This window comes from Bidens hawaiensis, unplaced genomic scaffold (assembly GCF_021521415.1).
Source record: "Bidens hawaiensis isolate Kalapana, Puna unplaced genomic scaffold, B.hawaiensis_p1.1 tig00000512_1, whole genome shotgun sequence".
Taxonomy (NCBI): Eukaryota; Viridiplantae; Streptophyta; class Magnoliopsida; order Asterales; family Asteraceae; genus Bidens; species Bidens hawaiensis.
Window position 1 is genome coordinate 2,094,167 of NW_027491033.1, and position 109,826 is coordinate 2,203,992.

General features: G+C 35.2%; 4 protein-coding genes and 3 pseudogenes across 9 annotated transcripts; all 7 read left to right on the plus strand.

Moving 5' to 3' along the window:
• The first annotated feature begins 1,560 nt into the window (after positions 1-1,560).
• Positions 1,561-6,208, plus strand: LOC143633862 (uncharacterized). Of its 2 annotated transcripts, none has more exons than XM_077102095.1 (7): positions 1,561-1,786; positions 1,991-2,179; positions 3,476-3,549; positions 3,764-3,913; positions 4,007-4,292; positions 4,394-4,627; positions 5,635-6,208. In XM_077102095.1, the coding sequence occupies exons 2-7, from the start codon at positions 2,033-2,035 to the stop codon at positions 6,022-6,024; spliced, it is 1,281 nt and encodes a 426-aa protein (XP_076958210.1). In that variant the 5' UTR covers positions 1,561-1,786; positions 1,991-2,032; the 3' UTR covers positions 6,025-6,208. The 2 variants fall into 2 exon arrangements, with proteins under 2 accessions (XP_076958210.1, XP_076958204.1); XM_077102089.1 differs by having other exon boundaries at positions 1,999-2,179.
• Positions 6,209-7,391: 1,183 nt separating this feature from the next.
• Positions 7,392-11,025, plus strand: LOC143633879 (glycine-rich domain-containing protein 2-like). The gene is made up of 7 exons (XM_077102102.1): positions 7,392-7,900; positions 8,014-8,131; positions 8,599-8,982; positions 9,076-9,327; positions 9,411-9,931; positions 10,016-10,140; positions 10,414-11,025. Exons 1-7 carry the CDS (start codon positions 7,734-7,736, stop codon positions 11,019-11,021), a joined length of 2,175 nt encoding a protein of 724 aa, XP_076958217.1. The 5' UTR covers positions 7,392-7,733; the 3' UTR covers positions 11,022-11,025.
• Positions 11,026-15,272: 4,247 nt separating this feature from the next.
• LOC143633888 (F-box/LRR-repeat protein 3-like) lies at positions 15,273-21,159 on the plus strand. Its single transcript, XM_077102107.1, has 7 exons — positions 15,273-16,142; positions 16,226-16,351; positions 18,028-18,132; positions 18,222-18,618; positions 19,330-19,459; positions 19,543-19,837; positions 20,625-21,159. Exons 1-7 carry the CDS (start codon positions 15,510-15,512, stop codon positions 20,901-20,903), a joined length of 1,965 nt encoding a protein of 654 aa, XP_076958222.1. The 5' UTR covers positions 15,273-15,509; the 3' UTR covers positions 20,904-21,159.
• Positions 21,160-24,490: 3,331 nt separating this feature from the next.
• Positions 24,491-31,661, plus strand: LOC143633897 (phospholipase D zeta 1-like). 2 transcript variants are annotated; one of them, XM_077102115.1, is made up of 20 exons: positions 24,491-24,697; positions 26,149-26,250; positions 26,342-26,457; positions 26,543-26,681; positions 26,819-26,977; positions 27,067-27,240; positions 27,372-27,614; positions 28,031-28,147; positions 28,238-28,377; positions 28,460-28,609; positions 28,673-28,829; positions 28,943-29,395; positions 29,649-29,759; positions 29,847-29,993; positions 30,139-30,336; positions 30,434-30,535; positions 30,615-30,746; positions 30,824-30,889; positions 30,994-31,055; positions 31,261-31,661. In XM_077102115.1, the coding sequence occupies exons 1-20, from the start codon at positions 24,494-24,496 to the stop codon at positions 31,487-31,489; spliced, it is 3,201 nt and encodes a 1,066-aa protein (XP_076958230.1). In that variant the 5' UTR covers positions 24,491-24,493; the 3' UTR covers positions 31,490-31,661. The 2 variants fall into 2 exon arrangements, with proteins under 2 accessions (XP_076958230.1, XP_076958236.1); XM_077102121.1 differs by lacking the exons at positions 24,491-24,697; positions 26,149-26,250; positions 26,342-26,457 and having other exon boundaries at positions 26,862-26,977; positions 31,261-31,657.
• Positions 31,662-32,228: 567 nt separating this feature from the next.
• On the plus strand, positions 32,229-53,334 carry LOC143632684 (disease resistance protein RPV1-like; annotated as a pseudogene). The gene is made up of 8 exons (XR_013153550.1): positions 32,229-32,270; positions 32,380-32,954; positions 33,171-34,256; positions 34,359-34,721; positions 34,824-35,582; positions 52,233-52,812; positions 52,910-52,970; positions 53,050-53,334. The product of XR_013153550.1 is annotated as a disease resistance protein RPV1-like (transcript).
• Positions 53,335-54,607: 1,273 nt separating this feature from the next.
• LOC143633914 (disease resistance protein RPV1-like) lies at positions 54,608-58,813 on the plus strand (annotated as a pseudogene). Its single transcript, XR_013153755.1, has 5 exons — positions 54,608-55,199; positions 55,420-56,520; positions 56,609-56,971; positions 57,090-57,854; positions 57,948-58,813. The product of XR_013153755.1 is annotated as a disease resistance protein RPV1-like (transcript).
• A 6,234-nt stretch (positions 58,814-65,047) lies between these two features.
• Positions 65,048-69,259, plus strand: LOC143632694 (disease resistance protein RUN1-like; annotated as a pseudogene). The gene is made up of 6 exons (XR_013153551.1): positions 65,048-65,550; positions 65,928-67,028; positions 67,115-67,477; positions 67,588-68,343; positions 68,420-68,999; positions 69,102-69,259. The product of XR_013153551.1 is annotated as a disease resistance protein RUN1-like (transcript).
• Positions 69,260-109,826: the final 40,567 nt, after the last annotated feature.

The window sequence follows — 109,826 nt, forward strand, 5'->3', positions numbered from 1 at the left end:
TATTTTTTTAGAAAATGATTTTGTTGAATAGACTAAAAGTTGATGGGGGCTTGTTGGGCTTAGAGGTTGTTGCTAAACAAAAGGCTCATGGGCTTTGGAAGGAAGGAAGATTGTTAACTTGAAACTGCATATTAAATAGGGAAGAGGGGGATTTATACAATTTGTGTCCAGCGGCTCGTGGGCGTAGCCAACTTGCGTCCCTCAAACTTAATGTTTTTTGGCGGAGAAAAATGCATCCCTCCGTCATCTTTCCATATACGTTTTAACATTAAAAAGATTGTTTGCAACGTCTTCTTGTATGGAGATTTATATTATGTCCGCGTACCAGACATATACTTGGAACCAAATGACGTAGCAAACTCATACGTGACTAGGAAACAATCGACTCAAGAAATTTCACACAATTTACGCATACACTCACATGATTAAAAGGACCATGCCCTGACCATCAATTCCTGAATCCGTTGTCCGTTTTAATTTCTCTAGTGGTTTGGTTAGCATAAAAACAAATTAATATTTTTTTGAATAATATGCTAAAGTAAGCTAATAATCTCTATCTTTACTATATATAAAGCATGAGTTAGGGACCTCTTAAATTTTAAGAGGAACCTAACTTGTTGCTTATTGTACAACCTACTATGCATAGATTTAAGAAATTTGAAGGGCAATGTTGTCTTTATAGCATAACATGTACGGTTACTTTAGGTTCTTACATAATAATTTTAATTTTAATCCTCCAAATTTAATTAAATTTTGTTAATTTTTAGAACAATTACACATTAACCCCTTATTTAAAACAAACTACCTCCACGACTTTTAAACGTCCATAACTTTTTCACACGTTAATATCTTTTTAAGAAAATTATTATATAAAAACGAACATTTTACTCTCTTTAATTTGAGTATGATTTTGCTAGAGTTTATTAATTTCAAAAAATTAACATATACGTTATTACCGGTTTGTAACGACAATGGGTCAGGTCGGGTGGTTTGAATCATCATGTCGGAACATGTCAATACAAAAGCTGGTTAATTTGGTTCGGGTCAGGATGAGCTCAGGTCGAAAGAGGTCATGTCAAAAGGGTATCGGGTCGAAACGGGTTTCGGGTTAAAACGGTGTCTGGTCCAAATGGGTTTCGGGTCAAAACGGGTTGGTTTGAAATTCGATTTATTTAAAATTGTTGTACATTTTAGGCATCAGTGACGTGATGACATTGTTTAAACGTACCAGACCCGATAAACACGTGTCCAACACAACGTAACGAGTATTACCCAACCTTGGCAAGCACCCAACACCACGTAACACACAAGTAATCAACGTGAGTTACACACATGATGTCGGTTAAGCATGTTTAATGCATGTAACATGCATTCAGGTGCCGGTTATACGTGTTCAACTATCAGTTACATACGTAATGACTTTGCATGCGGCACGGGTCCAATTTCGAGTTACGAACACACCGTCATCGGGTTTGCGGACGTACTCCGCTGCATAGCGCGAGCACCTGACTAGTAAGATTAAATAAGTTACATTATAGCTGGAAAAGTGGCCGACAATAATTAGAAGCCTCCAAAATCCAAATGAATGAGCTGCAAAATGCAAATCGCTTAGAATTTGCTCGCATAGCATAACTGGAAGCCGATATTTTCGCTCTATCTCTAACATTTTAAAAGCAACAACACCACACCAGATCCCAAATTCCTTCCTAAATCAAAACAATCAACACCAGATCTATCATCTTCCTCTTCATCCTCCCCAATCCCCCTCAAATCAATTCTCACAAAGGTAATATTATTAATAATCATATCCAATTCTCATCGTTAAATCGTTATTTCGGGGGGTTAGGGTTTTGTTTTCGATAAAATCTCATTAACTAATTCCAATACTGACTTGATAAGGAAGTTATCGTTATCATCATTATTATTATTATTATTATTATTGTCTACGGTTGTTGTTGATTTATTGTTATTGTTAATATGTTGTTGTTAGGGTTTCAGGGGGAAACGGGGGTGTGAATCAGGACGAGTAACAATGGGGCCGGTATACTATATATTAGTGGCGCTTCCCTGCACTATCGGTGCGATTACCTTGGCGCTTATTCATATATACCGGCATCTGTTGAATTATACTGAGCCTACGTATCAGAGATACATCGTTCGCATAATTTTTATGGTTCCTGTGAGTTTCTTCTGCTTCTTTCTGTTTTCATCGCTTATTTGTAGGTACTTGTTAAGCTATAGAAATAGGTTATGTTTACTCTATGTTGCCATCCGTTTCTGGATAATGTTGTGAGTGTTACATATCAATCTTAGGTTTATAGAAATTGGAGCTAAATATAAAGAGTTGCATATTTTGTGATAGATTAAACAAATTATCTGTATAACATATACTTTATGGCCTCACTACCAAATAATTGACAACTTAATATTATAGGGAATCCTCATCAACAAAAGAAAGCAAAGATTTATGTTTTTGTTACTTCTCAATTCTAATATACTTTTCTACTCGGCGATGGTCGATAATGAAATTAGTATTGTTAAAGTTTTGTTACTTGTTTTTGGTATTTTGTCCTTGTTAAAGGGCAGGTTAGCTATTTACTAAATTGTCACCATATTTATTGAACTGTGTGCTAAGCTTTTTTGTCGGGTAGGAGTAAGCGCATTCATATTTCTTACTATGCATAAATCTGTTATAAATGTAATTGACTTATCTACTAAAATCATAGATCCCACTTATTTCCTAACAAATTAGGGAGGAGTTTCATTTATAATGTGGCGTATGTTTCATCTCATATGGAATTCTCCTAACGTGAGATTTAATGTGATAACTTGCTATGGTGTGCCTTGTTATGTCATCAGAAGGAGGTGATGATGGTAAATGTTAGCTGGTGACATAGGCTTTTTAATCTAGCAGACTTTAATAGTAGCCTCCCACACTGCTTACTTGTTAGCTGCTATAAATGGTGGCTGATAAAAAAGCTAATAAAATGATCAACTGATCAAGTATAATTAGACAAATGTCTTTCATATACATGATAAGGACAATTCTTACTTGAGTGTTAAGAGGCTCACAAAAACCAAAAGTAGCTGCTGAAATTGTAACAAAAATTGTTTGAAAACTTTGTTTCAGTATTACACAAACTTTGTGTATGAACCACATCAAACAAAAATGACTAGTAACTACCAGACATACTTTTGATTGTAGTGTGTTCTCAAAAGAATATGGCATTTTTCAATGTTGAAGCTTGCAGTAATATAGAACAATGGTTTCAGTGGTAGTTTGATTTTTCTGCCCATTTTAAGCTTTTTAACTAATTTATTCTAAAACGGTGATGTTCTTGATGGCGGTTGATGTTATAATCTGTCAATATCCATTAATGTTCAATATTATATCTTGTTCTTGTCATATAGTTTGTTTTGTGGTTTTTAAGTTCAATGCATGTTGCAATTACAAACAATTCATTCATATTCACAGGTTTACGCCTTGATGTCTTTCCTGTCACTTGTATTCAATAGCAACTCAATCTACTTCAATTCTATCCGAGAAGTGTGAGTACGCTATTCTTAATTATACAATACCATATATTTGTGTCATTTTTTATAAAGTATATGTCAGGCAAAATTGTTGTTACATGGATTTATATTCTGGTAATTGTCATTGAACTTTAGATACCTAAAAACTGAAAAGGAATTTGATCACTTAATTGTGTATGTATGAAACCTTCAAGTAATATGATACTAATCTATGTATATATTGTTTTAGGTATGAAGCCTGGGTTATATATAACTTTCTGTCTCTATGCTTGGCATGGGTTGGTGGTCCTGGTGCTGTTGTAATAAGTCTTAGCGGACGCGCTCTGAAGTCAAATTGGTGTTTGATGACATGTTGCTTCCCTCCAATTCCACTAGACGGGTAACTTCTATGAAACGTCCTTATTTATGTAACAGGTCCAATATGCTCTATTGACTTTTTTGCATATCTTTGTTTGTTATATTTCTGGTGCAGGCGATTTATAAGGAGGTGCAAGCAAGGGTGCTTGCAGTTTGTGATTCTTAAACCTATATTGGTGGCGGTTACTTTTGTACTTTATGCCAACGGGAAGTATCATGATGGCAATTTCAGCGTGGCACAGTCATACCTATATATAACAATTATATACACTGTTTCTTACAGTATGGCTTTGTATGCTTTGGCCTTGTTTTACATGGCGTGCAGGGATATGCTCCAACCGTTTAATCCCGTTCCAAAATTCATCATTATCAAGAGTGTTGTCTTCCTGACATATTGGCAGGTAACACGTAACATGTTTGTTATTTTGTATGCATGAAATAAACAATGGTAGTTAAAAAGTGTTATTTAATGTTTATTTATTGGTGTTTGTTTGAGTTTCAGGGTGTTTTGGTTTTTCTTGCTGCAAAGTATGATTTGATAAAAACTGCAGAGGAAGCAGCTGAGTTTCAAAACTTTATTATCTGTGTTGAGATGCTTATTGCTGCAGTGGGTCATCTTTATGCATTTCCTTACAAAGAGTACGCTGGTGCAAATGTTGGTGCATCCAATGGGTTTACAGCTAGTCTTGCACATGCTTTGAAGCTCAATGACTTCTATCATGACACTGTTCACCAGGTTTTTTCTGCTTTATCTCTGGATTAATCTTGACTTTGTGCTGTTTTAGTTAACTTCTATTTTTCAAAGTATTAGGGGTGGGGTACGCCGGTTAAGAAAACCGAAATCGAATCAACCGACAACCAAATGGTGATAACAGACAGTTGTTTTTTGTTTTTTGTTTTTTGTTTTGAAAACTGATAATTATGGTATGGTTTCTTTTGGTTACTCGTTTCAAAAACCAAACAGGGTAGAACTGTACCAAACTTGTTTTAGGGCAGTTTGTTTTTGGATTTAGGCCAGCCGTTCCATAACAAGTGGTTAACAAAATTTTTGGCCAGCTGGGCCAGTTTTTTTTTTTGCCCCAAACATTTCAAGCTTAAAAGTAAAACCGAAAATGAATCATAAATGAACCATACTTATAGGTAAAAAGTAAAAACCAAAACCGTTCGGTTTACTGGAACCGAAAAACATGATATTTGGTTAAGGTTCAGTTGAGCCCCTAACCGACCAAATCAACCAATGCACACCTCTAGAAAGTATATTTGGCTAGAAAAGAGAAAAAATGAAGAACATGTGAACTATGAGTTTGCTATTATAGTTGACTATTTTGACCTGTTTACCTATGAACAGTCAATTTGGGTTATGTGTTATCTCGATCAGGTCAAATTTAATATATGTAGCTAAAATGGAAGCTGGTCAAATGGGTGGAATGTTGTCCAATATTTATTTTTAATGCATGTACTTATTCAAAGTTTTAGTTTATTATTGTGAAATTATGGTTTTTGTAATCACAGGCTACTTTCCAAAATTATTGTTTTACTTTACTATTCTAATTTCTCCCAATATTCTAAAAAGACAGCTTTTAGTAATTGTTAATAACGTAAAACTGCCATTTTACCAAGTAAAAGCTTCACTAATTATTGCCACTATAAAATGACAGTGTTTATATGTGTGCATCATAATGATGGTGTGGTTATCGTTAACGTGTATTGCTTGTCATTTGACACATTTCATATTCCTTGCAGTTTGCACCAACATATCATGATTACGTGCTTTACAACCATAGCAGTGATTCAGGTGAAGAAGGCGGTACAAAATATCGGGCCCGCACTTTTGTCCCAATTGGGTCAGAGATGGACACGGTTAGAAGAAGCAAGGACTTTGCACCAAACAAGTTAGACGACATACAACTAGCCACCCTATCATCTTCGTCATCATCTTCTGGTGACATCACACCTGAAAATAATAGTAACAAAAACAACAATACTAACCGCGCGGAACAAGCTGAGGCCATGGACTCATCATTGCTAGCCGATGTCACAGATTCTCCACCCTTTGATCTTACACTAGTAGATATTGATATGTCTAGTTACTCCCAAGAGGTACCTGCAGTGAACGAATCAGAGAGTAGATGATCTGGCCAAGATTTAGCTTGTTTAACTAGCGTGTGTTTAGTGCTTTGTGAATGTTATTAATTTGTTAGAGGTACCATGCGATTGAGGCTTTCGGTTATCTCGGTTTTCATAAAGTTTAGTTGCCCGTGTTAGGGTTTGTAAATGTAATGAAAAGAAACACTTTTCGTCATATAGTTCTTTGTAGATGTTGCCTGTTGTGTGATATGCGCGTGCTATTTGTTGGCGGGGCTGTATATGAAGTGACATTACATGACCGTGCTTAGCAAAACGATTACTTATACGTACTAAACGCTTGATCTCATTTTGTTTTTAAGTTTGTAGTGTGCTTTCATGAAACATGATGTGTGAAGAATTTGAAATTTGATTTGAAGATAAGTGCATGCTTTCTTCATGGCATGCATAGTATTACAGATTAGTGATGCATAGCCGGTTTACTTTGTTGTTTCCGGTAACTGTTGTGACTTGAAAGTTTAGTTAAAACCGGCAAAATACTAAAATTCAACCAAGAACATTCTTAGCTTGGATGAAAAATTCGTGGCGAGAATATATATTTGGTACTAAATTCTATTGTGAATTTGTGATTAAATGTTCATGCACCTCTAATCCTTGTCTTCAAAAGTTTGAGATTTAAGACCGGATGTTGTTGCATGGATAGGAATAAGATGAATTCAAACTTTATTATCACATATATGTTCTAAGTTCTCTTTTGGTGTTTTCTTTTATCCTTATCTTTATTTTCTAGAACATGTTTAAAAGGACGTTAAGTTTTCTATTGTTGAGAGTGAAGTTTTTGTTTAATATTAAATTGAAGAACTTGGTTCTTGGAACCCGTGGTTTAAACCATCAATCTTTAAGCCGTTTGAATGCCTAGCCCCCCTATGAAGTATCAAGTATGTTATAATGTATGACTTGTAGAATGAAAGTTTTTTCAAAATCTAGGAGTTGATTACAAGGAAACAGATTGTCAGATTCCCATGTAGTGAATGCAACAAGCCTTGATGTGCAATCGACCTAATAATCTTAAAAAAGACTTTTGATTAGCATGTTGTTTCCTTATCTCATACTTATATGAGACATATGAAAACTACTTGTAACTGATGCGTCCATAAAAAATGTAAAATTACCACATTAGCTTCACTCACGAAAAGCCCATTTGGGATGGTCACGTTAGATTTAAACTTGATATACAGCTACCTACTCGTCAAAAACAAAAAATAGTTTGCTCATCATCGATATCTTATAATTGTTATATTACAAGAAAGTAATGCTTTCTTTTATTAATTTCCAATTTAATACAATATCCTTTTAAACATCTATCCTATGATAATGGAAGTATGAATAACATGAAATATCGCTATCATATTAGTTAAATCATCATCATATTCCGCCAACTAAAAGAGTTAAAAAGGAGAATTATTATTATTGTAACTTCTTGAGTCCACTTCCAAAAAAAAGTGCCACGAGTCTCCACCACCCCACAAACCTCCTCCTACACTCCACTCCAAAATACCTTCATTAAACAAATATATATAATAATTATATATACATACAACTTCACATGCCAAATACAGTACTAGTGCTACACACCCACTTTCCCAACTTCTTAATCAATCATTTAATTAACAAACATCATTCAACCTTAATTTCTTTCTTGATCTCATGAATACGACCATTGTTGTTTTCCACACTTGTTAAAAAAAAAAACATTAATGTCTTGTTCCGACCACAGAACACTCAGTGAGTTGTCGGACGATGAACCTATCCGGCTTAGCTTAGATCTGGTGGCGGCTGCTAGACAAAATATTGTGTTCTTGAGAGATGTTGCGGAATCACATTGGCTCCACCATACACATGTTCTTATTGAAGCTGTTCGTAGGTTGGTAGATCATAATAAAGACCAACACGACACACGTACACTCACACAAGTCACAACCTTAATATTCCTTAGTTGAGTTTATATATATTTTTTAAATTGGTTGATATTTGTAGGTATGATCAGTTATGGATGCCGATGATATCTGATCTTACGCCCGAATCCGGCAAGCCACCGATGATTCTTCCTCCTCTTGATGTTGAATGGGTTTGGTTTTGTCACACTTTAAATCCGGTATGTATATATAAGTTGACTTAATTTAATGAATACTCAGATATCAAAATCAATCCGGGTATCATATCATCCCATAATAGTATAGCCTGGGCTGACGGTCGGGATGGAGGTTAGACTACAAGTACTAAGTACAAGTACAATGACATCCATCAACTAATTTGTAAGTACTTGATACTTGTAGTCTAGCCTTTTATCCAAACCATTGGACAAGGTCAGACTACAACCAGCATTAAGTACACTGATATCTATCAAATAACTTTAAGTAATTGTAGTTCAACCTATTGTCAAACGTCATGTGACAGATGGTTGGACTACAAGTACCATATACACCTTGGTACTTGTAGTCCGGCCTTTTCTCCCGACCTTCTCTAGCCCGACTAGAAGGTCGGGAATGTACCTGTATGGAAGTGATTTGACATAAATCCATCGTAACACAAATTTCATTAATTTTGATGACTATGTTTTAGGCAGTTTACAGACAATATTGCGATTCAAGATTCTCAAAACTTATAGGAAAACCGGCCATTTTTAACCAAGAAAATAAAGATTATGCTTTAGAAAGATGTAAAGAAAGATGGGTTTCAAAATACCCATCTGAATCTTTTGAAAATGAAGCCGACTCTGATGATCTTCACACAAGCATTTGTAAAACCGATTATCTTTTGGGAGAAGTATCAAAGCAAAGATGTCTCCTCACCAAATTCTCCAAACCTTATATGCTAGAACTTGTGTACTTAATCGCTGCCAAAAATCGATACAAGGGATTTCTGTTTATGTTACAACGGTACGCCGATAGTAGCACAACATTTGTACCCACATTGGATATTCTACTAATGTGGATCACTCACAAGGTAGTTACAAACATTAAAAACACCAAATTTACTAACTCAACATCTAGTTGTATGACTGTATCAACGAAATCCATGGTTGTTGTTTGATAACAGAGTTACCCGATAGCATATACCATCGATTTAAATGAAATGGAGGACAACATGTTAAAGATAACCGAATCAGAATGTGTAAAGGAGGAAGATTTGGAGGTGATGAAGAAGCTTTGGGAAAGAGTGTATGATCAGCCGTATGAGAAAGCTGGTTGCCCGGCAATTGATGATGTGAAGCCATCGATTCATTGGGAAGTTACGGATACTGATGTTAATGTCAAGTATCGGCCATTGCTGCCTCGGTTTCTGCTAGAGGTCAGTTGAATAATGATAAAGTTAACCAACTAGTGATAATGATAAAACGTCATGTATCGTAATATTCAAACTATACATAACAGGTTAACATGCTAGTGAAGCAAACAGCGTTGTTGAAGACGCTTCAAACGGATATTTCAAGGGAGTTTTTACGATTCCAGTTTCTTAGATGTCACCGGGAATTCAAACTAAACAACCCCATATCCACTATTTCATCCGACTCATGGCAAAAAGTGGTGGATCTTTATTGTGAATTCGGGACAAAAGGGATGGAGGTGGAACTAAGACGAAAAGGGGGAGTTTGCATCAAAGGAAGTAAACTACTCGAGTCCAAAACGTTTACATGGAACGAGCTGCTTCGAGCACCATTTATCACATTAGACGGGGTCATTAGTCAAAGATTCAGAGTATTTGTCTCGATCACACCACCCGCACAAGCACCATACTTGTTGAAATCCGTACCAGACCGAGTGACTGATGACTCTGGAGCCATGGTGTCCGAGGTGATCCTGAAAATGAATCAATATCGACCTCAAGAAGGCCGGTGGTTGTCTCATACGGTTCTTGATCACGCTGGAAGAGAATGTTTCGTTATCCGGATGAGGTAACATTTTCGATAGCTTCACTTTTAACGGGCTTGATCTCAAAAATCAAAATAATAACATCATTTAATCGATTTTTATCGCAGAATCGCGGGAGGGGTTTGGAGAAGAGGTAGTAACAAACCTACTGTCGTAAAATGGGAAGATCGGTGTGTAGAAATACGCGCAGGCTCGTGGTCTTACGTTGCTGGCTCTATAGGCAAAGCTCCAGGTATGTTCTGTTAAACGTAACCGTTGAAATGTATGGATTATATGTTAGTTAGGCTAGCTTGAGCTAATTAATGAAGCTCGGGGATCTTTTATCAAACAAACTTATTTTTAGGCTCGAGCCTGATTAAGTTGGGCTCAGTTCGAACTTTTAGCTAGCCGAGAGTAGCTCATGAGCAGACTTGGCTCGCTTACACCCTAACTATCCCCATTGTACTCTCGTATACAATTATTTATTGATAAATAATACCACAGGATTTTTCATTGTTCTGTACAGACAAAGTAATAGCAACGGCAACACCAAACAAATGTTCAGGAGAATGGCGCGCTTCATGGACCTTTTCAACCGGACACGAACTGTTCATATCACCCGACATGACATTCGATATCGAAACAAGTAACAGCTCTATTGACTCAGAGATCAAGTTACTAAACGGACGACATTTTCACTACCAAAACGAACAAAACAAAGACGAGGAACAGGACGGGTTTGTTACGATAGTTCGGGTCTCAGATGATCACCCAAACGGGAGAGCTACGGGGCTCATTAACTGGAAACTGTCTGCTATGGAATTCTTGCCAGAGGAAGATGCAGCATTTGTGTTGCTGCTTGGGACGACAATATTAAGGAGTGTTACGGAAATGAGGAAGGAGGATGTGGGGAGTTTGTTGGTTAGGAGGAGGTTGAAGGAAGCGAACCATGGCGAACGCGACTGGGGGTCGGTTATGGTGGTTGAGGAGCCGTTGAGATCGGTTTATGTGAAGCCGTGGTATTGGAATGCTGAGGCTGTCATGGCACGACAAGGTGTGGAGTATGTTAACAAGAGTTATTCGGTTGAGGAGTGTGGTGATGACTTGTATAAGCAAGCTTTGTTTGGTAATTAAATGTTTTTTTCATATAAAATTTTGTTAAATTTTTGGTATATTTATTTAGAAATAATATTAGTTTTCTCGTAAGCTGTTACTTCATAGCAGCAAGTCAGCAATTACTAAAAAGACTAGCTTTTAATGTGTATTTGTGATATATGACACGCATGTTATTGATGAGCATGGGCCATTGATTAACTGGATTGTTTTACATTCATATTGTCACAAAAGAATTTAGGAGGCCATTGGCCCATTGGAAGTAATACTATGCAGAAGATGGATTACTTAAGATGAAGTGGGTGAGTGGATGGTGGGCCTTATTAAAAATACCCGTTATGTTAATTAAGTTTCAAACTACACTATTTTGATAAATAATGATGCAAAGTACACTAGTTTGGTAAAAAAAACTCGATCTTGAAAGACTAGTAGGTTGTCACTAAATAACCCGTCGGTAATCCATCACTAATTTTTGTTGATAACCAGTCAAAAATCAAATTACGCACACGCACCTCTTTTCAACAGGTATCACGAATTGATATTTCGTTGACTACCACCTTGTTCCAAGTATAAGAGCATCCACGATGGTGGATGAATAAAAAGAAATAAAACGTGCCACATCAGATTTTTACTTATTCACTTTCAAACACCAAGAACACTCATTTCTCTTCCAACAGTACATCCACTTTTAAACATCACTATATTTCACATAAATACATAATCACCTACCTTTATATTTTCTTTCTATAAACTAAAATGTTTTTATAAACTAAAATACTTTTATAAGTATCTTACTTTTTTATCTCATATTATTTTATATTTATAGATGGTTACTACATTTCCAAAAATAATTAAGATGGTTATCGTTTGTATTAAACTTAGAAACAACTAATATTTATACCGTTGAAAGTAAAAACAAACAAAAATATTTTTTTAATTAATTAAAAAAGATAATTAAAGTGAAGGATTAAAATTGGTTTCAAAATTTAAATGAAAATTGAAAATTAATTACATTGGGTCAACTATCATGTTTGTTTTCATTTAGTTTTATGGATATGTTTTAAACTAAACATCACCTCTAATGAACATTTATTCAGTTTAGAATTCTGAATCAAAACTAAATATGACATTGGAGTTACTCAAACTGTAAGTATAACTTTGACATTTAAAGTCAACTCAATTCCTAAAATTTTTATTTTCCTTTTGCTATATAATGTGTCTAATGGTACTTTTTATTCTAGCCGAACGAGTAAATAATAAATATGTGGAGTTATTGTTTGTTTGTGTATACTTTTATTCCAAACATGTAATTTCTCAAACTTAAAGATCAAAATCAAAGTTTTGATATATCATATGGACCATTGTATACTTTACTATTAAATGTTTTGTGATGGTTTAAAATTAAATATTCGGTTGCTACTTTCTTTAATGCTAATGGTTAGATAATTAATTATAGTGCTAGCTGTATAATATTTTTTAATGATGCCGTTCAAATTATCAATAATTTAACGCTACTTGCATATTATTATAATGCTGAATTTATTACCGTATCCCTTTCAACTGAAATACTTACTAATTTAGGTATTCTTTTTCAACATTAGAAGAGGATGACGAATATATGCATGCGAAGAATTAGAAACAAGTTCTTATTTTCGTAGGAATTGCCAAAGTACTTTATATGATTTTCTGGTTCAATAGCATGAGGTGATGATAAAAGCTTGAAATCTTTTTGGTCTCTGGATAGGAACCTGACTCAAATGGGGTTTCCCCAGTAATGAGTTTCTTTTTTGATAGTGTTCTTGGTGAATCAGGTCTGAAACGTCAAAATCAATATGGACGGATGACATCCTCTTTCAGAATGACTCGTTGGATATTGGGAGTAGTTCCACACGTTGCTAAAATAACTTGATGCTTAAGATGAATTAAATGGCGTAAGCATCTTAATTATTTGTTATTTAAAGAAGGTTTGAAAGCAAAGATGAGTAGCCATCATTGTTGATCTGTTTTTGATTAGATTTAGTTTCATCAAACCATTTTTCAATCATGTCTGATTAGTTTCTAATCATTTAATGGCATTTTCTAATCATAATGGTAGCATTGGAAATTATTTTAAAATATTATGCACATGTAACACAACTAAGCTTACACAAATTTTGGAATTACATATATGTAAACCAGATAATAATTACAATTGAATTTAATTGCATAAAACTAAATGTCTGACATGAAACATTACATAACTGGAGACGATTGAAAGCTTGTGACATATAGACCGGAAATAATGTTATTAAAAAAATAAAAGACACACATTAAACTTTGTAAAAAATAAATGAGAGTTCATAAATGAGTGGTTTTCATCTTACAAATAAGTGGAAGTTTCTACTTCCACATAAACTAGTGATCCATGAGCCAGCCAATCCATGATGGCATTATTCATGCAGCTGCAACATATCATTAAAAATCCGAATCATGTCTTCTTTATTTGATTTGAATTGTAACCGGTCAAGACTGTTCTCTAATATATAATCATACTATGGATATTAAATTGAGGATTATTGGTTATTAAGTACTTTTATATTAAGCAAGCTTTCTTCGTCTTTTTTTTTCTTTTAGAAAAAAGGTAGCAACAACTACACTCGATACCCGAGAAAAATCCATACTAATTTTTGATGTTCCATATTTGAGTCACCCAAGAACACCATCAATGAGTAAACTCATCATTGAAAGAAAACTTTAAACTCTATTAAGTCAAATTTCAAATCCGATACTATAAGATCTCAAGTCTTAACTATTACTCTCATGTCATTGGACAAAATATCATATTAAGCATGCTTTAAGACTTGATCCATGGTAGACTAACACTAAGGATTAAGACATTGAGTCGTAGGAGAGAAAGGATTTCTTTCGACCAATCTTTTTCACATTTTTAAATGCAAGTTTATTAAATGAAGAAAAACTTAACATGCAAAAGACTTTTAATGAGAAAGGAGTTTTGATTGAAATAAAAAGAAGTTATATTTTTCTCATCATTTTTTATTAAAATCTTGAAATTATACGACTTTTCTCATTTTCTTTGGAAAACATGTAATTTTCATATTTCTTTTTGTACAATAAAATAATACTCTATATTAAAAATGCATTATTATAAAAATTAAATTGATCAACTAACTAACTAGTGTAGAATACTTTATAAAATAATAGCTAGCGTAAAAGAGGTGATACTTACAAAATATTAACATATGTCTTCTCCAAATTCTGAAGATAAATTATGAAACCTAGAATTTTATATAAACGTAAAAAGGTTTTCCATGATTTTATCTATTTTAAATAAGTATCGGAGTTGAATCGGATTCTAACAAACTTTTCTAAATATAAATAGAATCTAATTTACTTTTGATAAAGGTTTTCGTTTAACAAACGAAAAAAAGAAAATATTTTTCCATATCCTTCAAATCTCCAGTAATACATAAAACATTTTAATTATCCGAGTCCAAGCTGGAAAAATAAGTTGGACTCGAACTTTATAAATACTGCTTAAAACGAGCCAAGCTAAAAATAGCTCGATGTTAGATTAAAGTGGACTCAGCTCAGCTCGTTTACAACCTAGTAATTTGTGATAGAAAATGGTTGCCTAGTTGAAAATTAAGTATTAGGGACCATCTATGCAACTATAGAACCTTTATCACCAAAGTTTAAACTTAAAATGTCAGAAATGGAGATAGGTACGGTCGATGCACGTTCACGGGCCCCACTGTACTCCTTACCCGCACACCATCTCACTTTCCATCCAACGGCCCACAATCCACTTCATGCCTTTCCTTTGCCACGTGAAAGCTTATATTAAATCCAGCTACACACCTCTAACTCTTAATGATCTCATGATCGTACTCTAACCGTACAAAACTAACCACCGTTACCGTCACAGTCATCTCGCCGGAATCTCATCATCACCGGAGAAGATGACCGTTATTCGTAAACGGCGATTCACGGCGTCACGATTACTCTCTGGTACTCAGTTATCTAATATTATTATCCTTATATTTGTCTTCCTCTTCGTTCCGACTTAGGGTTTTCAATTCCGATCGTACTTAATTTTTGTTATTTAATGTCATATTTAATGTCGTAAATTAATTAATGGAGTCGTGTTTAATACTCTCTTTACTCTCCGATGACATCCTGTCACGGATACTCAATCGGTTACTAGACGATTCCGATAAGAAATCGTTCCGTACAACCTGCAAGTCGTTTCACCGAGTCGAATCGATGAACCGTACAAAACTAACCACCGTTACCGTCACAGTCATCTCGCCGGAATCTCATCATCACCGGAGAAGATGACCGTTATTCGTAAACGGCGATTCACGGCGTCACGATTACTCTCTGGTACTCAGTTATCTAATATTATTATCCTTATATTTGTCTTCCTCTTCGTTCCGACTTAGGGTTTTCAATTCCGATCGTACTTAATTTTTGTTATTTAATGTCATATTTAATGTCGTAAATTAATTAATGGAGTCGTGTTTAATACTCTCTTTACTCTCCGATGACATCCTGTCACGGATACTCAATCGGTTACTTGACGATTCCGATAAGAAATCGTTCCGTACAACCTGCAAGTCGTTTCACCGAGTCGAATCGATGAACCGGACTCGGATTAAATTCTATCGACCGGAGTTTATTCCGCATCTGCTTAAAAACTACACGTGTACGGACACGATTGATTTCTCCGCCTGTCCACGGATCCACGACGGATCGGTGTCGGTGTTGCTGAGTGACGTCACCTGCTTAGGGTGGGCCCGGAGGTTGAGGAAGGTAGTGTTGTCTAGAACGACGTCGTTGAGGTTTACCGGATTGGAGATGCTGGTTAGTTCGTGCCCTAGGTTGGAGACGGTGGACGTGTCGCATTGTTATCAGTTTGGGGATAGAGAGGCGGCTGCGTTGTCGCGTGCGGCTGAGTTGAGGGAGGTGAAGTTGGATAAGTGTTTGAGATTGACGGATGTCGGGTTGGCTAAGATTGCTATTAGGTGTGGGAATTTGGAGAAGGTGAGTTTGAAATGGTGTTTGGAGATTACTGATTTGGGGATTGATTTGTTAACTAAAAAGTGCGCTCGATTGAGGCATTTGTCGGTTTCGTACCTCAAGGTAAACGATTCGATTTCGTGTCATGTTTGTTATCTGTTAATCTTATTAGTACAGAATTTGGACTCAGGTCATTCTATTTGCAGATAAGTAATGAGTCGCTAAGGTCGATAAGTAGTTTAACAAAGCTGGAGGTGTTACTAATGGTGGGATGCGGATTTGTGGCCGATGAAGGCCTGCATTTTATTGGAAATGGTTGCCCTTCACTTCAGGTTAGTCGCCTTTTTGATTGTTTATTTAGTTTTTTGCATTTATTGTGAGATTTTGGATGATGCTTGATGTACTGAATGGCTTTATGATGCACTCGTTCGTGTAGATTTACGTTTAGGGCTACGTGTTAACCTGAATTTTGTCTGCTAAACTTACACTAATTTTTACATTAAGGTAGTATTAACTGCAATGCACACAGAACCACTTCCTCTGCCCACAAAAGAATATTGTTAAATTACCTAAGTTATGTTCATAATCATCTTCCGAACGGAAACTTTTGGAAGCGCGCGGATTGTTGACAGATGTCCATTTGGAGAATTTTATGAATCTAAAATGTGCAATTTAACTAGCACAAGGTTTGATCATGGTTAAATGTTGATGAAATGCCCATAAACCATAAGGCACATAGTTTGGTTTCAGTTAGTGATTAGTGAAGATCATAAAAGTAATGTAAATCTAATCCTTGCCTAAAAGGAAAACTTCACATTATTTGGGACAACCAAAAATGGAACGTATTGCCTTCGTGTACAGAAATATTTGTTACTCTAGAGAGTTGGATTGTTAGTGTTACCACTTGATAGTATAACTAATAACTAACCTAAACTCGTTAGATTGTGCAGCTATTCTAAACACAAGAGTCAACCCTAAAAACAGCCTATGATATTCTTAAAATTAGCATATGATCAGCTCTAGCCTACTTACAAGTGCAACCACTTTAATTCTTTTGCATATATATTTTTAGTAATTTCCTTTACTAAATATATCTCATTACGACTTTCTCTTCGTACAAGTCTTACCTTTTAATGATCTTTACAAGTTCCAGTCCAAAGATAGCGATCGTCTCAGATAGCTGTAGCCTTCTGTCATTAACTTAAGATTCTTCCATGTATTTGCTTCATAATCACATCTCTTAACACAAAACAATTATCTTGCAAGGTTGTTGTTGTGAGGCTTTATATCATTAATTTACATGTCACTCAGACCCGCGCTGCATTTATCCCGTGACTAACATTTTCATCAACCAGCTATCCTTAACTAATGTTCAGATATGCTTCTTGGATCTTACCTTTTCTAATATTTCATATCTAGGCTCTTCTGTATTTTTGTTTGACCTATAATTTGTTTATATTCGAAGGAATTCTTCTTAAAACCTCGTCTTTGTGATGGAATGGATCTAGTTTCCCTAATATGATGTCATTGGCAAACAGCTTTTACCATTATAAATCCTTGTCTATGCTTCTCTCAAGCTCATTGACAGCTAAAACATAAAAGTACTACCAATGGCGTATACCAGGGTAGTAGGGTATTTTCTTGTCGCTTACTTTTAATAATTGTTATGCACAATCACATATATTTTTAAACATTTCAACATTTCAATTAACTTTTCCCAAGATCCTACCACGTCACTTCTTTTAGCATGTCTCTGTATGCTGTATCTCGATTGATAAATACAAGATTCACATGCCAATGTACTTGTATCTCTTTATACCATTAATAGAGAACATTACATCAATAGTTTTATCTCTCATGTACAATCTATTAACGAAATAAGGGCATACGTAATTAAAGATCTATGTGATGTGCGCAAATCATGAAAATATTGCATTAAATTAAATTAGCCATATAAAAGCTACTTGACTTTTAGCTTATAAATTATAATTGCAATTTCTGATTGCAGGTATTAGACGTATCGAGGTGTGAACACGTAAGTTCGGCTGGCCTTATTAGTGTCGCTAGAGGCTGCAAAGGCCTTCAAAAGCTCAATGCCGGTTACTACTTTCTCGTGAGTCTATTTTTTCTATATACGAAGCTTGTATGCAATAGGCATATAATAATGTGTTTCCACACTAAACTGATGTTTTGTTGCATCAGGAGCTTTCCACCACTGTGTTTCAAAGTTTTAAGGACTTGAAGAATCTGAAAACAATTAGAGTTGATGGAGTGCGGGTTAACAACTCTTTTTTCCAGATCATAAGCACTAACTGCTTGTTTTTGGTTGAAGTTGGTCTGAGCAAATGTGAAGGTGTGGATGATGCAGGTGTTATGCAACTTGCATATGGGCATCCCGGCTTGAAAATACTTGATTTAACATGCTGTAATGATCTCACTGATATGGTAATGTCAGCAATAGCACAATCATGTTCCAAACTTGTGTGCCTTAAGTTGGAGTCTTGCTCTTTGCTCACTGAAAAAAGTTTCAGTTTTATCGGGTCATCATGTGTGTTACTTGAAGAACTTGATCTAACAGAATGTTGTGTAAATGACAAAGGTTAGTAATCCATAATTCGAGTAAATTCCGGTTTTCGTCGCTGTGGTTTGTTAAAACTTGCTATTTCGGTCCAATAGTTTAAAAGTTTTGATTTCAGTCACTGATCTTTCATTTTTGTTGCAATCAATTCCACCTCAATAACACTGTTAAGAGTTCTTCAGTTGAATGGAAGGCATTTTGGTCTTTTCACTTTTGGTATAAGATGGTAAAGCAGCATTTACAAGCGTATGATTAAAACACATATAATAAAAATAAATACGTGTTTTATCATGGGCTTTTACGTATTGCTTTAATGTTTTGTGGCTAATGTAACAAGATAAAATGCCCTTTCATTTAACATAAGAACTTTAACAGTGTTAATGAGGTGTAGTTAATTGCACCGAAAATGAAAGACCAGGGACCGGAAGCTTACACTTTAAACTATTGGACTGAAATAGCAATTCCTAACATACCACTTGAATGAGAACCGCAACTTACTCCCAAATCCACTCTTTTTTTTTCCTTTTAATTATCATGGGTTATAGTTTATCTTTAACTGATCAGACGAGTCGAAAGTCATTCAAAATTATTTTTAATACCTACCCCATTTTGAGTTTTGTCATTTTTTAATCATAACTGTGCACTTAAAAATGGCCTGTATACCTATACAAACTCATAACTTTATAAATCCACCATCTTTAACATATTTCATTATTCACATATTTTCTTCAGGCCTTGAATATTTGTCTAAATGTGTGGAGCTCCAATGCTTAAGATTAGGGATCTGTACTGATATTTCAGGCACGGGATTATCCTATATTGCTTCAAACTGCAAAAACCTAAGAGAACTTGATCTATACCGGTAACGCATGTTCATTTATTACGATAGCTTTTGATCTGAATGTTGTTTTTTCATTATATAATCAAGTTCGTGTTTGTATGTAGGTGTTTAAATGTTGGTGATGACGGGTTAGGATTTATAGCAAGTGGTTGCAAAAAGATCAGGAACCTAAACTTGTGTTACTGCACTAAGATTACAGATATAGGGATGACATATTTAAGCCAGTTGGAGGAGTTATCTGATTTAGAGATGCATAGTCTTTTTAAAGTGACGAGTGTGGGTCTGACAGCTCTTGCATCGGGATGCAGGAAACTTACAGAATTGGATATTAAACATTGTGGGAATATTAGTGATGCTGGTTTTTGGTCTCTTGGTTACTACTCTTGGAATTTGCAACAGGTATAATCACATAATATACTGTTACTTTTAAAAGCTAGTCATACATTGGTTTAAAAGTTAACTATTTTTTAATTTGGGGATGTTTGGATACACATTTTGGAGCTGATTATCTTCTTGCTGCAGTTTGAAGTCTCAATAATCAGTTTTTGTCTTTTTGATCTTTGGATAATAACAAACTATCCAATTTTATTAATTATGGGTCAAATAAACTATCTGTTTGTTCACAATAAATGCCCCTTTTGGTCATTTTATCTGTTGCTTATCAAATAAACATATATTAACACTTGAAACATCTGATCATTACAAAATAGAGAAGCGGATCCAAACACCCCTTTTCTACAGCATGCATTTATTCCAGCTTAATATTTGAGGATTATTTGACAATCAAAATTATAATCACTTACAGTTAATGATCAATATTTATAATAAAAGGATCCAATTACAATAGAGAGAGACAGGTAAGCGGGCAACAAAATATATTTTTGTATAAAAACGCTCCTATAACCATATTTTCAATATCAATAATATATATTTGTATAAAATTTACTTATATGTTCGTCAAGTCACAACAAAATAGATTCAGAAACACAATATGAAATTAAATTAGTCCCAACCAAAACCATCTTTGGTTGTAGAAATGTTGTTTGAGTATTGTTAATTTTTTATGTAAAGCTGGTTTTGAAGATTATTGTTAATATCTTGGCTGCTATAGTTTTGTATTTATGTTTTCATCATGATTATGAAACTTTTCAACAATTGTTGCTTTAAGTTTTGTTACTTTATGCAGATTAATTTAAGCTTCTGTGGAGTATCTGATGTGGGTTTGTGCATGATGATGTCCAATTTGACACGCCTGCAAGACGTGAAGCTGGTGAACCTGACAAACGTGTCGGTGAGAGGGTATGAACTTGCACTTAGGACTTCTTGTGCTCGGCTTAAAAAGGTTAAGGTGCTTGCTTCACTTAGACCGCATCTTTCGGTTGAGCTACTCGAGGCTCTTGGTGCAAGTGGTTCAGAATTAGATGGGATTGATTACATGTTTGATAGAAGTATGACTTTCTGCTGAATGAATATATGCGTGTATTGCTTAAACTTTAGAGGTTTTTTTTTAATGAAAATGAAGGTGATCTATTTGTTGACACCGTCATCCTGTTGAATGCAGGAATGATATTTTGGGTACTTTCATTGTCTGATTTCACATTTAAATCTTGAATATTGATGCCTCTACTTTTAAACTGCTTTCCGAATAACCTTTTTCGAGCTTGCTCACATTGGGTATAGAGTGTTTGCATTTCTAATACCCAATGACTTGTATTGCTCCTAGTGATGTGGTAATGTTCACATCACTGATATTGGCACGGGCCTCGTATCCAGCCAAGCTTGGGTATGAGTTTCATATACCAAGCTTGGGTATGAGTTTCATTTGAATAGGCTCACAAGTCTATATGAGTCTTATGATTTTTTACAAGACATATATTCCTAAATTAGGTTCATCTAACACATTAAAGAGTAGAGAAAACGCGAAAAACAGAGAGACAAGAATAGTGTCCAGTGCAGCAATACATTACTAAACATGAATATGTTACGTTATTATTGAGATGAGTTTTCTTATTATATCATATTTGACATATTAACTAATATCTAATAAATTAAACTTTAGACCTAACTGAACTGCGGTTCATTGAACCATTCACGTTTCCACTAACCATGGTAAACCGAAGTGTTCAAATAGTGCTTTTGCTTGAATGCTTAAAAAAAATATATAACTAATTCTAAAGCCCGAAAGTTGAAAGTGTGCATTAACAAATGGTTATAAAAACTAAAGCTAAAGCCAAAAAATTCTGGTCCATGTTCACTACTTTGGGCAAATTTTAGCCAACTCAAAATTGTAGGCCCAAATTCTTATGCAGTTAACCAGATTACCGGACGCCAGTTACCAAAACTGATTATTTTTTATTTCGAACGGTAAAAAAAATAAAAAAATAGACATTCCTTTGAACTTTTGTCGTCTGTAAGACTTGGACCTAAGACCTCCCAACCCAATGTGTTTAAAGCCTTTGCATTTACCAATGGATATCATATAATTTCTAATAGTATGTTACCCTTTCTGAAGAATACATGAACAAAAGAACTAAGTACGCGACTTGCGTGGTGGGGTTGTGGGGGGCAACTAACAGTGACAATAAGAAGTCTGTTATTGGGTCAAGTAAGCCATACAAGATCTAAAAAACAATCTTGCTACATATGGTGTTCCATTGTAGTTTTGTAGATTTTTCGTCATCCTTATGTCTTATAGCCGCTAAAATGTCACGCCTCGTGTTATTCCATTACATCTATTTCACCATAATCTTTTGATCATCTAGACAATCTCATTGTATGAATGACCCTCCATAATTTGAGTGAGTGGATGGTTGTGTTCATTAGACATCACCCGTAATATCCAACCATTATACTCTTTGAAATATTTGCCCACTAACTGAAATGGACAATTAGTTTTTAACATACAAGAACGCCTAACTGTCAATGTAGGCTTGTATTTCCCACCACAGTCACACTTAAAAGAAACTTTGATCACGTCGCTAGCAGAGTTTTTCTTCGACCGTGGTCCTGCGGATGTAATGTACTAGTATATAATATATTTTTTTGTTATATTGAGTAAAAACTATTGCATATAAATAATAAGCTTATTTGTCAACTAAAAACTATTGTATTTTACACAAACCATTGTACTCACGAGTCTTGGCTAAACTCATTACAAAATGCTCACACTCTAGTCTAAATTCAGACGACCTTTAATTCACGAACAAGCTTGGATCAGGCTTGTTTAAACTCAGCACAATTCAATCTTCGAACAAGGTTATTTCAAGAATTCATGAATCTCATACCGAATCGACCCATCACACATTCCTAATAAGATTGAGAAAATGCCTATAGCTTTTAACATCCAAGAATCTACACACGTGGGGTAGGTTGAGATGGACTCACAATATCTAGTACCCAACTGTTAGTTTGGGGATGAGTTTGCAATTGTTGAGAAGTAAAGGGTAGCGTTGTGTAATGTCAGATGATAGTTGTACATGTAAAATAAGAACACGCCATGTGGGAATCCCATGTAGAATATCCGGTTGTTCCATGGTTTTGTGCTCATCAATTAGAATATGCTTCAAACTTCAAATGATTGCTACAATCGCAGCCTTTTTGTAGTAAATTATGAGTTATTTTTCCTAATTAACATATTTATTATTATTATTCTAGTATATTATAATAGATAACTTGCTTACGTTATTTATTCGAAGTAACAACTTAGTTTAGATTATTAGCATTAAAAAACATTAAGGTATATTGTGAATTAAAAAGTTAGTCGCATATGGTAGAAAGTGACATACAATAAATTCGTATCCGATACATTTAACCCAAACATACATATATGTTAATGCTCTAAGAGGCCCCACGTGGGCATATGTAAATATTTATTTATTATCTTATCCGAAATATATATTTTTTTACCTTCAATTATTAAAATTCGATCTGTTGTCTAATTCTAATTATCAATTTAACATATTAAATCTCAAGTACATCTATATTGGGGTGGGATAAAGGATTGTTTATTTCCTGTTGGTATGCGGGCTATCTTATGGAATCAGTTCGTTTCAAAGAAGGTTAATATCTTAGCTTGGAGAGTTCTTTTAGATAAGTTTTTTTTTCCGGATTAATATGGAAAAAAAGGGATAGATGTCAATTCCGTGTTGTGCCCTTTGTGTGATATGGATTCTGAAGCATCTTATGTTTTGGGAATTGTTCTATTATAGTTAAGGTTTGAAACACTACTTCAAGATGGATTGATGTTTTAGTTACATGACTATACATATCACGATTGTCCTTTTGAGTTGTATTCCAATGGCCAGGTTTAAAAAAAAGATCAAAAAGGAAATGTTGGAAGCAATATTTTTGACCTATTGGTGGATCTTGTGGCTGCTCGGAAATAATGTTGCGCACTTTTAAAACTATACCAAATTGAAAAACCAAATTTGATTCAGTTGTTAATTATTTATTTTTGTGGTTTTTTAATAGGAACCATAACAACAATTTGACATGGTTTGAGTGGTTGAAAAATCCGTTCATGTTATCGATCTCTACTAAAACTAAAATCTAAATATGAAAATGTTTCGCTTTTTTGTAGTACCCACATATGTGACATCATGTCAAGTTATATTATCTCTACATAACCTATACGGGTGTAAGTAAAATTTTTAAATTAATAAAAAACACATTTTTAAACTCTTTAAAACTAAAAAGTACCATACACCTTTTCTTAACATAATAAAAGTGTTAGGTGTCAATATCATAAGTTTAATTTAATAATAATAATAATAATAATAATAATGGTACAAACCAATAGATCCATCGAAAATATTCCTTCCAAGTTTCACCAAAACCACATAAAGTTACAGAAACAACCCCCAGACTTTACTAACACATATATGATATATGTCAGAACCCTCTTCTCCTGTCACTCTAAAACCTCACATTCCAAGCAACTTTCCATTTTCAAACATATACACATATACCTTGTTGGATGCCAAACTGTGCATGCAAACGGATATTATTTCATCAGAGGTGCATGCTGCTGTTATAACTAGTATATTTTATATATAAATGTCGTCCGACCGGTTACTTCCTAAAGGTTCCTTGCAATCTCACCATGGCTCTCAGTTTCGTCGTTGTTCCTCTTTTTGTTCCGAAGCTGTTCGGATATTCGATGAGCTCCCGAAGGCTACCATTTTATCGGTGTCTCGACCGGATGTTAGTGATATTGGACCCTTGCTTCTGTCTTACACGATTCAGATTGAGTATAAACAGGTAATTCATTAATTAATTAATAAAGACATTGTTGATTTGTTGAAATGTTGAATTCAATGAAGACTGTGAATTGATTTAGTTTTGTAATTATATGGGGACATATATAATACCTCTAGATCACATGCTTGTGTGTGTGTGTATGTTGTGTAATGAAGCAATTTGTTTGTGGTGCCTACTTTTAATATTTGGTTTGAGTTTATTTGTTTGTGTTTGGTTGGTGGATCATGTTGGAGAGATAGATACAGTTAGCAATTATTGAAGGTTTTATGCAGTTAAGATTTAAGCATTTGTAATTAGTAATCAATTAAAGGAGATCATTCATGGTTATTGGAGTTACTAAATTTTAGGGCTCGGTTCCTGGAATTTGTTTCATAATTGTTAAGTTCTGTAGTAAAGAGTTGGCTTTGTTAAAGTCGCTTGACGCTAGCGAGCGGTGGGGTAATGGCTACCGATTAATCGGATTGGAATTTTATATGTAATTTTCAAACTTATTAAAGATTTGGACCGATTTTGACCGATTTTGACCATTTTTTGACAGATTTGAATGATTTGGACTAAGCCTGTAAACGAACCGAACGTTCAGTGAGCTGTTCGTGAATTGTTCGGCGGGAAGTTCCTTTATATAATAAACGAACGAATATGAACTAAAAGTTTGTGTTTGTTTAATTAAACGAACGAACATGAAAACGTTCGTTTATGTTCCTTTATTTATCATTGTTTCTGTCTGTTTATTTATGTTTGATTGTTTATTAATAAAAAATAATTAAATATTATTTGGACGAGCCATCTACTTAAAGTTTTATATTTGTTAATTCGTGTTCATTTAAAGTGTTTTCATTTATGTTCGTTTATATTTGTTTGTGTTCATATATGTTAATTTATCTTTGTTCAGTTATATTCTTTTAGATTTTAAACAAACGAACACAAATGTTCATTTTTTAAATAAACGAACATGAACATAAATATATGTTCGATTAAGTGTTCGTGTTCGTTTAAAGTTAAATGAACGAACACGAACATGCCCTTGTTCATGCTCGTTCAATTCGTTCACATGCTTTCATTATTCACATTGATGAATACATCGATCTTAAATTCTTAATCTCTAGGTTCTGCCGATTTTATTTGTATTCGTGAACACAATAATTTCCTTAATGAACGAACACGAACATAAAATCTTGCTCGGTAAGTGTTCGTGAACACAATATTTCCTTAACGAACGAACACGAACAAGGCCTTGTTCGTGTTCGTTCGGTTCGTTTACAGCCCTAATTTGGACCAGTTTGGACCGGCTACCGATTTGTTGGCCCGATTAGGTGAATTTGATTAACCAGTGACCAATTGTGATTTTTACAAGACTCATTATATGCTCAAATAACAATAGAATTATTCGGCTCTTTAAGTGGTGTGTATAATTATTTTTGTACAATATCTAACTGTATTGAGTTCAACAGTTCAAGTGGTGCTTATTAAAGAAGGCGTCGCAAGTTATCTACTTACATTTTGCGTTAAAGAAACGTGCAATAGTTGAGGAAATTCATGAGAAGCAAGGACAGGTTCTTTTCATTAACTTCTTGTATATTGAATGTTTTGTTGGTCAGTTTAAATTTTCTTACTTTTGAGTTCATTCTTTTCTGCATATTAAAGGTTAAAGATTGGCTCCATCACATAGGAATAGGAGATCAAACATCGGTTGTGCATGATCATGATGAGCCTGACGATGGAGCTATACCCGTGCATAATGACGATAGCATTAAAAAGAGGTAACAGTGTACATAATGATGATACCATAAATTCCATTATAAAATATTTATATCAGATATGTTCTTACCATAATCGTCAATACAGATCAGTCCCAACAAGGGCCGCTCTATCAATTATAAGACCATCAATCGGGAGGTCAACGGTATCAGAAAAAGCAAAAGTTGCAATGCAGAATTATCTTAATCACTTTCTTGGGAACATAGTTATTGTGAATTCTCGTGAGGTGAGTATACGTATAAACTGTTTCTGTTAGGATCCTTAATATGGTGTTGCGAGTCCAATCATACTTCAAACTGCAATTTCTTTCTTCTTTTTCTTTATCGTTTTAATATTGAAATTTATATTTCAACATTTGTGGAGGTCTGCAAATTTCTGGAGGTGTCTAAGTTATCATTTTCTCCAGAGTATGGTCCAAAGCTGAAAGAGGACTATGTTATGGTTCAGCATTTGAATCATATCAGAAGAGATGACGCAGATGTAGGATGTTTTATGTGTTGCTGCAGAAATAATTGGCAAAAGGTTAGTTTTTGGATTATAAGTTCATCTCTTTAGTATTTTTCAGTTTATGACTTATGTTTAAATTGTTGTATATTACTTGATTTATGCAGGTTTGGGCAGTATTAAAGCCTGGATTTTTGGCTTTATTGGAAGATCCTTTTGGTACCAAGCTGTTAGATATCATCGTTTTTGATGTGCTACCGCCTTTAGATGGAGATAAAAAGGATCAAGTGCTTTTGGCAGAGGAAGTTAAAGAAAGGAATCCTCTGCGTTATGCATTCAAGGTCTTCATTGTTATTATTATTATTATTATTATTATTATTACTATTATTTAATGGTGCATATAGTGTTTGTGGTTATTGTCTAGTTTATATATATTCTGGTATTGATGTTTGAAAACCTTGATTATTGATAGGTTACGTGTGGGAACCGAAGTGCAAAGATAAGAACTACAAGTAGTGCAAAGATCAAAGACTGGATATCGGCCATTTATAATGCAAGTCAAAAACCAATTGAAGGTTGGTGCAATCCACATCGTTTTGGTTCTTTTGCTCCTCAAAGGGGTTTGACAGATGATGGCAGTCAAGCTCAGTGGTTTGTAGATGGACAAGTGGCATTTGAAGCAATTGCTCTGTCAATTGAAAATGCAAAATCAGAGGTACATTCTCTTTACCCTCTAAACTCATCACTCCATTATAAAAGGGTGTGTTTGGATGTGCATTTAGAGAAAGTGATATTGGGATATTAAGTAATCAGAATCATATACTAAACTGTGATAGAATCGGTTGTAGAAAATATCTTTTGGGTGTGCTATGTTGTTTAAAGTCATGATAATCAGATGTTTAAAGTTTGACAAATTCTGATTATTTAAGAATTTAACAATAAAAGAAACAAAACTTGCTTTTTTTTTGAGGTAATTAGAGTCCATCACTGAAATGGATATAAAAGTCTTTCAAGTTAGTTTACTGCAGCCCGTATGAAGTAAAGTTAATTATCCAAATATTAAGATAATTAAAAGCAAAATCTATATATAAAAATAATAAAATTTGATTATTGATAGAACGCTTCATGTAGATCTATGTTACCGGATGGTGGCTCTGCCCGGAACTATATTTAAAACGTCCTTTTCATTCAAATGCTGCTTCTCGTCTTGATGCACTGTTTGAAGCTAAAGCCAAGGAAGGTGTGAAGGTACAATTGTTATTATTATATGTGTATTTAATGCTTATTACCATGTGAAACCAGGTTATGTGATTGGAACTTTTGTGAACTTCATTGTAGATATACATTCTTATATATAAAGAGGTAGCAATTGCTTTAAAAATAAATAGTTTATACAGTCAGAAAAGGCTTCTTCAGATTCATGAGAATGTGAAAGTGTTGCGTTATCCTGACCACTTTGCTGCAGGCATCTACTTATGGTATGCATTTTACTAATTTTACGTTTCTTATAACTTACATTGATTACTGTATCTTGTTTGGTCATATATTCTCAAAATGCAGGTCACACCATGAAAAGATTGTAGTTGTTGATCACCAAATATGCTTTCTAGGCGGATTAGATCTATGCTTTGGTCGGTATGACACTATTGAACATAAAGTCAGTGATCGCCCTCCTTTCATATGGCCTGGAAAAGACTATTATAACCCCAGGTAAATCCGGTTGATTATTACAAATTTAAACCGGTTTTTTACTTTTAATCTATGTTTGACCAGGGAATCTGAACCGAATTCTTGGGTAGACACAATGACTGATGAACTAGACCGCAGAAAGTATCCCCGAATGCCATGGCATGATGTGCACTGTGCTCTTTGGGGACCTCCTTGTCGAGATGTAGCAAGACACTTTGTACAGCGTTGGAATCATGCTAAGGTTCATCTCGTATATACACACATTTATGTCCTGCTTGATAAAAATAATGACTTACTACAAAAACTATTCAACAAGATGAGTTTCTTTCATTAATACATTACAATTTTGTTCAGAGAAACAAAGCACCGAACGAACAGACAATACCACTACTAATGCCACAACAACACATGGTCCTCCCGCATTACATGGGAAGAAGCCAGGAGTTAGACATTGAAAATAAGCCTACTGATGGGAACCCAATAGGCATAACACAGGATTCATTTTCCTATGGGTCATCATCACAAGATATACAGTTTCTCTTACCTCAAGAAGCTGATGACGTATATTCTGAAAATGTCAATAACAAGTTGAATGGTCTGGATCTGAGAAACCATCTTGATCATGTAAACAATGCTAGGCGAACAGCAGATTCTGCAGATGATTTTGATTTGTTTGATCATCAGCGTGAAAATAGCACGGGGACAACTAGTTTTGGATCTGACATGTCTGATGAGGGGTGCGATAGTCAAGAAGTTTCTAGGAGTGATATTTCGCAAGTTGGTCCTCGTACGCCTTGCTCTTGTCAGGTTAGCTATTATATTAAAGTTCATTTGCATATGATGAAAAGAAATTGTAAAATAGTGCTTCATAATGTTTCACTCGATGTTAACTTTTGGGTCCTCATGTTTTTGTTTCAACTAAGGGTAAAGTTAAAACTTGGTTATAAAGAAAACTGGTCAAACAGGTGGTCGTCCAGGTCAAATGGGTCAAAAGTACCAGTTATAGCAAACGGGTCACATAGCATAGCTTGCATTCATGTTTATGATGTGTGGTTTTCAGGTTATCAGAAGTGTCAGCCCGTGGTCCGGTGGAACGAGTCAAACTGAAGACAGCATTCACAAAGCTTATTGTTCTCTTATTGAAAATGCAGAAAAATTTATATACATCGAAGTAAGCTGCGGGATATTTGTAGTTATAAAGCTTATTGTTCTACATTTCTAAAGCTAAAACATTTTATTTTTGTGGTTTTTCTTCCAGAATCAGTTTTTCATATCTGGCCTCTCAGACGATGATGTCATACAGAATCGTGTATTGGAAGCTTTATACAGACGTATCCTGCGTGCACATAAAGAGGAAACGTGCTTTAGAGTTATCGTTGTCATACCACTCTTACCAGGATTCCAGGTACACCTTTCTCTGACTTCATCTTCTAGATGGTCAAACTGGTTAATGTAAAAGATTTAAACCAAAAACAAACAAGTCAACGGGTCAAACATATCGAAATCTTACCAAACTCACTAAACCTCTTTATTCCTTCTATTAATAACAGGGGCGTCTAGATGATTATGGGGCTGCAACAGTGAGAGTTATAATGCATTGGCAATACCGAACCATTTCCAGAGGACAGAACTCGATACTACACAATCTCGGTGAGCTTCTTGGTCCTAAAACAAATGATTATATATCATTTTATGGCCTCAGGACATATGGCAGACTTGGTGATGATGGTCCCATTGTTACAAGTCAGGTAATGCAATATTTTGTGTTGTTTAGTAATTTGCTTATGCAGTTGCAATGAAATAACAAAATAACAGTATCTTCCATTTTTTATTTTTCATGCGCAGGTGTACGTGCATAGTAAAGTGATGATTGTTGATGACCGTATCACCATAATTGGATCATCCAACATAAATGACAGGAGTTTGCTTGGACATAGGGATTCTGAGGTTCAAATCTACCTTCTTTAAGTAATCTACATTATTTTGGTTAAAATACTTTTTTTGCTAAGACAAGTTGCTGCATCAGATTGGGGTTCTTATTGAAGATAGAGAATTTGTTGAATCGAAAATGAATGGAGAATCTTGGAGTGCCGGAAAATTTGCTAATAGTCTCCGGCTTTCACTATGGTCTGAACATCTTGGTCTTCATGGTGAAGAGGTTAGTATTATTTTACCAACTTAAAAACGGTAATAAGCATCTGTTATTTCATAATCAAATCTCTTCTTTTGTTTCAGATAAGTTTGATTAGAGACCCCATAGCTGACAGCACATACAAAGATTTGTGGTTAGCAACTGCAAAGGTTAAAAAAACCATGAAACTAAAATGCATAATAACTTCTATTATCTTTATTTATTTATTTATATATTTAATTTAACCTGTAAGTGATTTTGTTAATGCTTGCAGGAAAACGCCCAAATTTATCAGGATGCGTTTTCTTGCGTCCCAAATGATTCTATACACACCAGGTGAAATATATATATTTTCTTGTAACTTTTCTTTACTAAAAAGTAAAAACTAGATTTAACCTAGAGGTGCCATATTCTGAATTGGTCAAAATTGTCTGGTCAACCTATGTAAAACCAAGATTATCCATTTTGACCTGTTTTCCATCGTGCTCGTTTTACCATCTCCAGTTCCACCTATTATTCATTAATATTGTTCATAATGCAGATATGCTTTCCGACAAAGTATGAACTCTTGGAAAGAGAAATTTGGACATACAACAATTGATTTAGGTGTAGCTCCTGAGAAACTTGATGGAAACATTCCCCCAATGGAGATGATGAAAAGAGTAAGAGGGTTTCTTGTTTCATTTCCGTTACAGTTCATGTGCCATGAAGATTTACGGCCGATGTTCAGTGAGACCGAGTTCTATGCGTCTCCTCAGGTCTTTTATTAGATGGCAAGGCAGAAATGTACATGGGTTATATAATCTTTACAAAGTTATAGCGATTGTAATTTATGTATTTTTATTCGTCATTTTGCGTTATTAGTGTAGATCATTGGTTTTGGGTTTGAATAAGTGTAAATTGTAAAACTCATTGATTGGAACAAGTTAAAAATAAAAGCAATTAGTGTACAAATATGTTGTTGATCTTGTGTTTTTTTCCTTTGTCTTAGGAAATGAAAGTGTGTGTTTTGAAACATGTGTTGTTCCACATTGGTGGGGGGTAAACCCTTGAGGGTTTTTACAGTAGGGTTTTCAAAACGAACCGTACTGGCCAATCCAACCATTTGAACCGGGAATCGTCAATGTAACCAGTTCAGTTTGCACACTACAAACCACTTTTCAAATAACTGGCCTGTTTTGTTTTGAAGCGGCTAAACCGTTTTCAGGTTGAATCGGTTTATTACTCAAATCTTTTAACGTGCTCGGATACTTTTAAAGAAGCCACAATTCTTTTTCCTATTTATAGCTATTGAGTGAGGATAAATGCGTGAAACGTTTTTTTGGAGCGACGTGGTACTCATAACGACTCAAAGCAGAAATAAGAAATAACATTAATTGTGTGTGTGTGTGTGTGTGTATACACATATATAACTTTTTATTAGATACCTGTATGGATGCATGCATGATCAATTTGAGGACCATGTGTGGGGCACTAATTAAAGTGGTGCATCAATGCTCATAAACAATAATGCAGTCCCTGGTTACTACCGTCCATCTGGAGAATATGAGTGTACAGATAAAGCTTGATGTCTTGTGGTTAAAAGATAAAACACAAGAAATGAGTGGACATGGTTACTTCTTTTCACATAATATCTTCTCTTACAGTACTTCAACTATAGAGCCTTTTAATTTCCATTTTAGCCGATCTAAGATCCCAACAGACACTAGCTTCTTCTCCATGTTCATCAGTGAGTACTTCTAGTCATCCTTGTTTCAGTTATGATGTATTTTTAAGCTTTCGAGGCGAAGATACCCGTAAAACTTTTACTGATCACCTCTATGCAGCCCTACAGCAAGTAGGAATCCGCACTTTCAGGGACGATGATGCCATGGACCGAGGAAGAGAGCTAGGACCAGAGCTTAAAAAGGCTATCCATGAGTCCGCAATTTCGATCATCGTCTTCTCAAGAAACTATGCATCTTCCAAGTGGTGTCTTGACGAGGTCTTAACCATCATTCAAGAACAGGAGAGGATGTCCTCTAAGCATGAAGTCGTTCCTGTTTTCTACAAAGTGGATCCGTCTGATGTCTGGAATCAAACAGGAAGCTTTGAAGAAGCATTTGGTGAGTATGATAAGATAATTGAGGCACAAACAGATGATGAGAAGAAGGTTGAATGGGTGGAGAAAGTGATGGCATGGAGGAAATCGCTTAGAAAAGCCGGAAGCTTGACAGGAATGGTATTAGCTAACGGGTATGTGTTTGTCCTCTTGCCCTCTTTTAAAAATTTAACTAACAATAAAGCATATACATTTTGAAAAGAACTAATCCATCTCTAGATCTGTTTGGAACTTCAGGTGGTCTCTCTTAGGTTGAGGTGACAACACCGTAAATTAAACATATCCCAAACTATATTATTACGTAAAGCAAATATGATAACCAATAACTGTTAGAATTTGATCTTTTGCAGACACGAGGCCAAATTTATAAGTAACATTGTCAGTGTTATAAGAAAGAAACTCAACTACAACCTCTTGTACATTGAGGGTAAACTAGTTGGAATAAAGGACAATGTTGCTAAGATTGAATCATGGTTACAAGATCCATCACCTGATGCAGTTTTCTTCTTTATTCATGGGATGGGAGGCATTGGAAAAACAACCCTATCCAAATTCATCTTTAACTCAAACCACCTTGAGTATGATGCCAGTTGCTTTCTTTCAGACATTCAGGAGAAATCAAATCAGCCCGATGGATTGCTGCGTTTGCAAAGTCAGCTTCTCTCCACAATATTTGGGAGTAATAAGGAAGAAGTTATATGGAATCTTGATGAGGGAACCATTAAGATTACAAACGCCTTATGCAATAAAAAAGTACTTCTCGTCCTAGATGATATCTCGACAAGGCATCAATTAATAGCACTCATAGGGCCACAACAATTTCATCATGGAAGTAAAGTGATCATTACAAGTAGGCACAAATGGTTGCTAACAAATTTCAAAGTACATCCAACAGTCCATACTATTGAAGATTTAGGTCCCAGTGACTCAAATAAGCTCTTTAGTTTGTATGCCTTTAATAGAGATCACCCTATTGAACCCTATATTGTCCGATCACAACTTGTAGTAAGTTACGGTAGAGGTCATCCTTTGGCTCTTAAAGTATTGGGTTCTTTTTTAAATGGAAAGACCATCGATGTGTGGGACGATGCAATGCGCAAATTAGAGGCAGTTCCTAATCCCGAGATTCAAAAACTTCTACAGTTGAGCTATGACACTTTAGAGGATGTGAAAGATAAAGAGTTATTCCTACATATTGCTTGTTTTTTTGTTGGTGAGGATAAAGAATTCATTGTGAAATTGTTAGCCGAATGCGATCTGTACCCTATAGTTGGGATCCAGAATCTAATGGATAGATGTCTACTCTACATTGATAATGGGAGAGTGATGATGCATCAATTAATCAAGGAGATGGGCCAAGAATCACCAAAGGATCCCGGGAAACGAAGTAGATTGTGGCACCACAAGATTCATTTAATGTACTAAAAGAAAATGGAGTAAGCAATCCATATCCAGTTTTGACATCTCTACTTAATTTATTGTATATTTTAAGTGGTAGCTTACCTTTTTTCTCTTTTTTTTAATACTCTTTTGATTAGGGTACAAGGAAGATAGAGGGACTTGCTCTTGATATGCAAAGGATCAAGGGAATTAATTCAACTTTAATCATAAAGATTGACAAAGAAAGAAAACGTAGTTATGAAGATTTTAGTGGTCGTACCATCCAGACAATTAAAGAAAACTTCAAGGTTGGAGCAACTGAAAAAATGAAGAACTTATTGCTACTTCAACTTGACTATGCAACTTTCTCCGGAAGCTACAAGAAATTACCAAAAAAATTAAGATTGCTCCGCTGGCATGGATTTTCTTTAAAATCCATACCAAGTGATGTACCTTTGGAGAACCTGGTAGTTCTTGACTTACGTTATAGCAAATTAAAAGAAGTCTGGGATGGGTTCAAGGTATATTTTATTATCATCTCTAATTTCCAATTTATTATTAATTATGAACATTATTTTGCCATGGGAGTTACGTATATATACACTTTGTTTTTCATGTTACAGATACTTGGGTCCCTGAAAATCCTTAATGTCAGTTATTCTGTGGAACTTATAAAAACCCCTAATTTTAATGGACTCCCTAGCTTGGAGAGTTTGCTACTTAAAGGATGCTTAAGTTTGACTCAGGTATGTGAATCCATAGGCTACCTTGAAAGACTGGTTTTGTTAGATATAAGTGGTTGCAGAAATTTGAAAGATATTCCATGCTTGCCAAGATCTCTAGAAATACTTAAAATGTATGGGTGCTCAAACCTTGGAGGTTTTGGGAAAGTTAAATGCTTGGAATCGTGTTCACTATCTTCTCTATTAGTAGATATTGACGTCTCAGAATGCAATCTCTTCAATAGCTCTTTCCCAGAGGATTGGAGTAACCTCATCTCATTGAAGTTTTTAAATATAAGCAGAAATAATATAACTTCATTACCAGGTTGTGTTAAAAGTTTACCAAGTCTTAAATCATTGGATGCTTATGAGTGTTCACATCTTCAGTCAGTTCTAGATGTCCCAAAATCCGTAACAGACCTAAGTACCTATCAAAATATGTCCTTAGAAATAGTGCAACCAACACCAAATCCCTTAACCCTTATGTCCACCGGTCAATGTGAAAAACTCTGTGCAGTGGAGGGTTGTTTTAAGCTTCAGTCAATCAAAAATGTTGACAGGAAGATTCTGAGATATCTTGGCTTAGAATCGATTTCAGAAAATGGAATGGGGTTCAAATTTGATAAACAAAATGCATATACAGAAGATGTCTCTATCATGGTCCTCTTTCTCTATTGTAAGTGTTTTTCTTTTACCCCAAGGTAACTATTAAATTGTGGTTACTCCAAGAACATGGATGATTTTGACTTGATCAATTTGAATGTAAACAAACATGAATAACTTAAATGAATTGACAAGCACGAGATTGTATTTCAAATAACTTACTCGATCATTATATGAATTTACAACCGGTGTATATGCCTTGAAACATCATGATGGCATACCAATAGATAACCAAGGGTGATATATCCATGACCATAACGAAGCTTGGGTAAAACTAAGTGGAGATCCAATGGCCAAATCATAGTCAAAAGAAGATTTTGGTGATTTTCAAATATCCTCAAGTTGGATTCAAACCTACAATCAATCAGTTAACGGTCGACCTCAAGTCAAGGCTCTCGTTGCCCAAAGCCTTGACTCTCCATGATTACTAATCCTTAACATTTCAAGGAATCCTTCATCAGTGGTTGTGAATGACTAATTAATATCAGCAATAGGTCTGAAAAAGTATCTAAAATAAAAACTTTAGATATTTGTACATAACTATGGCTGATCATCAGGAAGACCAGTAAGAACCTCAAACACAAGCACGGCTTAAATGGGGGAGTGTATGGCTGATCTTTAGGAAGACCAGTAAGAACCTTAAACACAAGCACGGCTCAGCTTGGAAATCTTTTGAACCTCAAGTTGCTAGTCTTTCTAGACTTGAGAGAACCCTCAAACAACCCACCGGAAAATAAGAAAGATAAAATACTCAAATGAGTTTTTCTAGTGAGAGAAACTAGAGAGAAGGTAGAGAGAAATAAATAAGAAGTTTTTATTTCTTTCCAATACACTAGGGGGAACCTCCTTTTATAGGCCAAGGAAGGGTGTCCATGACATCATTGCTTACATCACACTAGCAAATTACATCATGGCTTACATCACACAATACTAGATATTTTAATACATAACCTACTTGCTTAAAACCACTTTAGGAGTGATTACGCTTTATTCTTAAGCACACATTAAGCAAACTTAAAAACACATAATCAAACAAAAGCATACGAATAACAATAGCCGAATTTAATGGAATTCCTTTGGCACTTGTTTCTTCTTCTCAGTCATGTCACAGATTTCAATGGTGAAATCCGGTGGGCTTGGGTCTTCATTTGACGTAGTTGGTCTTCCATAGTACGGTTCTCCGTTTGCTTCTTTCACTCTATCATACATGTCTTCTCCTGGTGGGAAATTTAATTCAAAGACTTCTTTGAACGGGCACTTGCTGTTCCAGAAATCCAGAATGACTTGGTCCCATTCTTTTGTCTGAGGGTCTTCAGTTGTCCAGGAGTTTTCATTTGCTAAGATTTCAGGGGAAATCTCTTCAAACTTTACTTTGTTTACCTTTGCCATGTAACGACGTATTTCTGGCCATGGTTGGAGATAATTAATTTTGAAGTAATAGTTCGCCGGGTTCATTTCAAACCATCCATAGACAAATTTAGATGGGTCACTGATTTTCCTTGTCGGACCATTTCGTATGTAATTTTCTGGGTTTTCTAGTAACACTAGGCAGTGTCTACCTAGTCTGGATGACAACATTTTTACCCATCCGCTGATTGGGCAGAACCAATCAAGGAGTTTAACCACGTTTGATCTCTCTGGAGCCAAAATTCTGGCTTCGTGGGTAATCAAGTAGGAGATGAGTTTTTCAGAGTTGAAAGAAATGACTATTTTATAATTTTGAAACAAATACCAGAAAAAGGCTAAGGCTTCTGTTGGTAGTTGGTACAGGTTGCCAATTTGAAAGGTGTTAAGAAAGGGGTAGTCTGGGTGAAACTTGTAATTTTTCATGAAAGGGCCATTTTGTTTAAGAGTGATGGTTAGGAAGGTTTTGTAATTCAAATCGGAAACATCAACGTTGTTTCTGTTGATTACTTTGAAAACTTCTTCCGGGATTCTTTGGGATGTTTTTGGTTGTTTTGGAATGGATGGTTTCTCCATTTTCTTAGGGGCTTTCAGGTGGCTGTCTTCACTGGTGGGGTGGTGATGGATTATGAAGTTCTTCATGTTTTTATAGGCCGTCGGGCTTTCTTCGGCGCCATGAGGAACAGTATAGATTCTTTGTAACAGGGGCTTCCACATCAGTTTAGGTTTTCGAGGAGATACTCGAATCTTTGCTTTTGACTGTTTCTCATTAAAGTTGTGGTTAATATTGCTCTTCTGGATTTTCCCCTTATCCTTCAAAATCTCTTTGCATGTGACCGTCTGACAGCCCACTTTTGCTTTTCCAAGTGGGGCTTCTTTTTTCTGAGAGATTCGCTTGTCTGTTTCTCCGGGAATCTTTGCCGACAGTGTGCATACAGTAGTTAACTGTTCTTGACTGTTTTTCCAGGTTGGCAAATAATCTTCCACAAGAAGCCTCTCTTCATCTTCTTTGGGAAGAAAAACTTCGTCATGAGATGACTCTAGCATGTACATAGCTCTGACGTCATCATCGGAGTCACTTGAGTCTGAATCGCTTGAATCACTACTCGAAATATCATGTCTGATGGAGCAGATCGTCAGTGTGACATCTGCCCTGATCCGACCCGACCCAGGTACCCGTTTCCCTTATCCGATCTCTTTCTTTTATGATTTAATATTTATTTATACTTATATTTTACTTTTAATAATAATATATATTTTCCTTCCCGCCTTTTTCTCTCTCTTTCTTTCCGCCGTCCCCTCCCTCTTCCTTCTCTCATTCCGCCTTCTTTTCCCTCTTGTCGCCGTCCCGCCCTTAAGCCTTGTTTCCCTCAAACTCTTTGCTTGTCCTTTGGTTCTTCCCGCCTAAGGATGTCTGCAGCTCCACGCGCCAGACTCCTTACATGGAAGCCTGCGTGAAGACATCTTGTTCCTGCGATGCGTGAAGAGAACTCTTCTCGCAGCGCGCTAAGAATGCATGTTCTTCCCGCAATGCGCTAAGAATGTATGTTCTTCCCGCGATGCGCTTAGAATTCTAGTTCACGCAGCACGCTAAGGATGCGATTCTTCCCGCAGTGCGCTAAGGGTTGTTGTGCCAGCCTTCGCGCTCGCGCACTCAGCCTTCCCGCGCTTAACCCTTGTATCTTCTGTTTAAATCTAGCCGTTTGCTTTTGTGTTGTCTTATCTTTTGAGCCGTTGACCTAACCCATCTAATGTCTGAATAGTTACTTTCGGCGCAGCATGCGCACCAACCCCATTGGTTGACAGATAAAGTGACTGACATAATCTTTTGAGATCTGCTTTTGCCATGCTTGACCAGTACCTTTATCTGATCCGCCCATGCTTTTTACTGTTCCCTGTCAGCTTTATCTTGCCCCCTGCAGCTGCCATATCTTTTGATATCTTTACTTTTCAGAACTTTTTACCGTTGATATCTTTTCTTTTACTTTTTGAGATCTTTTCCCCTTTTTCTAGGGTTTGTGTCTCCTAGGGTTTTCCTATAAATAATAATATTTTCATAACACATCACACACAAACACTTAATCTCTCCTGTTCTCTTGCTCCTTGCTCTCTCTGCCGTCTTCCTCTCATGCCTCCGTCTTCCTCCCTGTTCTTCCCTGCTTTTCCGGTAATATATATATATTATATATAATAATTTACTTATTAATTATGCTAACTTATAATCAAGACTTAAAACAGATCATTAAAACAATAATCTTATTTATAGGTTAACTTGTGCTTGTTTAAAGTTGGTTCTTGCTTTATCTTACACCGCATCGTTTATCAAGTGAGTTATCTCGTATCTAATCCCTTTTTATTTTAAATGCTTTGGGATGTTCATGTGTTCATACAAAACTTGAGTCTTAAACTGTTTATGAACTTTAGTCGCGCAGTATCCCATGTGTTGAGGACGTAGACTTGGCTGTTTATTTGTATGTGTGGATCATTAACCGTATGGACGGTCTATTCCGCAGTTTTCATGGTACCATTAGATGAACACGGGAGAACATTCGTTTATGATTTTCTCTTTTGTTTACACATGCACAGTTAGTCTTGTTTGTGAGCTCAATTGTGAGCACTGGCAGTCTTGTCTCTTAGAGTTGGTCCCGACCAGATTACACCCTTGTTGAAAACCAGACATACACATGTTGCGCGCAGATTTATTGTTATCTATGTATTGTATTAAACTTGATTTCTCACCAACACGCAAGTGTTTGACGTTTATTTTAACACATGTTCAGGTTTGCAGTAGCTGTTTTGGAGCTTGTGGACACGTAGGACGTTTTTACTTTTGGACCTAGAATTAAAATGTATCAGGACAAGTTAATGATGTTTGAATGTTATAATTTATAATATATTGATTTATGTTTGATTTATGTTCTTTATTTTCCCCGCTGCGCGTGCGCGATAAAATGTGTATTAATAAATATTGACACCAATAGTGTCACGAGTAATGAAACAATATGTGGCGCCCCGATGTATAATCCGCCTTTGGTCGGGGTGTTACAGATTGGTATCAGAGCTCGTTGACTTTAGGATAGGTGGTTAGACGTAACGGCCTAGAATACCTAAGAGTCCCTTCTCGCGCATGAGAGAAATCTCATGTTTGCGCGCTTATTGTTAATTACTCGTTATTTATGAATATGCTCGCACTTGCGCAGTATATGATTTTATGTTCTATTTCGCGATATTTCGATTTTGGTTGAATTTCGATTTTTATTGATTTTACTTACATATTCGTTTGTGGGATTTGAAAATCCGAAAAGTCATGGTGATACATGAATAGTTGATTTTCAATTTCCATTTACGAATATGTTCTGAGGTTGGAGACTTGAAAAGTCATGGTGATACATGAATTGTCAACCTCCAATACTCATTTTCTTGTATATTTTATATTGAAGATTGGAAAGTCATGGTGATACATGAATAGTTGATTTTCAATTTCCATTTACGAATATGTTCTGAGGTTGGAGACTTGAAAAGTCATGGTGATACATGAATTGTCAACCTCCAATACTCATTTTCTTGTATATTTTATATTGAAGATTGGAAAGTCATGGTGATACATGAATAGTTGATTTTCAATTTCCATTTACGATTATGTTCTGAGGTTGGAGACTTGAAAAGTCATGGTGATACATGAATTGTCAACCTCCAATACTCATTTTCTTGTATATTTTATATTGAAGATTGGAAAGTCATGGTGATACATGAATCGTCAATCTCCAATACTCGTTTACTCGTATATTTTAAATTGGGAATTCGGAAAGTCATGGTGATGCATGAATTGTCGATTTCTGATTCGAATTTGTTACCTTTATTAAGTCTGCATATTGGGTCATTTATTTTACTTTAACTTTTGATAGCATCTAACTCCGTGAAACCAAGCTTTATAAAGTTATACTTTGCGATAAAACCAAGATATTAACTAAAATTAAAACTTTTATAGAATGCCTCCGCTATCTCGCCGATTTCAGAGGAGAGAAGCCTCGCGCATGCGTAGACAGCAACGTTCCCAGGAAATGGCCGCCGCAATAGCCCAAGCTTTGAGCCAAAACAATACCAACACCTCGAGTTATAACATTAAGACATTTAATGCGGGTAACCCTCCAAAGTTCACAGGTCTCGAAGGAGCCACCGTGATGCTCCAGTGGCTCGAGAAGATAGAAAACACTTTCCTTCACACCCAATGCCCCTCAGACAGACGAACCCTATATGCTTCCAGTGTCCTGGAATCCAGAGCGCTTACATGGTGGAATGGAGTAGCCCATGCGCGTGGCGCAGAGGCTGCTTCTAGCATGACATGGGAGGAATTCAAGGAAATTCTTACGCGAGAATTCTGCCCTCCCAACGAAGTTAAGCGCCTGGAGGAAGAATTTTGGAACTTGAAGCAGTACAGCGGTGAAGCGCGCGAGTACGCGACGCGCTTCCACGAGCTAAGCTTACTGGTCCCTCACCTTGTTACCCCTTCACGCCGAGCAATCGAGAAATTCCTTGGGGGTCTCCCCATGGAAATTCAAGATTCTGTATGGGCCAGAAACCCAGTTACCCTCTCTGACGCCATCGAGTTGGCCGCTGTGCTTAGCGACAACCATGTCAGAGCAGGAACCCTGTTCCTGCGGGGAACTGAGAAGACCAAAACCACCAAAACTGTCCCTGAACCCGCAGAAACCAAACCAGAACCCTCAAACCGTAACAACCTCAAGCGCAGGCGCAAGGCCTATGCGCTTACCAACCCGCCCATTGTCCAGCAACCCGTTTACCAACCCCCAGTTTACGCGCCTAACCCACTGTCAACCTACCCAGCACCTCCTGTAGTCCATAACTATGCCTTAACCAATCCAGCACTCCCTGCCCCGCCAACTAAGAAACCTTACACAGGAAACCATCCCTTTTGCCCAACCTGTAGATTTCACCACCCAACCCAAACCCCGTGTCGACTTTGTAACCGATGTGGCCGTACTGGTCACACTGCTGAAAACTGTAGAGTCCTTCCCGCCAATCCAATTGCGCCAACACCACCAGTCTACCCGCAGAACCCACAATCAATCTACCAAAACCCACGACCCAGATCGTGCTTTAACTGCGGTGATCCCAGTCATTTCCGGAACGCGTGCCCAAGACTACAAGTTCAGATTACGCAAGCGAATCCGGTGAACCAGATTTCGAACCAAGTGACGCGTGGACGAGCTTTTAACATAACCGCGCACCAAGCGCAAGCGAATAATGACATAGTTAATGGTACATTTTTACTTAACGGATTTTATGCTTCTGTACTTTTTGATACTGGCGCCGATCGAAGCTTTATCTCTCGCGCCTTCGAGCAGAAGCTTGCGCGACCGCGCAACGATTTAAAAGAAGATTTTTCAGTTGAATTGGCTAATGGTGAAATTATTTTAATTAACTCAGTGATTAAAGATTGTACGCTTAATCTTAACGAAAACGATTTTCTGATCGACCTCATCCCTATGCCTCTTGGAAGCTTTGATGTTATTATTGGTATGGACTGGCTCTCGCATAATCGCGCCGAAGTTATTTGCGCCAAGAAATTGATTCGCCTACCTCGAGAAAATGGTGATCTTTACATTTACGGCGAAAAACCCTCCAGTGGTCTTAAACTTATGTCTTGCGCCGAAGCCCAAAGACTCATGCGGAAGAAGTGTATTGCATTTCTAGCCCATGTGGTTAAACCTGTTGAAGAGAAGAAGCTTCGCGATATCCCTGTTGTGCGTGATTTCCCTGAAGTTTTTCCTGATGATCTTCCTGGTATCCCTCCCGCTCGTGAAGTCGAGTTCCGTATTGATCTTGTCCCTGGTGCTTCCCCCGTAGCTAAATCTCCTTATCGTCTTGCACCCGCTGAGATGCAAGAATTGGCCAGCCAACTTCAAGAGTTGACTGCTAAAGGATTCATTCGCCCTAGCTCTTCGCCCTGGGGTGCTCCGGTGTTGTTCGTTAAAAAGAAAGATGGATCGTTTCGCATGTGTATTGATTACCGCGAGTTGAACAAACTCACCATTAAAAACCGGTATCCCTTACCGCGTATTGACGACCTCTTTGATCAACTCCAAGGTGCCTCTTGTTTCTCGAAGATTGATCTCCGCTCTGGCTATCACCAGTTGCGCATCCGCGATGAAGATGTTCCGAAGACTGCTTTTCGAACTCGTTATGGCCATTTTGAATTCTTGGTCATGTCCTTCGGTCTAACCAACGCACCCGCCGTTTTCATGGATCTAATGAATCGGGTGTGTAGGCCTTTCTTGGATAAATTCGTGATCGTGTTTATCGATGATGTTCTGGTGTATTCTAAGACCAAGGCCGAGCATGAGCAACATCTTCGGTTGGTGTTGCAGAAGCTTCGAACCGAGCAGCTCTATGCTAAGCTTTCCAAGTGTGAATTCTGGTCTGATGAAGTACAGTTTCTTGGTCATGTTGTAAACAAGATGGGTATTCATGTCGACCCATCCAAGATTGAAGCAATCAAGAACTGGATTACGCCATCCTCTCCTTCTGAGATCCGTTCCTTTCTGGGCTTAGCTGGTTACTACCGGCGATTTATTTCGAACTTCTCAAAGATCGCTTTGCCTTTAACAGCTCTGACGCACAAAGGTAAACCGTATATTTGGGGCTCGAAGCAAGAAGAAGCCTTTCTAACGCTCAAGCGTTTGTTGTGTAAAGCTCCTGTTCTTGCGCTACCTGAGGGTAATGATGATTTTGTCGTGTATTGCGATGCATCCAACCAAGGTCTTGGTTGTGTTCTTATGCAACGAGGCAAGGTTATCGCTTACGCATCGAGGCAACTTAAGGTTCATGAAAAGAATTATACAACTCACGACCTCGAGCTTGGTGCAGTTGTTTTTGCCTTGAAGATCTGGAGACACTACCTTTATGGTACTAAGTGTATCCTTTACACTGACCATAAAAGCCTTCAGCATATCTTTGATCAAAAGGAACTTAACATGAGGCAACGCCGATGGAACGAACTCATCAGCGATTACGATTGTGAGATCCGGTATCATCCTGGTAAGGCTAATGTGGTAGCCGATGCGCTCAGCCGAAAACCCTGCCAACTTAACTGTATCTTGCCGCGCACCCAGCTTCACTTCGCGCCGATTCAAAGCAACCTTGAATCGCGTATTCGTGACGCGCAGCGCGCATCCATCAGTAATGGTAGCCTTCGCGCCGAGTTAGCGTGTGGCGCGGAAGCACTCTTTGTCCCTAATCTGAGTGGAATTCTCTGCTATCTCAATCGCATCTGGATTCCCTTTGATGAGAATCTTCGCGCTGATATCCTGAGTGAAGCGCACAAATCTCGGTATTCTATTCATCCTGGCGCTGATAAGATGTACAAGGATTTGCGCATAACTTATTGGTGGCCCGGTATGAAAAAGGATATTGCTGTGTTCGTAGCTAAATGCCTGACTTGTTCTAAAGTGAAAGCTGAACACCAACGCCCATCTGGTTTGCTCGAACAACCAGAAATTCCTACGTGGAAATGGGAATGTGTAGCAATGGACTTTATTACCAAGTTACCTTTGACAGCAAGCAAGCATGATAGCATTTGGGTAATAGTGGATCGATTGACTAAGTCTGCTCACTTCCTGCCCATTCGTGAAAACTACCGTGTTGAGCAACTCGCGCAGCTTTATGTCAAGGAAATTGTCTGCCGCCATGGTACTCCTTTGAGCATCATATCTGATCGCGATGGCCGTTTTATATCTCGCTTTTGGAAATCTCTCCAATCTGCGCTAGGAACTCGCTTGGACATGAGTACGGCATATCATCCTCAGACTGACGGTCAGTCTGAGCGAACTATTCAAACTCTTGAGGACATGCTCCGATCTTGTGTTCTTGATTTTGGAGGTAATTGGGATTCGCACCTGCCTTTGATTGAGTTCTCTTATAATAACAGCTATCATTCCAGTATCGGTATGGCCCCATTTGAAGCACTTTACGGTCGTAAGTGCCGCTCCCCGATTTGTTGGAGCGAAGTGGGTGAAGCTCAAATCACAGGACCCGAACTTGTTCAAGAGACAACCGATAAAATCGCCAAGATCCGTGATCATCTGCTGACTGCCAGAAGCCGACAGAAGAGTTACGCAGATCGTAGGCGAAAGCCTCTCGAATTTCAAGTTGGTGATCTTGTTCTCCTCAAAGTGTCGCCCTGGAAAGGTGTTGTCCGCTTTGGGAAGAAGGGTAAGCTTGCTCCTCGTTATGTTGGTCCATTCAAGATTCTCGCGCGTGTGGGAAAAGTTGCCTACAGACTCGACCTGCCGCCCGCGCTCAGTAATGTGCATCCAACGTTCCATGTATCCAATCTCAAGAAGTGTTTAGCTGACGAGAACCTTCACATTTCACTCGATGAAGTTCAAGTTGATGAATCTATGCATTTCGTTGAGAAGCCTGTTGAGATTATGGATCGCGGGGTTAAGCAAACCAAGCGCAGTCGTATCCCTATCGTGAAAGTTCGTTGGGAGTCCAAGCGCGGAGCCGAGTTTACATGGGAAAGGGAAGATCAAATGAAGATCAAGTACCCGCACCTGTTCTCTGCGCAACCTACTTCGAGATAAATTTCGGGACGAAATTTCTTAAAGTAGGGGAGACTGTGACATCTGCCCTGATCCGACCCGACCCAGGTACCCGTTTCCCTTATCCGATCTCTTTCTTTTATGATTTAATATTTATTTATACTTATATTTTACTTTTAATAATAATATATATTTTCCTTCCCGCCTTTTTCTCTCTCTTTCTTTCCGCCGTCCCCTCCCTCTTCCTTCTCTCATTCCGCCTTCTTTTCCCTCTTGTCGCCGTCCCGCCCTTAAGCCTTGTTTCCCTCAAACTCTTTGCTTGTCCTTTGGTTCTTCCCGCCTAAGGATGTCTGCAGCTCCACGCGCCAGACTCCTTACATGGAAGCCTGCGTGAAGACATCTTGTTCCTGCGATGCGTGAAGAGAACTCTTCTCGCAGCGCGCTAAGAATGCATGTTCTTCCCGCAATGCGCTAAGAATGTATGTTCTTCCCGCGATGCGCTTAGAATTCTAGTTCACGCAGCACGCTAAGGATGCGATTCTTCCCGCAGTGCGCTAAGGGTTGTTGTGCCAGCCTTCGCGCTCGCGCACTCAGCCTTCCCGCGCTTAACCCTTGTATCTTCTGTTTAAATCTAGCCGTTTGCTTTTGTGTTGTCTTATCTTTTGAGCCGTTGACCTAACCCATCTAATGTCTGAATAGTTACTTTCGGCGCAGCATGCGCACCAACCCCATTGGTTGACAGATAAAGTGACTGACATAATCTTTTGAGATCTGCTTTTGCCATGCTTGACCAGTACCTTTATCTGATCCGCCCATGCTTTTTACTGTTCCCTGTCAGCTTTATCTTGCCCCCTGCAGCTGCCATATCTTTTGATATCTTTACTTTTCAGAACTTTTTACCGTTGATATCTTTTCTTTTACTTTTTGAGATCTTTTCCCCTTTTTCTAGGGTTTGTGTCTCCTAGGGTTTTCCTATAAATAATAATATTTTCATAACACATCACACACAAACACTTAATCTCTCCTGTTCTCTTGCTCCTTGCTCTCTCTGCCGTCTTCCTCTCCTGCCTCCGTCTTCCTCCCTGTTCTTCCCTGCTTTTCCGGTAATATATATATATTATATATAATAATTTACTTATTAATTATGCTAACTTATAATCAAGACTTAAAACAGATCATTAAAACAATAATCTTATTTATAGGTTAACTTGTGCTTGTTTAAAGTTGGTTCTTGCTTTATCTTACACCGCATCGTTTATCAAGTGAGTTATCTCGTATCTAATCCCTTTTTATTTTAAATGCTTTGGGATGTTCATGTGTTCATACAAAACTTGAGTCTTAAACTGTTTATGAACTTTAGTCGCGCAGTATCCCATGTGTTGAGGACGTAGACTTGGCTGTTTATTTGTATGTGTGGATCATTAACCGTATGGACGGTCTATTCCGCAGTTTTCATGGTACCATTAGATGAACACGGGAGAACATTCGTTTATGATTTTCTCTTTTGTTTACACATGCACAGTTAGTCTTGTTTGTGAGCTCAATTGTGAGCACTGGCAGTCTTGTCTCTTAGAGTTGGTCCCGACCAGATTACACCCTTGTTGAAAACCAGACATACACATGTTGCGCGCAGATTTATTGTTATCTATGTATTGTATTAAACTTGATTTCTCACCAACACGCAAGTGTTTGACGTTTATTTTAACACATGTTCAGGTTTGCAGTAGCTGTTTTGGAGCTTGTGGACACGTAGGACGTTTTTACTTTTGGACCTAGAATTAAAATGTATCAGGACAAGTTAATGATGTTTGAATGTTATAATTTATAATATATTGATTTATGTTTGATTTATGTTCTTTATTTTCCCCGCTGCGCGTGCGCGATAAAATGTGTATTAATAAATATTGACACCAATAGTGTCACGAGTAATGAAACAATATGTGGCGCCCCGATGTATAATCCGCCTTTGGTCGGGGTGTTACAGTCAGTTCCTTTGGTTCATCATCTAAAGAATATAAGGACTCTAGATCTTCGACGTCTATTGGCTCTACCATGTTAATTTGCTGCATTAACGCCTGGGTCTTTTTCTTATCTTTGCAGTCTCTTGCGAAGTGTCCTTTTTGGTTGCAAACATAGCACCTGTCTGTGTTTCTTCCTCTGCTTGATTTCTTGCTTAGCAATTTCCATTTTCTTTCTGCCTTATCCTTTCTCTTGTGAGACTTATTTTTTCTTGTCGAGTAGTCTTCATTGAAGTCATAATTTTTTAAAGGACGTGAGCATTTGCAAGAGGATTTGTCTTTGCATTTTATCTTGAGGTGTTTATCATCGCACGCTGAACCTAAGCTTTTACCAGTTCTTTCAAATTCTGCCAAGAACTTTCTTTGGTTACAAAGTCTTGAAAGAGCGTTTAGAATCAACTGGTATAATTCTCCAAGCGAGATTTGTTTGAGTTCAATGTTTTCTGTTTCAAGGTATCTGCATACATCATTTGACAATGATTATGGGAATGAGTTTAGAAAGACTTGTTTGAGATTCACGTCATCTACACCGTTCAGGATGTAGAAGCGTTCAGACATTCTGTTATAATGTCTTTCTAGGTCCTTTTGTTTAAAGGAGCAGCACTTCATTTTGAGGAATTCATCTCGTGCTTTCACAGTGAATTCTATTGGATTTCCAAGAAATTCATTGTGAATTATGTTCATGAATTCTTCTGCCGTTGGGCGTTGCTGGATCTGCATTTGCCGATAAGCTCCTAAACTTAAGTACCAATCTCTGAGTCTTCTTTGACATCTTGTCAGGAAGCGTTTGATGACCATGTCAATGTCATAATATTGCAATTTGCAGAGCACCATGTTAGCATCTCAACGTATCTCTCACGCCATTGTGATGGCGGGATGTCATCGAAGGTGAACTGTTGCTTCGAATCTGTGTTGGAGAACACATTTTTACTAGTTTGTGGTTCTGTTCGTGATTCTACTTCTTCTATATCAGAGTCAATGTGATTTGGCTCTGTGGCTTCTGGCTATGTCATAAATAAGTGCTCAAATTCAGAATTTGGAGCTACGTCAGAGTATTCTGACCTTTCTTCAGAACTGGCATGTGACTCGTCATCAGAATGACTGATGATTGGGGTTGCTGTTGGTGGTCGTTGGTGGTCATGCTGGGTCTTTTTGTAGGCCATCATCATACTGTCATCTCTGACCTGCTTGTCCTTTTTAGAACTGCTTGAAGCTTTTGGTCTGTGCTACTTGACGAAGCACTTTGGTTTGAGGATGACTTTCTAGCTCTAGCTCTGATCTGAGCTTGTTCGTTTGCCCATAGGTTCATTTATGGTGACGTTTCTGACCACGTGTGTATTGGTAGCGGCTGCGACTCAAAAGCTGTTCTGACGAACGGAGCACTTGGCAGCCTCCATGGGTCATCTGCCATGGTTGAAGTTCTTAGTTGCTTGTGCTGCCTTTCAAGGTCTACAAGCTGGGCTTTGAGGAACTTCATCTCCGCTTCTTTCTGGGCTAGTATGTTTTGAGTCTGTGGGCCAGGAGCTGAGCTAACTAACTGGAGTAATTCATTATGAAGGCCAATCATCTTGGTCTTTAGCTCATAAATGATAATAAATGGGGGGAGTGTATGGCTGATCTTCAGGAAGACCAGTAAGAACCTCAAACACAAGCACGGCTCGGCTTGGAAATCTTTTGAACCTCAAGTTGCTAGTATTTCTAGACTTGAGAGAACCCTCAAACAACCCACCGGAAAATAAGAAAGATAAAATACACAAATGAGTTTTTCTAGTGAGAGAAACTAGAGAGAAGGTAGAGAGAAATATATAAGAAGAAGTTTTTATTTCTTTCCAAGGATGAGAAATACACTAGGGGGAACCCTCCTTTTATAGGCCAAGGAAGGGTGTCCATGACATCATTGCTTACATCACACTAGCAAATTACATCATGGCTTACATCACACAATACTAGATATTTTAATACATAACCTACTTGCTTAAAACCACTTTAAGAGTGATTAAGCTTTATTCTTAAGCACACATTAAGAAAACTTAAAAACACATAATCAAACAAAAGCATACGAATAACAATAGCCGAATTTAATGGAATTCCTTTGGCACTTGTTTCTTCTTCTCAGTCATGTCACAGATTTCAATGGTGAAATCCGGTGGGCTTGGGTCTTCATTTGACGTAGTTGGTCTTCCATAGTACGGTTCTCCGTTTGCTTCTTTCACTCTATCATACATGTCTTCTCCTGGTGGGAAATCTAATTCAAAGACTTCTTTGAACGGGCACTTGCTGTTCTAGAAATCCAGAATGACTTGGTCCCATTCTTTTGTCTGAGGGTCTTCAGTTGTCCAGGCGTCTTCATTTGCTAAGATTTCAGGGGAAATCTCTTCAAACTTTACTTTGTTTACCTTTGCCATGTAACGACGTATTTCTAGCCATGGCTGGAGATAATTAATTTTGAAGTAATAGCACGCCGGGTTCATTTCAAACCATCCGTAGACAAATTTAGATGGGTCACTGATTTTCCTTGTCGGACCATTTCGTATTTAACTTTCTGGGTTTTCTAGTAACACTAGGTAGTGTCTACCTAGTCTGGATGACAACAACATTTTTACCCATCCGCTGATTGGGCAGAACCAATCAAGGAGTTTAACCACGTTTGATCTTTCTGGAGCCAATATTCTGGCTTCGTGGGTAATCAGGTAGGAAATGAGTTTTTCAGAGTTGAAAGAAATGGCTATTTTATAATTTTGAAACAAATACCAGAAAAAGGCTAAGGCTTCTGTTGGTAGTTGGTACAGGTTGCCAATTTGAAAGGTGCTAAGAAAGGGGTAGTCTGGGTGAAACCTGTAATTTTTCATGAAATGGCCATTTTGTTTAAGAGTGATGGTTAGGAAGGTTTTGTAATTCAAATCGGAAACATCAACGTTGTTTATGTTGATTACTTTGAAAACTTCTTCCGGGATTCTTCGGGATGTTTTTGGCTGTTTTGGAATGAATGGTTTCTCCATTTTCTTAGGGGCTTTCAGGTTGCTGTCTTCACTGGTGGGGTGGTGATGGATTATGAAGTTCTTCATGTTTTTATAGGCCGTCGGGCTTTCTTCGGCGCCATGAGGAACACTAGAGATTCTTTGTAACAAGGGCTTCCACATCAGTTTAGGTTTTCGAGGAGACACTCGAATCTTTGCTTTTGACTGTTTCTCATTAAAGTTGTGGTTAATATTGCTCTTCTGGATTTTCCCCTTATCCTTCAAAATCTCTTTGCATGTGACCGTCTGACAGCCCACTTTTGCTTTTCCAAGTGGGGCTTCTTTTTTCTGAGAGATTCGCTTGTCTGTTTCTCCAGGAATCTTTGCCGACAGTGTGCATACAGTAGTTAACTGTTCTTGACTGTTTTTCCCGGTTGGCAAATAATCTTCCACAAGAAGCCTCTCTTCATCTTCTTTGGGAAGAAAAACTTCGTCATGAGATGACGCTAGCATGTACATAGCTCTGACGTCATCATCGCAGTCACTTGAGTCTGAATCGCTTGAATCACTACTCGAAATATCATGTCTGATGGAGCAGATCGTCAGTTCCTTTGGTTCATCATCTAAAGAATATAAGGACTCTAGATCTTCTACGTCTATTGGCTCTACCATGTTAATTTGCTGCATTAACGCCTGGGTCTTTTTCTTATTTTTGCAGTCTCTTGCGAAGTGTCCTGATCCGCCTTTACCAGATCTGTAACGTATGCTCTGTGATTGCCGACGTTGATCGGATCTCTCACATCAGAAATTACTGGTCTTGTTAAGGACCCGAACAGTCTGATACGACGTGCAAATACTTTCCCTGTGCCGGTAGACAATTTGTTCGTGAGTGGTTAGTCGACGTTAAAGAGGAGAAGAAGTCGCTGTAAGTCTCTAGTTTAGTACGAGTTGGGAAAGCACAAGAAGAGTGTCAGGTTACGTCAAAACTCAGATATGAACCAAGAGTCGAGTCTGTCCCGTTCCAGTTCCATGTCCAGTCGTCGGTCGTCAGCGTCCAAGATCGATCAGTTGTATGATATATCTTATCTAGCTGATGATTCTAAAATCCCTATTACTAGTATGCCTTTAGTTAATCCCTACGGTGTCTTTACAAAACCCCAAAATTCTCTTTCTAAAAGAGTAAAAGAAATAATACATTCAAACCCCAACCCATGTGTCAAGGAGTATGTTCAAACCTCCAAGTTTGATTCACACCAGCTTCCAGCCACAAACTCCGAACACCTTCTAAACCTATCCCTACCCCCAGATCTTCCAAGGATCTGCCAAGCACAAGGCTTCACCCACATCCACTTCGGTGCTGTAAGGTTAGCCCTGACCTTCCATGGTAGAAAAGGTCTACCAGCGTTCTCTCGAATCGCTCTAGTTGATTCCAGGTTTGTAGAATACCAACACGCATGTATTGGTACTATCCAAACCACACTGAAAGCCGGCACAGTGTTTGTACCTAATCCGCAAACTAATAATCGAACTAACGAGGTTTATGGGCTAGGTAAAAACCAACCCATAAACGTAAGTCTTAATTACATAAAGTCTTAAATCAAATAACATAAATAAAAGATGAAACAACTTGTGTTTTGAACAGACCTAAAGATTTAATAGAATAATACTAATAAAAAATAAATCAACCAATGTTTTGTGCTGCAGGTTTCATATGAGTTTGGTATATTCAGTACCTATGTTTCAGGGAAAACACTTCCATGTTTTATGTATAAAGAAATTGGATCAACAATATCATTTAGAGTTCCTTCACATCGTTCAAGAATAAGTGGTATGAATCTGAGTTTCATGTCTACTTCAAACTTTGGAAGATCAATAATTTGGGAGATTGAAGTCAATAATAAGACCAAGGACTTGGTATGGAAATACACTCCTACAATACACGTAACATGTAAAGAAAAGGGCGAATATAATTATGTTTGGTTAAGCCTTTGGCGAATTGACAAACTACTAGATGATGGGGACGATATTGTAGTAAGCATCGTGTTGCTTGGAAGCGATATAGTAGAGGAGTGTTGCGTAAACCTGGTGTACAATGATGATGAAGTTGGGGAGGATAACCAAGAAGAAATTCATGAAGAAACAAAAGACGCCTATTGCATCTACAACCACATTTCATGGACTGACAGACTACGAGTTGAGATATCAGATTACGTTCACCGTGGGAAAACATATTGCTTTAAGATTGGTGGTGCAATGGACGTTTCTAATATGGATGGTATTTCCGGTAAGCTTCTAAATTCTTTAATTAACTATTTTCAACATGATTGCCAAGATAACCTTACTTATACTCTATATATGAAAATGTCTATTGTTGAACTTAGATTTAATTGTGGATTGGTGGGGCCTAAGAGAAGACTGGAGGTGTAGAAGGATTGAAGCAGGGTATGTTTATGTTATTCCCTTTCATAAATCGAAGTTTATACCTTGGTGTTTGTTACCTTGTTTTGTTGTGCAAAAGCAGTGTTCCAAGTGCGATTTGAAGAATCTAAACATTAACTGCTAGCACCTTATCAACCTCGATAACCATCTGATTCATCTTCAATTACGATAGCTTTGTCTTAGCACATACGTTCATAGACGTAATCAAGGCATTATTATGAATCAAAAAAAGTTATTTTTATGAATATTGAATTTTGTTGTTAATTTTATTACCATAATGGCCAGGATAAAACTTATTAAGATAGTATTATCGAGCGAACTGGTCATTTGAATCTGGCCTAGCTTGCGTATTAATACTCATCGATGAAAGCCTCAGATAAGATAACTGGTCTTCATTATTATTATACAAATTTTAGTTATGATGCGCTGCTATGCCAATTTTTAAAACCACATTTTAACCCATACTCATTTTGTCAAAAACCCGTTCAGACCCTAACCCCTCCTGAATTTTATCTTCAACCAACTTGCTCGATTCCAAGACATAAGTTCCCCACAGGTCAAAACTAAGGGCGGCCACAATTTTGAGTAAAAGAGAAGAAGTTATATGAATTAGTTTAACAGTTATACGAACTACTATATAAAGGAATTAATCCGAATTAATAAATTCAATTTCATTATAAGAAAAAAAAAGAGGTCTCATTCTTTGCATATTACTTTTTATCATATCTTTTTAATCGAATGACCAATAAAATTTTATTAAAACATGGTAGAAAAGCTACCCCATGTAGTGTATATACAACACCAGCCAGTTATATACAAAAACAAAAACAAGACACCCAACCAACTAGACTAGGCATACATATAAGACTAAATCAATTCTAATTCTCTCAAGTTAATGCATTCACCTTATAACTTCTTCTAATCCAGAGAAAAACAAACACCTTTATTAATTTATATACCCACCCCACATTTTTAACTTGATAGAAACATCCATGATCAGAAAAGTACTATTCAAGTCAACTGAAATAAGAAACAGACAAGATTACCTATGTGTCAAAATCTTAAGTACAAATATTGTTGTTAATTTGATAGATATGCCTAGCTATTTTAGTCTATGGGTAAAGTATCTAACTGATAGAGTAAGCACCGAAAAGATCAATTAGTGAGGTTTTGGCCGAACAATAAGAACTGCTTACTTTATGTCATGATGTGAGACAAACGTTAGTAATCAACTTATGTAATAGAACTGATCCACTAAGGTATTTAGCAGCGGTGTAGGATCAGATCCCAAAGATAGTAAGTCTTTCCTTTCGAAAGTCTTTTTCAAAAATTTTATATAATCTAAATTTCTATATGATATGAAGCTGAGATAGTTATCTTTTAGAAAATTCTAATGATAGGCGAAATGTCATGTTTTATTTTTCTGAAGGTGGGAGAAGACCAAGTCAACCGAGGCGAAGTGAATTCAAACCAACACTACGTGTCCAAAGAAAAGCCAGACATCGTTATTATAAGAGATACCCAATGATGTGGGACACTAAAGTTGTGTCATATCAATGATTGATCAAACAATAATTAATGCAGTCTCTGGTTACTTCTTCCCACAATAATATATATAATCAGGCTCCATATATAACACATTTTTATTGCCCTTATAGTTTTAGCTCTAATTAGTTTGCTTAATAGTATGGTATCCCAAGAGACAGTAGCTTTATCTCCATCTTCATCCATGACAAGTAATCATCCTTGCTTTAGTTATGATGTCTTTTTAAGTTTTCATGGTGAAGATACTCGTAAAAGTTTCACCGATCACCTCTATGCAGCCCTAAAGCAAGCAGGGATCCATACTTTCAGAGACGATGATGCGATGGACCGAGGAAAACTAATACAACCAGAGCTTAAACAAGCCATCCGTGAGTCGGCAATTTCGATCATTGTCTTCTCAAGAAACTACGCTTCTTCCAAGTGGTGTCTGGATGAGGTCTTAACCATCATCCAAGAACAGGAGAGCATATCCTCTAAGCATGAAGTTGTTCCTGTGTTCTACAACGTCGAGCCAATTGATGTTCGGAATCAAACAGGAAGCTTTGAAGAAGCATTTGGTAAGTATGATAAGATAATTGAAGCAGAAACAGATCCTCAGAAGAAGATTGAATGGTTGGAGAAGGTGAAGGCATGGAGAGTTTCTCTTACAAAGGCTGGAAGCTTGACAGGAATGGTATTAGCTAACGGGTATGCTTGATTCCTCTTGTCATCTATAAATAACTATATATTGGTCTGAATTGGTATCACTAAAGTGATTGTAACGAGTTTGCAAACGATTATTTTTAGCCATGAAAATAATAAAATTACAATAAAACATCTAATTAACTTTAAAATCAACATAACCGTCTATGCTGATATGCAAAGACAAATATAAAAAAAAACTAACTGTTAGAACTTAATCTTTCAGGCACGAGACCAAGTTCGTTAGCCAGATTGTCAATGTTATTACAAAGAAACTCAATTATAAGCTAATGTATGTAGAAGATAATCTAGTCGGAATACAAAACAATGTTGCCGAGATTGAATCATGGTTACAAGATCCAACACCTAATGCGTCTATTCTTTTCATTCACGGGATGGGAGGCATTGGAAAAACAACCATATCTAAATGCATTCATAACTCTAACTACCAGAGTACGATGTCAGTTGCTTCCTTGCGAACATTCACGAAACATCAAACCAACATAATGGATTGCTGCGTTTGCAAAGTCAGCTTCTCTCAACAATATTGAGGAGTGAAAAGGAAGAAGTAATATGGAATCTTGACGAGGGCATTGTCAAGGTTGCAAAAGCATTACGCAATAAAAGGCTACTTCTTATCCTTGATGATATCACAACAAGGCAACAATTAACAGCACTACTAGGGCCACAACAGTTTTATTCAGGAAGTAAAGTGATCATTACAAGTAGGCACAAATGGTTGTTAACCGCTTTCAAAGTATATCCGAAGGTCCATACAATTGAAAAACTATGTCCCCATGACTCAAATAAGCTCTTTAGTTTGTATGCCTTTCACACAGATCACCCTATTGAACCCTACATTGTTCAATCAGAACTTGTAGTTCGTTACTGTAGAGGTCTTCCTTTGGCTCTTAAAGTTATCGGTTCTTTTCTAAATGGAAAGACTACAGATGTGTGGGAGGATGCAATGCTCAAACTAGAAGCGATTCCCAATACCGAGGTACAAAAAATTCTACAACTGAGCTATGACACTCTAGAAGATATCAAAGACAAAGATTTATTCCTACATGTTGCTTGTTTTTTTGTAGGTGAGAATAAAGAATTTATTGTGAACCTGTTATCCCAATGTGATCTATACCCTTTAGTTAGTATACAGAATCTAATGGATAGATGTCTACTATACATTGAAAATGGGAGGGTGATGATGCGTCCACTAATTAAGGAGATGGGTCGAGAAGTTGTTCGCCAAGACTCACCAAAGGATCCCGCGAAACGAAGTAGACTGTGGAACCACCAAGAATCTTTTAATGTGTTAAAAGAAAATGAAGTAAGCAATTAATATCTAATTTCACTATATCTATTTAATCTAGTGTGCATATTAAACCATGGCTTACCTTTTCAAAACATTTTATTAGGGTACAAGGAAAGTAGAGGGACTTATTCTTGATATGCATAGGATTAGCAGAATTAATTCATTTTCAATCAGAAAGACAAGCAATGGAATCAAACGTAGTTATGATGATTTTAGTGGATGTAATATCCGTGCAAATAAAGAAAACTTCAAGATTGGAGCAATCGAAAAGATGAAGAATTTAATGCTACTTCAACTAGACTATGCAACTTTTTCCGGGTGCTACAAGAAGTTGCCCAAAAAATTACGATTTCTTCGTTGGCATGGACTTTCTTTAAAATCCATACCAAGTGATGCACCTTTGCAAAAGTTGGTAGTTCTTGACTTGCGTTATAGCAAACTAAAAGAAGTTTGGGATGGGTTTAAGGTATACGCTAATTTTTATAATATAGTATAATTTCCCAATTATATATGAATGTTACATTTGTCACATATATCGGTACTCATGAAAGTTATTTACATATCTATTGTTTTTCATGTCACAGGTGGTTGGATCCCTAAAGATTCTTAATCTTAGTTATTCTGTAGAGCTCATTAAAACCCCTGATTTTGATGGACTTCCTAGCTTGGAGAGATTGCTCTTTGAAGGATGCTTAAGTTTGACTAAGGTTTGTGAATCCATAGGGTACCTTGAAAGATTGGTCTTGTTAAATGTAAGTGGTTGTAGAAGTTTGAGTGATATTCCATCCTTACCAAGATCTCTTGAGTCACTCCAAATGTATGGTTGCCCAAACCTTGGAGGTTTTGGACGAGTTCAATGCTTGAATTCATGTTCATTGTCTTCCCTTTTGATGAACATTGACGTCTCAGGATGCAATCTCAATAATAGTTCTTTCCCCGAGGATTGGAGCAACCTTTTCTCTTTGAAGTTCTTAAATATAAGCAGCAATCATATTACCTCGCTACCAGGTTGTGTCCAACGTCTACCTAGCCTTGAAGTACTCAACACTCTCAAGTGTCCACATCTTCAATCAGTTCTGGATGTCCCCAGAACCGTAATTTATCTAAATACTACTTTAAATTTGTCCTTGGAGAAAGTGCAACCATCACCAAACACAACCTATTTGGCCGTTTTTGGATGCGAAAAATTGTGTTCAGTGGAGGGTTGTTTTAAGCTTGAATCAATAAAAAAAATTGACGGACAAGTTATAAGATATCTTGGTTTAGAATCGATTTCAGAAAAAGGAATGGGGTTCAAACTTGATAATATCGATAAACAAATTGCATATACTGAAGAAATCTCCATCAAGGTTCTCTTTCTCATTCTTTTACTCTTTGTATTGTATTTTTCTTTTACCCGTTATTGTTAATATAACTAAACTAACTGATAGTCTGTCCTGCAGATCTCATACGAGTTTGGTATATTCAGTACCTATGTTCTAGGTAAAACACTTCCATGTTATAGGTATAAAGAAAGTGGGTCAACAATATCATTTAGAGTTCCTTCACATCCAAATGATTCAAGAGTAAGTGGTCTGAATGTGTGTTTCTCGTCTACATGTGTTGAATATGCATTGTCTTTCTATGTTGAACTCAATAACAAGACCAAGGCCGTGGTATGGGACTACAGTCCTACAATGCATCCTAAACACAAAGAAAACTGTAAATTTGATTATGTCTGGTTAAGCCTTTGGCGGACTGGAAAGCTACTAGATGTTGGGGACGAAATTAGTATAACTCTGTTTGGAAGCCATATGGTAGACGAGTGTTGTGTAAACCTCGTGTACGATGATGATGAAGTTCAGGATGATAACCAAGAAGAAATGTATGCAGAAAAAAAGGATGGCCATAGCATGTACAATCAAATTTCATGGAGAGACAAACTACAAGTAGATATATCAGATTATGTTCATAGTGGGAAAACATATTGCTTTAAGATTAGTGGCGCAACGGACGTTCCTAATATCAATGGTATTTCTGGTAAGCTCTTAGTTTTTTAAATCTTTTTCAACAGGATTGCAGATGTAACCATACTTATCAGCTATGAATTTTTTTTATTTTTTATTTTTTGTAATTAATTAGATTTAATTGTGGATTGGTGGGGTCTAAGGGAGAACTGGAGGTGCAGATACATTATTGCAAGGTTTGTTTTGTTACAATTTCCTTGCATAAATCATGGTTTATGTATTGATGTTTGTTTACCTGTTGTGTTGTGCAAATGCAGCGATCCGTGTGTGATTTGAAGAAACAAAACATCCAAGTCGTCTTCAAGCATCCATCATAGTGATAGCTTTGTCTCAATACATACATTCATTTATGTAACTAGGGTATCATCTTGAACAAGAAAAACATTAACTTTTATGCATTGGTTATTATTTTCATAGGAGCTAGATGAATATGATAGATTTATAAGTAGTAGCCCGATTGGTTATTATATAAATAGGATTAGAACTCCCTTACGCATACGGGCATACATGTCGTGACTCTGTTTAATTTGCCGTTTTGATTGATGTTGCAGCCATAAACTCTGTTTCACATTAAGATAGAGCAACCGTTTGTTACTTTTTATCAGCACATGTGTAAGACCCTTAAATAAATAGATACAAACTTACTCTTTTATTTCCATTAGATATAAATAAAGTTTTAAATACATATATATATATATATATATATATAGGATCCTAAAAGAACCCTTTACAAATTGAGAACTTTGAGAACCATTTTGGACCACTAAAAACACCTTTGAAAAAAATATTTAAAAAAATCATAAAACAAAAAATAACAAAAATTTTAAAAAAGTAAAAAAACCAAAATTCTTATATTTCATTCCGGTTTCATTAAAAAAATTAAAAAAAAACGTCGTATTATACACATATGTATAATTTTATTTAATCTTTAGTTACGTAATATACACATATGTATAATGTCATTTATCTTAAATTATACACATGTGTATAAAAAAATCATGTAAATGTACATATATGTATATATTATACATATGTATATAATTTGGCTAAACCGAGTTTTTTTTATGAAACCGGGATGTTAAAATAAGAATTTTGGTTTTTTTACTTTTTTCATTTTTGTGTTTTTTTTATTTTATGATTTTTTTTATTTTTGGATTTTTTGTGGTCCAAAATGGTTTTCATGGTTCTCAATTTCAAAAAAGTTCTCTCATGATCCTGATCCTATATATATATATATATATATATATATATATATATATATATATCTTGTAACTATGCAATTTGTTATTTAGGATGCTACACTATATACAAAAAAAAATGTGTATGTCAAACTAATAATAAAGAAAATATTCAATATGCACAAAAGAAAAAAAAAAGATTCTGATTTCTTGAACCAATGTAACTAGTTTTATACCCGTTCGGTGAACGGGTAGTCTAATGTCATATTGTCAAACATATTTGTTTAAGATAAAAATACAATGCATTTAACTTGTAAGCACAAAACTGACCAACTACACTAAAAGAACAACATAAGCTATTGCTTATTGTTATAAACTTATAATGAGAAAACTATATTTCTTTGCATTCTAATAAAAACACCATATGCTTAAAAAATGCCCAAAATTTATGAAATGTTTCATTAAAAGGGTTCATATTTACATAGACATGTTTCATTAAAGGGTTCATATTTACATAAACAATTAAACATTATAACATAACAATAAATACTAATATTGATGGCATTGATGTTATAGATGTGACTGATGAAAGAGGTAGTCCTCATGAAGCTTCATCCGCAATAGCCGATTTGCCAGCTGTAATCTCTTCAAGACTAAAAATCTATAAATAAATATGTTTTAAAAATTACACGCAATCTATATAAAATATCCATGCGTTGTTTACAACTAACAAACACATGTTCAGAGAAGTTGAGATGTAATATTGGTCATCAACTTTGGAAGTCAAACCAGTCTCACGATATTGAAGTGCAAGACTATAATGGTCTGGTTCATTGAAGAGCATTGGTAATATGGCCCATTTTAGCTTTAATTTTTCACCCGCTGCATCTAAGCTCTGATTCTTAATATCCCCATTTCACCCACTGCATTTAAGCTTTATTTTTTAATACGGCCCACCTAAGATTATATGTATAGTCATAAGCTAAATCAATCCATTTATAAGTAAATGGATTGAAAGTACCAACTCTATTCTTAACCATATCAGTTAGTAATATAAGAATGACCAAAGTTGACTTATTTTCACATAAATATGTGGGACTTATTTTCACATAAATATGTGGAAATTTCACTTTCTAGCAAACAACATTATTACCTTTTTGTGGTCCAAAATTGGTAAAGACACTTCATTTATCATTTATGATGTTAGATATACTCTCTGCAAATGAACAAAAAGAATTGAAACTTTCACAAGACATTAAGAATAATAACTTGATGAAAGAGGGTTGAGTGTTTGCATTCTATCACATACCCGTGAGGCCAGGTCCATAGTTTCCTAACTGCACATTCTTGAACTATATGTTTATTTGAAAGCTCTTGATCTATATAAATTGGAATGAATGATGGTGTACAGACTAGACGGAAACTATTTTAGCAAGTAGTAAAAGTAAAAAAAAAATGATGCATTTTTAATTGAAAAGAGGAAAATATAAATTTAAAGAGAAGAAATTACTAATAATTGATTTACCTTCCAAGATGAACAGAATTGTTTAAAATTATCATGCAGACAACTATTGTGACGGAGAGCATTGACTGCATCAACTGAGATTTATAACTATCAAACAAATATTTCTTCGACAAGCATTCAACAAACCTTAACTTTTAGTTACCTTTTGGTACAAATCCTCATGCACATGAACACATAAAATCAATAAAAAGAAATATATGGGTTGAAGATAACCACATTATTTGCATTCAAATTACTATAATTGTTACCCCATGTGTATATGTTAGAAGGTAAGCAGTCCATAAACTGAACCAAAATTATATGAAATAATTAAATCAATAAGGAAAACACATATGCTAGGTAATGTGGATGTACCTTAGGAGAAACAACCATTGATGATGGAATTGAAGGAATCAGAAGCAGAAGCAACTGGGCAAAATTAGGAACTATAAAAGTAATTATGAAATCCAGAATCTCAAAGTTTCATACCGCCGTCTATGCACATACAACTGCCATAAAATATACTGAATTCTAATCAGTAGCAAAATCGAAGGTCAATTTCCACCCATTCAAAGTTGGGTTGATTTGAAATCGATGGCTACGTACGAGACGGAAATCTGGATTCATAGAAAAGGTTTGGGGATTATGAAGAAGGTGAATTTGTATTAATTACTTCCCGGTGGATGTAGAGACCATCGAACTTCAGCAGTCGCTCTCTCCAAATTACAACCAATAATATATAAACTGATTTCAGCATGCTGATAAAGAAAGGTCTCCAAGGAATTAGGGAAAGGGAGTTACGTCGTGGGTTGGAAACAGTAACCGCAACAGGCGAGGAGAGAGAGTGTAAAACCTCCCTCAACTCAACTGCTGCTTCTAGAAGGAAAAAACATGAGTTTAAATGGCTAGGATTAAAAGTTGAAGAGTTTGAATGGTCAAGATTAACCTAATTTGCAGTTATCATTAGGGGGAACAATATATTATATAATTAACCTCAGACTTTATTTGTCATATCAATAGGGAATAGTTATTGTACTTATCATATAAAGCAAAAAATATCTTGAAAGTCAAAATTAAAATACTCCCTCCAGAAAAATGCATGAACCTCAATTCATCAATCCTTCTGCGCATGTCTTTGGAATTAACATGTTCATTACTCTTCATTACACCATTCTCTGACATCTCATAAACTCATCCACGTTTTACCACTTCAATCTCCCCAAGACAAACTCTCACTATATCACCCTTTGAATTTCAAGTTTAAAAGCAGGCATTATTCCTCAATCTTAACACACCACAAAAATTCTCTCTTATTATTCTGTACTAACCAAAGTATGGTGCAAGAAGTTTAAGCATTCATCTAAAATCTGCTATTTTTCTTCTCTCAATGTGAGTAATCATTTTAAACCCAAATTTGGTTTAATCTTCAGGTTTTCAAAGAGTCAATAATATACAAATATTAGAAAGATTATTATACCTCTGTTTGTTTTTAAAACTCTTGTTTTACATCTATTATCTTCTTCTTCTTCTTGAAATAATTGTGAGGTTACTTTTGTGAAGAAAAGAACTGTGGCCCACCTTTTAAAATATTCTATTTACCCTTATTAAATTCACAGGTCTATAAAAGACATTTTATGGGTTTAATATAAATCTCTGAATATTTTAAAGAGGTTTTTTCTTCTTTATGTAAATTATTCTTTTCAAAATATCCGTACACATAAGTAAAGTATTAAACTTTTGTTAACTATAAAAATAATCTATTTTAGTTGACATTTTTGTTTAATATATGGTTTCTTATTCGTGCACAAAATATTATTTTGTGAACTTCAAATATGCACCGAGCCATTATTATTATATCTAATATTTTCACATAGTATGAGTGTATATTATTTTTGAATATTATATACTTTTGCTAAATGTAATATACCTACACCATAAATTAGTCCAGTTTCAAGTAAATTGATAATAATATGCATACTAGAATCTAAAATACATGAGCAATATTGATCGTAGGCAAGTCGCGAGTTAGAGATCCAGAGGAAACAATTACCTACCAAGAAGGTGAGTTTTCATGACAAATCCCCGTTTAAATTGTTATTATATTTTTGGGTGGATACATGCTATAAATAATGTTTTATCAAGTTTGAATATTTTTGAAGTGTATCTTGTTTAAAGTAAACACATGCTAATCATTAAGTTTCTTAACTCGAGGCATATATATGTATAGTCATCGGTACCGTTACTATATTTAAATGGCATTCTTGCGTGGAATGCGGTGTAGAAGGAGGTGTATGTTCATGGATGTTGTGAACTAAAAGTATATATGTTAGCAAATATTCTTGCGGGAATAAGAATTGATTTATCAGCATGTTTTGTTTGTATTTTATAAGATGATACACTTAAACTGATTATTATTTTCTACTCTCATGAACTCACCAAGTTTATGTTGACACAAATCTTTTTGAGCATGTATTTCAGGGAATTAGAAATCAAGAGAAAATAAGAAGCTAACTGAAGGAGTATTGTGTATAAATAAATGTTGCATGAAGTCACAATGTTGATTAAAATCTTATGCTTGTATTAAAAAGTTTCCTTTTAAAAACAGTCATGTATCAAAGAATGTTTGTAAGATAAATAAATTATCGTTTCCGCTGTTTGGTTGATATCAATCGGTCATGTTTTTAGCCCCCGTCTAGGTGGGGCGTGACAACATGTAATGTGCCCACCAAAGAAAAGCACTAACCCGATAGTTCCATTTCCAACCGCTTTAATATGTAACCAAGCTTGTGTCACTATAGCCCAACAAAGTCTTCTCAGTTCTCACCACATTTGTAGTATTTTATACTAAACTTGATTGTCCTTTCACATACCCTAGTATATATGTGCTTGACCCTTTGCCAATGGTCTTCCTTTGGTGATGCCATGATACAGCTTACTGAATCCACCGAGTTGTTTAGGTCCAGTCTAGTACGAGTCAAATATCGAAGGCAAGCTATCATCCTTTTAAATCCGTCTCAAACTCTCAGCCGGTCTATATTGAGTTTTTATGGTCCGATATATACTAATACTACAAAGAATGAGTTTGTACTCAAACTAATTATCAAGGCCAGCCCTGGCAGGGCAGACGACCAAGGCCCGATCACCCAAGGCCTGAAAGTTTAAAGAAAAATATTATATATATATTAAACAATTGTATATTTAATGAAAGAAACAGCACATGGCAGTTTATAACTCACTTACCCAATTCATTCAAGCCCGTTGCCCAGACCATAACCTAATTACCCAATTTCATTTTTAAGTTAGGGCCCGTATTTTTACTCGCCCTCAGCTCCAATTTTTTTAACGATTTTCGGGGACACTCTACTGATTACAAAGCCTCATGCATATGTAATATTATCTCTCTTTTTCTAAAAGTAATCATAATGTCACCTCATGAAACGAGACCAATCAGCGAGTTAAGACGGCTGATTAATTAGAACACAGGTCATATGAACCAATAAGACAGACAATTGAATTACGGGTCTGATAATGAAAATATTTTGTCACATTTAAGATATTTCAATCTGGGGAGACAAAAGTACGTGCTAGCTGTCGTCAAAATTAGTTTCAAACAATAATGCAGATTGTTGAAGTATTCAAATATACCGTCTATGTTCAGACTTCAGACTAGAGTGTCAATGCATCTTTCCAAAATATATGACTGAGTGGACTTTTTGGACTTTGGTTACATCTTTCCTCAAAAATATCTTTTCCTATTGAACTTCAACGTCCTAAACAAATGATTGAGTTGGACTCTGTTTTTTCTACAGAACTCCATTTTATTCACCTTTTAGCTCTATTAATTAATGTTCACCATGACTAGTAGCCATCCTTGTTTCAATTATGATGTTTTTTTAAGTTTTAAAGGTGAAGATACCCGTAAAAGTCTCACTGATCACCTCTACGCAGCCCTACAACAAGCAGGAATCCGCACTTTCAGGGACGATGATGCCATGGACCGAGGAAAACTGCAAGATCCAGAGCTGAGAAAGGCCATCCGTGAGTCTGCAGTTTCGATCATTGTCTTCTCAAAAAACTATGCATCTTCCAAGTGGTGTCTTGACGAGGTCTTAACCATCATCGAACAACAGGAGAGGATATCCTCTAAGCATGAAGTTGTTCCTGTGTTCTACAACGTGAAGACATCTGATGTTCGGAATCAAACAGGAAGCTTTGAAGAAGCATTTAGGGGGTATGATGATATGATTGAGGCAGAAACAGATCATCAGAAGAAGATTGAATGGTCGGAGAAGGTGAAGGCATGGAGGGTTTCTCTTACAAAAGCTGGAAGCTTATCAGGAATGGTATTAGCTAACGGGTAAGCTTTCCTCCTTGTTGTCTATTTAAACAGCGTTGCTCCCAATTGACATTACTAAAGTAGTGTTGAACCTCTTATGATAGATACCATAAGGATAACGAGTTCAAACAAAATTAGATTTATAGTATACAATTCTGGCTCATCATGAAAAATTCTGAACTTACAATAAAGTGTGTATCTAACATTTTAAAGAAACTTAATTACCATCTCTAAATTTGTTCAAAACTTCATCTTACTAATTCATCTTCTGGTTTTCCTTTGGACAATGTAATGATAATATAATTATGCCATAAATATTAACCATATTCCGAATAATATATATTAATACACAAGGTCAAATTTAGCAAGACACTAACGTTGGAACTTGATCTTCCTAGACATGAAGCGAAATTTGTAAGTAAGATTGTCAATGTTATAAGAAAGAAACTCAACTACAAGCTCTTGTACAATGAGGACAACCTAGTGGGAATGAAGAACAATATTGCTGAGATTGTATCATGGTTGGAAGATCCATCACCTAATGCAGTTACCCTTTTCATTCACGGGATGGGAGGCATTGATAAAACTACCATATCCAAATGCATCTACAACTCAAGATACCATGAGTATGATGGCAGTTGCTTTCTTGCGGATATTCATGAGACATCAAACCAACACAATGGATTGCTACGTTTGCAAAGTCAGCTTCTCTCCACGATATTAAAGAGTAAAAAGAAAGAAGCTATATGGAATCTTGATGAAGGAAAAGTTAAGGTTACAAATGCCTTATGTAAAAACAAAGTACTTCTCGTCCTAGATGATGTAACAACAAGGCAACAATTAAATGCACTAATAAGGCGACAACAGTTTTATCCTGGGAGTAAAGTGATAATTGCAACTAGGCACAAATGTTTATTAAATGTTTTTAAAGTACATCCAAAGGTCCATACTATAAAAGAATTAGGTCCCCAAGACTCAAATAAGTTGTTTAGTGGTATGCCTTTCATAGAGATCACCCTGTTGAACCATATGTAGTTCGATCAGAACTTGTAGCTCATCACTGTAGAGGTCTTCCTTTGGCTCTTAAAGTATTGGGTTCTTTTCTGTGTGGAAAGACCATGGATGTGTGGGAAGATGCAATCTGAAAACTAGAAGAGATTCCAAATCCCGAGATTCAAAAACTTCTACAACTGAGTTATGACACTCTGGAAGACACCAATGATAAAGATCTATTCCTACATATTGCTTGTTTTTTCATAGGTGAGGATAAAGAATTCATTGTGAAATTGTTAGATCGGTGTGATCTATACCCTATTGTTGGGATCCAAAATCTTATGGATAGATGTCTACTCTACATTGAAAATGGGAGAGTGATGATGCATCAATTAATCAAGGAGATGGGTCAAGAAGTTGTTCGTCAAGAATCACCGAAGGATCCGGGGAAGCGAAGTAGATTGTGGCGCCTCCAAGATTCGTTTAATGTATTAAAAGAAAATAGAGTAAGATGCATAGCAAATTTTAATATCTCTACTTATTTTATTGTGCATGTTAAGCCATTGCTTACCCACTTTAACTTTTTAACTAGGGTACAACAAAAGTAGAGGGACTTACTCTTGATTTACTAAGGATCAAGGGAACGAATTCATCTTCAGTTGTAAAAACTGACAATGAAAGAAAGCGTAGTTACGAAGATTTTAGTGGTCATGCCGTCCATGAAAATAAAGAAATATTCAAGGTTAGAGCAATAGGAAAGATGAAGAACCTAATGCTACTTAAACTCGATTATGTAACTTTTTCTGGGAGCTACAAGAAAATGCCCAAAATTCTGAGATTACTCCGTTGGCATGGATTTGTCTTAAAATCCATACCAATAGATGTATCCTTGAAGAAGTTGGTAGTTCTTGACTTACGTTACAGCAAATTAAAAGAAGTTTGGGATGGATTCAAGGTATTTGTTTCAAGTGTCGTCTTTTAATTTCCTTAATGTTGTTATTGTCACATGGACCTATATAAATGTTATTTATATATATATGTGCATTCTTGTTTTTCATGTCATAGGTAGTTGAATCCCTAAAAATCCTAAATCTCGGTTATTCTATGGAGCTTATTAGAACTCCTAATTTTGATGGACTCCCCAGCTTGGAGAGTTTGCTCCTTGAAGGATGCTTAAGTTTGACTCAAGTTTGTGAATCTATAAGGTACCTTGAAAAACTGGTCTTATTAGATATAAGTGATTGCCTAAGTTTGAAAGATATTCCATGCTTACCAAAATCTCTCATGTCACTTAAAATGTGTGGGTGCTCAAACCTTGAAGGTCTACAACGAGTACAATGCTTGGATTCATGTTCAGTACCTTCTCTTTTAGTAGATATGGACATCTCAGAATGCAATCTCTTTGATGATTCTTTCCCTGACGACTGGAGTGACCTCTTCTCATTAAAGTTTTTAAATATAAGTAGCAATCATATAACATCATTACCAGATTGTGTCAAAAGTTTACCTTGTCTTATAGAACTCAATTCTATCAATTGTTCACTTCTTCGATCACTTCTAGATGTCCCAAAATCCGTAGCACGTCTAAGTGCTACTAAGAATTTATCCTTGGAAAGAATCCAACCAACACCAAATCTAACCTTCTTGTCGGTTTATGGATGCAAAAAACTGTGTGCAGTGGAGGGTTGTTTTACCTTCAAATCAATAAAGAAAACTAACAAACAAATTCTAAGGTATTTTGGTTTAGAATCAGTTTTACAAAATGGAATGGGGTTCAGTCCTGATGATACACAAAATGCATGTACAAAAGAGGAGATCAAGGTTCTCTTTCTCTTTACTGTCTGTATTTTAATGTTAATGCTAAGAAAACTAAACTAATATATGGTTTGTTCTACAGATATCATATGAGTTTGGTATATTCAGTACCTTTGTTTTAGGGAAAGCACTTCCATGTTTTAGGTATAAAGAAAGTGGACCAACAATATCATTTAGAGTACCTTCACACCCTTGTGGTTCAAGAATAAGTGGTCTTAATGTATGTTTCATGTCTACTTCATATTCTGGAACATCATTAATTTGGTACGTGGAAGTCAATAATAAGACCAAGTTCGTGGTATGGAAATACACTCCTACAACACGTGTGAGATGTAGGAAAAATAGCAAGTTTAATTACGTTTGGTTAAGTCATTGGCGGACCGGCAACTTTCTGAATGATGGGGATGAAATTGTTATAAGTATAAGTTTGTCTGGTATTGATACAGTAGAGGAGTGTTGTGTGAACCTGGTGTACGATGATGAAATTTGGGAAAATAACCAAGAAATAGATGAAGAAAAAAAGAATGCCCATTGCATGATCAATCAAATTTCATCAACTGACAAGCGGCAAATAGAGATATCAGATTATGTTCATGTTGGGAAAACATATTGCTTCAAGATTGGTGGTGCAACAGATGTTCCTTATATTGATGGTATTTCTGGTAAGCTCTTAAAAGTTTTCGTTTTTTGTTTTGTTTTGTTTTTTTTTTTTTTTCTTAACAAGGTTGCCAATGTTCCTCTATGAATATATTTGTCATGAATAGATTTAATTGTGGATTGGCGGGGCCTAAGGGCAAACTCGAGGTGCCGACACATTGATGCGGGGTATGTTTTGTTACAATTTCCTCACATAAATCATATATACATTGATCTTGTCTGCCTTATTTTGTTGTGCAAATGCAGCTCTCCAAGTATAATTTGAAGATATAAAACATTAACCCCGATCAACCTTGATAACATTTGATTCACCTTTAATTACGCATCATCATGATGGTGGTCACGTATTGCAGACAAAATCAAATAGTGTAGCTGTTAGAAGAAGCATATAGAGAAGAAACTTTGTCAAGAGAGGTGGGGTCTCAAGTCCCGGTAGGATTTTAGTTCTTAATTTCTTTTCAGTATAAAAAGTATATTCATCGGTTGTAATGCTTCTAGTTTATGATCAATAAAATTGTACTTCCAATATAGAAAGTATATATTAAGGATAAAGATAAACACAAATTATAACATTTATTATGTAGGTAAATAGTCAATAGTTTGTTGTAGACTCAAATTCAAATACTAAGAGTCTATAAATACTACATCACTAGCTATATGATCAACAGAAGTCCCACCACAACCCGTGGGTAAAGATACTACTTAGATTTATATGTGAATTTGTGGGGCCTAAGGAGGGACCCGATGTTCAGAATGTAGTAGTGAATCTTGGACGAAAACGCGGAGAGGAGAGGCCTAGGGGGGCGGGGGGCTAGATCGAGTCAATGCATATACAAATTTTCATAAACGGGTGTTGGGGGGAGCTAAAAAATTCGAATAAAAATACGTAAATTTACACTGCTGAGCAAAAAATTATAGGGGCATGGGCCACCTTAGGCCTGGGGAAGCTTCGTCCCTGACCGGTACATCGATGCAAGATATGTTTTTTGTTCACGGTTCCCTTAATAAATTGTAGTGTATGTATCGTATTGATTTTTGTTCACCTTCTTTTGTTGTGCAAATGCAGCTTTTTGCTAATTTGAGATTTAAAGAGATAAAAAGAATGAATGACATGGAAAGGGAATGGATCATCCTGATCCCATACCTATTAGTAAAACCATGCCTTATACACAGGCCAATTTTCATGGGTATCACGCATATCTGTTAGTTAAAAATATCATAAACAATAATACTAGTATAACTTTTAACAGCCTTTTTATTTTATTTCACCAAAGAAATTTGATCTCTCACCATAATGAAGGATGAAGTTTTGTCCATCATTATGATGATACCACTGACGGTGGTGCCGGCGATGGAGCCGGCTGGAAACTAGTTAAGTCCTGTAACGAATGATTGTGGTCTAAATTATTTAATTTTAATTAAATTAAAAATTATTCTAGGCCACGTCTTGACTTTTCAGTCAATACTAGTCTATTTATTTTCTTGGCCACATCTTCATGTGGTGAGGCTTTACTGATTCATGATTGATTGTTTGGTATTTTTCAATAAGACTTGAGGTTTTCAACACTTTCGCTTTTATCTCGTTTTAGTCGTTGGAATGGTTTTTTTTTAACCAAATGTGTCACTAAAAGATGGCTTTTTGTCCGTTTTGGTTTTCAAAGGCTAATTTAGACTACTTTTATGGGACCGAAGATGTACGAAAGTTATATAGAATTAATAAAAATGATAAAGGTGAAGAAATATCACAACCTGGTTATCATGGCAACCTAGGTTGGAACCCAAGTATGCCAATGTCAAACAAATATAGATCCATGATACGTTTTCTTTTCCTTTTTTTTAGACAATTTGTTTTTATTTAATAACTAGGATATTAACCCGTGTACGACACGGGTGGAAATATTGAAATTTTCAAACAAACACATGTCATTTGAAAGGACAACATAAGTTCTTATATGTTATTCCGTACGACAACATACTTTAAGTTGTAAATAATATTGGTACGAAAACAAATGATTGTGAAATACAAAGATAAACCTAAATAACATTCAAATTACAATATTTGAAAACATAATCAAAAGTTAAAAATGTAAAATTCATAAGCCACTAAAAAGACTTCCTTATAAATCATATTTATTTTTTATATGTAACTTTGTCTTCCTTGTTTAATATAAGAATTTTAATACCACTCTTCATTCTTGATAAAACTACATAGAGTTGTCTATGTATAAACACCGGGTCTCTGAGATATATGAAAACTCTTGCTAAAGATTGACCTTGACTTTTGATAATGGACATTGCAAAACAGACTACAACTGGAAAAAAACTACATTCTCATCAATTTAAACGAAAGTTTCTTATGTGAAGGTGAAGGTGTTAGACCACAACGAATTATATAAGTGCGATAACCTGTATTAGTACCTTAAACGAATTTTACATCAACAAAACGCCTACCCAAATTAATTATTCGCAATTTAGTTCCATTACACAAACCGTTCTTCTGATCCATATTCCTTAGTAACATTATTGGCACACCGACTTTTAGAACGAATCTATAAGTCAAAATAATTTTGGTTTTTTTTTATTTATTTAGCATAATGTGTTTATGAAAATTTTAGTTCATATTAAAATATAAAAAAATAATTGGTATTATCTTACTTAGAACCAAAAAACTGATTTTTTAACAATATAAATTGAGTAAACCAAATATAAATAAAAAATAATGGAGAAATATCTTTGCGCATCTAATTAACATTTGATTTGTATACACATCTTAATTAAAACATATATTTTAATTGTTTTTAAGAAAATAAAATAGTATTGGATTACTGAAAATTATGTTTCGTATCATTTCTAAAAAAGAAAATAGAAAAAAGAAATGTGTAAACATACATTTAATGTTATTAAAAATTTGTTTATTAAAAAGGTATAATGTAGTTCACAATAAATATATTAAAAATTGTTTATAATTTTCTGTTACAAGTGCCTAACTTTTAGTTAATAACATATTAAATTTTATTTACTATATTTTAGTTAATAAAAAAATTATATTTTAATACAATATAGTATATTAATGCGTTTAAAATAAAATGTTACCGTTCAAAATGCTAGTAAGTAGTTCTCTTGTCATTGAAGCTGCATGTTTAGAAAAAAAATGCATTCCTAAGAAACATTTAAAGGGTAACTAAAAAAAATAGTAAAATGACTAACCGTTTGAATTACTCCTCTTATTGGAAAACGTTGATTGACCAAATATAAAAACAGAATTATATAGAGCATGATGTTTCAGTTTTGTTAACTTAATGTAGAATTTTAATACACAAATAGAAAAATTAGAACACCGAAAAACCAAATACTATTAACTTTAGTGACAATTGTAGGTTATTTATATTTGGTGTTCATAAAAATATTAAAGACATGAAAATTAGAAATATTACACAGGAAACAACAATAACACAACTTACTCTACTGGATGGATATGAAGACTATCAGCTAACTTGAATCGACATAGATTGTCGGAAATTCATTTATGTAAAAGTATCTAACCCATCAATAAATTTCTAGAATAGTAACCATGTTACACATGGATTGAAAACATATAAACAACCATATAAATATAGACAATTATAAAATTTCATAACTAACATTTAAACCAACACAAAACATAAGTTTGTAACCAAAATTTTTAACATTTAGATTGTGTACATAAAAAGTTAATACTTACACAAACTTACTATACACCTAAATTAAAAAACCAAACGAAGACATGAACATGTTATAATCATATTAGTCCACCATCAACTTCTTCGATATTTAACAAAAAAAAATTATTTTGCTTCACTATCTAAAAAACAAAATAAATCATAGCAACCTGATTAAATATACAACTAAAGTCTTAAGGCATTATGAGTTTCATTTCAAAATTAATAATTAAATAAATGTATATTGTCTTATAAATTAATTTTTAATTAAACTTTTGTTTTATTTCGATTCAAAGACCTTTTAGTTAAAAGTATTAAGTTAAATCGAAGCAATAAAATTTTAATCTACTAATTTCACTAATTAAGTATAATTAAAATAATATAGAGATAATTAAAATTAAATCGGTTAATTTTAATTTTATTAAATAGAAGTCATTTTCTAATTAAAATTTTATTAAAGTGACTACAATCTGTAGTAAATTATGTTTCAAACTCTTTAACATCATTACTTTATTTAAAATCAATTCCATTATATAATTTTCTTTTAAATTAGATACATTAATCTTGACATTTATGCGTAATTAAAAATTGTTCAAATATAAAAGATGGAAACTTTGTTGAGATTGGAGACTATTAGAAACTACATAAGAGTTGTGAAATTAGGTTCTTAAGAACATAAATAAATAAATGTATAAATGATTTGAATGTATTATTAAAATTAGAGATGATGATTATTTAGCCTAAATAAACAGTTATATTGAATATCTAAGATTTTTTAAATATAAATTTGAAACAAGTAATAAAAAACATACTAAATTGGTCAAATAAAATAATGTGTATTTAATACAAAACATATTAACTTTCTAGTATAATTAAAAGTAAATTATTAAAGTTACAGTATACCATAAATTTGTCATTTATGCTAAATAAAAATTGGTCAAATATAAAAGATAGAAAGTTTGTTGACATTGAAAAAATTTAAAAACTATAAAATATTGTTACAAAAGTCATCAATTTCAGTTTTGTAAAAATAGAAATAAATAAATGTAAATATTGTTATAAAAAAACTTTCCATTTTTCTTGAAAATTCAGTAACTAAACAATAAACTATTAATTTTTTTGATTATCACGAAATTATTATCAACACTTTAGGATCATTACCTTATTTAACAATAAATTTCATTAGATAATTCTTTTTTCAATTTTATATATTAATCTTGATATTTATGCATAACAAAAAATTGGTCAAATATAATAGATGAAAACTTTTTATTTTCTATTTAGTGCATTAGTTTATTTTTTTAATTTGGCCGGAATAATTTAGACGAATCGGCAATTCTTGACATTAATGTCTAACTAAAAATTGTTCAAATATAAAAGATGTAAAGTTTATTGATATTGGAGAATATTAAAACTAAAAAAGAGTGGTCAAATTATGTTTTTAAAAGCATAAATATATTAATATAAATGATTGGAATGTATCATTAAAATTAAAGATTATGAATAATTGAAAATAAATAAGCAATTATAGTAAATATCTAAGATTTTTTAAATATAAATTTGAAATAAGTAATACACCACATATTAAATTGGTCAAATAAATTAATGCATTTTTAATACAAAACTTATTAACTTTTGAGTATAATCATAAGTAAATTATTTAAAATTTCAATATAGATTAATTTATCATTTATGCTAATTAAAATTTGGTCAAATATAAAAGATGATAAGTTTGTTGAGATTAAATACTACTATAAATTACAAAAGATTGTTGTAACAGTGATCTATTTTAAATTTTAAATACATAAATAGATAATTGTAAATACTATTATAAAAACATTTCATTTTTTGGAAGTTCAATAACTAATGGTAAAACTTTCAAGATAAGATTCAAAAATATTAACACATAAAAAATAAAGATTGTTAATCGTATAAAATGAATTAATTTACATGAATTTTCTAAGCTACATAAAATAAAATAAAAATAATAAAAAATTAATAACTAAAGTACATTTGTAATGACCAAAACAAACACAAACAACCTACTCTTCATCAAATACGTTTTTCATGCAATTAGCAACTACCAAGTTGGGCCGCCATAAACTGAAATTATTAAAATAAATTAATGTTAGATATACTGAACTTTTAAAAAACAACTTAGTAAGAATTATCAATGGATGTAATCGGAATAATTATCATAATAATTTCCATAAGGAAATAAATCAACAATATTTTCATAAATCTCAAAGCATTCAACTTGTCTATTGAATCTTAGAAGGAGCATGTGGAACTTTGGTGACCCAGTCCTACCATGGCTAGAGCCAGTATCTAAATTGTCACACCCGGCCTTAGGGCCTAGGCGTGTGACCAATAATTGGTACCTGTTTTGTAAATAAATCAGAGTTGCGGTTTAGTTTTAGCCGAAGTCTTTAATAAAATATTATTATATTGAAAACTTATTAAGAACTCGGGTTTAAATACCCATTTGATATTTCAAATACATTTCTTTATACAACATAACTCTTTATAATATTTTGAAATAAAATATATGAGCCATCAGATAGCATCTAATGACTATAACTCCAATCTTCTATTCCTTCTTGCTTGTCTATTCTAACCTTTCTTGTTTCCCTGTAACATGGGTGGGAAAATACGTCAGCACAAAGCTGGTGAATAACGCTGACTCTAAAATCTCTTTTCAATACCTTTGTGAAACCAACAATAATACCTTTGTGACTACTCATTAGGCACCCAACTACATTGGGATCAAATTACCCTAAGTACCATGTACAATTAATTATATACACAATATCATTTCTCTGAACAGTCCCGTAGACCTTCAAAGGCATGTTGATGATATGCATGGCATCGGGGAAATGCCGAGTCACCATGTATGTTTGGATCCAGACACATGTATACTCTTAATCAGAGTGTTCGTTTCTTATTATTGTACACAAAGTTTTTAAGGATTCGTAAATCCTAAGCAAATATTCTGACTCAGTATAAAAGGTTTGGGGCGTATTCACCTTGTCTATTTATAATCAGTTCCTGATATTGATTCATGTTTTCTGATTTCAGCTTCTTGTTTTGTTACCTCGAACCTATAGTACGAGAATAACATTTTTGTATAAATATCTAGATCAACGATCTAGCTTTAGACCTTTAGTCTATTTCGTATAGCTTTAACCTTGATGAAAACATTTGGACCTTTAGTCCTTTTCTTTATTTACCATTTAACGTTTCTTCTTCAGGAAGAAACGTCTATACTGAGTTTCTTCTTCAAGAAGAAACATTAATTTCATAATTATAACCTCTTGTATTATATTTCTTAGTCATAAAGAAATACTATTTTTGACTATAACTTTTGCTTAAGAAAAGTTATATACTACTTAATTGTAATCAAGGTTCGGCTATAACTTCGACTATGGTGTTAAACCATTTATAATAATAATATAATAATAACTTAAGCAGAACCCCTTACCTCGCACGGGTATTCGGAGTTAGATATTCCTAAGTTTATACGGGCAGCACTTCTACTCTATATGCACGTTTCTCGAGGCGTTCTTGATCCACCTTCCTTGGCACGCAAATCGAGGCAATGTGTAGTCGTTGGGTCGTGCACGTACTTCGAGGCGGAATGTCGGGTTACTCTTGGTGGCACGCACTTCGAGGAAAACGTCGGGTATTTGGCACGGATTACGAGGTAGTGATTGTCGGGTCGGTGGCACACAAAATGGTGTTCGGCACGCAAACCGAGGTAGAGAGAGTGTAAATTCTAGAGAGAGAGTGGATGTGGGTGTATGCAAATGAGCCGTAGCCCCTCCTATTTATAGCTGAAAATGAGTCCCATCGCGGTACGCGATGGGCTCCTTTCCTGACTCCGTCGCGTATCTCGACCGACACATGTGGCCTGACACGTCTGCCACGTGGTCTGACACATTCTGCCACGTGTCCTGGTATGCTGCCACGTGTCGCCGGAGTGCGACACGTGTTGCTGACTCATCACGGCCCATCGCGGTACGCTATGGTCGTTTCCTTGGACTCATCGCGTAGCGCGATGGGTCTCTAGAAATTATTTTTCATTTTCAGTCCCTGTACTTTAGTAACTTGTCATATCTGGTCTAACTCTCGTTGTCCAAAAATACTAAGGCGGCTCGCGGAGATGCGAGCGTGCGAAGTTCAAAGTGCGCCATCAAAGCGCCACATTGCGCCCAACGCCCTTCGCCGTAGCCTTCGCCTTCGCCATCGTCCTCGCCCGAGCCCGAGCCCGTGCGCGTCGGGTGCTACGCACCCTCCGCTAGGACTACTTGGTGCACGATATTCATAAAATAATATTACTATGGAAAATCTCTTCCTTATAAAGAGCTTCCATTTCTTTACCACTTTCCATGTGGGATGGATTCCATCTTCCTTATTTATACCTTGGTGGAAGGCTTCCACTTTCTTACATCTTCCAATGTGGGATGGGTTTTCTCTTTACTTATTTCCTCCATGTAAGAATACTTAGCTTTAGAAAATATTTTTGTTTCCTTATTTTTCTTATATTTCCTTATTTAGTATTTTCTCATTACTTATCTTGAGATTATTTTCGATCCCTCAACTTTCCTAAGTTGTCAAATTTGGATTGAAATTTTTCGGATGTTACATAAATGGTCCTTAAACTGTAAATATGAATAAAAGGGAGCTCTCAACATATAAAAATAAACCTGTTGACGTAGATGTCGTGATCTAATCAAAAACAAGTATTTATGAAACTTAAATACCTATAACTAGTACGGGTAAGTAAGGTCGTCTCCACAGGGAATCAGTGGAAAGTGCAATTAAAGTTCATTACTATTAAATAATTAACTAAGGTGGACAGACGATGTCAAGCGGTTTATAAAGATGATTATAATAACACACGATTACTTTAAACGAACTGTAAACAATTATGAGAGAAAGATTCACTTCATGTTCAGGTAAAGTGATAACCGACTAATTACAGATTCTTTAATATTAATTGCGCAGTAATTACTAAACCTAACAGTTGGGTTGTGAGGACAAACGATACCCTAACCGAATTGTTGACACAACTGAACTCCGGTTTACCCAATTACCAGTTTAAAATATGAAAACCAATTTTAAGAAATGACTAACGATTAATGGTTCAATGACATAAGAGCTAACCCTAAATGTGATGAACACAACCAGATAAGTGATGCAAAGTTTGATAATCAAAATCATAAACTGTTTAAACAATCAATTCATAATGTAACACAATATTAAAAACAATCAATCAAGTTCATACTCATTCAAAACATAGAATCTGATCAAAGTTAGTTTACACAAAACCCTAGCCTAAAGTGATTACAATGGTTTAGCCTGACATCGGCATCACGAAGGATTCGCTTATCTGATGAGAGGATGAAAGCATGCGATGAACGGACGAACCGGAGGCTTCAGGATGGTGGAAAATCGTCCCAGGGCTTGTACTTGGTTGAAGGAATGAAGGATAGGTCGAATGGGGGCTGAAAAACTGATTATATCAAAGTTAGGGTTATTTTTCCCGCCAGGAGGATCTTAGCGCGTCGCTAAGATCCCAGGGGTGTGATTTTCTCGCCGCGCTAAAGACTCAAAATTCTGATGATCTTAGAGACACGCTGACATCACCATCAGGACCTTTTAGCACCGCGCTAAAGGCGTCTGACAATATTTTCTTTATTTTCTTCATTTATTTTGCATAGGAAAGCGTGCCAATCATCATGGGTCTTCTATATCTTCGTTCCAAGCCCGTAATTCATCCCGATAAGCGTTCTTAACGTCAAGTATCCTGAAACACATAAACACGCTTGAAGTACCAAAGTTCACATAATATTTAAACTAAAAGTAAACAAAAACTATAATAATATACACGACTTTTGCCCGACCATCACATCCCCACACTTATCTTTTGCTTGCCCTCAAGCAAACTCTCATGCAACACATACACCTCGATCGAGAATTCATAAATTACCACGATTAATACTAGTGAGGTATAAGGTCATACCCAATTCCCAAGAATTGACACTGTCAAGGTTGATAACCCACCAAATAATTTAATGTTACAATTTAAAACTATGGAGCCGCCCAAACGAGTGTGCTTTGTTTCCGGTTAAGGCACACATGGTCATACCCCTCGTAATATAACATCTCTCCTCTCGGTTTAATATCTGGACTAGCAAAAAATGTGCTAATATCTCTCTGCCCTCTATACCAAGTTTGAACACAATGTAATAAGCTTGGAAGCAATTCATATCTCCACCCATTACCCACCGGTTGCATAAAGAATAGAACTAAGGGTTTTGCTGTGGCTTAGGTTAGGGTGTGGAAGCGGATTTATTTAGTAACTTATGGTGGATGAGACCCAATTTATTCAAACAAACAAACAACTCACTCACTATTATTTACAAACGACACTAACTCAAACATGACTCTTTTTGAGCTTTTCTTTGATTTTCCAACTTTTTCTTTCTTTCTTTCTTTTTTTTCTCTTTTTTTTCATTTTTTTTTACAAATACTAACATCAATATATACAAACCACTGAATCGAGACATACGTACATTGTGTACTATGATCGACAAACAACTTATATAAAACTCTTGACATACCGAATTTCATCCACAAGGTTAAAAATAATAAAGGCCAAGGCAAACATGGCTTGTAATGTGGGTTAAACAAACGAAAGGGAAAAGGCACAAACTTGGCTCCTAAGGGATAATGTAGGGTAGGAAGTATTATTTTATTTTTTTTATTTTTATATGTAACATCCTACTTTCGGTTATATTAATAAAATAAAGTTCATTTATTTTATAGCGAGTCGTTATCGGTTTAGTTGAATAGAATACGAGATGGACTTGTGTTGGGTAAATGGATATGGGTTATGGACTTGGGTTATGGAGGAATGAAGGAAAGACCATGGGCTTAAGCCCATGATAAAAAATATATATACCCTTAATCCTCCATTTAATTCATTTACACATATCCCTTACACCATCCAAAACACACACTTAAGATACTCTCTCTAGTTCTCTCTCTCTCTAAACCGATATCAAGAAGGAAACTAAGAACCGACCCGAGGTAATGATAGTATTTTATTGTTTGAGCTTAAATCCGTTAGATATAATCATGAAACGACGAGCCGACACCGTTAAACCGTTTAAGTCATGAGATCCGGGTGAAATCGGGTATAAACCGAACCTAATATGAGCTTAGGGGTCACCCTAGCTCAGATCTGGATCGAACGGGACGAAAAACAATGAAAAACGGTGAAGATACGTTTTTCCGGTGAGTTTTCCGGCAATGGCGGCGCCGGAAAGGCAGCGCCGGAAAAACGTGTACGAAGTTGTCAGGGAATATTATGACAAATCTGACCTAACCCTAGTTCGCTAAGGAATAACTAGCGAATTAGAGGTAATTCGCCAGCTGATTCGCTAAGGAAATATTAAGGAACTAGCTGTAGTTCGTATCCAATTCGTTAAGGGAAAAGGGTAACGAATTACCCTTGATTCGTTATGACCAGTTCGTTAAAGGAGATAACGAATTAGAAGGTCCAATTCGCTACTTGGACTGATTCGCTACATGGACTGATTCGTTAAGAGTCCAGTTCGTTAAAAGTCCAATTCGTGTAAGTAACCAGTTCGTTAAAGGTTCCAATTCGTTACAAGAACCAGTTCGTCATGGCAAGTCAGTTCGTTAAGGATAAGTAACGAATTAGAAGTTTAACAGAATGACAGAATGGTCCCTGGACTTAGAAAAGAATGATTTAATTACAAATAAGCCCTTGAACTTTTAAGTAGCATATTATTCAATGATTCAAAATGCTAATGGAAAATGTGTTAAGACAGTTCATGAAAATAAAATTTTTCCAAGCTGACCTGGCAGCTTAACCCCAGCCAGGGGCTCTGCCTCTTAGACCCCGCTAGGGGCTGCCGCCCCTAGAACCCCTCTGCCAGGGGCGCTGCCCCCGGACCCCCGTTCGTTGAGGGTAATAATTAAACTAGAAATGAGATATGTGTAGTGATAGTTTACTGAAACGTATAATTATTATATAGTTATTCATGCACAGCTTAAGAAGGGGATAACCGTAAACGGTGAACGCAACCGCATTGAGGTGAGTTTCTAGCCCCACTTCCTTGTTATGTTTTCGGGGCTGTGTGCATACTCGATGTGATAGTTAATACACTTATCTTAAGTGGTAAGTGTATGTCTTGTATGATTTATGTATGATGATCGTTTGACGGTACGTGAATGATCTTCGGATATTGCATGTACCGTCAGGTGGTAGTTAAGATATGATTGATAAGTATGATGAAAGATATGATGTATGTGTGAATATATGATGTATGCATAATGTATGTATGTTATGATGATGGTACGTGAACGCTCTTCGGAGATTGCACGCATTGTCAAGGAAAGTATGTATGAACAGGTACGGTACAGTTACACGAAACAAAGGGACCAAACCCTAATAATATCTGTGATGGTAGGGACCAGACCCTAATAATATCTGTGATGGTAGGGACCAGACCCTAATAATATCTGTGATGGTAGGGACCAGACCCTAATAATATCTGTGATGTTGGGGACCAGACCCTTTATAATATCTGTGAGGTTATAGAGCGGAAGGCTCTTTAAATAGAATGGATAGTTATGTATGAAAAGTAAGTATGAATAATGTACACCCCTTCAGGCACGTGTGCAAGTATGATAACAGATTGTATGTTGTATGATTAACTAGAACTCACTCAGCGTAGCTGACTTTTAGTATGCACGCAGGTGAGTAGATTGAGGCAGCTTGCATAAGAGGAAGCACATGGCATGGACTTGAAGAAGCTGGCATCTCAAGAAATGTTATGTTATTCTAAAGACAATTTTTTATGTTTTAAATGATTTGAATGCCCGTTAAGACAACAAAGTAAGGTTTTGTAATATGATGGTTTGAATGATTTAAGATTCCGTGAATGTTTTTATTAACTCTGATATTATGAACTGTGTTTATGAGTAAATCCAACGTCCAAATGTGAGGCACCGGTAACGGGGCCTTACATTATATGTAAAGGCCATTATAATGTGGGTTTCTACAGTCCTATTTCTCCATACATGTGGTGGTATTAAGATCTCGAAATGCATGAGACAACCAAGTTCTAGATATCATGGACATACTGGTTACTCTCTATAATGGCACTCGTATGACATGTGTATATACTATGTATTATATGTGTATTATATATATGTGGTCAACTCACACACGTACCGGAGGAATAAGGTTGCTGATATAAACATGTGTACCTGTCCCCATGACTAGTTATCCCCATCTAAACGGTCCATTTTATTTTTCTTTTTGAAAAACATTTGCATGGGAAGACTTTCGAGAAGCTTAAAAACTGACCATGACCAAAGACCTCTACTTGGCATTAATAATAGCAATAAACTATTTACAATTCCGGCTTTTGCGCACAATCAAGGCACTCTAAGGCAAAAAATTTAATTTTTCCCCATCCCCACACTTGAGGTTGACATTGTCCTCAATGTTTAAAATCTAGCATTTAAAAGAACATTAACGAGGACGGGGTTAAAATTGACTGATTATAAATTTTAAAACCGGGCTTAATATGATGGTCCAAAAAATTATACAACAATACAATTACACTTTTAACAACAAAACTAATAAAACAAAAAGAATTATGAAAACAAAATCACCTGATAAGAAAAATAAGCCACTCAAGTATACTCTTGGTTGCGCTCAACAAACCCGGCTTCTAGATTCACTCAACGGTATCTGCAAACTCTCACACGTGTAGAAACACGCTTCTCACAACCATTAGGATAGGTCTTTTAAAACCATTTGCAAAACCGTTAATTTAATTACCAAGCCAAGTTATATAAATTTCATAATTAAATTTGTTAAACTAGTAAAATTGTTAAAAAAACCTAACTCACTTTCGTAGGAATTACGATTGCATTTAGCGTATGCAACAAGCCCTTTAAACCCCCCGGTAGCCCGGGTGGACGAGTGAGGTCTCGTGAGGGTTTATAGTGAACTACACCCACAAAGTTCAAATACAACAAATATATACACGTACGTGAATCAATCATAGCAAAGTATGAACGCTCCTTGGGTATCTGCAACTCATGTCAAGATGATTCTTTACCAAAACATTGCAAACTCCGACTTTTCCATGTGTGGCATCCCCACACTTGACTTTTGCTACAATGGCACGCTTGAAAAATAACGGTTAAACAAACTACAAAAAATAAAATAAAATACAAATTGAAAATAAAATCTGGGTTGCCTCCCGGTTAGCGCTAAGTTTTTGTCAAGGTCTTCAGCCGGACCATTACCTGGTATGACGTTTACGGTGGTCTAAGCGGACACTTCCCTACCGAATTCCTTATAAAAGCTCGGTAGTTGACACACCTCGGCTCCGCTTCTTCCTTCATGTTCAAGATGTCTGATAAACAATTATGAGTTGGTGTGAATGAACATTTACCTTCAAGGTTTCCCACATATGCCCGGTAATTCACACATCGAGCCCGCGCCCTCTTTCTTGAGATTAAAACACTAGGATTCGATTGTGGTCGAACCGAACATTTTCCCACCGAATTTCCCGTGTATGCTCGGTAATAAAAATTTTGTGCCCATACCTTCTTCTCTGTGGTGGACATGTGTGTAAACCGAATACAAGGCCACTTCACCATATTTTGTTCAAGGTCTTCCAAACTCACTTTCCTCTTCTTTGAACTTGCACCATCACCCCAATATTCATTTATATGTGTGACTAAAATGGGAGAACGACTAGGATTCACCTGGGTTACTTCAGTCACTGGTTCTTTAAAGGTTACTATCTCTTCAATCAGGTCTAAACATTCAACTTCATGCCCCTAATGATCCGAACTCTCCCCCTATATATCCTCATCATCAACCACAACTGATGCATTCATTGGCTCTTCGGTAACAAGAGGAATTGGTGTGGTATTATTCTTCAAAACCAGATCCTCACATTCATTCTCTGAAAGATCACGAGCCTCTTCTATCACTTCCTCATCAACCATGGCACCACTAGCCAACTGCTCCCGATTTCGTTTCATTTGGGCAACATCTTCAAATAGTTGACTCATCAATTCATCTTGGGCAGCATTATAAGTTTCTTGAAGTTCTAACCTCTGATTTAAAACCTGATTGTGAGCTTCTTGATCTCTCTTCATCTCCTTCAGAAAATCCATAACGTCTTTCCAAGACACTTCTTTATCTTCTTGATCTTGTTGATAATTTCTTTGATATGTACCACAATGATTATAATGTTTAGGGACTTCCTCGTATATTGGTTGAGGATGTTCATGGTAGTAGTAGTAGCAGTAGTAGCAGTAGTAGCAGTAGCAGTAGCAGTAGCAGTAGCAGTAGCAGTAGTAGTAGCAGTAGCAGTAGCAGTAGCAGTAGCAGTAGCAGTAGTAGTAGTAGTAGTAGTAGTAGTAGTCATCCTCCCCTTGATAACTTACAAAACTTGGCGTATCGGACCCTTCACTATCATACTCCGAATCATCCTCAAACTGGTAACAATTAATTCTATTCTGAGATTGAGAATTGCTTTGATACGAGTTTTCATGGTTACTTGTTGTTGACCCATAATAACCCTTATAATCAGAATGAGGCGATGATAATTTTGGTACCGCATGTTGCGACCCTGCTGGTTGAAGCTCCTATGGTTATCTGACTTGTAGAAGCCTTGAGAGTTTGGTGAAGGAGGGCCATGATATGAATGTGTACGGTACGAGTCATCGTCCTCCATGGCCTTATATCCTTCATGTGGATCAGAGACCCAACTCCACGTCATCCTGAGTTACCTGCACACATGAAACACACAAATACCAAATGTAAAACTGACAAAAATAAAATAAAACTAAAAGTAAACAAAACACTAAACTAGCACTTTGCGCGTTGATTCCCCGGCAACGGCGCCATTTTGACGTAGATGTCGTGCTCTAATCAAAAACAAGTATTTATGAAGCTTAAATACCTATAACTAGTACGGGTAAGTAAGGTCGTCTCCACAGGGAATCAGTGGAAAGTGCAAGTAAAGTTCAATACTATTAATTAATTAACTAAGGTGGACAGACGATGTCAAACGGTTTATAAAGATGATTATAATAACACACGATTACTTTAAATGAACTGTAAACAATTATGAGAGAAAGATTCACTTCAGGTTCAGGTAAAGTGATAACCAACTAATCACAGATTCTTTAAGATTAATTGCGCAGTAATTACTAAACCTAACAGTTTGGTTGTGAGGACAAACGATACCCTAACCGAATTGTTGACACAACTGAACTCCGGTTTACCCAATTACCAGTTTAAAATATGAAAACCAATTTTAAGAAATGACTAACGATTAATGGTTCAATGACATAAGAGCTAACCCTACATGTGATGAACACAACCAGATAAGTGATGCAAAGTTTGATAATCAAAATCATAAACTGTTTAAACAATCAATTCATAATGTAAAACAATATTAAAAACAATCAATCAAGTTCATACTCATTCAAAACATAGAATCTGATCAAAGTTAGTTTACACAAAACCCTAGCCTAAAGTGAATACAATGGTTTAGCCCATTGGCGGATCCAGCATACAAACGGGTGGTTCCCCGGAACCACCCGAGTTTCGAAATAATAGTGTACGGATATATAGAAGACGCGTAGGAACCACCTTATAAATTAAGAGGGAACCACCTAAAAAAAATTCCTGGATCCGCCACTGGTTTAGCCTGACATCGGCATCACGAAGGATTCGCTTATCTGATGAGAGGATGAAAGCATGCGATGAACGGATGAACCGGAGGCTTCGGGATGGTGGAAAATCGTCCCAGGGCTTGTACTTGGTTGAAGGAATGAAGGATAGGTCGAATGGAGGCTGAAAAACTGATTATATCAAAGTTAGGGTTATTTTTCCCGTCAGGAGGATCTTAGCGTGTCGCTAACATCCCAGGGGTGTGATTTTCGCGCCGCGCTAAAGACTCAAAATTCTGATGATCTTAGAGATACGTTGACATCACCATTAGAACCTTTTAGCACCGCGCTAAAGGCGTCTGACAGTATTTTCTTTATTTTCTTAATTTTTTTTTGCATAGGAAAGCGTGTCAATCATCATGAGTCTTCTATATCTTCGTTCCAAGCCCGTAATTCATCCCGATAAGCGTCCTTAACGTCAAGTATCCTGAAACACATAAACACACTTGAAGTACCAAAGTTCACATAATATTTAAACAAAAAGTAAACAAAAACTATAATAATATACACGACTTTTGCCCGACCATCACCTGTAAATATGAATTTCAAGAAATCTTACATCAGTCAGAACACGCATTTGGTGATCAGTTCCTACCATGGCTCGAGCTAGTCTCTGAATGGTCCTCAAACTTCATGATTTGACCTACCTAAGTAGCAGCAAAACGTGTGCAACATATAAGAGCAACTGCAAATACCAACAATTCAAATAATTAAGTTTCATTCAAGGTACACCAACAATAAGAACAAAAGAAGTATATTTAAGTAGAACTGATAATACGGAAACTTTAACATGAATCATTCACCTAACCAGTTTGCATAACTCCAATTCTTAAGCTAACTTGCCTGCATAACAACCAAAAGACCAAATAAAGACAACATGATTAAATTAAAATGTGAATTTCACTTACAAACAATAACAAAGGATAGAAATTTGAATACAAAGTCGTAGTTATAAGTTATAACAGCTTCAGGAGAGTAAAAAAGATGATATAAACAAATGAATATGGAATACCAAATTTATAGAAATGATTTTTGAAATGGTTTTCGAAGTCTAAGATGTGGTCAAATAAGTAGTGAAAATTTAAGAATTTCAAAATTGGACGTCTAATACGTGAGGGTTTGACAATAGTTATTACACGATTTTTATTTATAGATGATTTAGATTTAGAGTAAATACATTTAGTAAGGATATGAATTAATTATGTTGTTAGTTTTAGTCTAAATTTGAATGTTAAAATTGAACATTGATTGTGTCAGTTTCGGTTTAAGTTTGAAATTTAAAGTTGAATATTAAAATTGTAGGTTTTAGCTAAAAATTTGTTTATATATGATTTAAATAATTTTAGTATGTGAATTAATTATGAGTTATTGATTAATTTATTTTATTTTTGAATTTTTTAATTGTTAAGAAAATCATAGAATGGTTGTTATATAAGGAAACAATATAGTTGGTCCAATAAAAAGATGCCAAGTGTATACAAACTCAATTGTTTTAATAATATAAGTACATTGACAATATTTAAATTTTTAAAAATTTCTAAAAACACAATCTTATTTAGTTTTTTTAATGAACATTTCGGTATATATTTATTAAAAACAGGGTACTTTGATGAATGTATTTTTAAATGAGTTTGTAAAACTTTAAAAAATTCTAAAAACAAGATCTTTTTTAGTTTTTATAGTTTAAAAAAGTAAACAATAAAACTTGATAGAATATATCATATATGGATTCTAATAATGGTAATTCTAAAGAACTAATAAACTTGAACAGTAACAAGCATTTCAGAAATAAAATGACTTAGAACCACATACGGTTAATTTAAAAGATTAAAATTGGCGTGTGTTGTTATAACATCTCCTTTTGATAATATTCTATGTAGTGGTGACATTAGTGTACAAATTACCACCCTAGCTCAAAGAAATGAGGCATTATGCATAGAATCCTCATAATTTCTTATGCATTGTTCCTTATATCATTCGTTATTTGTATGATGTGCACTGGACCGGGGAAACGGATATGTCTTTGAAATAAAAAGAAACGGGAGGAAATGGATAGACCAACGGCTCATTTCAGATATAGATTCATCACTGAAAACAAACCGTCAGGCTGCGATCTATACATGTACCTTACTCATTTATTTTGATCATTAATGCATAAGTAGAGAAGTTGACAAATAGACCACCTAACTCATTTATCACCAAACATTTACAAACAATAACAAACTTAACTAACTCTTCGTTTGGAAATAATAATATATTAATATCTAGTGTTGTCAAAACCATTGTAATTAATATTTGAAAAAAAGAGAGAGAATATCAAATAAGAAGGGTATGGTTAAAACCGTTGTAAAATCACAATTAAACTAGAATGTTATTTGGCAAATGTATTATCTAATAATCATGACTATTAGAAGTAGTCTTCCCTGGCTTCAATATTAGAATAAGTCTCCCTTTGGCATCTAGTGTTTAATATAACCAGACAGTAGAACAATCATAGTAATGTTTTGATATAAGTAGAAATTGCTGGTAAGTGCCATGATTTTGATTTTAAGCAGATCAGATGCTCATGAAATTTTCAAGAAGGCATAGTGTGAATGAACCTTCACACGCAAATTTCGAGTAGTACTAGTACGTTGTAAAATCACAATTAAACTAGAATGTTATTTGGCAAATGTTTATCAAATAATCATGACTATTAGAATTAGTCTCCCCTGGCTTCAATATTAGAATGAGTCTCCCTTTGGCATCTAGTGTTTAATATAACCAGACAGTAGAACAATCATAGTAATGTTTTGATATAAGTAGAAATTGCTGGTAAGTGCCATGATTATGATTCTAAGCAGATCAGATGCTCATGAAATTTTCAAGAAGGCATAGTGTGAATGAACCTTCACACGCAAATTTCGATTAGTACTGGTACGTTATAAAATCACAATTAAACTAGAATGTTATATGGCAAATGTATTATCTAATAATCATGACTATTAGAATTAGTCTCCCCTGGCTTCAATATTAGAATGAATCTCCCTTTGGCATCTACTGTTTAATATTAACAGACAGTAGAACAATCATAGTAATGTTTTGATATAAGTAGAAATTGCTGGTAAGTGCCATGATTATGATTCTAAGCAGATCAGATGCTCATAAAATTTTCAAGAAGGCATAGTGTGAATGAACCTTCACATGCAAATTTTGAGTAGTACCCATACGTTGTAAAAATCACAATTAAACTAGAATGTTATTTGGCAAATGTTTTATCTAATAATCATGACTATTAGAATTAGTCTCCCCTGGCTTCAATATTAGAATGAGTCTCCCTTTGGCATCTAGTGTTTAATATAACCAGACAGTAGAACAATCATAGTAATGTTTTGATATAAGTATAAATTGCTGGTAAGTGCTATGTTTATGATTCTAAGCAGATCAGATGCTCATGAAATTTTCAAGAAGGCATGGTGTGAATGAACCTTCACACGCAAATTTCGAGTAGTACCGGTACGTTGTAAAATCACAATTAAACTTGAATGTTATTTGGCAAATGTTTTATCTAATAATCATGACTATTAGAATTAGTCTTCCCTGGCTTCAATATTAGAATGTGTCTCCCTTTGGCATCTTGATGTGTGAAAAACGTATATAATATTAAAACCCAAGTTTTACCGAATTCACCTAAAAAAACCACGCACAATCGGCAAGTGTACCGGTCGCAATGTAGCTAGCAATTAAGAACGGATATCGAACCTAGGACACTATGGGTAAATTCTAATTATTAAACCTAATGATTACTAACCTAGACTTTTTGATTTTTATATTTTTTTTTATATTATTTAGTTAAACTAATAATACTTAACTAATTTAATTTAAACTAAAAATAAAACTTTATAAAAATTGGGTTTAAAACAAATATGAGAGACGACTACTTAGGTAATTGAATCCTACTAGTTAAATTAATAGCTAACGAACTTGACTTGGTTGAAAAACAATATCTTAAAAATATAACACTAAAGACCACTTAAGTACGTTAGATCGCCTCCCGGCCTCACCGACGACACCCTAGAACTCTAATGACATGTGAAGCTCAATTGTTAAAGGGTTGGATCACCCCCCGGTCTCACCTTACCTAATAATACTATGGTACCCCAAAACCCAAATCACCTCCCGGTCTTTTTGAATACTATATATATTAATATAAAGAGGGTATTTTTAATTAACTTGAACAAAACTTGTATCACAATAATCTAAGGGACCTAGGATAACTCACTCCCGTGCAATTATTACCCAAACCCAAAAAAGACAAAGATGACACAACACTAAATCACCTCCCGGTCTCTCTAGTGATAGAACAATAAAACCTAATAAACTTTTATAAACTATTCATACGGTTATTTCGACCATAAACCGCAAACAAGTTGAAACACAAAGTAGACAACCTAATCATGCGCCTAACAATCGCCAAAAACTATTAAACAAAAGTGGAATAAATATTAAAGTAAGAAACTAGATTCAATTACTCAACAATATTATGACCAAACCAATTAAAAACCTTTACAATAATATTAAATCACCAACGTCAAATAATTATTCGTCAAACAATTAATATAACATAGTACTCAACCAAAACCTAGGTACTTTAAAGTATTTAGCTACTCATATTAAAGTATGAAACCAAAATAATATATATGTTATTGTTATTCACAAAAAAAATAAGAAAAATAAAAAAAAATAGCCTTACACCACAAGAGTATTCTCTGTTGATTTCTTTTCGTACAGGCCGACCTCTAAAATTATTATTTTGTATTATTCTTTTCTTATTTTGTTTTGTTGTCTCTTGTGATGAGACAAAGAAAAGCTTCATCCAAATTCTTTTCTTTAACTTTCGTGACTTCCAATTCGTATGCACAGTAGCAAGCCCCTTTAAAAGAATATTATATTATGTATATTTTTCTCGTTGACTTCTTCTCACCAATCAAAACAAAACCCCCCAAAGAAAACTATTCTCCCTTCTATTTGTTGCGTCTCTTTTGTGCTACCCCTAAAACGAATATCTTCAACCCCCTTCTACTTCTTATCTATTTATATTATTATAAGAGTGTAGGGTTTTCTTTTAGCTCCAACAAATATTAAAGCCCACATAAGCCCTTTTTTTATTGATCCATGGCCATTTTTAATTTATTTCTTTTAATCTTCATGTGGGCCCAGCTCATATGTCTTCTAAGATTTGATGTCCAAGACTTTGACACCTACAATGCATTCACACAATCACTTATTTAGTTTTAAACTCGTTGCCTCATGAAATCTTTAAAATTCAAAATATGAGCCACCAACGAATATATTTGACTAAAAAGCACCCAAAAGCTACTCAAAGTGTAAGAAATACTAATATAAAAATATGTATAATAAAACCATATCACATCTAGTGTTTAATATAACCAGACAATAGAACAATCACAGTAATGTTTTGATATACGTAGAAATTGCTGGTAAGTGCCATGATTACGATTATAAGCAAATCAGATGCTCATGAAATTTTCAAGAATGCATAGTGTGAATGAACCTTCACACGCAAATTTCGAGTAGTACCGGTGCGTTGTAAAATCACAATTAAACTAAAATGTTATTTGGCAAATGTTTTATCTAATAATCATGACTATTAGAATTAGTCTCCTCTGGCTTCAATGTTAGAATGAGTATCCCTTTGCATCTAGTGTTTAATATAACCAGACAGTAGAAAAATCATAGTAATGTTTTGATATACGTAGAAATTGCTAGTAAGTGCCATGATTATGATTCTAAGCAGATCAGATGCTCATGAAATTTTCAAGAAGGCATAGTGTGAATGAACCTTCACACGCAAATTTCGAGTAGTACCGGCGCGTTGTAAAATCACAATTAAACTAGAATGTTATTTGGCAAATGTTTTATCTAATAATGATGACTATTAGAATTAGTCTCCTCGGGCTCCAATATTAGAATAAGTATCCCTTTGCATCTAGTGTTTAATATAACCAGACAGTAGAACAATCACAGTAATGTTCTAATATACGTAGAAATTGCTGGTAAGTGCCATGATTATGATTCTAAGCAGATCAGATGCTCATGAAATTTTCAAGAAGGCATAGTGTGAATGAACCTACACACGCAAATTTCGAGTAGTACCGGTGCGTTGTAAAATCACAATTAAACTAGAATGTTATTTGGCAAATGTTTTATCTAATAATCATGACTATTAGAATTAGTCTCATCTGGCTTCAATATTAGAATGAGTATCCCTTTGCATCTAGTGTTTAATATAACCAGACAGTAGAAAAATCATAGTAATGTTTTGATATACGTAAAAAATGTTGGTAAGTGCCATGATTATGATTCTAAGCAGATCAGATGCTCATGAAATTTTCAAGAAGGCATAGTGTGAATGAACCTTCACACGCAAATTTCGAGTAGTACCGGTGCGTTGTAAAATCACAATTAAACTAGAATGTTATTTAGCAAATGTTATATCTAATAATCATGACTATTAGAATTAGTCTCCTCTGGCTTCAATATTAGAATGAGTATCCCTTTGTATCTAGAGTTTAATATAACCAGACAGTAGAACAATCATAGTAATCTTTTGATATACGTAGAAATTGCTGGTAAGTGCCATGATTATGATTCTAAGCAGATCATATGCTCATGAAATTTTCAAGAATGCATAGTGTGAATGAACTTTCACAGGCAAATTTCGAGTAGTACCAGTGCGTTGTAAAATCACAATTAAACTAGAATGTTATTTCGCAAATGTTTTATCTAATAATCATGACTATTAGAATTAGTCTCCTCTGGCTTCAATATTAGAATGAGTATCACTTTGCATCTAGTGTTTAATATAACCAGACAGTAGAAAAATCATAGTAATGTTTTGATGTACGTAGAAATTGCTGGTAAGTGCCATGATTATGATTCTAAGCAGATCAGATGCTCATGAAATTTTCAAGAAGGCATAGTGTGAATGAACATTCACACGCAAATTTCGAGTAGTACCGGTGCGTTGTAAAATCACAATTAAACTAGAATGTTATTTGGCAAATGTATTATCTAATAATCATGACTATTAGAATTAGTCTCCTCAGGCTTCAATATTAGAATGAGTATCCCTTTGCATCTAGTGTTTAATATAACCAGACAGTAGAACAATCATAGTAATGTTTTGATATACGTAGAAATTGCTGGTAAGTGCCATGATTATGATTCTAAGCAGATCAGATGCTCATGAAATTTTCAAGAAGGCATAGTGTGAATGAACATTCACACGCAAATTTCGAGTAGTACCGGTGCGTTGTAAAATCACAATTAAACTAGAATGTTATTTGGCAAATGTATTATCTAATAATCATGACTATTAGAATTAGTCTCCTCGGGCTTCAATATTAGAATGAGTATCCCTTTGCATCTAGTGTTTAATATAACCAGACAGTAGAACAATCATAGTAATGTTTTGATATACGTAGAAATTGCTGGTAAGTGCCATGATTATGATTCTAAGCAGATCAGATGCTCATGAAATTTTCAAGAAGGCATAGTGTGAATGAACCTTCACACGCAAATTTCGAGTAGTACCGGTGCGTTGTAAAATCACAATTAAACTAGAATGTTATTTGGCAAATGTTTTATCTAATAATCATGACTATTAGAATTAGTCTCCTCTGGCTTCAATATTAGAATGAGTATCCCTTTGCATCTGGTGTTTAATATAACTAGACAGTAGAACAATCAAAGTAATGTTTTGATATACGTAGAAATTGCTGGTAAGTGCCATGATTATGATTCTAAGCAGATCAGATGCTCATGAAATTTTCAAGAAGGCATAGTGTGAATGAACATTCACACGCAAATTTCGAGTAGTACCGGTGCGTTGTAAAATCACAATTAAACTAGAATGTTATTTGGCAAATGTATTATCTAATAATCATGACTATTAGAATTAGTCTCCTCGGGCTTCAATATTAGAATGAGTATCCCTTTGCATCTAGTGTTTAATATAACCAGACAGTAGAACAATCATAGTAATGTTTTGATATACGTAGAAATTGCTGGTAAGTGCCATGATTATGATTCTAAGCAGATCAGATGCTCATGAAATTTTCAAGAAGGCATAGTGTGAATGAACCTTCACACGCAAATTTCGAGTAGTACCGGTGCGTTGTAAAATCACAATTAAAGTAGAATGTTATTTGGCAAATGTTTTATCTAATAATCATGACTATTAGAATTAGTCTCCTCGGGCTTCAATATTAGAATGAGTATCCCTTTGCATCTAGTGTTTAATATAACCAGACAGTAGAACAATCATAGAAATGTTTTGATTTACGTAGAAATTGCTGGTAAGTGCCATGATTATGATTCTAAGCAGATTAGATGCTCATGAAATTTTCAAGAAGGCATAGTGTGAATGAACATTCACACGCAAATTTCGAGTAGTACCGGTGCGTTGTAAAATCACAATTAAACTAGAATGTTATTTGGCAAATGTATTATCTAATAATCATGACTATTAGAATTAGTCTCCTCGGGCTTCAATATTAGAATGAGTATCCCTTTGCATCTAGTGTTTAATATAACCAGACAGTAGAACAATCATAGTAATGTTTTGATATACGTAGAAATTGCTGGTAAGTGCCATGATTATGATTCTAAGCAGATCAGATGCTCATGAAATTTTCAAGAAGGCATAGTGTGAATGAACCTTCACACGCAAATTTCGAGTAGTACCGGTGCGTTGTAAAATCACAATTAAACTAGAATGTTATTTGGCAAATGTTTTATCTAATAATCATGACTATTAGAATTAGTCTCCTCTGGCTTCAATATTAGAATGTGTATCCCTTTGCATATAGTGTTTAATATAACCAGACAGTAGAACAATCACAGTAATGTTTTGATATACGTAGAAATTGCTGGAAAGTGCTATGATTATGATTCTAAGCAGATCAGATGCTCATGAAATTTTCAGGAAGGCATAGTGTGAATGAACATTCACACGCAAATTTCGAGTAGTACCGGTGCGTTGTAAAATCACAATTAAACTAGAATGTTATTTGGCAAATGTATTATCTAATAATCATGACTATTAGAATTAGTCTCCTCGGGCTTCAATATTAGAATGAGTATCCCTTTGCATCTAGTGTTTAATATAACCAGACAGTAGAACAATCATAGTAATGTTTTGATATACGTAGAAATTGCTGGTAAGTGCCATGATTATAATTCTAAGCAGATCAGATGCTCATGAAATTTTCAAGAAGGCATAGTGTGAATGAACCTTCACACGCAAATTTCGAGTAGTACCGGTGCGTTGTAAAATCACAATTAAACTAGAATGTTATTTGGCAAATGTTTTATCTAATAATCATGACTATTAGAATTAGTCTCCTCTGGCTTCAATATTAGAATGAGTATCCCTTTGCATCTAGTGTTTAATATAACTAGACAGTAGAACAATCAAAGTAATGTTTTGATATACGTAGAAATTGCTGGTAAGTGCCATGATTATGATTCTAAGCAGATCAGATGCTCATGAAATTTTCAAGAAGGCATAGTGTGAATGAACCTTCACACGCAAATTTCGAGTAGTACCGGTGCGTTGTAAAATCACAATTAAACTAGAATGTTATTTGGCAAATGTTTTATCTAATAATCATGACTATTAGAATTAGTCTCCTCTGGCTTCAATATTAGAATGAGTATCCCTTTGCATCTGGTGTTTAATATAACTAGACAGTAGAACAATCAAAGTAATGTTTTGATATACGTAGAAATTGCTAGTAAGTGCCATGATTATGATTCTAAGCAGATCAGATGCTCATGAAATTTTCAAGAAGGCATAGTGTGAATGAACATTCACACGCAAATTTCGAGTAGTACCGGTGCGTTGTAAAATCACAATTAAACTAGAATGTTATTTGGCAAATGTTTTATCTAATAATCATGACTATTAGAATTAGTCTCCTCTGGCTTCAATATTAGAATGAGTATCCCTTTGCATCTAGTGTTTAATATAACCAGACAGTAGTACAATCACAGTAATGTTTTGATATACGTAGAAATTGCTGGTAAGTGCCATGATTATGATTCTAAGCAGATCAGATGCTCATGAAATTTTCAAGAAGGCATAGTGTGAATGAACCTTCACACGCAAATTTCGAGTAGTACCGGTGCGTTGTAAAATCACAATTAAACTAGAATGTTATTTGGCAAATGTTTTATCTAATAATCATGACTATTAGAATTAGTCTCCTCTGGCTTCAATATTAGAATGAGTATCACTTTGCATCTAGTGTTTAATATAACTAGACAGTAGAAAAATCATAGTAATGTTTTGATGTACGTAGAAATTGCTGGTAAGTGCCATGATTATGATTCTAAGCAGATCAGATGCTCATGAAATTTTCAAGAATGCATAGTGTGAATGAACTTTCACAGGCAAATTTCGAGTAGTACCGGTGCGTTGTAAAATCACAATTAAACTAGAATGTTATTTCGCAAATGTTTTATCTAATAATCATGACTATTAGAATTAGTCTCCTCTGGCTTCAATATTAGAATGAGTATCACTTTGCATCTAGTGTTTAATATAACCAGACAGTAGAAAAATCATAGTAATGTTTTGATGTACGTAGAAATTGCTGGTAAGTGCCATGATTATGATTCTAAGCAGATCAGATGCTCATGAAATTTTCAAGAAGGCATAGTGTGAATGAACATTCACACGCAAATTTCGAGTAGTACCGGTGCGTTGTAAAATCACAATTAAACTAGAATGTTATTTGGCAAATGTATTATCTAATAATCATGACTATTAGAATTAGTCTCCTCGGGCTTCAATATTAGAATGAGTATCCCTTTGCATCTAGTGTTTAATATAACCAGACAGTAGAACAATCATAGAAATGTTTTGATATACGTAGAAATTGCTGGTAAGTGCCATGATTATGATTCTAAGCAGATTAGATGCTCATGAAATTTTCAAGAAGGCATAGTGTGAATGAACATTCACACGCAAATTTCGAGTAGTACCGGTGCGTTGTAAAATCACAATTAAACTAGAATGTTATTTGGCAAATGTATTATCTAATAATCATGACTATTAGAATTAGTCTCCTCGGGCTTCAATATTAGAATGAGTATCCCTTTGCATCTAGTGTTTAATATAACCAGACAGTAGAACAATCATAGTAATGTTTTGATATACGTAGAAATTGCTGGTAAGTGCCATGATTATGATTCTAAGCAGATCAGATGCTCATGAAATTTTCAAGAAGGCATAGTGTGAATGAACCTTCACACGCAAATTTCGAGTAGTACCGGTGCGTTGTAAAATCACAATTAAACTAGAATGTTATTTGGCAAATGTTTTATCTAATAATCATGACTATTAGAATTTGTCTCCTCTAGCTTCAATATTAGAATGAGTATCCCTTTGCATATAGTGTTTAATATAACCAGACAGTAGAACAATCACAGTAATGTTTTGATATACGTAGAAATTGCTAGAAAGTGCTATGATTATGATTCTAAGCAGATCAGATGCTCATGAAATTTTCAAGAAGGCATAGTGTGAATGAACATTCACACGCAAATTTCGAGTAGTACCGGTGCGTTGTAAAATCACAATTAAACTAGAATGTTATTTGGCAAATGTATTATCTAATAATCATGACTATTAGAATTAGTCTCCTCGGGCTTCAATATTAGAATGAGTATCCCTTTGCATCTAGTGTTTAATATAACCAGACAGTAGAACAATCATAGTAATGTTTTGATATACGTAGAAATTGCTAGTAAGTGCCATGATTATGATTCTAAGCAGATCAGATGCTCATGAAATTTTCAAGAAGGCATAGTGTGAATGAACCTTCACACGCAAATTTCGAGTAGTACCGGTGCGTTGTAAAATCACAATTAAACTAGAATGTTATTTCGCAAATGTTTTATCTAATAATCATGACTATTAGAATTAGTCTCCTCTGGCTTCAATATTAGAATGAGTATCCATTTGCATCTAGTGTTTAATATAACTAGACAGTAGAACAATCAGAGTAATGTTTTGATATACGTAGAAATTGCTGGTAAGTGCCATGATTATGATTCTAAGCATATCAGATGCTCATGAAATTTTCAAGAAGGCATAGTGTGAATGAACATTCACACGCAAATTTCGAGTAGTACCGGTGCGTTGTAAAATCACAATTAAACTAGAATGTTATTTGGCAAATGTATTATCTAATAATCATGACTATTAGAATTAGTCTCCTCGGGCTTCAATATTAGAATGAGTATCCCTTTGCATCTAGTGTTTAATATAACCAGACAGTAGAACAATCATAGTAATGTTTTGATATACGTAGAAATTGCTGGTAAGTGCCATGAATATGATTCTAAGCATATCAGATGCTCATGAAATTTTCAAGAAGGCATAGTGTGAATGAACCTTCACACGCAAATTTCGAGTAGTACCGGTGCGTTGTAAAATCACAATTAAACTAGAATGTTATTTGGCAAATGTTTTATCTAATAATCATGACTATTAGAATTAGTCTCCTCGGGCTTCAATATTAGAATGAGTATCCCTTTGCATCTAGTGTTTAATATAACCAGACAGTAGAACAATCATAGTAATGTTTTGATATACGTAGAAATTGCTGGTAAGTGCCATGAATATGATTCTAAGCAGATCAGATGCTCATGAAATTTTCAAGAAGGCATAGTGTGAATGAACCTTCACACGCAAATTTCGAGTAGTACCGGTGCGTTGTAAAATCACAATTAAACTAGAATGTTATTTGGCAAATGTTTTATCTAATAATCATGACTATTAGAATTAGTCTCCTCTGGCTTCAATATTAGAATGAGTATCCATTTGCATCTAGTGTTTAATATAACCAGACAGTAGAACAATCATAGTAATGTTTTGATATACGTAGAAATTGCTGGTAAGTGCCATGAATATGATTCTAAGCAGATCAGATGCTCATGAAATTTTCAAGAAGGCATAGTGTGAATGAACATTCACACGCAAATTTCGAGTAGTACCGGTGTGTTGTAAAATCACAATTAAACTAGAATGTTATTTGGCAAATGTATTATCTAATAATCATGACTATTAGAATTAGTCTCCTCGGGCTTCAATATTAGAATGAGTATCCCTTTGCATCTAGTGTTTAATATAACCAGACAGTAGAACAATCATAGAAATGTTTTGATTTACGTAGAAATTGCTGGTAAGTGCCATGATTATGATTCTAAGCAGATTAGATGCTCATGAAATTTTCAAGAAGGCATAGTGTGAATGAACATTCACACGCAAATTTCGAGTAGTACCGGTGCGTTGTAAAATCACAATTAAACTAGAATGTTATTTGGCAAATGTTTTATCTAATAATCATGACTATTAGAATTAGTCTCCTCTGGCTTCAATATTAGAATGAGTATCCCTTTGCATCTAGTGTTTAATATAACTAGACAGTAGAACAATCAAAGTAATGTTTTGATATACGTAGAAATTGCTGGTAAGTGCCATGATTATGATTCTAAGCAGATCAGATGCTCATGAAATTTTCAAGAATGCATAGTGTGAATGAACTTTCACAGGCAAATTTCGAGTAGTACCGGTGCGTTGTAAAATCACAATTAAACTAGAATGTTATTTCGCAAATGTTTTATCTAATAATCATGACTATTAGAATTAGTCTCCTCTGGCTTCAATATTAGAATGAGTATCACTTTGCATCTAGTGTTTAATATAACCAGACAGTAGAAAAATCATAGTAATGTTTTGATGTACGTAGAAATTGCTGGTAAGTGCCATGATTATGATTCTAAGCAGATCAGATGCTCATGAAATTTTCTAGAAGGCATAGTGTGAATGAACATTCACACGCAAATTTCGAGTAGTACCGGTGCGTTGTAAAATCACAATTAAACTAGAATGTTATTTGGCAAATGTATTATCTAATAATCATGACTATTAGAATTAGTCTCCTCGGGCTTCAATATTAGAATGAGTATCCCTTTGCATCCAGTGTTTAATATAACCAGACAGTAGAACAATCATAGAAATGTTTTGATATACGTAGAAATTGCTGGTAAGTGCCATGATTATGATTCTAAGCAGATTAGATGCTCATGAAATTTTCAAGAAGGCATAGTGTGAATGAACATTCACACGCAAATTTCGAGTAGTACCGGTGCGTTGTAAAATCACAATTAAACTAGAATGTTATTTGGCAAATGTATTATCTAATAATCATGACTATTAGAATTAGTCTCCTCGGGCTTCAATATTAGAATGAGTATCCCTTTGCATCTAGTGTTTAATATAACCAGACAGTAGAACAATCATAGTAATGTTTTGATATACGTAGAAATTGCTGGTAAGTGCCATGATTATGATTCTAAGCAGATCAGATGCTCATGAAATTTTCAAGAAGGCATAGTGTGAATGAACCTTCACACGCAAATTTCGAGTAGTACCGGTGCGTTGTAAAATCACAATTAAACTAGAATGTTATTTGGCAAATGTTTTATCTAATAATCATGACTATTAGAATTAGTCTCCTCTGGCTTCAATATTAGAATGAGTATCCCTTTGCATATAGTGTTTAATATAACCAGACAGTAGAACAATCACAGTAATGTTTTGATATACGTAGAAATTGCTGGAAAGTGCTATGATTATGATTCTAAGCAGATCAGATGCTCATGAAATTTTCAAGAAGGCATAGTGTGAATGAACATTCACACGCAAATTTCGAGTAGTACCGGTGCGTTGTAAAATCACAATTAAACTAGAATGTTATTTGGCAAATGTATTATCTAATAATCATGACTATTAGAATTAGTCTCCTCGGGCTTCAATATTATAATGAGTATCCCTTTGCATCTAGTGTTTAATATAACCAGACAGTAGAACAATCATAGTAATGTTTTGATATACGTAGAAATTGCTGGTAAGTGCCATGATTATGATTCTAAGCAGATCAGATGCTCATGAAATTTTCAAGAAGGCATAGTGTGAATGAACCTTCACACGCAAATTTCGAGTAGTACCGGTGCGTTGTAAAATCACAATTAAACTAGAATGTTATTTGGCAAATGTTTTATCTAATAATCATGACTATTAGAATTAGTCTCCTCTGGCTTCAATATTAGAATGAGTATCCCTTTGCATCTAGTGTTTAATATAACTAGACAGTAGAACAATCAGAGTAATGTTTTGATATACGTAGAAATTGCTGGTAAGTGCCATGATTATGATTCTAAGCAGATCAGATGCTCATGAAATTTTCAAGAAGGCATAGTGTGAATGAACCTTCACACGCAAATTTCGAGTAGTACCGGTGCGTTGTAAAATCACAATTAAACTAGAATGTTATTTCGCAAATGTTTTATCTAACAATCATGACTATTAGAATTAGTCTCCTCTGGCTTCAATATTAGAATGAGTATCCATTTGCATCTAGTGTTTAATATAACTAGACAGTAGAAAAATCATAGTAATGTTTTGATGTACGTAGAAATTGCTGGTAAGTGCCATGATTATGATTCTAAGCAGATCAGATGCTCATGAAATTTTCAAGAAGGCATAGTGTGAATGAACATTCACACGCAAATTTCGAGTAGTACCGGTGCGTTGTAAAATCACAATTAAACTAGAATGTTATTTGGCAAATGTATTATCTAATAATCATGACTATTAGAATTAGTCTCCTCGGGCTTCAATATTAGAATGAGTATCCCTTTGCATCTAGTGTTTAATATAACCAGACAGTAGAACAATCATAGTAATGTTTTGATATACGTAGAAATTGCTGGTAAGTGCCATGAATATGATTCTAAGCATATTAGATGCTCATGAAATTTTCAAGAAGGCATAGTGTGAATGAACCTTCACACGCAAATTTCGAGTAGTACCGGTGCGTTGTAAAATCACAATTAAACTAGAATGTTATTTGGCAAATGTTTTATCTAATAATCATGACTATTAGAATTAGTCTCCTCTGGCTTCAATATTAGAATGAGTATCCCTTTGCATCTAGTGTTTAATATAACCAGACAGTAGAACAATCAAAGTAATGTTTTGATATACGTAGAAATTGCTGGTAAGTGCCATGATTATGATTCTAAGCAGATCAGATGCTCATGAAATTTTCAAGAAGGCATAGTGTGAATGAACCTTCACACGCAAATTTCGAGTAGTACCGGTGCGTTGTAAAATCACAATTAAACTAGAATGTTATTTGGCAAATGTTTTATCTAATAATCATGACTATTAGAATTAGTCTCCTCTGGCTTCAATATTAGAATGAGTATCCCTTTGCATCTAGTGTTTAATATAACTAGACAGTAGAACAATCACAGTAATGTTTTGATATACGTAGAAATTGCTGGTAAGTGCTATGATTATGATTCTAAGCAGATCAGATGCTCATGAAATTTTCAAGAAGGCATAGTGTGAATGAACCTTCACACGCAAATTTCGAGTAGTACCGGTGCGTTGTAAAATCACAATTAAACTAGAATGTTATTTGGCAAATGTTTTGTCACACCCTCAAAATCCACTAACGGAGTTTTACCGTCAGAGGGTGTGAACTAACAGGATCGGAATCATTAGTTATAATCAAACCATAAAAACGTTTAAATGAAATTAAGTGCGGAAGCGTAAAAACCAAAAGACAAAAGTTGCGTCATGTAGGACGACTTATAAACCCAAGTAATAATAGTTAAAAATATGTTTGCATATCAGAATGTTTAAAAACCATGCATGATCCTATACCGCGCGCCCGCCTCGGCGAATAACATACTAAAAGTGTCAACACGAGGTTGGTGAGTTCACAAGTTTATATAAAATAAAGCGTTTAGCGTTTGCGTTCAGCGTTTAGCGTTTTGCGTTCAGCGTTTTGCGTTCAGCGTTTTGCGTTACCAGATAGTGTTATGTCAATTATATATCTATAGGTAGCTAGCCTATAAAACAAGTATTTCTAAGTGTTCGACACCGAAGCTGACTGTTTATCATTTGCCTTGCCACCAGGTCTATCCCGACCATGGTATGTGTTTAGCCAAGATTACACCCACTCGACCTCCGGTCGAGTTTAGCGTTGGGTGGGGTTTGTCAAACCCAGTAGTACTACTCAACAATGACTCGCTATTATCCAATACTAAACGGTTCGATGTGAATGAAGGACTTTAGTTATTGCGTTTGTCACTTAGTCTTTACAAGTGATATATAATTTATACTAACAAAATCTTAAATGCGTTTTCGGAGTATGTTATCTCCCCAAGTGAAAAGCGTTTGAAAATAGTTTAAAGGGGTAAGTGAAACTCACTGTTTGCGAAGAATTCCCAAAAATAAATCACCAAAGGATGCGCGTCACAGAAAAACTCTCTCTAGCGTTCTAAAACAACAAAGAGATTTTTCTAAGTGTCGGAACTATTATCGAGTCTCTAGACTCGGCACATAATACCTATGCACACAACAGGTTTCGTGTTTCGTTTGTGAATCGTGTGTGACTTTAACAAGTACAGCTGTGATACATTACATGTGTGAGCAATTATTTACGTGTCATGTATTAATAATGTACATCACTAGCAATTACTCCCCGTGAGGGCAATTTGGTCAACACATAATAATTAACTAGCAATTATTCCCCGCAAGGGCAATTTGGTCAAAACACGACAATTAATTAGAAATCACCACGTTTCATGCAACTTTTACAACCTTTCAGCAACTAGTTTCTTAATGACAGAATTCTACTTATAAAACTAGTCTATTCCACCGATCATAACATCTCTATTAATTTACCAAAAATCATCACAAAAGCATATATGTGTTAGGTTTCCAGAACATATTTTGTTGTGTTTTTATTCCATATATATTTCTCACAATAATAATTTGCCACAGCAAACTCACAACAGTCAAATTTATGCGCAACAAAATGTTATTTGAAATTCCCGTTAAACTAAAAATCCAACAAATGCAAGACCACTTGGGTTAGGTTCCTAACTCAACAAGTCAACTTCCAGAAGTGGAACCAACCCAATTGGTCTCGTAGTTAATGAGATATAATATTTACAAAACAACCTAACAGCAGGTCTAACAACTCAGCTTTGCACAACGTTTTTGTAAAATCATAAAGGTTAACTTTTACACGTCCAAAAATTGCAAATTTATATTCTTTAGAAACTAGACTCAACCTAGTTTGCTGTAGTATCAATAACCTCAACCAATTTTCACATTTACACCCCGATACAGTCAATTGAACATCAACAACCCAATCTGTCCAGAAACTGTTTGCAACAAAACTCAACATATTAACCATCTATAGACCACAATTCATTCATATAACATTCTAGACACCATAATCACTATCCATGCATATCAATTACACCATACATACATGGTTAGGGTTTTATTTGATCCCAAAATCAAAGACACAACAATTAACATGTAACAATATCAATTCTAATTATCAAATCATCATCAATACATCATCAAATCAAACAAAATCATATGAACACAATAACATATAGAAATCGGACCTAGGGTTTATAATTAACCCATTAGAAATCGAAATTAAGCATAGAGGATGCATAGGATAGTTGTTTATACCTTCCTAGCACCTTAATCTTCAATCAAACTTGAACAATCTTGATTGTATGTGTGTGTATGAGGGCCGATCGCAAGGAGACAAGGGGGGGGGGGGGGGCTGGCCGTCGATTATGAGGGAGAGAAAGAGAGGATTAGGGTTTTAGGTTTATGTTATTATTTATAATAACATGTTAAACTTTAGTCCCTCAACTTCCAATTGTTACTTTTCTAGCTTAAATAACTAGTTCGTGTTTCTTGTTTAGCATCACATATAATATAATCAAGTAACACATAAGTCTAACACATAATTACCACATAATTATTGTTTTGACGTTTTTCGTTTATTCACCAATTGTTTGCGTCAACTCGTTTGCGTTTCGGTGCAAATTCCCGAAAGACTACACATGTAGTAAGTGTCAAGCGTCATTTAAACCCTAGTTTAAATGTAATGAGGTGTGCGTTATATATTCAGTGATCTAAAGTTTGAATTGACGGAGTTGAGTTAACGGAGTTGAGTTAACGGAGTTAACCTGAATTTGACGATTGTCACATGTTTTATCTAATAATCATGACTATTAGAATTAGTCTCCTCTGGCTTCAATATTAGAATGAGTATCCCTTTGCATCTAGTGTTTAATATAACCAGACAGTAGAACAATCACAGTAATGTTTTGATATACGTAGAAATTGCTGGTAAGTGCCATGATTATGATTCTAAGCAGATCAAATGCTCATGAAATTTTCAAGAAGGCATAGTGTGAATGAACCTTCACACGCAAATTTCGAGTAGTACCGGTACGTATTTAAAAAGTTCCTTAATGCTATTTATTAGAAAAATTTCACAAAAGTTTGTAATCAATTACACAAAATTATTATTATTTAAATTTTTTTGCATGAAAACAGATCTAATCATATTTCATAAACTTACTTTAAAAAAATAAAAAAGAAAATGTTTGTGTCGACCCATTGCAAAAAAAAAGTATATGATTTGACATAACCCGACCTGTAATTTTGCGATTTCCTCGCCTAAAACCTTTCGAAATCTTACAAATTTTGTAATCATGTTTCACTAACATATTATTCATTAAAAAATTTTGGTAGACACAAAGAAAAAAACCTATCTTCAACCTGCAACCCAACCCATATATTTTCAAACTTAAAAAAATTTACCTATGAGAATAGCATCGTGCTTGTATTGCTTGCTTAGCCTTTCAAATAAAGTTGGTTGTCAGGGGGGATCTTTGTAGCAATGTACTGGTTCACGGGAACCCACTGAGTTTTGAAATTTATATAGAATATTGGTATAGTTTATGAGAGTGAACCCACATATATTTTGTGAGTGAATCCATTTACACTCTGAAACTCTTGTCTATTGGTAACACTCCTCCTTTCAGTTCAGCAGTCACGGGTTAGAGTCTCATTCTCGGCGCATTATTTTTCGTGTTCTTTTTTTAATCTAACTAAGTTAGGGTTTTTACTTATTTACCCCACACAGCTAAGTTGCATGCAGTTCAAAACTTCAGCCTGCAATTCAAACCCTAATTGCCCAACATCTGACAATCAAGCATTCGAACTCCGACAGTCCACCTCCGTGCGTCGCCGGTCGTCTCTCTTCCCGTCGCGACGCCGCCGTCCCTCCTCTCCATCTATCCTAGTCTCCATCGACCATATGTCCTTCACTTCATGTATTCAAGGTAACGTATACTTTGATGTTTTGTTGTTTATTTATGGAAATTACAATTAGAAAGAATGATTATGTTGAAGTTTGATGTTTTTGAAGTAGTCAAATAATTATTAACAAAAAGTAAATTAATCTAGACACTAAGTAATACTCTAGACCCTTAAACTACTAACCGACAAGTGAACCGGTCGACTCTAGTACAGCTAAGTAAGTCCGGATATCGAACCCACGAGATTCTTTTAATTACGTAAACTAGCTAAATTAGACTCAACTACAAGACGCGACAATTTATTAATAATATTTGAGGGGGATTTAAACTAATTATTAAAACTCTAATAATAATTAACTAATGATTACTTAACTATTAAACTAATAATAAACTAATTAAACCTAACCTTAATTAATATAATAATAATAAAACATAATCATTACTTATTAATTAACTAATAAAACTTAAACCCTAATTAAATTTAGAAAAATTGGATTGATTCAGATGATTAAAATAACTACCTAGGCTAGAATCCCCAAAGTTACGGTTATTAATTAAATGAAAAACTCACGTTATGGAACTGGGATCATAAAATAGACCCTTGACAGAAAACCCGAACAGGACCCTTGAACTTCAAGAAGACGCCTATGGATTTCTAACAAGTTTTAAGACTCACCAGCTTTATATTAAACTTCCTTACGGTTATTTAATCGCTTATGTCTAAGTATCTTTATGACGAAAACATACCTTACAGCGCGGAATTCAAAGATAGCCAAGTAGGCTCAATTAACTTAATAGACTAAGCTGACAATCAAACCTAGACAGACTCCTTACGAAGAACTAAATCTAGCAATCCTGACAAGCAAAGATCTATTAATAGTCTATCACCTTACAGCTTTTCAGACTAGCAGCTCACTTTTATCTGTTTACTTGATTTTATTGTTTCTATGATCTTATTCGAATTCAATCACAAACTAGTCAAGGACACACAGTAAATGACCTAACAAAACCCTATCCTATGAAACAATCAACAAGAGCAATGTGAAACAATAAATTCAAGTAAACAAAACCAAGCAATCAAACGCGTCAATTAAATCAAACTCAACCGTTTACTTAGAACATAAAATCCATAACGAAACGAAATCCAAATAAAATCAAACCGGACTAAGGTTCATCACGACCTAGGTAGTTTATGGAATTTAGCCTAGCATCTTAAAGTCTAAATCAAACAAAGTCATAAAAACTGAAAACATGGTGAAATAATGAGAAACGAAAGATTAAAGGCGATAAAACCCGTAGTCTTCGATCTTGAACGTAAAGCTCTTCACCGGCTGTTCTCGTGCCTTCAAAATCACCAACAAACTCGTAAAATAGCTCCAAGAACTCTCCAAAATCGTCTGGTGGCTTCCAGGTTATGTCAGGTTTAAGTTAAAGGTGTTTAAATAGCGAAAACAAGGCCCGACAATAAGCAAAAACGAAATAATTTTAGCCCAGTTGTGCCTAGGGGCCGCGCCTAGGGCTTTTTGCCTTCTGCCTGGGCGCAGCGCGGCGTGCTCCTCCATGGGGGCCGGTCTGACCGGTTCTCTGTCCGGTTCCTTCCTAATGCGTTCCGGATCACCGTTTCGGCTCGTTTTAGCTTGTTTTTCGCCCTTTTTTATCACGATCAAACCCCGGAACCTACGAAACATAAAAACGTTAGTAGTATACAAATCTCGACTATAAACGAACAAAAACTATTAAAATATTAATTAAAATATACACGGTAAACATAAATATTTAGCATTATATCAAAGTTTGTTAATTGAATTAGAAAATTGGTGATGTTTAAATTTGATTTGTAGGTACTGTGGGTTCTTTGAGCCCGCGTATTAATTTTTGGAGCCTTTGATAAACTAAATTGTCTTTGAACTCGGCAACTACATTGCTAATGTGAAAGAAGATACACGGTTTTACAACTTGAATGGGGTAAGTGAGGTTGCCAAAAAAGATGGTGGAAACAAGAAAACACATCGATGTCCCGTTGGTCGATCGTTAGTTTTGCCGGTTGCAACGGCGAGTTTTGAAAGAAGTTTTTATTCAATGAAGCATTTGAAGACGGAATTGCGTAATAGGACGGGTGATGTATTTTTGAACGATGCCTGCATCTACATTGAAAGAGAGTTCCTGTTTTAATCGAAGATGTAATGCAACGTTTCCAAAAGATGAAAACTCGTAGAGAACAAATATAAGTAAGTTTTTTTTTTAATTTAAAAAGACAATTGTATCATTATTATGTATGTTATCCTTTCTATGACGATGTTATTTTTGTTAATTATCGTGTTTATGTTATGTAATGAACCTTATCCGACCCGAACCGTTGAATCGACCCAAACCATCGAATCGATCCGAAAATTTTAATGGTTGGTCGTATAAAATTAGAGCATTTAGAAACAATGAACCTATTGAAAAAAATTCCTGGATCCGTCATTGTGTGTTGTGGCCATTGGCTTCAGTTGCTGCAGTAAATGAGTTTGGCAAAAGGAATTGGATGATATGAATGACTACTTTAAGCTGCACAAGTCTATAAAATAAAAAAGTGCTACCTGTGATTGATAATAAGTATGTTTTTCTTATTTCATAGATATAATATATGAATATTAATATTTAATTGTTTAGAAGATAGATTCATATCTTACCAGTCTGATTCATATTACCGTTTATAAAGCGACCAATTGCCATAACTGCAAAACCAGTAGCAAGGAGCACGTGTTATTAACACAACACCAATAATACATGATGATGTTGAAACTATCATAGACCTCCTTCCTTAAATACACATGCATTACTTATTTCTTTATTAAAATTAATAAATTAAAAACTGAAACCTCTTAAGTTCTCACCTTGTAATATAGATAACATTGAAACCTGTAAGACCATGCTAACTTGCTAATAGCCTTGCTATTGTGGGATTTTTATCGGGTATGATTGATTGAAAGTCGGCAGCGTAGATCAAATCCAAACCCCATAAGAGTGAACAGCTAGTCTGCAATGACCAAAGGCAAGAAGAGATTTAAGTCTTGAATATGTAAAAAAAAAAAAAGCACTGCACCGTTTTAAAGAAAAAGAAAACCATACATGTCACTAATGCAAAAAATTGATTAACACATGATACACAAAGCATATGCTAGATCTTTCATAATCTTACTAAAAAGGTAAATAGATACCTTTATAGTAATTGCAGCAGAAACCGACCCATTTGTATCTGCACCGTATCTTCATCAATAACGCCCAGACAAACTGTAAAGAAGGTCATCTAAATTCAAATATTGAACTCTACCCTGTACAAGAAATGTTACAACTGTTATTGTTATTCTGACGAGGAACATAATCGAATAACAAATACATATTTTTCTTTCAAATGTGGATCTAAGTAGCTGATTAATGCCCCTTGGCGAAACCCTAAATGCAATTAAATCAAAATAAAGGTTGATACAGCATCGATTCATTACCGAGAATATTTAGCACAGCCATGAGATGATGCTTAACCAAGCAGAAACAGAAACGTGCGGCTGTGAATCAATAATTATTGAGTAACAGAACAGAGGGGAGAGTATGGAATGATACATTGATTTTTAGGGTTACCCTGGAGTTAGAACAGATGATTGGTGATGGCGTTTGAATGTTTTTATAGCTTTAACTACGATTAGGGTATTAGTGGAGGAAACCAAAACCGTCTGTATGTAACTACCTGAGTATTGGAGAGAGACGGAAACTGCTGCTTCTAGATGGTTTCGAAGGAGTTTAAACGGTTGAGATTTGAAATTAGAGACTTTAAAGGGTCAAGATTAAAGCAAAAGTTAGTTACAAGAATGGGAAACAATATATTATATAATCAACGGTTCAATAAAGTTATTGTAGGTGATATGTTTAGAAAACACCGTTATTTTCTAACCGTTGTGAAAGATAAGTTATTTTAGTCTAACCCCTTTAATATAGAATTCTTTATAGTGGTTCATAATATTCAACTGCTATAAATGAGGTTTTTTTACGTCGGTT

Coding starts and splice junctions, on each gene's coding strand:
- LOC143633897 (XM_077102115.1), top strand. CDS start 24,494: ATGTCGTCCGACCGGTTACTTCCTAAAGGTTCCTTGCAATCTCACCAT. Junction 24,698..26,148: donor TTCAGATTGAGTATAAACAG/GTAATTCATTAA, acceptor TGAGTTCAACAG/TTCAAGTGGTGCTTATTAAA. Junction 28,148..28,237: donor AAGCCAAGGAAGGTGTGAAG/GTACAATTGTTA, acceptor ACTTCATTGTAG/ATATACATTCTTATATATAA.
- LOC143633862 (XM_077102095.1), top strand. CDS start 2,033: ATGGGGCCGGTATACTATATATTAGTGGCGCTTCCCTGCACTATCGGT. Junction 3,550..3,763: donor TTCAATTCTATCCGAGAAGT/GTGAGTACGCTA, acceptor ATATTGTTTTAG/GTATGAAGCCTGGGTTATAT. Junction 4,628..5,634: donor ATCATGACACTGTTCACCAG/GTTTTTTCTGCT, acceptor TATTCCTTGCAG/TTTGCACCAACATATCATGA.
- LOC143633888 (XM_077102107.1), top strand. CDS start 15,510: ATGGAGTCGTGTTTAATACTCTCTTTACTCTCCGATGACATCCTGTCA. Junction 16,352..18,027: donor ATGGTTGCCCTTCACTTCAG/GTTAGTCGCCTT, acceptor TTCTGATTGCAG/GTATTAGACGTATCGAGGTG. Junction 19,838..20,624: donor ACTCTTGGAATTTGCAACAG/GTATAATCACAT, acceptor TACTTTATGCAG/ATTAATTTAAGCTTCTGTGG.
- LOC143633879 (XM_077102102.1), top strand. CDS start 7,734: ATGTCTTGTTCCGACCACAGAACACTCAGTGAGTTGTCGGACGATGAA. Junction 8,983..9,075: donor TAATGTGGATCACTCACAAG/GTAGTTACAAAC, acceptor GTTTGATAACAG/AGTTACCCGATAGCATATAC. Junction 10,141..10,413: donor CTCTATAGGCAAAGCTCCAG/GTATGTTCTGTT, acceptor TGTTCTGTACAG/ACAAAGTAATAGCAACGGCA.